Source organism: Trichosurus vulpecula, chromosome 4 (genome assembly GCF_011100635.1).
Source record: "Trichosurus vulpecula isolate mTriVul1 chromosome 4, mTriVul1.pri, whole genome shotgun sequence".
NCBI classification, from domain to species: domain Eukaryota; kingdom Metazoa; phylum Chordata; class Mammalia; order Diprotodontia; family Phalangeridae; genus Trichosurus; species Trichosurus vulpecula.
In genome coordinates, this window is record NC_050576.1 from 131,040,522 (window position 1) to 131,184,700 (window position 144,179).

Below are 144,179 nucleotides of genomic sequence, written 5' to 3' on the forward strand. Positions count from 1 at the left end.
AAGACAATTCTAAAAGACTCATGATGGAAAATTCCATCCACATCCAGAGAAAGAGCTATGAAGTCTGTATGCAGATCACAGCATACTATTTCTCTTTTTTTGTTTGTTTATTTTCTCTATCTTGTGGTTTTTCTTTCACAACATGACTAATGTGGAAATATGTTTAATATGCTTGTACATGTATAGCCTATATCAGATAGAATGCTGTCTTGGGGAGGGGGGTGAGGGAGGAGTGGGGGAAATTTGGAACTCAAAATCTTATAAAAGTGAATGTTGAAAACTAAAAATAAATTTTAAAAAATCTCCTCATTCCTCTCTGGTGTTGAAGCCCAGGCCAGGAAAAAGTTCACTCTCAGAAGCCCACAATGTGAGAAGTAATGACTAACTTCAACCTGTCATCTATCTTCCTATACACCATACCTGGGATGCCAGTTGCTGATGCATGATGACTAAGCATATTATCTGTGTCCTTTGTGTAATCTTGAGAGGACGAACTTGAACATTAAACACAAATTCTTTTCACCTCATAAAGCAAACTGTCAGTTCCCCAGAAGAGAAAGGGGATCAGGCTTTCAGCAGGTGCAGTGAGTATTCTAGTTCATCTATTTCTCCTATAATTTTTAATATCTTCTTTTGTGCTTATTATAGATTTATTTGTTGGATTTCTAATTTTTGCATATATATTTAGTTTATTAATCCTCTCCTTTTATATTGTGTTAATGTATGTTTTTAGGTATATAATTCTCCCCTCCCTGCAGGACTTCTTTATCTGCATCTCAGAAATTTTGTTATTTCATTATTATAATTTTCTTTGGCATACTTTTTGTTTCTTGGTTTGTTCTTTGATCCCTCATTATTGAGGATTTCATTGTTAGTCTTCATTTGGTTCATATCTTTTGTTTGTGCTCTCTGAACTGATTGCTGTTTCTCTTGCATTACTGTCTGTAAATGTCTTTTTTACATTTATTTGCCATACCTCTGCCCTAATGCCTGGTCAATTTTTGTGAAAAATTTAATGTGTTCTTGAGAAATAGACACACACACACAAACACACACACACACACAAACACACACACAAACACACACTTAGCGATACTGTTTAGAAAATTCCATAAGTCTCTTAACTCTAGTTTCTCAAACAATTTGTTCAATTTCATATTTTCCTCTTTGTGTATCTTTCATTAATATTTGTCTGAAACTGAGAGAGGGTTGTTAAAGTCTCCTGCAATTATTGTATTACTGTATATATCTCATGTAATTCAGTTAATTTTTCCTTAACTAGAGGAAATACTAAGTAAGGCATTTAGAGCATACAAGTTTGATATTGTTTTGTTGTCTGTGGTTCCTTTCAGCATAATGTAGTTCCCTAATTTATCTCTACGTTGTGAATTTTTATTTTTGCTTTTTCTAATAGAATGATTGTGGCTCCTGCTTTTTTGGATTCACCTAATAAATAGCAAACTTTGTTCCAGCCGCTACATTTAGGTATGTTTCTTGTAAGCAACAGATTGTGTTTTACTTTCCTATGTAATTGAAGAGCTTTTCCCAGTTACTTGCAAAATTTGTTGTTTGTCATTGGAATTGTTAAATTCAAGCACTACATGTCTTGAAGGTTACAGTACAGGTTTTTTATTTATTCTGGAGGCAACTTGTACATTCTTTTAATTGACAGTGTGTTTTCTCTGTTCAGAAGTTCCGGGCAGTTTTCTATCTTTTTTTTTTTGCATTATATTGTTAAGGTTTTTGATCTGTCATGTTCCATCTGGAAGAGCTGTAAGTTGTCTTTATCCATCTTCTCTTCAAGATCAATACATTTTGCTTGTACTTATCCCTTCCATATCTCAACTTTCCCCATCACGGTTTTGACATATCTCAGGGTCGCCATAAGAAGTAAAATGGGTGGGGCAGCTAGGTGGCATAGTGAGTAGAGCACCAGCTCTGGAGTCAGGAGGACCTGAGTTCAAATGTGGCCTCAGACACTTGACATACTAGCTGTGTCACCTTGGGCAAGTCACTTAACCCCAATTGCCCTATCTTCTCCTCTCCAAAAAAAAGAAAAAGAAAAAGAAATAAAATGGGAATTTGTGGCGAGTTTTGTGGAAGCCAAAGACGATACAAGAAGGCCTGCAGATGACACAGAAAAAGCTTAGAAACTCAGAAATGCAAGAAATATATGTATGATATTGTATAATATCTTTTAATACCATAATGATTCAGACTTCTTCTCTGATACAAAGGGAGGGCCAAAAAACTTTATGTGGATTTTCCAGATATTGGAGGCGCTGAGCTCGTAGCCGCACCACAATGCTGAAAGGATAACTATATAAATATCATGTTTTATTTTAATGTTATTGCTTTTTGTTCCTCTTCATCCAGGTTGTTCTTCCTTTCTGTGTATTTGTATTCCCAGTCATTAGTTCTCTTTTGTTTCTTTGGCGAGATTTGCCTTTGTGGATTCAAGTTGGTTTTTTTTTTTATTTTGCCATTTGTTTTTACTGTGTGGTCCATAAATTCTCCTTTCACAGTTCTTATTTCTCCCTCAAACCATTTGGGAACCTCCCACTATGATTTCATGCTCTCTTGGGAATCTGCAGGATCCCCTGCTCCTTCAGGTGTCAATTCATTTTCGTTTGTCTTATTCAGAGGTGTTCAGGCTCATTTATATGATCTAGAGACCATAGTCCCCTCTGTAATTAATATCTTCTCTGTTGGTTTATCTGCTTTGTGCTCAATATTTTTAACTGAACTTTCTTCCTCCTAAATTCTTTGGGAATTGGAATTTCAGTCTTTTCCCCTCAAATTTCCTCATCACATACTTTCTTATTCCTTCTTTGATGGTATTTTCCCTGAAGGCTAGACCTCAAATCTATCCCAGTCTCCTCCCACCCTGGGGAGTTCATTTTTCTCTCACCTCAATCTCTGAGCCAAATGGCAGACAGCACTAGCTTCAGCTGGATGCCATCTCTCTGTCCTTCAGCCCTGGTGGAGCCCCACACATGCTAGTTGCAGTTCCCTTGCTTCCTTAGTGCTCTGGCTGGCTGGGTACTGCTACAGCACAGTGCGATTCTGTGCAGCCATCCCAGATAGAGCAAATGTTCTTCTTGCTTGCACCTCTCCCTCCACAGCAGAGGGTTGAAGGACTCGGGGTGGGGTGGGGGAAGTAGCATTTAATTCTCTTCTTTATTGCTGTGGAATGGTAGAATGAGGGCAGGTGGGGGAGGCAGTTAGCTAACATAGACTACAGTAACATGAAGAAACTTGCTGAGTGGGTCCCAGAGCACAAGTTGACAGACTGGGTTGTGCCCTGCTACCAGAGCATATATGTGTGCTTGTGGGAGACAGGGTGCTGAGTAAGTAGATTAGAAATTGGCCTTTTCTGCTATTAGTGCATCTGGTTGTTGCCTTGTTAGGGTTCTTGGTGTCTTAGGCTGCAACTGCATTATCTTCTGTGCATAGTTCTTTACTGTGGAAAGGTTTGAGAGCTCATGAAGATTGGAGAAAATGTCTTATCTGTCATCTTGTTGGTCATGTGACTTGGAATATACCTTCCAATGTGTATCCCTGTCCAAGCTATGAACGAACCAGAACGAACTGAGCCATAACTAGTAATTTTGGTACCCAGCATATGCAGAATGAAGACTTCCAGGGCAAGCATCCTCAAATTGACTTTGTAATTTGTAATCAGTTTTGGAAAATGATTTTTTTAAACTGACTTGTGATTTTATCTGCGTAGAGAGTTCCTGGTGAGGGACTTCCCCTATCAAAGCAGGTGTCCTCTTCTTGGAATCTTATTGTCTTAAAGAAATGCCTAGAGCATTGAAAGATTCAGTGACTTGCCCAGGGTCACATAGGATGACTGAGAGGCATGACCTGAGCTCAGATCTTTCTGGCTCCAGGATTGCCCATCATACAAGAAGTGACCAGGCATTGGATTTCAGGAGTTTAGGGAACTCTCAGGAGGATGAAACTCCTTCTAAGGCAGGTCAGTACCTTCTCTGCCATTTATGGTCTTAGAGATTTGCCTAGAATAATTTAGAGATTAAGTGGCTGGCCCAGGGTCTTAGAGTCAGTAGGACTTGAACCATGCCTTTCTGGCCCCAAGGCCAGCTTTCTAATCACTACCCACATTGCCTCTCCAAGAGCCTTGAGTACACAAAGTAATTGTCACTAATTTAGTTGAACTTGGGGGGAAGACTCTGGTACTAGCCCTAAAGGTGAAAGATCCTGGGAGATCTTAAGGCCACTTCTGGGGAGCTTGCTCTTGGGGAAGCAGTTAGGAATGGAGAACAGGGTGGAGCTATATTCAGAAGGAGCTAATCTGGAGTCCCAGCTTTACAATGCTGACCAATTATTTTTTACCAACTAGATGTAACTCTTGCTTGTTTCGACATTGCTGAAATGTGCTGCTCAGATGTAAATGGCACAGATTTGAAATTTGTTCAGTCTTCTAGAATCATTATTTAATTATTTTGCCTTCTAAATTTCATTGCCTTGAAAAAAGCCCTAGTCACCACACCCTAGTTAGAGCTCCATGAGGGAATGCTTTTTTTTTTTAATCATCAACACAAATTTTATGGAATAGAACAATGTCTTAAATGAAAAAAAAAACCACAATAATGTCTTGGATGAAATCATCTGGATTAATGAAATTTACTCTAAGGGATCATAGGAGCTCATCAAGTCCAACTCCTTCATTTTAGTGTTAAGGAAAGTGAGCCCCAGAGAATTTTTTGCTGTGGTCAAGATTATACAGGTGTTAAATATCAGAGGTGGGATTCAAACCCATTCCCTCCAATTGCCAATCCAGGATTCATTTGTCTAGGCGTCTAAAAACAAGAATTTCCACCAATTAGGAAAGGTATGAGTTACGTGTTGACCAGACCAACATAACATTTATATTTTGGGGGAGGGATCCTAATGGAAAGAACAAATGAGCCTCTTTAGAACACTTGGCTTTTGGAGGGTGTTGGAAAGCTGTGTGAACAAGTGAATTACAGACATTTGTGTTTTAGTTCATGGAGTTGTGTTATTTTGAACCTTATCAGCATAATAGTGAACATTCCCATATGGGAGTTTACTACAGTTTCATAAGTGCCTTCAGGTCCATTCCCAAGAAGTAAATGTGAAGCATTGGTTTTACTTGCTCTAAAGTGACCAGAAAAATATTGTCCAAAATAAAAATGAAAATCACCCCTTTTCTCTTCATCCGGAGGAGCAACTAGGTGATTCAGTGGATAGAGAGGGCCAGGCCTGGAGTCAGGAAGACCTGAGTTTGAATGTGGCTTCAGAAATTTACTAGCTGTGTGACCCTGGGCAAGTCACCTAACCCTATTTGCCTCAGTTTCCTCCAAAATAAGATGGAGAAGGAAACGGCAAACCACTCGAGTATCTTTGCCAAGAAAACCCCAAATGGGGTCACAAAGAGTCAGACACGACTGAAACAACTGAACAACAGACCTCATCTGGGACACTGAGTGACTTGATGTGCGGATATGTTTAGTACAAAAGGGAGTTGGATGTGTTTTGCAGTAGCTGCTGTTGGTCTGTTGTCTCCCAGTCTAAGAAAGCGCAAGGCAAAGGAGGCCAGTCAGTTCCCAGGCCCTGTGGCACAAGAAAAATTGTTGGTAGTCCTTTTTCCTTCTTTAACAAACAAAACTTGGAGGGACCCTCCCCAATTGTCACTGTCAAAGCCTCAGAAAGATGAAGAAGGAAAGTCCCTTCAGCCAGGACCAACCCCAAAAGGCCGCATCTGGAGCTCAGCCAAGGGGGCGGGACCTCCCAAGAAAGGGGGGCGGAACAAGGCCGGGTTTAGAATTCCCTCACTTTGTCTCTTTGGGGGAAATCTAAAGCACTAGCCCTGATTGAAAAGGATTAAAATCCTTTCTTATTAGAGAAGCTGCCACATCTACTTTGGGTATTTACTTTCAGAAAGACATCTCTCATTTCTTTTGCTTTACCTGGTTTTTCAGTATTCTCACAGTTCCTTGGAGCTATTTGGGCATGCTGAAAAAGAGACAGTATTACCTAGCTGTAGTAGAGGGCTGACTACTAGGTTCTGAGAGATGGGAAGGAGGTAAGTGAAAACAGCCTGTGAAGATGCAGCTTTTGAACCTCTCTGGGGCATTGCTCTGAGCTGATGCTCCTTCCAGCACCCCAAGGCCACCCCCTTGCATGTGATGTAATGCTGGGAGGGAGAAAAGAAGGAAGTAGGATAGTTTGTGGATGATGTCAGTTGGAAAAATGAACTAGGACGGTGATCCCGATAAGTGATACCATCATAGAGTGTTAGACTTGGAGTCAGGAAGAATGAGCTTCACATCCTATCCCCCACCTCCCAACCCACTTACAAGCCGAGTCACCCTAAGCAAGTCACTTAACTTCTTTGAGATTCAGTTTATTCACCTGTAAAATGGTACAGTAATATCCCCTTACCTTAGAGGGTAGGTATAAGGACCCAAAGAAACAATCTATGTAAAGTGAGATAATATATGTACAGGGATTTACAAACCCTTAGGACAGCTAGGTGGTGCAGTGGGTAGAGTGCTGGGCCTGGAGTCAGGAAGACTCATTTTTGTGAGTTCAAATATGTCCTCAGACACTTACTAGCTGTGTGATTCTGGGAAAGTCACTTAACCCTGCTTGCCTCAGTTTCCTCATCTGTAAAATAAAATGGAGAAGGAAATAGCAAAGCACTCCAGGAAACTTTGCTGAGAAAACTCCTAATGGGGTGTTTCAACAACCTGGCTAGCAGCTTCTATGGGGGTATAAGATTCACCCACAGCCAGCACCCAGAAAGCTGCCAGCATCACAGTTTCTTTCAATCTGCTTAATTAAGGAAAGCAAGGTGAAGGGGTTGACAAGCTTACTTTTAATTCAAATATCATTCAGTTAGTTCAGGGGAAAAAACCAGCACCCTGAACTTCAAAACAAAATGCAAACAAATTACAGACATCAACAGATTTTGTCTGATTCAAGTCCCAACAGATAGTTACCAGAGTTCAACAAAGTTTCAACATCCAGGTTTACAAGCTGGAGGGCTCGTTAACTACAGCTGCCCAGCATCTCCTCATCAACACCATCTCTAGAGCCCCGCACAAATGGCTCTGTCCTCCCTTCTTATAGGGCTTCAGACATCAAACATCATCTGAATCACCAGAGCTCAGGCTCTGGTGATTGGTTCTTGAGTTGGCCCCTCCCCTTAGGACCCTGAGAGGTTCATATCCACATGGATTACATTAACACCTAATGGGGTTTGGGCCTGGGGCTTAGGACCTAGTAAATCTCACTGAGATAAATTGAGTCACTCAAAGAAAACAAAGGCCATTCTGGTTACATGGGGTCACAAAGCGTTGGATACAACTAAACAACAAAGTGATTTATAAATGCTATGATTATTATCATTTGGTGTCAGCTGTTGTTACTTACTCTTACTGCCTTTGTGGTCTTGGACAAGTCATTCAACTTCTGGGCTGTGTTTTTGTCAAATGACAAATGATGGGGTTGGACTGGATGACCTCTAAGGTTCCCTTGTGCTTTGATTCTTTGATTTTATGAAATTACATATTACAAGTTTTATCCTTCTCGTTGTAGTGATGAGAAAACTTAAAGAGGTTAAGTGACTTCCCCCTAGTCTCTCAGTAACTATCTGAGGTAGGACGCAGATGGGTCTTCTAAGTCCTAATTTAATGCACTCACCCTTCAGTGGTCAGCGACATGCTGAAGGGCCCCTGATAGACAGCAGAGCCAGGGCTTGGATCTAAGTCTTCTGACTCCAAATCTAGTGTTTTCCCCACTCTGCCACAATACCTCTGCTCTCACTACCAAAATGGCGGGAGGGTTTTAGACTGGAGAAAAGCAGGATGTTATAGTCTTTTGTCCTCACACCCAGGCACAGGCTCTGCGACAAATGGTAGGCTATCCTGCTGTCTATTACGTACCCTCTTTGAGGAACCCAGAGGGCCAATACCAACTGTCTGTGGTTTCTCCCTGTTTTTGATCTTCCTGAAATCACAGAATTTCAGAGTTGGGAAGGAACCTCAAAGGCCACCAGCCCATCCCAAAGGAGAATGAACAAGTGGCTGTCTGGCTTCCCCGTGAAAACCTTTTGTGAGGAGAAATCCAAGTGCCGAATTGGGTGTCACAGGTCCTGAGTTCAGATTCTGGTTCTGCCATGAGAACATTGTACACAGTAACAGCTGCATTGTGTGATGACCAGCTTTGATAGATGTCACTCTTCTCAGCAGTACAGTGATCTAAGACAATTCGAAAAGACACATAATAGAAAATGCTATCCATATCCAGAGAAGGAACTATGGAGTCTGAATGCAAATTGAAGCATAACTATTTTCTCTCTTTTTTTTCTTTCTCATGGTTTTTCCCTTTTGTTCTGATTTTTCTTTCACAACATGAATAATGTGGAAATATGTTTAATATGATTATATATATATATATATATATATATATATATATATACATACATACTCTTCATACTCTCCAGCTTTCTGGACATTTCCTTCTTGTAATGTAGCACCAAGAACTGAACATAGTACTCCACCAGAGGTGTGACCAGGGCCAGTATTTCAGGGTTATTGCAACCCCTTGTAATGGGCACTGATGCTTTGATTAAATCAGTTTAAGATTTCATTAGCTCGAAATCTAAACATTTTTGTGTTAAAAGAAGAAAGAATGGTAGTGGTATGTGATTCAAAAACATCCATCTAAACCTTGATTAATATTAAACTTTGAACACAATGAACTGAAAAACAATTTTTAAAAATTATTCTTTTAAAAACTGTTTAAATCCTTATGTATTATCAGTTCCTGTTTTAGTTTGTAAATATTTAACATTTATAGTTTGAATGAAACAAAGCAGATCTTTTGAATATTGTTTTGGAAAAGTTAAAACAAATTAACATATGAGGAAAAAAAAGATTTCATTAGCTCGTTCAGCTGCCATGCCATATTATTAACTCCTTCCATCCACTAAACCTGCTTATCTCTTTTTGTCAACTCATGCTTTTCCCATCTTGTTCTTGTGAAGCTGATTTAAAAAAAAATCCAAGTGTAAGACTTTGCCCCTATCCATCCCTATTAAATTTCATCTTCTTAGATTCTGGCCATTGTTCTAAACTGGTGAGATCTTTTTGGAGCCTGATTCTTTCTCCCAGCCTGGAAGCTCTTCTTCCCAGCTTTGTGTCCTCTGTAAATATGATGAGGGAGGGGGAAAGGAAGGAGAGGGAATAAACTTTTCTTTGCTAAGGCTCTCTAGGCAAACCTTTTGTTGATGCCCGAATGACCTTTGAGTGCCTTATTTCATTCCGACATTGAAACTGAACTAAGAGGGTTAATCCTGCAATACCCCATTTTCCCTGCCATATTCCCCCAAGTACAGCATGCTAGATCGGTGGTTTAATGTGTAATAACTATCTTATTACCACATGAAAGATACAGCCTTTGAAGCATATAATAGAGCAGCATCATAGAATAGAAATGCACTGGAATTGAAGTCAGGGGACTCTGTTCTTTTTCTCACTGCCTGGGAGACCTTGGGCAAGCCACCTTTCAGTGACTTGGGCTTCAGTTTCCTTATCTATAAACTTAAAGGGTTGATGCCTAAAGTTTCTTCTAGCTTTGACATGATGTGATCTATGGTATTTATCTTCTCTAGGCCAGTTACAGGTTCACTGATGGTTCAGGTTTATATTGCAATGTAGATAAATAAGTTCATCTTCTGAGTTCACTCTCATTTCCAATAGCCAATACTTAATACTGAGCTTGTGTGAGTCTCACCATGTTCTGTGAAATAGGTGCTATTATTCCCATGTTACAGATGAGGAAAATGAAGCTTAAGTACACTAAGTGCCCCAGGTCACACAGCCAGTAGGTGTTAGAGGCTGCATTGAATTCCAGGTCTACATTGAATCTTAGATTCAAGGCTCCTTTCACTGCACCATGCTGATTCATCCATGTCATCATCAGATGTGTCTGAGACTTGGCCCTTCAAAGTGAAAGAGCTAATGCTCCCTGTTTTTGAAGGGGGGCTGGGTTGGCGTGGTCCTAGGAAGAAGGCTGCGCCACTCTACTGGAAGCTTTAAGCCTTAGTGACTGGTCTCCAGGGGGTCTGACTGGTCCTGACCAGCTTTGCTTATGTGTGTCTTCTCTTACAGATATGTGGTTACAGATTTTTGTTGTCTTGTTTGTGGTCCGTTTAATCTACTGGATCCGTAACAGGAAAAATAATGAAAAATTGGAAATGAAAGATGCATGGTGGGGCCCAGGAAGTAAGCCTAGGTCACAGGAGGATGACAGTATCCATCCCTTCAAGGTGGAAACCTCAGAGGAGGAGATCAAGGTAAGTAAGGCATCTAACTGGGGAGAACCAAACAGAAGAGATAAGCTGAACTAGGAGACAGAGGGTGCAGTGGCTAGAGTGCTGGGAGTGGAGTCAGGAAGACCTGAGGATGGATTTTCCTCTACCAATGTATCCTTCCTCTGCAACTTGTAATCTTACAGGATTGGTTGGGAGAGGCAGTATGGTTCAGTGGGTAGAGAGCTGCCTGTCCTACCTCTGACCACACAATAGCCATGACTTTGGGTGGTGGGGAGGAGCATAGGATGGGGAAAGGGTGGGGTAATGCCCTTAGAGGTGAGGGAGAATGGAGTGTTTCTATAACCTACTCCCCTCTCAAAGTATCAGAGGCTTTTCATCAGTCTCTGGCTTCTTCCATACCACTTCTCCCCTCTGTCCCTGCCTCCCCAATCCTTGTATCCTGGCCACATACAGGGGAAGTAAGAAGGTAAGGGGTGAAGAGCAGGGGTAGGGGGGTTCTCTGTGGCCAGATGTCAGGGCTATAACTGGGAAAGCTGGAACCTTTGGCAAATTTGGCTGAATTTGGGGCTGCAGGGGGTGGGATGGTGTTGTCTAAGGTATGACTGTTCCTCTGTGTGGTCAGGTACACTAGAGAGAGTGCACACATGGCGAGAATCTTGAGAAACTAGGCCGCAAGGAACAAGATTTGGAGAGGTAAAAAAGATTGTGAACCTGGTAGTAACTTATTAAGGAGGAGGGTACCCCACCCACTGGGCAACGGCCCCAGGGGAGGAGGCTCTGATGGCTATAAGTCCCCCAGGGGCCGAGCCAGGAATGTACGCCTTGGCACCTGGACAAAGCTTGCTAATTTCAGTCCTCACCTGGAATTTCCCAGCTGATGTGGGTTTTTACCACCTCCTAGGCGACAGTGGAGAGGGGTACAGTTGTGATCAGAATTAATCCATCACCAAATATTAATTATACTCCTACAGTGTGCCTTGTACTGATCGAGGCACTGACCTGGATGTGTGTGTGCTGGGGAGGTGGGGCGCGGAGCGGGGTGGTATCCAGAAATCAAATGAGTATAAGACATTTGTCTTTTTGAAGTGGTTAATTAAAAAAATATACATTCAAATGTTCACGCTTAATGCACCCAAATAAGGTGTTGAGCATTTGGAGCAACATGGTACAATTGAAAGATTATTAGCTCAGGTGATCTGGGTTCAAATTCCACCTCTGATGCTTACTACACCTGAGACTTTGAGGAAGTTATTTACTTTCCTAGGCTTCAGTTTCCTTATCTTTAAAATGAGGAGGATGAACTAGATGGCCTTGGAGGCGTTATTTCAGCTCTCAGTCCATAATCGTATGTAATTGTCTCTGCCTTCAAAGAACTTACAGCCTAGATGAGGAAACAGGCTTGGCACATGTTAGATGATAAGTGTAATCCAAGGTGGTGGAGAGGGTACTCCCAGGAGAAACGTAAAGGGAGATACTTTAGTTATTTCCTCATAGAGCAATCTTGGTGCAACAGGCTTTGGGAGGTCCCACACACGACTGTGCACTAGGGCAAGAAGAGGTCCTATGTCCTATGTAGAGAGCATGAACAGGTGCCAACTGGTAGCTGTGTCTCTCATTACCCAGTGCTTGTCTCTCATTTGTTGTTGTTCTGCTATGTCCAACTCTGCAAAGTCCACAGGGTTTTCTTGGCAAAGATGCTGAGGGTTTAGCAGTTCCTTCTCCACTGTGTCCCCATTTTACAGATGAGGAAACTGAGGCAAACAGGGGTAAGTGACTTGCCCAGGGCCACACAACTAGTAAGTGTCTGAGGCCAGATTTGAACTCAGATCTTCCTCATTCCAGTGTTGGTGCTCTATCCACTGCTCTACATCACCGTCTCTCATCACCCAGGCATAGATCTTCTTCTTTTTGTTTGTCCTTCATTCCCAAAGAGGAGTATGACATCAGGGAGGTGATGCCATGACTTACATGGGAATTGGATTTAAGTGAGGCAGGGCTGTGCAAAGTTACCTGCTTACTCTCTCCTCCAGAGCCATCTGGGTCCAGTGGCAAGATGTAGATCAGGAAGGGTGGAGATGGCCCTGTGACAAGTCTAGTGTACAGAGCTAGGTGCAAATACAGAACCAAGAAGCAGTTGTATGGCTCTGACCCTAGCCTAGTCTGAAGCCTGTAGCAGAAGAGCTAGGGCAGGGGATCCGGACTGAAGGGGACCTATCCTTCTGTTACTTTGAACCTTCAGAACTTTCCAGGTGGTGATGGTGGGTCTGTCCAGCGGTAGTCTACTAGAGCACAGTTATGTTGTTGTTCAAATCAATCTAACCTGGATCAAGAACGTGAAGAGCTCAGACCAAGAGGGCAACACTTTAACTTTACCCTGAATCAGAGCACTTTGGGCTTTCTAGAAGCTTGCAGGTCCCCAGCCTGAGCTGCCCCTGACATCCAGGGATAACCCAACATTCAAAAAAAACCAAAAAACAAGAAAGTAGCCTTAGGACCCAAGAGGAGCAAAGAGGACCCATAGGATCAAACAGACATTCCCTACACAAGTGCACAGAACCTTACCCTAAAACAAATTCCGAAGTCAGGAAGCAAAGGTGGGAGAATGAGCAAACAAACAAAAAAAGAATCCCATCATAAAGTGCTATTTTGGTGACAAGGATATTTAAGACATAAACGCAGAAGAAGAGAATGGTTTCAAAACAGTTACAAGCAAGGACGCAAAGAAAAACACTGCTTGAGCACAAGTTCATCTACTGTTTCTGGAAAAGATAAAGCAAGAGTTTAAATAAGAATTTTAAAATGATTTTATAAATGAAATAAGAGAACTGGCAAAAACAGTTGGAAAATAAATGAGAGCACTAGGGGAAAATGAAAAGAAATGGGAACAATGGAAGAAAGAATTAGAAAGAGAATTAATTAACAGCATGGCACAAGAAGTACAAAACCTTACCCAAGCTACAGACTCCTTGAAAATGAGAATGGACTAGATGTAAGTTAGTGGCTCCTTGAGATAAGAAATATTCAAACAAATTCAAAAGATTGGAAAATAAAATAAAAGAAAGTATAAGGTATCTCATGTCAACAACAAGTGACTTGGAAAACAGATACAGGAGAGAGAATTTAAGAATCATTGGACTACCCTGAATGGCAAGACCTCCCAGAAGAGTGTATTTCAAGAATCATGAAAGAAAATTGGTAAGATCTCTTAGAATCAGAGGACTAAGTGAAATTAGAAAGAATCCACCAGTAATCTCCTGAAAGAAACTCTAAAATGAAAACTTCCAGGAACATTACAGCTGAAATCTTGAGCGTCCAGGTGAAAGAAAACAATATTGCAAGGACCAGAAAATCACGTCCTGAGGAGTCATAGTCGGGATCACATAAAACTTAGCAGCCACCATTATAAAGAATGAAAAACTTGGAATATGGCCTTTCAGAAGTCAGAAGGTAGGCTTACAACCAAAAATAACTTATCTAGTCAGTCAACAAATATTTATTAAGCACCAGTTAAGTGCCATTTACTATGCTAAGAGCAGGGGATACAAAGAAAGACAAAAATCAGTCCCTGTTTTCAAGAAGTTCAAAACTGAGTATAATCCCAACAAGAAAAAAAAATTTATCTTTAATGAAATAAAGGATTTTAAGCATTCCTGATGAAAGGTTCGAAATTGCATAGAAAGTTTGAAATACAGACATAGAAGTCAAGGGAAACATTAAAAAGGTGAATCTGAGTGAACAATCATACCATACTAAACAAAGATACACTGTTTACATTCCAGTGTGAGGAGATGATACATGTAACATCTCAGAATCTTATCAGGAATCATAGAGGGAGTCTAATAAGACAGAAGGCTTGTAAGTTGTTTATTTTTGTTTTGATGATCTAAAAAAAAGAAAGAGAAGGGAAGGGAAAGAAGGGATACACTGAGAGGGAAGGGGATAGCAAGGGTGGGGGGAAATTGTCTTACATAATTGGGTTGTTTAAGTAGAAGATTCTACAAAGGGGAAGAGATAGAGAAAATAGGTGACACTTGAACTACCTCGCTTTCTTCTGAACTAGTCAAAGGAGAAAAGAATACACAGTGGAATTCAAGGAAATGGAAGAGAAGGGAGAGGTGGATGTAAGAGGGAGAGCAGATTAAGGGAGGATTTAGTCTTAAGCAAAGCAAAGTAACCATGGAGGGTAGATTGTGAAGAGGGGTTTAAAAGGAAAGAATGAAAGGGATAAGAACTTGTGATTAGGTTCTAGTTGACAGCAAGAGGAGAGGGGCAGGGGAGTAGAAGCAGACTGCATCAAGCCTAGAGCACTGGTGCTGAGCACACTCCTCTCTCACCACCCTCTTCTTTATAAAGAGGGTTCAGGGAAACTCTGATCAACACAACAACTAACCCCCATTCCAGGAAGGTAATGATGAAACCTGATGTCTATCTCCAAACAAAGAGATGATGGACCTTTTTGAAGATTGAAACCTTTTTTATGTGTGCGACATGGACAATGCAAAATTTGTTCTTTTGTGCCTTTGTTACAAAGGTTTTATTTTTCTTTCTTTTTCAATAGCTGGGGGAAGTTGGAGGGAGAGAAGATGAATCTCATTCATCGAAATAAATTTTTTTAAAGACATCTCTAGGACATAGGACATCCAATTCAAGATGTCCACCAAGCAGTTGAAGATGCAAAACTAGAGGATAAGAAAGAGGTTAGGGCTGGATAAATAGATGTGAGAATCATCTTCATAGATGTAATATGGTCATTCCAAATGAGGGGCCCATTACAAGAGTGAAGGCATAGTATTTTGCTTGACTATACATATTTGTTATAAGGGAAGGCTTCTATCGGGTATGGGAGTGGAAAGGGTAAGTAAGTTAGTGGTTAGCTGACAAAAAAGGGAAAAAAGAGCATTAAAACCATTTTAAAATACCATAAAAATACTGCTTTCCTAATTCAGTAGCATATTGTGAGTTTATGAGCACAATATAAGTTCTTGCTCTAACTTTGTTCTGCCACTAGCAAACTATAGTGTGCACATACAGAAACTTAGATCTGGAAGGGGCCTCTGTTCCCCTTGTCAAAATTCTTTTGTTTTTAAAGATGAAGAACTGACTACTTGATTTGCTGTTTAAATGTTTGTGGATGTCTCCAGGGAATAGAGCATTCCATATGTGTCCTCTCCCTCTGTCACTCTTTGTTCCTGCTTCTTTCCCCTCCCAGGACTTACACCAGAGGATTGATATGACTCGATACACACCGCCCCTGGAAGATTCCAGCTTCCAATACGGGTTCAACTCTAATTACCTAAAGAAGGTGGTTTCCTATTGGAGGAACCAGTTTGATTGGAAGAAGCAGGTGGAGATTCTCAACCAATACCCTCATTTCAAAACTAAGATTGAAGGTACTTTTCCAAAATATACTTCTCCACCTTAGCCTTCCCATTGTTCTGTGACAGAGTCAGGATGTGTTCATACCTTGGATACCTGACTCAACCATGTTCCCTAGCCATGCTTCCAGTGGTGGTTATTTTAAACTGAAGGATCCCTGGACCTGGAGACTCATGAAATCTTCAAGGTGACATTAAGAGGGCATCTCATCTGTCCCCATCCCTTTAACAAATCCAGCCGAGTTCAAACTATCTCAGAGAGCGAGATTTATGGCCTACTCCTTTCATTATTCCAATGTTAAATGATGACCCTCTTGTTTTTTCTTATGCCCTAACCCTAGAAATCTTAAAAACAATCTTTTAAAAAAAGGCCAGGGTTTCCTAAAAATGATCCCTTGCAGGGCTCCCTTGGAGGCCCAGGTTACTATCTGTTCCATAGCACCTGGGAGCCCATCTGTTCCTGCATACATATGACTTGATTCCTGGGTTAACCTGACTTCTCTGCCACCCACAGCAGATTCCCTGCCCTAAGGTGATTTTTTTCCTTTCTTTTTTTTATTTAATATATTTAGTTTTCAGCATTGATTTTCACAAGAGTTTGAATTACAAATTTTCTCCCCATTTCTACCCTCCCCCCCCTACTCCAAGATGGCATATATTCTGGTTGCCCTGTTCCCCAGTCAGCCATCCCTTCTGTCACCCCACTCCCCTCCCATCCCCTTTTCCCTTCCTTTCTTGTAGGGCAAGATAAATTTCTATACCCCATTGCCTGTGTATCTTATTTTCTAGTTGCATGCAAAAACTTTTTTTTTGTTTTTGAACATCTGTTTTTAAAACTTTGAGTTCCAAATTCTCTCCCCTCTTCCCTTCCCACCCATCCTCCCTAAGAAGTATTTTGCTCCTTCCTAACCTATCCCCCTTTATTGAATTTTCTCCCTTGACCCTGTCCCTTTTCAAAAGTGTTTGTTTTTGATTACCTCCACTCCCATCTGCCCTCCCTTCTATCATCTCCCCCTTTTTTATCTTCTTCCTCCTTCTTTCCTGTGTGGTAAGATACCCAATTGAGTATGCATGGTATTCCCTCCTCAGGTCAAATCTGATGAGAGCAAGATTCACTCATTCCCCCTCACCTGCCTTCTCTTCTCCTCCTATAGAACTGCATTTTCTTGCCACTTTTATGTGAGATAATTTACCCCATTCTATCTCTCCCTATCTCCCCCTATCAATATATTCCTCTCTCATCCCTTAATTTCATTTTGTTTCTTTTAGATATCTTTCCTTCATCTTCAACTCACCCTGTGCCCACTCTCTCTCTCTCTCTCTCTATATATATATATATATGTATATACATACATATATACATACATACACACTCACATATACATATATATATATGTATGTATGTATGTATGCATATTCCCTTCAGCTACCCTAACACTGAGGTCTCATGAATCATACACATCATCTTTCCATGTAGGAATGTAAACAAAACAGTTCAACTTTAGTAAGTCCCTTGCAATTTCTTTTTCTTGTTCTTTTTCTTGATTACCTTTTCATGTTTCTCTTGATTCTTGTGTTTGAAAGTCAAATTTTCTATTCAGCTCTGGTCTTTTCACTGAGAAAGCTTGAAAGTCCTCTATTTTATTGAAAATCCATATTTTGCCTTGGAGCATGATACTCAGTTTTGCTGGGTAGGTGATTCTTGGTTTTAATCCTAGCTCCATTGACCTCCGGAATATCATTCCAAGCCTTTCAGTCTCTTAATGTAGAAGCTGCTAGATCTTGGGTTATTCTGATTGTGTTTCCACAATACTCAAATTGTTTCTTTCTGGCTCCTTGCAGTATTTTCTCCTTGATCTTGGAGCTCTGGAATTTGGTGACAATATTCCTAGGAGATTTCTTTTTGGGATCTATTTGAGGAGGCGATCGGTGGATTCTTTCAATTTCCATTTTGCCCTGTGGCTCTAGAATATCAGGGCAGTTCTCCTTGATAATTTCTTGAAAGATGGTATCTAGGCTCTTTTTTTGATCATGGCTTTCAGGTAGCCCAATAATTTTTAAATTATCTCTCCTGGATCTATTTTCCAGGTCGGTGGTTTTTCCAATGAGATATTTCACATTGTCTTCCATTTTTTCATTCCTTTGGTTCTGTTTTATAATATTCTGATTTCTCCTAAAGTCACTAGCTTCCACTTGCTCCAATCTCATTTTTAAGGTAGTATTTTCTTCAGTGGTCTTTTGGACCTCCTTTTCCATTTGGCTAATTCTGCCTTTCAAGGAAGTCTTCTCCTCATTGCTTTTTGGAGCTCTTTTGCCATTTGAGTTAGTCTATTTTTTAAGGTGTTGTTTTCTTCAGTATATTTTTCAGGATTGTTTTGGTTCTCCTTTAGCAAGTCATTGACTTGTTTTTCATGGTTTTCTCGTATCATTCTCATTTCTCTTCCAAATCCTTTTTGAGCTCTTCCATGCCCTGAGACCAGTTCATGTTTTACTTGGAGGCTTTTGTTGTAGGCGCTTTGACTTTGTTGACTTCTACAGGCTGTATGTTCTGGTCTTCTTTGTCACCAAAGAAAGATTCCAAAGTCTGAGACTGAATCTGGGTGCGTTTTCGCTGCCTGGCCATGTTGCCAGCCAACTTGCTTGACCCGTGAGTTTTTCATCGGGGTATGACTGCTTACAGAGTAAAGAGTACTTTGTTCCATCCTTGGGGGGATGTGCCAGCTCTGCCACACCAGCACTCCTCCTTCCCCCAAGAACCCCCAACCCAGACTGGACTTAGATCTTCAGCAGGCTCTTCACTCCTGCTCTGATCCGCCACTTAATTCCTCCCACCAGGTGGGCCTGGGGCCAGAAGCAACTGCAGCTGTAGTTCTGTAGCTGCCCCACCTCCACTGCCCCCAGGGCAGTGGCCAAACCGCGAACTCCTTCTTTCACTCTGTCCCCAGCAGCTTTTCCCACTAACCTTCTCTGTTGTCTTTGGTGTTTGTGGGTTGAGAAGCCTGGTAACTGCTGTAGCTCACTGACTCAGGGCACTATGGCATGCTCTGCCTGGCTCCTGGTCTGGTTGGTCCGCACCGCCCACGCTGGGCTCCGCACCGCCCACGCTGGGCTCTGCTCCGCTCCTCTCCCGGCTCCATGTGTGAAAGACCTCACCCAGCAACCATCCAGGCTGTCCTGGGCAGGAGCCCTGCTTCCCTCTGCTATTTTGTGGGTTCTGCAGTTCTCGAATTGGTTGAGAGCCATTTTTGATAGGTTTTTGGAGAGACTTGGTGGGGAGCTTATGCTAGTCCCTGCTTTCCAGCCCCCATCTTGGCTCCCAGTAAACCTAAGGTGATTTTTGAAGGTGGAGGAAAATGTTAGTCCTCCTCAGTTTGTTTTTGTGGAGATAACTGAAGGGAATCACCTCCCCAACTCCAGTAATCTACCCACTGGCCTTCCCTACTGCCAGGAACTGCCTCACCTCACACCCCACATCCATGTGTTCCTGGTGTCCTTCCCCAGTACTAACATTCATTATTCAATAGATGTTTGTAAATATAATTTATAAATATGAAATATGAATGTTCGTGTGCCCAGGACTGGGATAGATACTAGGAGGATAGAGTTTAAAATCCCGCTGGGGAGACAAGATAAGAGCATGAGAAATTATGAGAGAAAATATAAGGCACTAAGTGATAAGCAGTGTGGCCAAGATGTTTAGTTTTCTGAGAGCATGGTGTGGGTTGTGGTGGGCTATAATGTGTGGCTCAGGACCTTACCCAAGTAGATTTATTTGACCTTGAACCTGACCTTACTATGTTTCCTTCCAGGGATCGACATCCACTTTATCCACGTGAAGCCCACAAAACCACCAGCAGGCCACAAAGTAAAACCATTGTTAATGATTCATGGTTGGCCTGGCTCCTTCTACGAATTTTACAAGATCATACCCCTCCTGACTGACCCTGAGAGCCATGGCGTGAATTATAACCAGGTCTTTGAAGTCATCTGCCCTTCCATTCCTGGCTATGGCTTCTCTGAAGCACCTTACAAGCAAGGTATGAATGCTGGTCTGTGGGCATTGGTAGCAAGCTGAGTCCACGTGCAACATCCCCATTTGGCATCCATCCTGACTAAATTCTCTCATAAACATACACTTCCCGGGGGATCCAGAATAGGGCTTACTATCTTTAGAACCAGAAGATGCTACTGGGAGAGGAGGGACCACAAACAGAGAATGAGAAGAGTGAATTTTGAAGATACGAGAATAGTATAATCAAGGAATAAGGCTGAATAGGGGAGGGATAAGAGTCATTGTGTGAAGGTTGAGAAGCACTGGCTTTTGGGAAGGTGGACCCCAAAGAACAGGGTTAGACTCTCACAGCTCACAATCACATTCTTATACTTCCCCTTTAGAGGGGCTGGTGAACAGCAGGGGAGGGCAGAACATTGAATAAGGCTATCTTCTTGGTGGGGGATGAAAATGGCAGTCGGGGTTAAGTGACTTACCGGGGGTCACACAGCTAGTAAGTTTCTAAGGCCAGATTTGAACTCAGGTCTTCCTGACTCCTAGGCCAGTGCTGTATCCACTGTACCACCTACTTACCCCTAAACTATTCTGTCTTAACAAACTTAAAACCATCTGTGAACAAGCTATTCTCCTGCACACTTGAGTGCCCAAGGGCTTTTCATGGGTACATGCCCATACAGAGTCCTGTATCTTTATTCTTGCCATTATATGCACAATACACACACCCACATATTTATCCATACATGGATCCACTCACATTTAATTCAACTTATTGAAATTAATTCAATTATCATTATTAAAATTAAATCATTTTTAAGTGCCTGCTCTATTTAAGGCACTATTCTAGATGCTAGAAACATATATTCATGTTTCCCCTCAGGCTTCCTTCATCTCTCTTTCTTTGGCTAGACTCATATTTTTGGGGGATTTCCATCTCTGTCAGCATGTTAGAAACCCCTGAGGACTAGGCAGCTGTTGTTCTGCCTAATGTCAATCAGTTCCCAGCCTGCCTAGAATGGTTCTGCATAACCCCAGAACCTCTCCCCAGCCTACCTTCTTATACTAGCACTAGCACCAGCATCATAGAGGTGCAGAAAGGTTGTGTGGACAGGAGAAGAGATGCTACAGATAGATGTAGTTGGCTGGTGATAGCAACAGAGGGCAAACTGAGGGAGAGAGTGATCAGTTCTCTCGCCCCTACTGACTTTCCCCAGTGGTGCTTGGCTTCTGGAGAGGAGAGGGAGACGTGGGCTAGAAGCACTAACCTCCAGACTTCCTTTATCCCAAGTGTAGATAGCATGGGTGAGGGAGTCAGAATCCTGAGGTCTCTTGGATGGTGGGGGTGAGTGAGAGTACTCTCCATTGCTACAGAGCACCACTCTCTGGGTTCTGCTAACCAACGGATAACAAAGGGCCTGATAACTGGCCCATGGGACTGAGGAACCACAGATAGAAACCAGAAAAAGTCTAGGCTCAAAGCATGTTTTTTCAGATTCTGCCCACCCCACCCTTTTCCAGGCTTCAACAGTGTGGCCGCTGCTCAGATCTACTGTAAGCTGATGAGCCGCCTGGGCTTCCAAGAATTCTTTGTCCAGGGTGGTGACTGGGGTTCTCTGATCTGTACCAACATAGCCCAGATGGCGCCCTCGTGAGTGCTGCATTCTTGCCCGTTGTGTGAATATACAGGTGGTTATGGTGATGAGACTGGTCTAATTAATCTACAGGGAAGGGCCATTCATAGCAACAGAAGCATCCTCCTCCCCTGAAGGGTTCTAGTGTGGCAGTTTTACCCCCATTTCCACTCCATCTCTGATACCCTGGTCCTGACTGGTACCAGACACAGATTTTGGCTCTTGCTCTAGATCTCCCCCTGCCATAGTACACAAACTCCCTGGTGCCCAGTAATTTTTGGGATGAGGGTGATGGCATCCATAAATGCCTGCTGCCATTTAATGCCAAGGACTTTTTAGCACGAAGACTGAGTTTTTGAGGTGGGATTTAGACCCAGGCCTTTCTAACTCCTTTATTATACTCCATATACAACCACTGTTATGCACCAGAGACACAAGTTGTCCCCATCCTCAAAGGGGTGAAATGAGATCCAAAAAAGTGATGTCCTAAGCCAGGTCCCATGTCAGAGTTGAGGGGAGGGAAAGGGGGATAGCCAGGGACTAGGATCTTGGGTAGAGTGCTCCAGCTACTGAAATTTGGGATAGACCCTGGGTGGAATGACCTGTAATCTCAGCATCCCTGTAACTCAATGACCTTCTGAAGAGGTTAGAGTGGAGCCCAATAGACATTGATCCTAAATGGCCAGAGGCTGAATGTGGTGTCTGGATTCTCTTCTTTCACCCTATGCTCCTTGACCCGACCTTTTCCCTTTCTCCTGGACTTTGTCCTTTACCCCTCCTCCCTATTCTCTTTGCCTTCCTTTCTGGCCCCCACTTCCTCCTTCATGGCCAGCTGGCCTGACCTAAATCCCCTTTCTCTGGATTCCTAGACGGGTGAAAGGCATCCATGTGAATATGGGCTCCATTCAATCTCGACCCTTGTTCGTCTTGGGGTCTCTTCTGCTGGGACGGTGGTTCCCATCGCTTTTTGGCTTCCAGGAAAGGGATTTGGAGCTGTTGTACCCTGCCAAAAATATCCTCCATAAATTAGTTAGAGAATCTGGCTACATGCACATCCAGGCCACCAAGCCTGATACTGTAGGTAAGTAAGAAGTCACCCCACTGCCCTGCTCATGGAGGGGATTTTCCAGAGGCCCAGAATTGGCTGATGGCAAAACAAATAAGCAAAAAAAAACCCCAACCAACTCAACCTTTAAAGTAACATAGAAGTCCTTAGGCTGACCTCAGCCTTCCTACTCCATTTTGAGACTTCACCCAATTCATTCCAATTCAGTTCATCAAGCATTTTTTAGGTACCAAATACTGTTCTAGGCACTGAGGATATACCAAATACTGTACTAGGATAGAAAAAAATAGAAAAGAAAGTAGGCTGTGCCCTCAGGGAGCTTACGTTCCTCTGGAGGAAAGCAACTTGTACACAGACAAGTGCACACAAAATGCTTGCAAAGTAAATAAAACAATTTTTGTGGGGGCTGGGGAGAGAATTTGTTAAAATGCTGGAGAAGCAGGATAGGTGTCATGTAGGAGATAGCATTTGGGTGAGCCTTGAAGGTAAGGTTACTGAGGTAAGGATTACTTCGTGACAGAGGTGAAGAGGGAGAGTGTTCTGGGCATGCTCAAAGGTCCAGGAAAAGGAGGTCGTTGTAAAATGAAAGGGTTAGACTAGGTGGCCTCTCAGGACATTTCTGACTCTCTAACTTGTAACCCTGTGTAAAGGAATGTTGTTTGGAAGAAGAATTAAAATTTCTAAAACCTGTGGCCCCAGAAGGGAAAAGTCAGACCAATGAGTGGAAATTATAAGGAGACAAAGTTCTGCCAAGGGTAAGAAAGATATCCTTAAACTGCCTTATGAGGTGGTGAGCTCCCCACCACCACAAGGATGCAAGCAGAGAAGTTGATGGACTGTTTGGCTTGACTTGGGTGGGGAGCTGGACTAGCTGACTTTCAAGTCTCGTTCTGACTTCATCAGGCAGATAAGGCAGGAATTCTTATTTCCAGTATTTCTCAGTTAAGGAAACTGAGGTCCAGATGAGTGAATTGACTTGCCAAAGAGAACCTGACTTTTTTCCCCATACTAGGCTGTGCACTGAATAACTGCCCTGTGGGATTGGCTGCCTATATCCTGGAGAAGTTCTCTACATGGACCAATCCAGAATATCGATACCTGGAGGATGGAGGCCTGGAGAAGTGAGTAGCGTTTTTCCTCTCCAGAGCTTAGACCCCAGTCACACCAGAATTGGAGAAACCTAGACAAGCAGAAATCTTGCCTCTGCTTCTTCACATGTAACACTTATCTTTATCTCTGGCTGCTTAGCTCTCAGGGGCTGGAAATGAGTCCTCTGTTTTGGCCAACTCAAATCCTAAGCCTGTGGTGTAGGAAAGGGTTGTTAGAAATTATCCCCTTTTTATATATGTAGAAGCTGAGATGCAGAGAGCTGATATTTTTTACCCAGAATACATAGTGATGGATCCAGGAGTAGGATAATCGCAGTGGGCAGTGGGCAATGTGTCCAGAGCCCTGTGGGGGAAGGAGAGTATAGGGAAAGGGGCAGCAAGGCATAGTTGATGTATTGTTTGACTTAGAGACAGGAAGACTTAGATTCAAATCCCACCATAGCTACTTATGAACCTTGGTGACCCTGGGCAAGTCATTTAAGTGCCTCAGTTTCCTCATCTGTAAAGTGACAGAGGTGGAATCGATGATCTCTGAAGTCCTTTGCAGGTCCAAATCTATGAGCCTATGAATGAAAGAATCACTCAACAAACAGACAAAATGGGAATTTGGCTGGTCTCTCTCGTGGGTAGGATCCTATTCTGGTTGTATTAGCAGGCAAGAATACTTGGAAATCATTGTCCATTTCTATTTCTGAGAAGGCAAGTCTCCAAGTAGCAGGGACTCCCAGATTTGACAAGCTCAGTTATGTTCCATGAACTCCAACTCCAGACCTTATTCTCCAATTAGCCTGTTTAAATGTTTAATATTGACACGAGTCTTAGTCATGTATCCTGTGTAAACTTTGTCTTCCTCAGTGCCTAGAAGCTCTGTGTATACAGCAGGCATTTAAAATGAGTATTTTGAATTGAACTGAAGATATTGCTCATTGCTCAACCAACTGGCTCCTGGACCCTCATGCTCTGTCTCAGGCAGCACGCTAGCCCACGGCTGGGTGTTTGTTGGGGGTAGCAGCTGGAGAGAGAGAAGGTTCTCATCACAGGCTGTGATCCTAGCCTTCCCCACCGGGGCCCCTTTTTTGCTTCAATGTACCTCACTGATGGCTGACATGAATTTCAACTCTGCCCTCCAGTTTCAAGTATGCAGGCTGTCAGGGTTAGTAAATAGTACATGCTTGTTGTCCCAGCTGATTTTCCCCAAGACTGGGTGGAAAGTTGGACTGAAAAAGCACCCCCGAGGTTGTTTAGGGGGTAGCGCTCCTCCCACATCTCCACCTTTCCAGCTTTGGCTGCATTTTCACCCATTTACCCCAACTCACCAGTTGCAGTAGGGGAGTTTGAATACACCTTGCTCTCCATTGCCACATGTTCTTCCTCTCCCGCCATCACACAGTCATCTCTCCTTTGAGGTTTCCTCAGCCCGTATCTACTACACAATCAAAATCCTGGTAGCTATTATGTACCAACCTCCAGGCCACTCTCCTTTCCTTAATTGGTTCAGCGAGCTTCTGTCCTTCCCAACTCTTCCCTTCATTCTAGAGGACTTCAACATATGTATTTATATTCTATCAAACACCTTCAACTCACAGTTCCTCAACTTACTCATGTCACCCGACCTACTCCTGTACCCCACCTCAGCCACAAAGATGGTTATACCCTTAATCTTGCCATTTCCGACAAATGCACCACTTCCATGTTCATGAACTCTGAAATTCCTGTCCTTGATTACACTCTATTGTCAGTCTACTTCTCCCTCTGCCTCGCACGCCCAAACCTGTTCTAACTTCTCACTTCCTTAGTTCTTTCCCGGGCTGTCAACCCTGCCCCAACTGCACTCTCCTTCCCCATCTTGAAACTTTGGTGAAGCAATTTAACTCTACGTCGTCCTTTTCTCTTGATTCTCTTGCCCTCTTATGGTATTAAGAGTCTCGTCCTGCCAAGCCTCATCCTCCAATCGTTCTCACCATCTGCTGTCTTCACTACTAAAAAAAAATCACAAAACAAGGATGAATGGGTTCTCTACATATTTGTGTTGGTACCTCAACTGGGCCCTCACTGGTACAAGGCAATCCTTGCACACCTGCCTAATTAACTCACTGTTCTACTCACTACACCTCCTGCCAAATCTTTTCATCCTTCTTCAAGCCTTCACATGGTTCTCTCCTTCTCCCCCACCACTATCTAGCTTTCACCTAGCTTCATTTTTCACTGAAAAAATTGAGACCATTCTCCAAAGACTTCCCTAGGTGGCACAGTGGATAGAGCATGGGGCCTAGAGTTAGGAAGACCTGAGATCAAATCTGGCCTTAGATACTTACTAATTTTGTGACCCTGAGCAAATCACTTAACATCTGCCTGCCTCAGTTTCCTCACCTCGAAAATAGGGATAATAAGAGTACCTACCTTCCAGGTTTTGAGGATCAAATGAGATAATAATTGTAAAGTGCCGAGCACAGTGCCTGGCATATAATAGACATTTAATAAATGCTTTTTTCCTTCCCATTCCCTCTTCTTCCCCTCCCCCATCGTTTCACATCACATGTTGCCTTCTGCTACTGTCTCCTCCTTCACCCTTGTCTTACATGAAGAGGTGGCCTTACTCCTTACCAAGGCAAACCCCTCTACTTGCACAAGTAATCTCATTCCATACCATCTCTCTCATTTATGTTCAATGTCTCCTTGCCTTCTGGCAGTGTCCTACTACCTCCAAGCATATCCATGTCTCTCCCACCCTCAAAAAGCCCTCACTTGATAAATCCATCCTCACTAGCTATTATTCCATATCTCTTCTTCCCATAATCAGTGCCTTTACTTCCTTTCCTCTTGTTTTCTGCCTATGTACCATCTGGCCTCATCATTCAACCAAACTGCTCTCTCCAGAGTCACCAGGGCTGACTTCATTGCCAGATCGAATGGCTTTTCTCAGTCTTCACTCTTCTCGACCTCTTTGGAGCCTTTTGCACTTACCAATCACCCTTCTCTCCTTGATGCCTCCTCTCTCTAGGTTTCTGTGTGATACTGCTCTATCCTGACTCTCCTCCAACCTGTCTGACTGCTCCTTCTCAATCCTCCTTTGATGGATCTTCTTTCAGGTCAAGTGTACTAAAGGTGGGTGGCCCCCAGGACTCTGTCATTCTTCCTTTATGCTACTTCACTTGGTTATCTCATCAGCTTCCATGCTTTCCATTATTTTCTCTGTGCTAAGAATTCTCAGAGTTGCCGACCTTGCCCTAACCTTTCTCCCAACCTCCAGACTCTTATCTCCAACTGCCCATTAAACATCTCAAAATGGATGTCCCATAGGCTTTTTAAACTCATTGTGTCCAAAATGGAACTCATTACCTTTACCCCAAAACCTTATCCCCTAATGAACTTTTTCCTTACTCTCTATGGCACCACCATTCTCTCAGTCACTTAGACTCACAACCTAGGCATCATCCTGGACTCCTCCCGCCCTTACACCCATATCCAATCTGTTGCTAAGTCCCATCTATTTTACCTTTAAAACATGTCTCATATATGTCCTCTTCTATCCTCTAATGTTGCCATCATCCTGATGCAGGTTCTCATTCACTTATGCCTGGACTATTACAATAGCCCGCTGGTGGATCTCCCTGCTTCAAGCTTCTCTCTTCTCCATTCCATCCTCCACTCTGGCATCAAGTCAATCTTTCAAAAGAACTTCCCAGTGACACTGACTGCATCATTCCCCTATTCAGTAATCCCCAGCGGCTCCCTATCCCTTCCAGGATTATGTATAAAATCCTCTGTTTGGCATTCAAAGCCCTCCACAACCTGGTCCCCTCTTACCTTTCGAGACTTCTTACACACCGCCATGTATGCCGAGATCCACAGATACATCCTCCTTGCTCTTCTTCACATGAGACATTCCATCTCCAGACTCCGGGCATTTTCGCTGGCTTATTCCCATTCCTGGAATGCTCTCTCTCCTCATGTCCATCTCCTGGCTTCCTTCAAGTCCCAACTAAAATCTCACATTCTACAGCAAGGCTTTCCTCATTCTCTTTACTGCTAGTGTTTTCCTTCTCTTGTTTATCTCCAGTTTATCCTGTTATATTTTGTTTGCACATAGTTCTTTACATATTGCCTACCCCATTAGACTGTGAGCTCCTCGAGGGCAGGAGCTGTCATTTGCCATTCTTTCTATCCCCAGTGCTTGGCATAGTGTGTTTAATAAATGTGTATTGGCACATAGTAGGTGTTTAATAAATGCATATTGACTGACTGCCTTGTAGAGTACCTGGCTTCCTTTGGGGTTCAGCTCAGGGGCCACCTCCTACACCAGGACTATCCTAACCTCCCCAGTTGCTAGTGCCCTGTCCCACCTCCCACATCACTTTGTATTTGTGAATATTTTGTATTTGCTTGTATTTACTTTGTATTTACTTATGTTTACTCTCTTCCCTGTACATGTTACTTCAAACCCTGAAAGAGACTCTGAATCCTGTCTCCCTAAGGCCTGATCCTATCTGGAACTTTTTCTTTTATGTGTACAGGAAATTTACGTTGGATGATCTGCTGACCAATGTCATGATCTACTGGGTGACTGGCAACATCATCCCCTCACAGCGATTCTACAAGGAGAATATGAGCCGAGGCATAGGTGTAGAGAAGCATACAAAGTGAGTTTTAGGGCTTAAGGAAAATCCCATTGGATAGATGGGGATGTTTCTTCCTTCTTGGAGGATTTGGGACTGAATCTTTCCATCAACTTAATCCTCATCCCCATTGTCCTCTCTGCCTGCCCAGCCCTGTCCTCTCTTGTATGGTACTTACTGGACTGGAGAGAACACTTACTGGTTGGTGCTAGAGAAAGGCAGCTAAAATCCTTCCATTTGATATCTTGTATTCAGCCTGAATTTTCTTTGACTCACCCCAGTGATTCCCAGAAGTTAATGAGCTGTTTCCCTGAGAATGATGATTCATACCCTCCTTGGTGGACAGGGGTGGGGGTAAAGCTGTGTTACCTACCCCACCTCAGCTGACATCTCTTGTTTTGTAGGATGCAAGTATTTGTGCCCGCTGGTCTGTCTGCCTTTCCCCATGAGCTGGTGCACTGCCCAGAAAGCTGGGCTCGGAAGAAATACCCCTCTCTCTGCTCCTACACTCATATGTCCCGAGGGGGCCACTTTGCTGCCTTTGAGGAGCCTCTGCTGCTTGCAGAAGATATCCAAAAGTTCATGGGGGCAATAAAGGGGAAGTGAGTTTCAGAAGGAGGTAATTCCATCTCCTCCCCAAGTAGTTCCAGTGTACCCACCTCTCCATCCTGCCATCTCCCAGATGCCCCAGGTTCCCCTTCCATACCCCCTGTTCCAAACCATAGCTCTGATGGAAATCTACAACCAGCCTCTTGGAGACGATGAGGGAAGGGGACTATGCCAGCTCTTCTTGCCTTGAATCCCAAGGTTGGTCCACTAGGCTGGGGAGATCAAACCTCATCCTTGTGGCATGTGCCAGATCCTGTTAAACTTCCGTGTTCCAGCTACCCAGAATTGGTTTCTAAGGTAGTGGGGTCTTTATTTGGAGGGGTGGTACTGGTTCCCTTACCCTTGCTATTGGAGCTTTTATTGGTTGCTTGTTTACTGCCAGATCAGTGATGTGGCTTCCCTTCCCTCTGTAGGCTGCAGATAGAGCAGCTCTACGTTGGTAGAGGGAGTTCGCTCATCCTGGAAGTGCCACCATGAATAAATCACACTCTCTGCCTTCTCTGTGTATGCTCACTGGGGCCCAGTACACAAATTCCATGTTCCCTACAAGTTGCAATGCTTTTCTTGGGTCTCGAGGTGGTAGATTTGGGCTGGATGGGCCTGTGGAAAGGAAAATGGCTTTTGATAATAAATTTTTTTGCTTCATAAGAGCTGTTGAGTCTTGGACATAGGGGAAATTGGGGGTGGGGAGGAGAGGATGGTAGGAGAAAATGGAGTGTATATGTTGGGCTGAACGTCCTGGAGAGCTTGTTCCAGTCCTGAGGCAGGATGCTGCTTCCCCAGCTCCTTTCATTGCCTAGGACCCCACCAGACCCTCTGATTCCTAGGATCTAGCTGTAGATCTCATCTAGTCACCTCATCTTCATAGGAAGAGACATGGCCAGGAGAGACAGGTCTCAAAGGCTCCAGTGCTCAGGTCTAGCTCCCTTCATGCTTGTACTCATTTCAAACTGAGAAGCTGACTCCCAACCTGTTGCCTTCAATGGTCCCATAAAATGCTGCTCCATTCCCACCTTCCCCAGTCACCCAGTTGGTTGGCTCATTCCCCAAAACCATTGGTCTAAGCCCCATAGTCCCCAGCTGGTGGGGGGGCTGAGAAGAGGGGCAGGTTCTGTTATTACCTGTGTGACCCCTTCTCCCCAAGTCATTTAACCTGGGCCTCTGGTTTCTCACTAGGATCATAAAAGTGGGAGGGATCTTGGGAATTCTCAAATCCAGCTAGATTATGTTCTTTGCCTGCCTGCAACAGACTAGAGATGAGCAACTGGAGTGGATGTCCCCAACCACTAGGGGCTAATCTTGGCCCCACAGGAGGGATTGATTTGCAGAGCTGTTGATAGCAGCTATCAGGCCTGCTGGTGAGGGGTGGGGCCAGGTTACTGTCCTCAGGTTCACCCCATTCTCCCTCATCAGGAAGCAAAAGAAGGGGAGCCAAGGGGTGGAGGGGAAGAAGGCATCTGGCCATAGACTCCCATCTGCCACAGCCTCTGGGCTGCCAAGAGAGAGGAAGGGAGAGAAGGGGAGAGGGAGAGAGGCAAATGGTGTGAGTGAGGAATGAGGACAGACCGAGTTTTCTGCCCCAAAGTCCTGTGGGTCTTCCTTCTGCTTATCTCGCCAGGTGCACACATATCAGTGCTCTGTCACCCTGAGTGAGGCAAGAGAAACAAAGATACATTGTTCAAAGATGGTTTTGACCTCTGGGAGCCAAACAGCAACGGGAGTGACAAGAAATCAGCAGACATTCATCAGCCCCTCTGGTGCCAGGCTAGCAGAGGCTCTTAACCCTGGCCACCAAGTGTCAGTGCGAGGCAGGCCTGCTGGGATGCTGATTTGGGGGTGTGTGTGTGTGTGTGTGTTTGAATACCAGCTCTATTACTTGGAAGCTGTGTGACTCTGGGAAAATCCCAGCTCATCTGAGGTTTCATTCTCTCATCTGTAAAATGAGGGGGCTGGGCTACGTCATTGGTTTTCAAAGTAGGCGGTCAAAAGATCCCTATAACTGACCAGCTTATAGGAGAGGAGGGGGTGCCATATCCCACCATCCTCAAGATAACCTGTCATGGGATTTGTCTTCAATATGAACGCCCACAGCTCTTTTTCCTCCAGTGTCACCACTTTCTTTGTGCAAATGCCCAACCCCAACCCTTCTGAGCTGAATGTCAGTCCCTCAGGGCAGGTATAACCTAACCCCATATCCAGGTACCCCCAGCAGCCAGTAATTCACAGTCAGCCTACCCCTCCCAGACCAACTAGTGCTTATAGTGGGTACCCCCTTGACGGGAGGGCTCACCCCTCTAGGACATGGCAGGAAACTACAAAGAACTTCCTCCTTTTTGCTTTTAGGGAGAAGAGAGGAACTCAGGTTATGATCCATACCATAAAGCTCATTACACGATTTTTCTCCCTAAATCCACTGTCTTCCAAACCTCCCTATCACTGTTGATGGCATCATTATCCTTCCAGCCCCCCAAATCTTCATAGGCACTCACTCTTTCCCACTTCTCCTATCTAGACAGTTGCCAAATCCAGTCATTTCTGCCTCCACCAAATCTCCCACTTCTATCCCCTTTTCCCCCTCACACTGCTACCACTACAGTTCAGGCCTTCTTCACCTCCTGCCTGGGCTTTTGCAAGAGTCTCTCCCCTCTCAAATCCATCCCCACACACCTGCCAATATGACTTTCCCAAATCACAGCTTTGACTGTGGCGCTCACTCCAGTGACTCCCCATTTGCTCTTGGACCAAATATTATTTCCATCTTTGTCTCTTCTTGTTGTTTTTGTGTAAATTTCACAATACACCGTACATATTACTGCTTGTTTGTAATGTATAAATAACTATAAACATAATGTGGGTATATGCTCAAAAATCTTTTACCAATAGGGGTGCGTGTTGCCAGTCATGTTTGGAGACCGCAGGACTAGACATCTCAAGTCTGTCCCAAGCTCTGAATTTTCCACTGGCACCACCTGCAGGGCAGTGAGGAGAATGCCTCCTTGCCTGAGTCCCAACTCAGTTCCCCTGGAGGAGCCTGTTGGAGCAAGGTCAGCCCTGACAGGATCACAATTCATAGATTTAGAGCTGTAAGATGTGTTGGAGGCCATTGAGTCTAACCTTTTCCTTTTATAGATGAGGTGACCACAGCCCAGAACTAAGCTAAATGACTTGCCTCAGGTCATACCCCTAGCAAAATTCAGAGCCAGGATTCAGAACAGTCTCCTGACTCTGTCTCCTACCTTCCCTGGTACTGGTGGGTCCAGATGATGCTGCGTTTGGCAGTTCAACACCACCTGCTTTCCCTGCTTTGGCCAACCCTAGCCACAAGGGAGGAGACCATCGCAGGGTATTGGTGGTAGTAGCCTTTGACTGACCAGCGCTCCTAGACTGGGAAAGGCCCAGTGCTGGAAAACCAAAGGTTATCTCTTCTCCTTGGCTCTTCCAAGACAATAACATTGTCCACCTGGCTTCCCAAAGTAGGGCCAGAGCCATCTTTCAAAAAAGAAAGTGAAAAAGCAGCAGACTACCTGTCATTAGTACTTTTGCTCAGGAGCAGTAGGGGTTGGGTGGGTTGGGGTGTTGTTGGAGAAGTAGCCCCCAGTCATGACTGGAATACTCCAATGAGGGCTCTTGCACCAAGAGACCCACAGAAAGAAACTAGGAGTAAAATATTAAAAACAATTGTTTCCTTTTGAACTTTGTATCCCCAGCACCTAGCATATAATAGGCTCTTAATAATTGGTGGTTGGTTGATGGACTCCTCATTTAATTAGCCACACAGCCACAAAAGCCGGGGAAGATCTTTCCCTTTGGCCTGAGGGAAAGCACAGGTCCAGCTGGGTAGCAGAGACAAGCCCAGGGCTTAATAGTCTCTGGAGCAAGGTCAGATGACAGAGGCCAAGAGTGAGCCTGGAACCAAGGCCTAATACAACACTGGATGGACTTGTGTAGTGGCAAGGGGCAGGATTCATTTGGAGACCAGGAAAGGCCCCTGATGCAAGCTGCCCTTCATTCGCCCAATTAGCCGTGTAGTTTAGAGAGTTGAACCCAGAGTCTGGATTCAAGCTGAGGTCCTCTCACTCCAGAGTGGGCGCTCATTCCAGTAAGAGTCAAACCACTACCTGGCTGGGGAGGCAGGGTGCAGAGGCAGAAGGCTGAAAGGGACCAGGACAACTGCCATAGGTGGAGGCACATGTTGGTGGGGAGTGGGTCTTGCACTCCAGTCACAGGACAGGGAGAGGAGGAAAGGGACAGGGGGTCAGTCAAGTCAGAAAGCAAACCTCACCTGGCCTGGCCACCTGTGCACTCTATTCCATGCTTTATTAAGGGACCACCATCGTCATCCTTGGGCCACTATGACACAAGCCCTGGCTGGCAGTGACCTGGCTGGCAGTGTCACTGACATCTGAGGCAACAGAAAAGCCCAAGAACCAACACAAGCAATAAGGCAGCTGTAGGCAAGGAGCCATGATGCTGTGGATGGAGTTGGCATTCAATCCAAGAACCCAAGAAGAGATGAGCTGTGAAACCACCTTCCCCTCCCCTTCATCACCAAGGCCCCTGGGGCAGCTACTGGGAAGGTCTCGAGCACATGGAGGCCCAGTGCCCAATAAACTGGGGACTCCCCAGCAGGTGGGAAAACACTGGTGCAAAGGGAAGCCTATACTAAGAGCAGTCCCCTTTCTCTGGAAACCTACCCAGCAACCTTTGCCTCTGAAGGCTGTTTGCAAACAACTGGAATATGTGTATTTGGATATACATGTTAGTGCCAGGGCTCAGGAGGGACACAACTTCCTGTTCCAGGCTGCCCTGGCCCCACTCTCTTATTCCCAGTCCTGGCTCCAGTGCCCTGGATTGTTTGTCCAGGGCCACAATCTAACATGAACCCTTAATTAAAGTACATCGTTGCAGGCAGTGAGCTATATATTCTGGCACCATAGGGGCAGCATTGCCAGGAGCTGGAGGGGAAACCCTCTCAAAAGGGACTATTGGGAATCCAGAAATCTGGGGTTGCCCCTCCTACCGGCCATCTAGGGGATGTCCACCAAGCAGTTTGGGCCAGAAGCCTTAACCACCCTCTCAGATGGGCCCCTGATTTTGTGAGCCATTTGGCTTGTCCTGTCCTAGGAAAATGGAACTTAAAATGGGACAAAAGGAAAGAAGGAAAAAGCCGAGGTGCTTGGAACCAAGCTGTGTCCGTCTAGCTTCTCCTCCCCAGAGCCAGATGGAGGGCTCCACCCCATTCATGCTCATCCTGGGTTAGGTTTATTTCAGTCATCCAAGGAAGGAGCAAAGTCTGAAGGCTTTGGAGAGTGATGTCCAGGGAGGGTCCCACTGATGTTCTGGACGGCGCCATATGTCTGCTGATCCTGTGGGGACAAGGCAGTCCTCTCTGAGGCCAAGCTGCTCAGGACCCTGGGCACATACATCTGTTGGCAAAAAAGAGGTGTTGGGACTTTGGCTCCATGGCTAGATCTCTACACCTGTCCCAGACCTCAGCACTCTAACCCAATCCAACCCCCCCCCCTCTATTCGGGAAGGGAAGTGAATAAGCACCTACTATGTACCAGGTACTGTACTAACCACTTTACAAATATTATCTCATTTGGTCTTGCCAGGTAGATGCTGTTATTATATTCGTTTTATGTTACAGTTGAGGAAACTGAGGCAGAGGTTAAGTGACTTGCCCGGTTTCACACAGCTAGTAAGTATCTGAGGCCTGATTTGAATTCAGGTCTTCCTGATTCCAGGCACAGACCTCTACCCACTGCATCACTTAGCTGCCTATTTACTCCCAGCACCAAGTTTGGAACACTTCCAATTGTGTGAAGATTCAAACCAGACCTGTGAGCAATTTTAAAGCTCTGCCCCAGCTCTTCCCATTCCGACACAACACTGACCCCAAGCACGGCCCTTTCTAGGGCTCAGGCTCCTGGGCTAAGGAACAAGGAGTTGACATTCCCAATCTGTCTCCCTCATTTTCCTTTCTGCCCTATTGGACAGGTGTGTCTTCGAGAGCAGAATAATTTTGAAGTCATTTCTCCAATGAGTCCTACCTATGGTTGGACATTATTTGCAACCTGGGTGACCTGGGGCAAGATGTTGTTGTTTAGTTGTGTCCAGTTCTTTATGGATCATCCGTCCAGAGAATTTTCTTGGCAAAGGTACTGAGTGATTTGCCATTTCCTTCTCCAGTGGATTAAGGGCCCAGGATGACACAGCTAGTAAGTATTGGAGGCCCCATTTGAACTCAGGTCTTGCTGATTCCAGGCCAAGTTCTGTATCTACTGAGCCACCTAGCTGCCTCCTAGGCAAACAGAGGTTGAGTTTCCCAGGGTCGCACAGCTAGTAAGTGTTTGAGGCTGGATTTTAATTCAGGTCTTCCTGATTCCAGGCCCAGCTGCTCTATCCACTGAGCCACCTAGCTGCCCCTGGAGCAAGTCACTGAGCTTGTTTGGCTCTGAGTTTCTTCAGCTCTAAAATGAGGGATTTGGACCAGATGCCCTCTAGCTCTAAAGCTAATTCTAACTCCATGACCTAGGAAGCACATGGCTTCACACATAGTAGGGACTCAGTAAATCCTAGTTAAGGAGAACAAAACTACAGAGCTCTGTGATTCTCCTCCCCCATGCCAGAAGGTTACATATCTTAACTCTGCAGAAAAGATAAATGAGCACAGAGGCCTGGGAGAGGAGAAAAAAAAACCAATGTCACCATTTTGGAGTATCTCAGGAAGTCACATTATCTTCTCTGGGCTAGAAAGCATCTGAAAGAAGTGGGGACTGACTGCTGATGAGCATTAACGTAGAAACTTGCTTTATCAGAGAATCAGGAAATGTCGGCTCCATAATGATTGATTCTCATGTGCTCAGCCAAGGCCCAGAGCGTTCCAATGTGCCAGGACCACATGAATCTGTGCGACGAGGCAAATGACAAATCCTACGACGACTACTACTACTACTACGAAAAGTGGTGACTTACAGCAGCTCTGGGAGGGAGGCGTCCGTCTGTTTCATTTCCTTTGTCGTTTGCCGATTCATCTGTCTATAGATGACAACAAAAATCGCAACGATAAACAAAACCAATCGTCCCGAACTGACACCCTCCAAACAAACAGCCTATTAACACCCAGAATAACAGCACCAGCTGGCACCATCTGAAGTACAGATAGAAGACTGGGGGAGGGGCGGTGAAGAATGGGGGACAGGGAGAAGGTGGAGTAAAGAATACTAGCTTTAAATCCCTGCTCTGAGGTCTCTAAGCTGTGTGACCTTTACCCACCCCACACCTCAGTTTCCTCATCTGTAAATTGAAAGGGTTGGTAGGACCTGGGGAGAGGAGATTCCACATTATACCAAACTACCCACCCGCCCCCTCCCCACTCCCCATCCCTTCTTCCCTCCCTAAGTCATCCCTCCCCACCTACTCTGCTTTAAGTAAAAATAGTGGATGGTAACAATGTCTCCATTGCTCTTCCTTGTACCGTGATGCAGTCACCTCACCTTGTAATTCAGGGGGCTGAGGTGCTTGAAGCAGCCAAAGCAGGTGTAGCCTATGCAGACAGCGATGGTGAGCAGCACTGCCAGCAGGGTGAATAGGCTTGTGGGCGCCTGGAAACCTGAGGATCAGAAACAAACCCCAGCCCTGGAGAATGGGCCTGATCCAAGAGGGGCAGGAGGGAGGAGACCCCACACCCTCAGGCCTTCAGAAAGAAGCCCTTCTCTAAATGGTGGGATGCTCCCAACAAAGCCAAAGGAGGGGATGTCCCCTTCCAAATGTGTGAGCTCTAAGACCCGGCTCCTGGGCCATTCCCCTCACCATGTAAAGAAATCTATGGGAAGCCTTTCCTGATACACTCTCTACCCCAAAGAAACCTTGGGTCAATTTTGTATCTATTTATATATTGGGAGATACTGTGGTGCAGTGGGAAAAACTGTGGATTTGGAGTCAGAGGTCTTGGGTTTGAATTCCAGCCCTGTCACCTTCTTACCTGTGTGACCTTGAGCAAATAACCTAACCTCTCTGGGCCTCAGTTTCCTCATCTGTAAAATGAGAAGGTTGGACAGCATGTCCTCTAAGGTCCCTTCCACCTCGAAATCCAAGATCCTGTGATCTTTTATTTTACATCGTGTCCTCCAAAAGAATGTAAACTCCCTGAGGGTAGGGACTGTTACACTTTTGTCTCTGAATCCTTAGTGTTTATTAAGTTACCTGATCAATAAATGATTGCTGATTGACTCTGAGAAGCAAACGTGCCAACTTTTTCTACCCTTAGTAGGCTCTAATTCCTTATCAATCCAGGGGTGAATATGTGTGTATGCACACACACATACATGTACGCACACACATACATGTACACACACATACATACCCACATGTGTATACACATGCACATATACATGTATGTATATACATGTGTGCACACACACATATACATGCAAATGCACATATCTCCTTAGTATTTAGTATCCACACACATGCACGCACTCCTTTGTCCAGTGGAGACATAGGCCAACAAGCTGGGCCCTTCACACTATGTACCAAATGGCCTGGAAGCTGACTTTGCCAAAAACCTCACCCAAATACAGACAAGGACCATCCTTAAGTTAAGCTGTTTTCTGACTGAACCATCATCTAGATGCCTTAAAACCAGCAAGAGATCTGCTTAGCTGGTTCACATAGACAACACAGTTTCCAAATCCTAGATACTAAGGCTATAAGCTTCCCAAAGAGAGGCTTAGGAAAAGCCTGGAATCTACTGGTCTCCTACCATCATAGAACCAAAGATGGAAGGGAACTTATTCAAATTCCCTCCATTTGACAGATGAGGAAATGAGTTCTACCGAGGTGAAGTGACTAAGTCAACATTACCAAGACAGAACTGGGACTGATCCCGGTCCTCTGACTCCTGCTTTGTCTTGCTTTCTCTCTGGGGATCCTCTCTCCTCACCCTGCCACAATTCCACAACCTCGTAGACAGCAGCAGCTGGACTGACTTCAGTTGGGACAGACGTGTGGGCACCAGTGCTACGTCAGTCTCCCTCCTGCACAGGCATGCTCAGAGGAGTCTGGCAGGGCTACTCACCTAACCTCAGGAAGGAGAAAAAGTACAGCCAGAAGAGGCAGAGGATGGGTGCAGCCAGGGCCTGGTTTACAGCAGCAAAATGGATCTTCTTTTCCAGTTTGGTAGGGAGATAGGCAAAGTACAGGTTGTGCCGATCTACCAGGTGCTTGAGGAGGATATAGATAAGACCTGTGGGAAGGGGGGAGGGAGCCCATGATGCAGGGGCAGGAGGGGTCAGGTCTGTGGTCACGGGGTTACTCTCCTCCGTCCCAAATGCCCTGGTGTCCCTTTCTGTCTACCACACCCAATCACAGGAGGGTGACGCAGTCAGGGATGAACCATCTAACCCACACCCACTTCAACTCCAACAGTAGTGACTGTGATTTCTAATGGGTACTGGTGAAAGGCAGCTGCTATACACTCTCTGGGGATCTACCCCCAAATAGCAATTTCCTGGGACAAACTCCTTTCCAAACTCATAACTGAGAATTCTCTTTGGTACAGCATTTCAAAGAATACTACTAGGGGCCAAGGTGGGGGGAAAGGCACTCACCAAAAGGGACAATGATGGGGCAGGTAATACTGTAGGCCATGATGACAGTGAAAACACATAGCATCCATGCGTACATAGCTCCAAACTCGTACTCAAATGCCTGATTCTGGAGGTCAGAAGGAAATGAATGTTTTAGAGAAGAAAAGAGAGGAAGCAGGGGAAGGTGAACTTATAGGCTGCCTCACCTTGTCAAAACCCAACTACATATCTTACAACAAGGGGTAGTAAAAAAAAAAAAAAAAAGGAAAAAGAAAAGGTGCATAACAAGGGATTTAAGAATTAGGAGACAAACATCCTGTCTTTGATACTAGCTAACTGAATGACTTTGGGCCAAGTCACTTAATCCACTTGGGTCTCAGTTTCCTCTTCTGTAAAACTAGGGGGTTGGACTAGATTGTCTTTGAGTTCCCTTTTCAGGTCCAGAACTATGATTTTTGAAAAAAAAATCCCTAGAACTTTCCCTCCTTCTCCAAATACATGCCCCTCCAATCTTTTAAAATCAGTCTGTCCTCTTGCCATGAAGTCTTTCCTGAATATGCTACCCTACGTATGAAGAACAGCACAATAATGCCCACACAGATATCCAAACATGACTTTACTCTGGCAACTCTGTGGAGGCATAGTAATAGTCACCACTGACTCTTCTTACTTCCACTCTAATTTCTTTCTTTCCTTCCTTCCTTCCTTCATTTTCTTCCTTCCTTCCTTCCTTTCCTTCCTTCTTTCCTTCCCTTCTTCTTTCTTTTCCTTCCTTCCTTTCTTCTTTCTCTCTTTCTTTCAAGCGACTTGCCCAGGATCACACAGCTAGTAAGTATCTTGAGGCCACATTTGAACTCAGGTCCTCTTGACTCCAGGGCTGGTACTCTATCCACTGATAACCTAGCTGCCTCTCCACCCTAATATCTTAAACAACAGGGTGCAAATTGTCTTATAATAATCTTCCCTATTTCTTTGGGGTAGAGAGCAGAAATTATTATCTATAGCAGAGAAGAAAATTGGGCTGCAGAGGGGTGTGCTGAAGCCAGCTTGAACTGGCTTGGGGAGAGCCAACTGTCAAATCTTCAGTGTAAACATTTATATCATGGAAAGTGGCAACTGTGACAAATCAGGGCTTAGTTTATTATTTTGTTGAATGTCTAGACTTAAGAAGGCATGGAGAAAATGTTAATAATACAAATTAAGCTTAAAAACTTATGTGCATGCCTTTGGTTTGTTTTTTTTTGTTGTTGTTATTGTTGTTGTGAGAGCCAGAATACCCAAAGATCCTGACAATCTGGATATCTTAAAGGTGACAATACCAATTCACTTCAGGTTCAGGTCTCTGAGGACTACACACAACACACTCTGCAGATAGCGCCTGCAGATGATACCTCCTTCTTTGAACTCAGAGGATCACAGAAATTAAGAGCTGGAAGGGACTTTGGAAATCATCTAAATCAAGGATTTATAACCTTTTTCGTATGAGACCCCTTTGGCAGTCTGGTGAAGCCTATGGAATCCTCAGATGTTTTTAAATGCATAAAATGAAATTCGTAGAATTACAAAGGAAATCAATTATATTGGAATGCAATTATCAAATGTTTTTTTAAATATTAATAGCTAGCATTTATATGGGCAGCTAGGTGGTACAGTGGATAGGTTGTTGGGACCAGAGTCAGGAAGACCTGAGTTCAAATCTGGCCTCAGACACTTACTAACTGTGTGACTCTGGGCAAGTCACTTCACTCTGTTTGCCTCAGTTTCCTCATCTGTCAAATAAACTGAAGAAGGATCTCTCTATCTTGATAGTACCTCTGCCAAGAAAACCCCAAACGGGGTCATGAAGAGTTGGACATGACTGAAGTGACTAAACAAAAAGCATTTCTATCAGGCTTTAAGCTTCACAAAGCACTATACAAACATTTCATTTTATCCGCATGACCATCTTGGGAGTTGCGTAATATCAGTATCCTCTTTTTTACAGATGAGGAAACTGAGGTAGACAGAGGTCGAGTAAGTAGCTGAGATTCATGCGACTAATAAGTGGCTGAGGCTGGATCTAAAGTCTTCCAGATTCTGGGTCCAGTGCTCTATCCACATGGCCAAGGTTAAGAACTGAGCTCCAAGTTAAGAACCTCTGATCTAACTCCAACTCCCTCATTTTATAGAACACGGAAAATGAGGTCCCCTCAAAGTTAAGTGACTTGCCCAGTCACCTAGATAATAAATAGGGGCAGCTGGGTGGTACAGTGAATAGAGCGCCAGCTCTCGAATCAGGAGGACTTGAATTCAAATCCAGCCTCAGGCACTTGACACACTTACTAGCTGTGTTACTCTGGGCAAGTCATTTAACTTGGATTGCCTCAGAAAAAAAAAGATAATAAATAGCAAACCCAAATGTTCCAAATGATTCCAAATGTATTTCTCTTTCCCACTCCACCATTGACTTCTTAGTGCACTGAGAGCAAGTGATTACATCCTGGGGTATACGGTTCACTGTTTCAAGTACTCTGCCTGGATAAACCATGATCTCCTTAAAGGCTGGGTAGGTCTATTCTACTGTCTTTCACTCCTCCCAGAGTGTCCACATAGTTGTTGTTAACTGGCCAATGAAAGGAAGAAGACAAGAATAGAGAAGGCACTGAGCCTGTTGATAAGACAGCAGACAACCTTCCAGCACCTGTTTGAGGTTCCTTCGGTCAGCAGCTGTCTTGGCCATGATCATGCGGATGGTGTAGAGAATGAGCCCAGGCAGCCGCAGGAGCTCCATGCCATTACCAATAAAGGCTGAGGCGATGACGTAGTTCACAAAGAAGGCTCCTTGGTCAGGCAGAAAGACACACCTAAGGGAAAGCCTGGGTCAGGATCAAGGATAGTGCCCTGGGCAGGAGACTGGGGGCAAGGGAAGGTCCCAATGAGACAGGAAGGGCAGAAGGGCTCAGCCTCACCCTTGTGGGGGGGAATATTTGGGGGAGCTGGAGAGATAAGCAAGTGAACTGTGCCATTATGCCAAGAACGCAAGGAAGCAGGCAGAGCAAGAGTCCTTGGGAAGGACAGTAGGTGTGTGGGTGTATGAGTGTGCTTACAGCATCTGTCTGAGCTATTCAGACAATCAGATCCCACAAGGACAGCCAGTTCAGTATTATAGTTTAATTATCCTGCTGCTTCCCTTCCCTGCTCCCCCAAGTGGATGAGTTTGCTGTAAATAAGTTTCAGAGGATGAATAAGGTTCTGGCTAATTGAGTTTTATCCTCAGAAAATTAATAACATTTCCATAAGCACAGTAAAAAGTGGGTCAGCTCACAAACAAGCTGACAAGAAAGGCTCCACAGGTGCCCACCCCAAGGGTGGCTGAAATCCCAATATGGACCAGCAAAGCCCAAGGCCTTGGGTTTTTTTTTGGAGGGGAGGGTTGGAAAAGAGGGGGAAAAGAGGAAATAGATCTTTTCCTGAAGCACAGATTTCAACCTGAAAGCTTCTGCACCAGGTTCCCCCTTTATCCTGGGCAGGCCCCCATTCCTCTGTGGGGTATTTGTCCCTGGGAGTATGCCAGACAGATGGGTGAAAGAACAAGGGTTATGTGTATGGGGACATATTATGTGTACCACTTACTCCAATCTGACTGAGGTCTCAGAGGAAGCTTTGTCAAATAACCACCGGAAGAAAAAATCTAGACTGGAATAGAAATGGATCTCTTGAGATTATTTTCACTATCCACAGAGACAGACAGACAGGCAGACAGACAGACAGACACACACCAGAATGGAAAAAGACTGTACGTGGAACTTGATTATGTACAACTGGCTTTTCCTTTTAAATATAATCAATTCAACCTTATACTTTCAAAGCTCTCCTGTTTGTCTGTGTTTCCTTCTAGACTCCCTTCTGATTTCCTCTGCGCACTAAAAAAATGTTTCAATAACCCATTTTTCTTTCTTTTCTTTTGTAACTCTATTACTAGCTTCTCTCTTCTTCTGATCTTGCCTCCCCATGAGTGAAAAAGAAAAACAAAACTCTGATAATATACAAAATCAAACAAAACAAATTCTTAAGTGGCCAGCCCTTAAAATGTACAACTCATTCTGCACCTTGAGTCTGTCTCTGCCAAGAGGTGTAATGGCTCTTTTTTTTTTACAGCTATCTAGGCTTATCAAGGATGAGGGACCTGTCCAAGGTCATCCTACTAGTAAGAAGAGCTGGGATTCAAACCCAGGTATCCTAACTAGTGATCTCTGGCTTTTCTTGCCACACCGTACTGCCTCTCTGCTGTGACTTTTAAATAGGACACATACAGTCGATGACTAGAGCTTCCCCAAGTGACATGGCTAAAAGGTGGCTTTGCTTTTAATTATCCATGTAAAAGAAGGGGGGCATGAATCTCTCTTTGGACAAATTAATGCCTAATTCTAACAGAACCTCTACAATAATATTCTAAATAGGTAACATATAAATGAAAAAAATAAAAATACTCATAGGTCGATGCTAATGAAATTCCATATTTCTATGGAGAAAGACATGGATCTCAAAGTGGAAAGTGATGCTTTATACCTGGTAAGACCCAGAGAAGGGAGGATCAGCACCATGAAAATCAAGAAAATGTACACCTTGATCATCATTATTCTGTTTTCTCCTGACCTAAAGAAAAGAAAAGGTGAGCTTCCAAAAGATTTCCACCATGTCCTCCAATGTTCCTTTTCAGGTTCTTTGTCATGTGCATATGGGCCCAAGCCAGCCCGCTAAAAGGGGAATGCTGGGGGACCCTGCTCACTCACTTGGTCCAGTGTGACTCCAGCAGTGTGGAGTAGTAGACGATGGAAGGCAGCAGTGCAGAGAAGGACCACAGAAGGAGTGTTGGGAAGAACTGACTGATTATTGGGTCCTAGGGAATAAGAGCCAGAGTTAGCCTCAGCAAGGGCAGGTAGAACTGGGCCCACAGGACTCTATCGCTATGGGGAAAGGACCTGATGGCATTGGCACTCAATGCCTGGGGGAGTGGGGGAAGGGGACAAGGGGAGAAGTAGAGTTCTGAAAAGAACAGCTGACAATTAACCAAATACTAGAATGAAACAGAAACAAAATCCACAAAGATATGTGTGGGTGGAGGGGAAAGGAATTTGAAAATGGATATCTCAGCCAAACCGATTCCAGGAAAACCAATGACTACATCCTCAAGCTGAAATGTGATGCAGTAAAATTAACTACACACACATAGTGGGATGGAGCTTGAATTGGGAATCAGGCACCATGGATTCTTCCAACCCCAGTTTTGTCACTAAGGAGTGATATGACCCTGGACAAGTCACTTCACCTCAGGCAGCCTCAGTCTTCCCATATGTAAAATACAGTGGTTGAACTAAGCAGGTATGATCAAGGACAAGTCACTTAACCTGACAGATCCTCAGTTTTTTTATCTGTTAAATGGGGATAATAATACTCATCTGCCTACCCAACAGTAATGATGTTTGGTTCAAATGAAAGACTGCATGTAAAATGCTTTGCAAATGCTAAAGTGTAATATAAATGTCAGTTATTTCATAGGATCATAGCTCTAGAGCAGGAAGAGACCTCAAAGGCCATTAAGCCCAAATCCCCTCATTTTATAGATAAGGAAACTGAGGCACAGACAGGTTAAATGATTTGCTCATGGTCACACAGCTAATAAATGAATGAGAAAGGATTTGAACTTGGGTGTTCCAGCATTCCATCCACTATCCTATCTAGCTATGTCCTACTTCACTATCACTATTATAGTTTTAAGGGATTCCCAGTCTTAAGTGTTGGGTATTTTTCATCTTCTCTACTCAAGATTTAAAACTACAGAAACAACATCAAGACATGTGTGGCCCCTTCATCCCTCTCAAGCTTTAGCTTTCTTATTTCAATTACCGTACTGATTTCTCCCCCTTTCTCTCTTTCCCTCTCATCTCCGCCCCCTACTGCCACCTTCCCACCTCCAACAAGGTGGAGACCCAGCACTCACATTTAGGGCATGAATGGGTTTGGTGACATTGAACTTGTCCATGGTGGAGATGATGATCGAAGGAGTAGTCAGGAAGAACAATACCACCGACAGGATGAAATTGATGCCTGACCACTGGAACCACCATCGAAAGCCCTGAATGGAAAGATTCTTCCTGCAGGAAAAAGAAAGACAGAAAGAGAAGAGAAGTTCATTTACAATGTTTCCCGACTCCCCCTCAGCATTTCAGCTAGAAGCAGTCCCAGGTGTAGAGACATCGCCCATGTCCAGGGACTCAGAGGTATTAGGCATCTCTAGTCCTTGGACAACCAAGGCTAGGGCCACAGAGGATTCCTAGTGAGGGATTCAATGCAAAAACCTGACTTTTGGACATGCAGGAGTTAACATAAGACCCACCTCTGCACTGGCTTTCAGCCGGAGGCAGGCCAAGCCACTGGATCCCTGCAGGCTTGGAGGGGAAACAAAAGAGGCGAGTTCACCCTCCTTGGGTTACCCACTGGATGACATATGTGTTTACTTTGTAACTGTAACTTGGAGACATAGCTGGGGCTGTGGAAAGGGTGCTGAGCCAGGAACCATGAGAAAAAGTGGGCTGCAGTTCCTGTTCTGCAGCCTACTAGCTGTGTGATGGACTCTCCAGTTTACACACACACACACACACACACACACACACACACACACAGATACACATGTGTGTATTTAATTTACATATACATGTATGTATAAATAGATTTATTTTATATATGTTGTGTATGTGTGTATATAATTTACATGCATATATAATTTTATATGTATATAATTTATGTGTGTTAATTGTATATATAATTTACATGTGTTTATATTTTGCATGCAAATATAATTTATGTGTTTATATGTGCTTGTATAATTTATGTGTGTTTATATATAATTTATATGTGTGCGTATATATTTACATATGTGTAGATATAACTTATATGCGTGCATCTGTGTGTATGTATATTTAAGTATGTATTCCTCCATTAACATGTAAGCTCCTTGAGGGAAGTGATGGTTTTATTTGGTGTTTGGCACTTAGTAGGTGCTTAATTGAACTGAGAAATGGTATCACTCATGTTCAAAGAGAGCCAACTGGGTTTGTAACAAACAAGAAAAATTTCCCAAATTATAAGATGGAATCTCCACTGGGGGTGTGTGTGCCCCCCTTTCCCCGCCCCCGCTGCAATTAAGCAAATTTTCTTTATACTGTGTTGTGAAAAAGCCAAGAAGAGAACACTTCCGGCTTGAGGAGGGAAGGCAAGGTTAAGCAACCTACACCACTGACATGCCACAGACCTCTATGTTCCTCCCCCTTGGCAACTGTCTCCCCTTTCTTCCTCCACCCTCTTACATTTTCTCTCTCTTTTCCTACTCTTTCTAGCACCTAGTACAGTGCCAGGCACATAGCAGGTACTCAATAAATGCCTGTTGATTGATTCTTCCAGCTTCTGCCTTAGATCAAATATTTTTAACCTTTTTTTTTGACACTGGCTTTGAACAGTATGGTAAAACCCATGGCTCTCTTCTCAGAATAACATTTTAAAATAATTAAAGGCAATGCTAAATTTGAGTTAAACATTAGTGAAAACAAAGACATCATTTTTTCCTGATACAAGTGCATGACCCCCTGAAATCTATCCACAGACCCCACATTGAGAACTCCTGCCTTAGACCTACCATGGGATAGAGGGGCTGCTAACCCATGGCCCAGGGGAGAGGATAACTGGGTTAATAAGGTACATGTAGGGACCCCAAGGAGCTAAGTCATTAATAGTCTGAACTTCCACCATCTAACCTGTCATAGTGTTACTGGGGAGACAGGTCAGAAAGTGATTAGTGAGACAAGTAGGCAGAATTTCACTAAACTGCCCACTAGGCAGTGTGGTGTAGTGGTTAGAAGTGGTGGCTTGGAAGTCAGGATAGACCTGGTCTCCTATTCCATCTCTGATACTCATTAGCTTTGGGAAAATCACTCAGTCTCACTTCCCTCACCTGCCTGTTGTATGTACCTCACAGGTTTATTGTGACAATGAGCAATGGCTGTAAAGACCTTCGCAAACTCAAAAGCCCTATACAAATGTGAGCTATTACTGCTGTTATTAACAGCATGATGGGGTGGGAAGATCATATCCTATGGTGCCCAAGGATTTGTGCCAGACACAACTCTGAACAACAGATGCAAAATCATTGTAATAAATACAAGTCCTTTCCACCAACACCCCTCCCCAAATCCAGTCCCCATGGAGTCAGGCCAAGGAGCTCACCAACAAATGTTCTCTGGATAGGAGGCAAAGGCAACAGTCCAGCTGGAGGGGCAGAGTTCTTTGCTGTAGGACGAGGGCTGTGGCTCATTTTTGCAACTACAGCCCTGACACTTGCAAGCGTTGAAATCCTTGAGGATGCTGCCGAGACAAAAGACAGATTGGAATGCACCCAGAAGACAGAAGGGGCTCATTTCTACCATGGCAAAGACTGGGGTTCACTGGGAGACATTCTGAAAATGCTTGAAGGAGTGACATGACCACCTCTGCCTTCCTATGAGACATTCCTATCCCTGATGTCTCTCCTGTCCAAGATCATGGAGCTTACTCCAGTCTTGTAGGATAGTGGTCCTGCCCATTGCTATGCCTTTGGGTCCCACTTTGTCTCTTCTCTCTCCCCACAAATAAACTCCCTCCAAATATTCTATCGCAGGCTCATCTTTGACTTCTTCTGTTATCCCTGTGGGGTGAATGACACGATACTTATCTAGGGGTAACACTGAGAGAGATGCTCTCTCAAGGTCCAAGAGATATCAGAGACATGGGGTGGAAGGGGGAGCTAGTTGGCCTTCAGGGTCTGAGTATGGAAGAGGGGAGGAAAATATTTCAGATGGCTACATTTTCCTTGGCACCAGGCTGCTCCCAAGTATAGAGAGGCAAAGCAAAATGTGCCCTGCATTGTCCATCTATTGACACAAGTAACTTCAACTTAGAAAATGGCTTCTGTTTAGTTAAGCTGAAAAATGACATTTACTTTTGTCTCAGTTCCCCTCAAGCCCTCCATATTTTTACCTTTGCTTCTAAGCTGATTAAATGGTCTTATTTCTGGAAATGAAGATTAGCCTACCTACAAGATAGATACTAACAGAAGCCAGTCACTGTTCCCGAGAGGTACATAAGACTCCTTCAGGCCCAGTGGTGGCAAAGGGTGCGGTGACTGCCTTCTTAAAGGAGTCTCCCCGCGGCTACATGTGCTTCTTGTCATCTTTGGACTCTTAATAAAATTCTCCTAAATTGCTTATCAGCAGGTACCTTGGGAAGAGGAAGAGAATCTTCCATATGATGTCTTCTTAAGGCTAGGGTTACCGGGGAGCCTTTGCCTCCAATGGGTCAATGGTGCCTCTCAGATATTCCCACATTCAATGTTTCAGTGAGTGGGCCACAGATGGCTATAACTGGGTTTGGAAGAAACCTGGGACAGCAAGCTTACATTCTTCCCAGACTCAATGTTACTCCTGTCTTTTGACCTCAGGGAAAATTGGGGAATTCAAAAGTTGGAGAAAGGAACACTGTGTTTCTAACACTGATATCACAGGGGTGGGAACGGAATGGAGGGAAGACCTTTTAGATGTGGCAAGAAGGACAAGGCCTGAGCTAAAGTAGGATGGTTCTCTAAGGTGATGCCAAAGCTTGTCAGCTCAATTAGTTAAAGCCTAGTGCTGATGAGAACAAGGCCAGGGGTGAATCATTACATGAACCAGTTAGCAATCCCTGTTCTGTGGTCATAAATGACTTTATCCTTAACCTGTCAGCCATCTTATAAATGTATACTATGGATCATAAAGGAGAGTAGCCGGGAAAGTGAGGATAGTTCATTGTAGTCTTTCACTTCTATGGCAGAAGAAGAGGAGGCCATATGTCCTAGTCATGATGAATAAACAGCATCCTCTCGGTATCTAAAAGTTAGCCCACGAAGGTCCTGGGTAAGTAGGAAATGAACAAAAGATGAACAGAGACGGGAAACAGAGAGAGCTTTTGGGAAAACAAGATCCAGAGCCCATTCCTCAAACTGTATCCACTCACAAGGTAGCCATGGACTGCTCCTGGAAGGTGACAAAGGCCATTCCCAAGGGGTGATCCTGAACTGTGCGTTCCTCCTGCGATAACCTTTGAAGCAGCCTGTCTTTCATCCGGGTGTAGTAGATGATGGCATCTTCCTGCCGGGACAACACCAACTTGATCCACGGTAACATGGTAGGGAGAGATGGGACACTGCCCAGACCCCGAAAACTATGGGACCTTCATAACACCACATAACCTGTCCTGTAGGAACTCAACCCATGTAAACTGACTGAGATAAAGAGGAGACAGCTCCCAGCAGCTTGTGGAACAGTACGCCTAACTAAAGGGTCAAGGTCCGCACCTTCTCACACCCCTGGATCTCGCAGAAACAGAACTGGCCACAGGGCTTGGGGTTGATGAATGTGCACTCGCCGGTCTTCTCCTGCAGTTTGGTGTAATAGTTCAGGCTTTTCTCAGCTTTTTTTCTGCAAGTTCGGAGGAAAAATCAAGAGAAACAAAAAACACAGACAATGTTTCCCAAGGTGTGGCCAGACGATGATGAACAGATGAACGTGCTCTTTGTGGCCACTGGGACAAAAATTTCAATTAAACTCAAACATTTGTTAAGTGCCAACTGTGGTCAAAGCACTGTGCTAGGGGAGGAGACGGACAAAAATAAAAGTCACTGCCCTCAAGAAGCTTATAGTCTACTGACCAAATTTCATGTTAAAATTAAGAGTGTTTTATTATTCAAGCAGGGGTCTTGTTCATTTTATAGCTGAGGAGACATGGCTCACCAAGGAAGACAGGAGTAGAACCTGACAGTCTTGCTTAATACGTAAGGTTCCCTTTCCCCCACTTTCACAGGACCCTTTGACATCATGCACATTCTCCTGACTTACCTTTCATTACACAGATAAATTAGCTTCGCGACATCATAGCATAGTTGGACCTCTACTACAGTACAGGTGGGATAGGCATCTCTGCAGCAAGGAAAAAGGAGGAGAAAGGACACAGAGTAGGCATTATGGAAAAAAGCAAACTCCACTCAGAGAACATTATCATTCATTTAAAACGGTAACCAATGGGCAAAATGAGCTTCTCATGAGTTGTTCTTATGGAGAACTCCTAAAAGTCTAGAAAGGGGTTCTTAACCTGGGATCCATGAACTCTTCTTTTTTAAAGATTTGGATAACTATATTTCAATAAAATTGGTTTACTTTGTAATCATATATTTTTATGCATGTAAAAAAGTTTTATTGGTGGTTCTTGGTTGGTCTTCCTGCCACAAGTCTGTCTCTGCTCCAGTCCATCCTCAACTCAGGTATCAAAGTAATCTTTCTTAAGTAGATTTGACCATATCACCAACCCTCTCCCCGGCCCCCCCACCCTGCCCCCGCCACTTGATAAACTTCAGTGGCTCCAAATATAAAATCCTCCGTTCCCAATCTGGCCCCTATCTTTTTAGTCTTTTGCACCTTAATGCCCCGCACCATCCCTACCCTTCTTCCTCCTCCCCTCCCCAACATGCTCTGTGATCCACGGACAATGTCTTCCTTGCAGTTCCTAGAACAAGACACTCCACCTCCAGACCCTGGGCATTTTCCTTGGTTGTCCCCTATTGCTGGCATGTTCTCCCTCCTTGTCTCTACCTCCTACATCCCCTGGCTTCCTTTAAGTCCCAGTTAGAATCCCACCTTCTACAGGAAACCTTTCTCAATTCCTCTTAATTTTAGCGTCTTTTCTTTGTTAATTATTTCCTATTTATCCTGTATAATATATAGCCTGTCTATACATAGTCATTTGAATGTTGTCTCCCCAGTTAGATTGTGAGCTCTTCAAGGGAGCCTTTCGTTGCTCTCCAGCACTTAAAACAATGCCTGGCATGTAAGAGTGTAAATGTTAATTGACTGAACGACTGATAAATTCTTTTTCATTCATTCATTCATTCATTTATTCATTCTGGTCCAGTTACTCTTCCAGTTTTTGTTTTCTGAGCATGTTAACAAAACTTCTATCAGGAGAGACTTTGAGGGACATGCCCTAATTCCCCTGGAAAATCTTACCTAGACTCCTTGTACCCAAAAATTTGTTGGGTATTGGTACCCTTTGGAGCTTTCAGCATGTAAGATAGTGTGTTGATAAAGCCGAACCCCACAAAATAAATTTATGACTTTATTCAAGAAAGATATTTAACAGGAATTATCCACACATGATTATTAAAGGAAACTTCCTAGCTCAATACAAACATACAAATATCTAAGTTTCTACTTTTCATGTATAATATTCTTATTTTTACTACTTATGTTGTCTTTAGCGAGTCACCTGAGGCAGTATGTTGCATAACTACATGGTAGAGTGCTGCGCCTGAAGTCAGGAAGGCCTGAGTTTCAAATCCAGTCTCAGGCATTTTCTAACTGTGTGACCTTGGGCAAGTCACTTAACCTCTGATGACCTCAGCTTCCTTCCTCATCAGTAAAATGGGGATAATGATAGCACCCACCTCCCAGGGTGGTTGTGAGGATCAAATGGGATAACCTTTTAAAATGTCTGGTGCATAGTAGGTGCTTGATAAATACTTGCTCCCTCCCCTTCCTCAAAGACTGGGCTTGAACTCAGGTCTTCCTGACCCTAAGCCCAGCACTCTAACCACACTGCCATGCTACTTCTCTTGACAGTCTGGACAAAGATACACTTCAGCCCAGCCCTGCTCCGAGGTCTCAAAGAAGATAGTGTGAATTAATGAAGAGCTACAGTACAAGATCACTCCCACCTCCCCTCATCCACGGAGATTAGCTACTAAAGAACTAGAATGGTCCCATGACCAAATAACCTCCTGGAGGAGGCCACCCCAGGGCAGGTCCTGGAGCCTGACTTCCTCGTGGCTCTGGGACATTTCCAAGGTTGACCTGATAAATAAGGCTGTTTTCATCCCCGCTGGGGGCTTGGCCCATAGGAAGCTCGGCCATTGCCCTCCTTACCTGAAGTGGCTTTCTAACGTCTCTTTCCTGGTGTTTTTGGGGAGTCCTGTAATAAACAGCGTGCGCCTCACCTGCAGGAGAAAAAAGCAACAACAAAAGTGACTTACTTTTGTAAATAACATCTCTAGGATGTGTCCTTCAGGGGTGTTGCAATGCCCAAATGAGTCTTGTATAAAAAGCCCTTTGAAAACCTCAATAAATAATATAGAAATATACATTTTATATATAATAGAAATAATAAATAAATTAATGTATGTCAGTTTTTTTTTCCTCTGTAAAGCATTCTCCAGTTTACAGAGTATTCTTAGGTAAATGATTTCATTCCAACCTCACAGTAACCCTAGGAGGTAGATAGATCAGGCAGGTGCTGTTCTCATTTTACAGGGGGGGAAGCTGAGTCCTGAAGGGCCTCAAGGACTTGCCCAATGGTGCTCCCCCAGTAAGTGGCAGAAGGGAGACCAGGATCTAGATCCTTTGACAGCTACTCCTGAAGAGCTTTGAGAAACTCAAAGAAAACAGCACAGTTTGTTTTGTTCTTTCCAAAGTCCCAGAAAGAAAACATCTGGGAACCCAGTGGATGGTTTATTGGCCTTTGCTTTGGGCCTCTCTGCTGCCTTTCACAGAAGGGTTTGTTGACGTAGCACCTTCTTCAGAGGCCTACAAAGCACAGGAAACCACAAAGGCAGGTTTATTTGCAAGGTGGGAAGATTGAGAAACAAGAACCCAGAAAAGAGAACTGGCCGGCTCAAGGCCACACAGTGATTCTGGGGCCCTGCTAACCGCAGAACAATTCATCTAGGGGAAGCAGGGTTGCCCTTAACCATGTGGAATGTGCCTCACCATAGGAAGAAGAGAGTGGAGAGATGAAGTATCATGTGTGGGGACCAGCAAGAAGGCAGATGCTGTTGATCTTGGGACATAACACTTCTTACTTGATTTCTACTTGGAGAAGAGGTTAAAAGAATTTTTTTTTAAGATAAGACCCTTCTGAATGTAGGTTGAAGCATATTGTGTGTGTTTGTGTGTGTATGTGTCTGTGTCTTCTTTCACAATACGGAATATGGAAATGTTTTTCATGATTGCACATACATAACCTATTCAAATTGCTTACCATCTCAGTGAGGGGGAAGGTGACAGAAGGGAGAAAACTTGTAACTCAAATTTTTTTTAAACTGAACGTTAAAAAATGTCTTTATATGTAATTGGGAAAAAATAAAATATTTAAATTAAAAAATAAAACTAAAGATATGACTTAGGAAGTAAGAAGACCCAATACCCAAAGGCTATGATGACATAAATAAAAAAGGTCACCAAAAGGAAGCTAATGTACGAGTAAATGAAAAGACCAATGAAGATCCTGGAGAACAAATAATGAAGCAGACCTCTCTCCTTACGGCAGAGGGGTGGGGAAACACAAGTACAGGATGTAGTATACATTGTAAGACAAGGTTGCTGTATCAAGTGTTTTTTTTTTCTTAACTGTTTTTCTTTGTTACACGGGGGAGTTCAATCTGGAATGGAGAGAGAGTTGTTGGGGTTTTTTTCTTTTCCAGAAATAAACGTCACGTAAAGACAAAAGGTATCATTAAAATGTTTTGTTTTGTTTTAAGATATGACTTGAAAATTGGGGATAAAATGTCAGAAATCTCAGCAGAAAAGAACCCATCAGCAAAATGAAAAATAAAACAGTCAAAACTCCTCTGTTGATAGTCTTGTCCTTCAGACCTTGGAAGAAACACTTGAAAAGCCCAGGACAAGCTCAGGAGCAAATCTGCAATCTTGGGCTCCACCAAGGCCCTCTCTGACCTCAAGCAGAGATCAGGATGGATTGGGGGAGTTCCCACTGGGCCATCCCTCTTTGCACCCTTCCCATTTCTGGGCAGAGGTTCTGGCTATGTTCACTGACCAGGTTTTCATCTTTGTACTTGATGGACTGGGTATGATGCCTCATGAAGCCAACAGTGAGCAGCAGGTAGATGACGGCAAAGATGGTGTGCAGCCAGAGCAGGTCATTTCTGAGGAGAAGAGAGAAAAAGAGGTTCAGAGTTGGGTTTGGGGGGCACCAAGGGGAGCACTAGGGATTTCACATACAATTCTCTTTTTTGGTACTACTTTGTATATGAAAATGTTAATTTCTTCCTTCCTCTTTTTTTCTCCTCCCTCAGAATATTTAAGATACACCTTTTTTGGAAGGGGACAGGAAATGGATACAAAAGATGTGTGACTCCCTCACTGCAGTCATGTAGCAGGGCTGGTTTTGATTGGCTATGACATTCCCAGTTCTCACTCAACTCACATGACCTTCAAAGTGATCTTCCTTTCAAAATTTAGGTCTAACTGTATCACTTTCCACCCTTCTTCCCATTACTCTCATGACTCCTTATTACCTTCAAGATCAAATATGAAATATTTTTTGACCTTTAGAGTCTTTCTCCACCCGGCTTCCATCTACCTTTCCAGTCATTATATTTTACTCTCTTGGACTATTTTATGACCTAACAACATCTGCCTTCTTTCTCATCTCCACTTGGTGTTTTTACTGGCTATCCCCCATGCCTGGAATTTTTTTCCTCCTCACCTCCAACTCCTGGTTTCCTTCAAGCCTCAGCTCAAATCTTACCTCCTGCAAGACGTCTTTCCCACTCCCTTCAGCTGCTAGCCACTTCCCCTCTCAGACTACCTTTCCTCTACTCTGTATATCTTGGACATACATACATAGTTGTTTACGGGTACCTTCCCCCATTAGAAGGTGAGCTCCTTCAGGGCAGGGATGGTGTTTTTGCCTTTCTTGGTACTCCCAATGCTCAGCACAGAGCTTAGCAATCCTAGCATTTAGTATAATGCCTGTTGATTGATTGACCGACTCCTCAGCTTTACAACAGCTTTTGGCCCTGGGCCCACTGCTGCTGTCCTTGGGCAGGGGCTAGAAAAGCTCTTGTTCTATGGAAAGAGAAGGGGTAGGAGGAAGGCAGAGTAGAGATTCGAATGTTAGGGATAAGGAAAAGAAAAGTGCCCAGAACAGGGTCAACAGTCTATACTCTGGGTCCTGAAGTAAAGATGTCAGAAAGATCCCTCCCTGCCCTCACTCCTTGTTAACTGTAAAATATCTGCATCTCTGGGGCATCAGGGGCTCCTTTTGTGAGTACCTCCTGCAAAACATGCGTTTTTGTCTGCGACATTGATGGCCGCACAGTCACAGACAGGGAGAGTTCACAAATTTGCTTGTACTTGGCCCTCTTCTCATCTCTATCAATAAATCAACAAATATTTATTAAATAGCTACTAAGTGCCAGGCACTGTACCAAGTGATGAAGATATGAAAACAAAAATTAAATAGTCTCAGCCCTCAAGGAATTTGCTTTCTAATGGAGGGGATAAGTACATTTATAATGTATCTACAGCATAAATTTAAAGTGAATAAATACAAATCTGTACAAATTCATTAAATACAAGTTAGTTTGGAAGGGAGGGTACTGGGGGGATAGGAAAATCTTCATACAGAAAATGGTGCTTGAGTTGGATCTCAAAGGAAGGGAGGGACTCTGAGATGCCCCACTTTCTATGCTTGCTCCTTTGATAACATCACTCAGTTTCATACTTTCAACTCCCATCTCTGACTCTCAAAGCTATATTTTCAACCCTGACCTTGATTCTGAGCTGGCACCCTGCATCTCCCACTGCCTATAGCTTATCTCCAACCATATATCCAACAAGCATTTCAAAGTCAGCTTGTCCAAAACTGAACTTTATCTTCCACCCTAAACCTACTCTTATTGGCTTCTGAACATGTTGTGGCCTGTCCTGGGCTCCCCAGTCTGGTTTCCCATTAAATTCCTCCCCGAGTAGAAACATACATCAGAAAAAGGATTGGTAGCCCAGCCTCTGCCGGGTTCATACTCTCCCCAATTCTGACACTCACCCAGTCTGCAGATTTGCTATCGTCGTCCTCCCAAAACTGTAAGGATCTTTATCTGCAGATAAAACACAGACACACTGTCCCAAGAGTCTTGAAGAAGATCGATAGGGAAAGTCAGCTGGTGTTTATAGAACTCTGTGTGACTGGCTAAAATAAAATAATGTCTAGTCTAGACACCAGTGATTCTCATTTCTCGGGATATTAGAACACTGTATCCAGGGTTCACTTTGGCATACCATCCTGGATTTTTTTTCCTTTTAATATCCTTTAATATCCAGTATGCATGCATTTTTATAAGTCAAAATAAATTAAAATTTGGTTCTAGATAACTTCATTACAATCCTTAGGATAATTAGAAACATCTTAGGGCATCACAAAACTAGACTTGGGAATCTCTACCAAGGATGAAGATTAATTTCAGTATCTGAAAATGAGAACTGTTATAGAATACTTGAGGGGGAAAAAAAGTCACAGAATGTAGAACTTGACTGAAGAGAGTTGTATTGTGACAAAAGCACTGAATTTAGAAATTTAGACATTTAGATTTTACTTATTTATTTTTATTTATTTAGAAATTTATTTAAATTTAGAAATTTAGAAACCTACATTCAAATTTCAGGTTTGTTATGTAACATAGCTGTGTGATGTTGGTTAGGTCTCTGCACTCAGATTTTCTCAAATTCAGCCCTTACTCCCTAGAGATCCATTCTGGATCTTTGTTAATGAGCTCCAAAGAGAATCCCTGCTCTGGTCTCTCCCTTCTCCAATCAGAAAAGTGGGTAGGGAAAGTTCTTACCCAGTAAATCGCCAGAGAGATTGACAGGCAGGATGACACACAGAGACAGGAAGCTGATCACCACCAGCAGGAAGATGATATGGCGTTGAAAGGACAGGTAGTGTATGGCATCATCTCCACACCACTCCTGGATATGTTCATCTCTGGGCAGACACAGACACACACAAACACACAGTTTCAATTGAGTAGCTTGGGCCAGAAATTTCTCCTTAATGTTACCCTGGTTTATGTTGATAGCACTTCATGCAACCATCTAAGTGTGTAAAAATATGTGTATGCATGTGTGTGTGTGTGTGAGTGTGTGTGTGTGTATACTTCCCAAAGATCTTTCTGCCTATGTGAATCAATCAATAAACATTTATTAAACATCTACTATGTGCCGGGCACTGAGCTAAGTGCCACAAAGCACTTATCCCTAAGTGCTAGTGATACAAAGACAAAAATGAAGCAGGCCCCACCCTCAAGGAGCTTACTTTTTATTGGGCCTGCAAAGATGCTAACAAGATAGGTTCTAGAAACCCCAATCAGCATTACGTTGGGCCACTACACAGGGTGACAGCCAGATGCCAAAGGAGGAGGTTTCTGGATGGCAGGTGGCATCCCTTTGTGCATTCCCCTCTCTCCATCTCTGTTCACCACAGTGAAAATCATAAATGGGAGAGAAGAGGTGCCAGGGAAGCCCAACTCTAATCCTAAAGGCTGTTCCCTCTGCCCTGGCTTCTCTCTGCTGGGACCAGAAGACCAGAGGAATAAAATGACAGGCTTTTTTTCTTTTACGATGCTGCATTAGGTAGGTCTAGGGATAGGAAGAGTGTTGGGATTAAAGATATGAGAGTTGGGAAAGGATTAAACAAAGTCTGGAAGACCTGGGTTTGAATTTTGCCTCACATTTATTGACTGTGTGACCTTGGGCAAGTCACAACCTCTCTGAGCCTGTTCCTCACTTCTAAAATGAAGGATTAGACTAGATGGCCTCTGGGGTCCCTTCCAGTTATAAATGAATGATATCATGATACTTACTTTTTGGCTCTAGAGAGAGAAGGTGGGCCACCCTTTGTTCAAGGCTACCTGACAATGAGGCCCTTAGAGCCCCTTCACTTCTCAGGAAGCCAGAAATCAATGTGCCCAGCAGAGGAATGACAGCTCCATCACACCTTCAACTTTTTACCCAAACCCCACCTTCTGGTTTCAAGTCAAACCCAGTTCTCTCCTGAGAACACCAATGGAAACAGTATTGAGGGATGAGGAGGTCACTTCTTTGACTTGGCCTCAGGGACAAGAAGAGGGATGGATGGGCTCTGTGATTCCTTCTCTACTACTTCACACCATTTCCCTAAAACCCTTTCTCTCTTCTGAAAGCCAGACAATACACGCTGCCCTCTGGTCTACTCACCTCTGGGTCCCTTTTCTGACTTCCTCAATTATTTTAGCATCTTGCTCATGGTTTCCCTCTCTGTCCCATCTCCTGCCACCATCCTGAAGGACTTCAATATTCAGCCCCTCTAAGAGCTGGACCACACAATCCTTCAAACCCCACAACCTTCTCCAACCCTCTTCAGCTGCATATGGGCAACTTCCATGGATATACCTTCCAGGGATAGAGAACCTGTGGCCCTCTAGGTCCTCAAGTGTGGCCCTTTGGCTGAATCCAAACTTCACAGGACAAATCTCCTTAATGAAAGGGTTTGTCCTGTAAAACTTGGATTCAGAAGGCCATACGTGGCTTCCAGGCAGCAGGTTTCCCACCCCAGCAAGGCTTAGGTCTTACCATGCCTCAGAACCACGCCTCCTTCAAGTTCCCCAACTTCCAAAATTCTGTTCCCTAAGCACAGACTCCAGTTCTTCCACCTCTCTCATTTTCTCACACTAAAACCTATTTTTTGTCGTTATCAAGACTACTGCAGACCCATCTCTGTTCTCCCAACCCCTCCTCCCGCTTTGGCTTTATCTGTTTCCACACCCAGCTTGATGACCTTCCATCTTCCTTTTTACCAGCCACAGACCCAGAATGCCTTGCCCCTGAACTTCTGTCATTCTTGTGTTGTTAATTTCCTCCCTGAGCACCATCTGCACCATCTTATTTCTCTATTTTTGCTTCTTAGGCTGAGAATGTCACACAACAGAGCTGATTTTACTCCAGATGGATGATCTATACCTCTAGCTGGGCTCTTGCTGAAGTTCAAAAATCCTACTTGACTCCCTCACTAATTCTCCCCCAGACCACTGGCCTTGCTTCCTGCCTGGATCTCAAAGTCTTATCCTGGGAAGCAACTCCCAGAGAGATGCAGCCTGGCAACTCCTTCTGCTGGTACTGTGGGTACAGCTGCTACAGACTTAGAAAAGAAAGTTCTTGGCACTGCCAAATGGTCCAACATCAGAAACTGGTATGATTTTATCAGTGGAAATGACATGGACACATTACCACCTGCTTTGCTATTGCCTCCTAAGCACCATGGGACCTTTCCATCTTACTTGAAGCTGAAACCTATATGTGTTGTCTTCCCGCATTAGAATATGAGTTCCATAAGAGCAGAGACCTTTTTTCCTTTCTATTTGTATCTCCTGTGGCTAGCACAGTGCTTTGCATGTAGTAAGCACTTAATAAATGTTTTTTCATTTATTCATTCAGTGATAACCTCATTCAATCCTATATCTTTAACTACCACCTCTATGCAGATGACTCCCAAAACTCTATTTCCAACCCTGATCTCTCTACTGAGACTTCTACCTCCAACAGAATATAAGATATCTCCATTTGGGTATCCCACAAACACCTCACATTCAACATGTCCCACAAACAAAGCTTATTCTCTTTCTCCGTAAACTCACTTCTTCTGACTTTGTTAATTCTGTCAGGGGTGCCCCATTCATCTAGTCTCAAAGGGTTCTAAATTCTGGGTTGTCTTTGAATCTTCTCTCTCCTTCGCCTCTCATACCCAATCAATAATCAAATCCTGTTGATTCTAGCTAGTCAATGTTTTTCATTTCTGTGTTCCCTCCCCCCAACTCTCACAGATCTAATCCCATTGTCATTACAGGGCTTAATTACTATCCACCAATAACCTCTAATAGGTATTCCTATCTCCATTCTCTTCCTACAGAATCACAAAATTTCTAAATTGGAAAGGTCCTCAGTGGCTACCTAGTTTACAACCCTTCTCCAATCCTTATTATACTATAACATAACCAAGTGATCATCCAGATTCTATTTGAAGACCACTTCTACCTCCCAAGGCAGCCCAATTCCATTTTTTGGATAACTCTAATTGTTAAGAATTAAGGGCTGCTAGGTGGCCTAATGGATAGACTGCAGGGCCTAGAGTCAGGAAGACTCCTCTTCCTGAGTTCAAATCTGACCTCAGGCATTTACTAGCTGTGCAAGTCACTTGACCCTGTTTGCTGCAGTTTCCTCATCTGTAAAATGAGCTGGATAAGGAAGTGGCAAACCACTCTAGTATCTTTGCCAAGAAAACCCCAACTGGCATTACAAAAAATTGGACATGACTGAAAGGACTTAATAACAACAAAGCTACCAAGCTACCATACCACAATGGTGAACGGAAGTGAATGTCACAGTCCTGAAGAGTTGATTCAACAATATTATGCACCAGGCCTCAAATGAGGCTCTCCCCGTCTAGTTGCATGGTTTTTACTTCTAAATACAGGGTTCTTACTATTATGCCTTGCACACAGTAAGGGGTGACATTCATTGTTAAATGAAGGAATGAATAATAAAAAAAATCAACCTTTTATTTCATCAACTTTAATAGAAACGTTCTTCTTGCCCCACAGCTCCCATTACCTTTTGCTAGGAGTAGAAAGAGAGAAACAGAAAAGTACCAAACCCCTTGTAGTAATAACTAGACTTAAGGTTAGTGATTTGCAACTAATAAAGAACTCTTAGTTGCTGTTTTCATCAATGGCTTTTCATGGAGCTAGCTTAGAAATGAGGGGGAAACAGATTTCTATTCCCCTGTTTCCACAGAGTGGAAAAAGGCCAATGACATTGCCAATCCTGTCTAGAAAGAAAGCAATATACAAAGCTATGGGTTCCAACCAGTGGCAGAATTTACATTTTAGGTAACTGAGAAAAAAGGTGAGGGGGGGGCACCCACAGCTGCCCTTCCTCCCCCGTCATTTCCCAATGTACACTCAATTGAACTCTCTTTGCGACCACCTCACAGTTGGCAACTTATGCTCTGTTTTTGTGGGTTCCCTTCCTTTTGGGCACTTCTACTTCCAAACCAGAAGGGCTCCTGGGATGAAACTTATGCTTCAACCCCAAGACAATGTTTATGGTGCAATAAAAAAGCACACCACACTCTACAGAAATATGATCATTCTATACCCCAATGCAGCTCAGCTCGTTCCTCCCTAATATTCCTACCACCCAAATAAATGAGCTGTAACAAAGGATTCAAGTGACTGCTCCCTCCATCACATACTTACTGCATTCGGAAAACAGCAGTTAGCCATGAACAACACCCCTGGAAGTAAAGGACAATTTGATTAGCTTCTAAACATCTGTTGCTTTGAGGAGACAGCTGTTTTCATAATCTTTGAAATTGGACAACAATTTAATCTCCTATTATGCTGAAAGCAGTTTATCTGTCCTCAATTTTGCAGGCTGCCCCTTTGTCCCCCTTAAGACAGTCTCCATATGCTCCTTGTTAAAAAAAAAAACAAAAAAACAAAAAACACCATCACAGCCGTGCACCATGTGTGTGGAACACTGGAGAAAAGATTTCTTTCAAGTCTCAATAATTTTGGAAAAAAATATTTTTAAAGCTCAAGAGGACACAGTCCAAACACTTAAATCAAGAGATGACGACATCTCAGGGGTGATTTGGAGACATCAATGCACAGCCTGTCAGTAGAACATTTGGAAAACAATTGATGGCGCCTGGGCCAGAAGCGTAGGGGGTAGAAAATAGCAATTCTGGGGCAAACTTTTAGAGTGAAGTCTAAAGGGAGGAAGTTTTAATTTGTTTGTAGACTTTAGAAGCAATCACAATTATTTTTAAACTTAAAACTCCCTAGGTCTTAATACTCCCTTAGCTTAGAAGTAGGTCAATAATCCAACTGCTGATCATCCATGGGGTTCTCTTTCTTTTCTTTCCTCTGCTATCTTACTTCCCCTCTCCCTCTCTTTCCTTTTTTTTCCTTCTGTCCTACCCTCTTGCTCTTCTCCCTCTCCTTTCCTTCCCCTCTTACAACACTACATTTTCAGCCTACAGAGTGGCCCTCTTGAGACTACAGGCTGACATGAGGGTTAAAGGATTACTGACTTCTATCTTACTTATTATCTCTATCTCATTCACACAAATTCTTCAAGTATCCCAATCCTATTCTAACCCACGATGCATCTTTCCAAATAGTATCCGCCTATTCTCCCAGTTCTTTCAATGAGCATCAGCAAAACAAGCACATCATAGTATGACCTATGTGATCTTGGGAAAAGCCTCTCTGAACTTCAGTGTTCTCTTCTGTCAAATGAGAGGTTTGGATTGGATGGGGTCCCTTCCAGCTTTAAATCTATGACGTTCTAATTACTGCTATTATTATTATTAATATCAGCAAAACAACTCGCATTTAGATAGCGTTTTGATATTTACAAAGCTCTTTCTTCGCAATAACCCTGCAAGGTAGGTAGGTAATAGAGGTATTATCATCATTTCACAGCTAAGGAGGCCGGTTCTCAGAGAGGTTAAACAATTTGCAAAGGATCACACGCTTCCGAGTACAGGAGTCAGGGAATCAATCCAATTCTCTGGATCCAGGCATCTTTCCCTTAAACCTGCCTGCCCCCTTGTGGTGTCCTTAACGATTGAGCTAAATATTAGAAGTGGTCCTCCTCCCCAATTCCTGTTGCGAACTCTCAGAACCCACAGCCCACACTGCTTTGTCCTTTAAAGTACTAACCAGATCCAATTCAAAATCATGATGCCCTGAAGAAGACGAAGACAGTCTCTGGTATCTGGACTCTCTGGGACACAAAAGGAGACAAAGATATGTAAGCGGCACACTGCCCACAATTATCTCACCTTTCTGGGCTGGAATTCCATTCCCCATCCTAGGTTACCCCATTCCTAGAGGAGAATCAACTACATTTGCTTCCTTTAACACCACTTGGAGAATTATTGATTGAGCTGGAAAGGAAACTCAGCTTTCCACTTTTCCCTGTTGCTAAGTTCCAGCTACAGAAATTTAAAAGGTACTGTAAGATTATTTAAAATTACTCTACTTGCCTTTTATAGGCCTCTAATTAACAGAACAAAATCAATGCAAATAATGCAATACTTAGCCGAGGACACCATAACCATTTCAAAATGCAAAAGATTTTTAAAAATCCGTAATCTCTGAGAATAAAAACTACGTGGCTCTGAGATGATAGCAGATTGTAGGTACATATAAATTGTGGCCCGAATATATCCTTGACCTCAGCAGAAGGTGGTCTACCTTGTGTGTCATCTGTCTATATTTCCCAGGTCCAACTTTCTGCAGGAACATTGTCAGGTGGAAAATTTGACTAGGGTAATACTTGCCATTTACATATAAGTACTTTATGGTAGTGGTGCCAAACACAAACTCAAAATGATACTGACTTAGAAAACCACAAATTAGCATTATCTATGTTCTGTGTTATTTTTATTTACTAGACATTTCCCAATTACACTTTAATCTACAATCTGGGAGTTTTGCAAACACAAGCTGACATTTCTGCTTTACACATTACAAAACATTATATTACAGTTTGGTGTAGAGCAGGAGTTCTTAACCTGAGATCTATAGACTCCACTCCGCTGTAACATCAATTAAGGTGGGACTTTCTTACTGCCTTAAAATGATTAATTAAGTGTCTTTCATTCAGTCTTACTAGGTGCTGAACCCCAGACTCAAACTTCGATCTACTAGGTGCTAAGCCTATGTGGGCATGAAGCCCTCAGGGTCCTAAGGGGAGCTGCTAAGACCAGAGCCAATAGTAGGAGCCTAAGTCCTGGTCATTCAGATGAAAGGCTAAAGAGGGTGTAAAAAGCTAGAACAGAGCTATTTGTGAGGGCTCTCACTCTTGAAAGTGTGTTGATGTGGAGACTCTGGGCAGCTGTAGTTAAGAGCCCTCCAGCTTGTAAATCCAGGTGCTAGGGTTTTGTTAAATCCTGGTAACTACGCATTGAGGTTTGAATCAGACAAGGTCTGTCTGTTGATGTTTGCAATTTGTTTGCATTTGCTCTGAAGTTCAGGGTGCTGGCTTTTTCCCCTGAACTAAGTGAATGATATTTGTATGTTGGATTAAAGTAAGACTGTTAACCCCTTAATGTAGCTTTCCTTAGTAAAGCAGATCAAAAGAACCTGTGCTTGCAGCATTCTTGTTGTTGGGCTTGTGCTGGTATTTCATCCCCCACAGCAGCTGCTAGCTGAATTGTTGCAACACTCCCCCCGCCCCAAAAAAGTTTATAGATAGATAGGGTTCAAGGAAGTCTGAACTATATCACAAATTTGGTTGTTGGGTTTTTTTTATATTTTGAAACTGTATATCAATCTTTGAAATCATATATATGTATGTGTATGTACATATATGCATACATATATGTGCATATATCTGTATAAAATTTTCTGCATTTAAAGACATTCTCAGACAGTTTTACCAAAGGGGTCATAGGCTTTACCTATGACACACAAAGAGTTAACAACCCTTGGTTTAGTGGCTAGAAGTGCTGGACCTGGAATCAGGAAGTTTGGGGTTCAAGGCCTGCCTCTGAAACTAAGTGGGTAACCATGGGAAAGTCATTTAATCCTCTGAGCCTAAGGCAAGTCTGTGAGTATAAATTCTGGGCTGTCTGGTGTGTCTCTGGGGAGGGAGTTCCCACATTCACTAAAATGTGGGCCGGCCTAGGACTTGTTGACAAAGCACTTTCCTGACAACAAATCAGCAATAAGGAAACTAAAATCTGAGAAGTTGTGACTTGTCCAAATTCACTGGGGCACTGAGTGTTGGAATCAGGATTCCTTCTCCATCATTTGTCATCTGATTCTAAGTTCAATGCCCTCACCAAGAGACTACCTCAAAAAAAACTTTGAGGCTTGCTTTTTTTTCTTCCTACCCTTAAAAAGCAAATAGCCTAATACTTCCTTCATTAAAATCTAAGCAAATTGTATCATGGTTTTGTTCCCAAGGTGATCACATGCAGTTTCCATGAATCGATACAGGGCAAAGATAGCTTTGATTTGACAAACAGTCCATGTTCCCCAGGGCTAGGCAGTTCATAGGTGTTCCTCCACCCACAGGGGCCACGTTTCTGCACCAGCTTAGGCTGGTGGGAAGAGAAGGCACTGTAGGGAGGAAATCTCAGCTGAAGCTGCCTATGGGCCCCGGGCAAGGAACAAAGTAATCCAGGGTCCATGGCCCAGTTTTCCCCATTCGCATGCTACTGCAGCAGCAGACACAAAATCCTAGTATGTATAGTATCTGGACAGATCAGGAAGTTCCAGTTGTTTGGATCTACAATTTGCCATCCCCTTTCTCCCTTTGATGTAAAATATACAATGGGCCTTCAGAGCACAGTATGATATTAAAGGGGACAAAGAGTTTATGTCTTCCACTACAGTCGTGTTGTTTTTCAGCAAACTCAAAGGATGCCCGAGCAGCTGAGTTAAACCCACTGGACTTTCACTGGGGCTGAGGACTGCTACAGCTTGAAATTCATGGATGGACTTTTTGGCCCTAATAAGTTTCTCCCTTTTTTGGAGCTCATTAATTTCAAAAGAACTACATTTGAAATAAACAGATTGAGTAAAGGAACTCTCATCTTTCCCCATTTTCCTCAATGTTGGAACACACAGCAACTTAATTTCCTTTGCACATGTTGATCTGGGTGCCAAGAATCCTGGTTAGGAGGCCAGGCACAGTACTTTCCTAAGATGGGGAGCAAGGGACAGGGCGGAGGAGGGTTGTTTCCAACAGGAAGAACAAAAGGTCACTTGCATGGTGATGCACTGACTGAGCCGGGATTATATTATAAGCCTACACTCACTTCCTGGGCCAGGAGCCAATAGCACCTCTGAACCACCTCAACATGTTTAGCAAATTAATCAAGTTAAAATGAAGATCTAGGGTGGCTAGGAAGTTACAAAAAAGGCAAAAATAGGATGCCTGGAGGCAGAATGAGGAAGGGGGAGCATCTTAGCCTTGGTGACCATTTTATGGGCTGCTTGCATTATAACAACACACTTATGCTGGCTTCATGCTTTGCAAGGTCTTTATATAAATAATCTCATTCAACCCTCACAGCAACCCTTATGGGGGAAGGAATGAGTATCTCTGGTCTGACAGACATGCCAGCTGGAAGGGCTACCTCCTTCTCAATCACATGTTCCCTCCTTTGGACACTGCCCAGAAGCCCCCTCTTCTACCCCAACCCTACCCTTTCCCCCACCCCCTAAAAATAAAGGGTCTTGGTGATGGTCCAATTTGCAGTACCCAAGGGACAGTTCTCCTCCCATTACATTGAGGTAGCTTTCATCTACTCTCACATCAAGTATTCTTATTTTTACCTGTCTGCTTCTGACACCAGTGCGATGCGGCCATAGTCCCAAAATCTTCTTCGAATTATGGAAAACACAACTATTAAAAACTAGGAGCAAGAAAGAAAAAAGGGCCAGGGGGAAGAGAAAGACAAACAGATGCATCACAGATTTTTTTTTCTAATTAGGAATAGAGATTTCTCGGAGATGAGCGCAACACCATTCGAAGTCTACTACCTACGAAGCACAGCAATGGCGATTCCCCTCCATGGGCACAGAAAGCTGGTCATTTCTCAGTATCCTACTCAGCTGTATCCTAGTAGGAGGACAGACCCTCTTGCAATGGAAGCTTCAGCAGGAGCTGCTTTCCCTGACCTCGGTACTATCTAACTGCAACATTCCCACTGCCCAACTTCCACTAACACAAAAGCAGGAAGATTAAAAAGAGACCCTAGGAAGCAAAATCACAGTTATGTGGCAGCCCTGGGGACCAAGTTCTCTCACTGATACACACATACTCGCAGACATACACACATGTTTATATGTATCTATATTGTATATATGTGTGTATACATAGACGTATATACACACACACATATATACATATACACACACAAATATGACTGCTAGGTGGCACAGCGGATAGAACACTGGGCCTGGAGTCAGGAAGACCTGAGTTCAAATCCAGCTTCAGATACTTACTAGCTGGGTGGACCAAGCAAGTCACTTAACCCTGTTTGCCTCAGTTTTCTTATCTGTAAAATGATCTGGAGAAGGAAATGGCAAGCCACTCCAGTATCTTTGTCAAGAAAACCTCAAATGAGGTCACAAAGAATTGCACATGACTGAAATGACCAAACAACATATATGTTAGAATTAACAGCAAAGAGCCTGCTCATTTTCCCTTGCCTAAGCCCTGATTAATATTCTTTAATCACTCAAGTTTTGTTTTCTTAGAAAGAAGTAACAGGGCCTGGCCTGATTCTAATGGGTCTGAGCTATTACTGGGGATTTTTGCAAATAAGCAAATACGAACTTCATTATTTCTAGTCCATCCTCCACACAGCTGCCAAAGTGACATATCTTAGGCATAGGTCCAACCATATCACTCCCCAGATCAGTTATCTCCAGTAGTTCCTTATTACTTCTAGGAGCAAATATAAATTCATCTATTTGGCATTTAAAGCCCATCACAACCTTGACTCCACCTTACTCTTAAAAGTTAATTATATATTACTCTCCTCCATGCATTCTATGGTCCATCCAAACTGGCCTTCTTGGTGTTCCTCACATTTCATCTCCCACCTCTTCATTTTTGCACAGGCTGTCCCCTTGCCAAGAATGCATTCCCTCCTCCTTTCTCTGAAGTATGGAGACCAAATTATGTCATCTGTTCATCATTCTCTTATATGACTTATTGTTGGACCTCTACAATCCTGGTTTTCTCTAACAGAAATCGATCTCTTCTTGGTATGTCGACCTTCCTCTGGGAGAAGCTCTTTCATCTTCTTGGAGAGATATTCCCTATATGTTCCTCCATATCAAGCTACGCCTTCATCAATTTTGTATATACTTAGAAGTGTACATGTTGTGTCCCCCTTAGGAATGCGAACTCCTTAAGGGGAGAGATGCTTTCACTTTTGTCTTTTTATTGCAGTGCCTGGTACATAGAAGAAGCTTAATACTTGTGGCTTGTAGATTGACTAACTTATCTTAAAGGCACATGCTTGTTGGCTGAAGTATACCATAAGTGAAACAGCAATACAGCGTGTCCCTGGAAAGACTCAAACGAGAAACTATGTTCATACAGCTTTTTTTGCAGTGCTTATGTGCTACAGCTTGAGAATTTCTTATGCCTACCACCTTACAGGATTCTCTAATACTCCCATTGAGAGACAGACAGACACACAGACACACACACACACACATAAATTGTCTTCAAAACTGCCCACCATCTGGCCCCACTCCTTATGTGTTTCTTTCTCTCCTTCTAGGACCCAACTGGTCCTATTAACCTCAAGCCAGCCTTCTTGAAGTTCCAGCTCCAGTCCATGCTGTCAGGTGTAAACTCTCCCCTTCCCCAACAGTCTCCCTCTTCTTACCTCTATAAACTCCTTAAAGGCAGGGAGGGGCCTCTACTTAGTTTGATCCACCTAGCGTTTCCTCCCCAAACCAAAGAGAAATGGGAGCATCTCACCAAGAAGCAGCTGACATCTATGAGCAGGACAGTGGGAACTCCACCAAAGGTCACTCCCTGGAGCACGGTGCTGGTGTTGTTGACAGTGCTGTAGCAATACGTATCATTGGGCTTGTCGCCAAGGCTCAGCCTCTCTCTGCTCCTCATTACCCCAGAATGCCACAGGCCCAAGGTTGGGAAACTTGTCGTTCCCTTCATTCCTGAAGGCCAGATGGGAAAAGAGGAGGAAAGGGAAAAAAAAAGCAGCAGTCAATGATAGCATGGACACTGCCTTCAGACCATGTCACTGGTACCAGTATCTCTCATGCTGCTTTGGAGGATGTATGCTTCTTTACAAGGACTAGTGGCTAAGCAGGAAGTCAGCTGGAGATAAAGGGATTCAGTATTCCTGTGTCCAGCAGCATCACTTGAGAATAGTTCCATTGTTTAAGCAATTTCAGATTGTCAGAAAGGGTTGGGACAGCCAGGCTTACTCTGGGTCTCAGCTATAAAACAGGTGACTTTGAACACAGTCTGTCAAACAGAAATTAATTGACATGGGTAAAACTAGACCAAAGGGAAACCTGTAGAAGAAGTTGCTAATGTCTTAAAAGACTCTAGACCATGGAATCTGAGGCCCATGAATTTGTTTCTAAAAATAGTTTGGTAACTGGATTTTTAGTGGAATTGGTTCACTTTGCAATCCTATATAATTTATTTTATACATTTGTAATATCAATTAAGTTGGGTGTCTTTGATTGAGTCTTACTAGGTACTAAGCCTATGTGGGCATGAAGCCCTCAGGGTCCTAAGGGGAGTTGCTAAGACCAGAGCCAATAGTAGGAGCTTAAGTTCTGGTTGCTCAGTTGGTGTTTGATGACAGCTAAAGAGGGTATAAAAAGCTAGAACAGAGCTATTTGTGAGGGCTCTCACTCTTGAAGATGTGTTGATGTGGAGACTCTGGGCAGCTGTAGTTAAGAGCCCTCTGGCTCGTAAACCTGGAATTTTGGACTTTGTTAAACTCTGGTAACTATGCATTGAAATTTGAATCAGACAAGGTCTGTCTGTTGATGTTTGTAATTTGTATTTGCTCTGAAGTTCAGAGTGCTGGCTTTTTCCCCTGAACTAAGTGAATGATATTTGCATATTGGATTAAAGCAAGACTGTTAACCCCTTAATGTTGCTTTCCCTAGTAAAGCAGATCAAAAGAACCTGTGCTTGCAGCATTCTTGTTGTTGGGCTTGTGTTGGTTTTTCACCCCCACAGCAGCTGCTAGCTGAATTGTTGCAACAACATTTAAAAACATTTTCTTGAGAAGGGGTCCATAGGCTTTACCATAGTGACAAAGGGGAAGAAAAGGGAATAAGCATTTATTATGTGTGTACTACATGCCAGGCACTGTGCTAAGTATTTGCAAACATTATCTCATTTTATGTTTACAACCTTTGGAGGTAGGTGATATTCTAATCCTCATTTTACAGATGAGGAAACTGAGGAAGACAAAGGTTAAGTAAGGTTAAGTGAGACCAGGCTCACACAACTAGTAAGTGTCTGAGGCTGGATTTGAATTCAGGTCTTCCTGATTCTGGGCCCAGTCCTCTACCCACAGTTCCAACTAGCTGTCAAAGGGGGTCTATGACACAAAAAAAGTTAAGAACTTCTCTAGACCAAGATGAAGATTCTCTCTAGTCCTAAGGGCCACCAGCAGGACTAAACAATGTTTGTGGGGGCCACTGGTAAGGGTGAAGGAAAAAAGGGAGAAGGGAAAATATATAGAAAAGAAATGAGTAGCAGAAGAATGGAGTTTCTTGTCCCGCTACAGTTATCAACACGAGACACAAAACACAGAAGGCACATGATAAATAGAATCTTAGAAGCACAGAATCCCAGAACTAAAATTGGATCTAGATAACTTCTAACATGATCTTAAAGGCTGTGTATTCAAACCCCCTCCTCTACTTCACTGAACAGTTAAGTTGAAGTGAAATTTAAGAGGGCTAAATGTAAGGCCTTGTACTTGGGTTCAAAAAATCGGCTTCTTTAGTACAAAATGGGAGAGGTGTGGTTAGACTGGTATGTCTGGAAAAGAGCTTTGGGTTTTAGTGTCCCGCAAGCCCAATGAGTGAGCACCATGGCATGGCAGTCAAAAACCCAAATGTGATCTTGGCCTGCCCTAAGAGAGCCAGAACTTCCAGGAATTAAGAGGTGATAGGACCACTGTGTCCTTCCCCTGTCAGATTGCATCTAGAGTAACATGTTCAGTTCTGGATACCAAAGTTTAAAAATGACATTGATAAGGTGGAGAGAGTCACTAGCAGAACCAGGATGGTGAAAGAACCGCAAGTCCATTTCATATTCAGATTCACTGAAGGATCTTGAGATGTTTTGCACCTTCCCCTCTGCCCCACCCCCACAAAAAAAAAACTCGGGGGAGGATATGTTATCTATCTTCAAATTTTTTAACAGCTATTAAACAGAAGAGGGTAAAATTTGATCAGTTTGGCCCTAAAGGGCTGAACCAAAAGCCATGGGGCTGGAAGATGCAAAGATACAAAAAGGAAAATTTAGGCTTGATTTCAGAGGGAAAAAACCTATCTTCTTAACAGTTAGAACTCTCCCAAAGTGGAACAGACTGACTGCCTCAGGAGGTAGTAGGTTCCTCCTTATTAGAGAACTTCAAGAAAAGGCTGGAAGAGGGATTCAACTTGGTCAGTCTGGTCCCAAAGGGAAGAACCATGAGACAAGAAGAAGTTGCAAAGAGGCAAGTTTGGAATGATCTAGGAAAAGTTTCCCCAAATTAGAGCTGTCCAAAGTAACATAGGCTGCCGAGGGAGGTAATGGGCTCTCCCTCATCAGAGGCCTTCAAACAGACTACTTGTGGGGTATGGAGACAGCAAAGTGACATAGTGGATAGAATCTGGCACCTGGGGTCAGGAAGACCTCAGACACTTAGCTCCTGTGTAACCTTTCTGCCTCAGGTGCTCACTACCTGTGTAATCTCTCTGTAAAATGAAGGGGTTAGACTCCATGGCTTCTACGGTCCCTTCTAGTTCTAAACCTATGGGGATTCCTTCTCAAGTATGGGTGAGACTAGAAGACTGCTAAGGTACCTTCCAACTCTACAATTGGGTGATTCTGCAAAATTAAAGAAGACGGTGCATGAGAGTGAAGGCTCAGGCAGCCATATATTTTTTTTAAAGCCTTCAGATCAAAATTTTATATAGTGCATTATGTGATGGTGGCTTACATTTCTATATTACCTTAAGGTTTACAAAGCCCTTACTTCACAAATCTATGAGGTACTAGGAGTGTTGTTTAAGCAAGTATGAAAATTGTTGCTACGCCTGTGGTTCCAGCTACACTGTGACAAATGAAAAACCTGAAAGATAGTTTGTGGTAATTAATTTATCAGTTAGGCTAGCTAATAATCAGTAAATTGATAGTCAGTGGTTTCTCTAGGTAATCAAAGACCCCTAATGGAGACAGTGAATGACTTAAATTTTTTTTGAAAGGGAATGCCCCTATGATAGAAAATCCAGAGAAAGAACTACGAAGTGTAAATGCAGATTGAAGCATACAATTTTCACCATTTTTTGGTTTTGTTTTTTCTTTCTCGTCGTTTTTCCTTTTTGTTCTGAATCTTCTTTCACAACATGACTAATGTGGAAATATATTTAATATGACTGTACATGATAACCTATATCAGATTGCTTGTGTTTTAAGGAGGGGAGTAGGGAGAGGAGGGATAAAAAAGTTTGGAACTCAAAATCTTATAAAAGTGAAGGTTGAAAATTTCCTTACGTGTAATTGGAAAAAAAAGAAATACTATTAAAAAATAAAGGGAATGACCCTGATAGGAGAAATCAGCCCTGATTGGTGGACATTTAAATGAGGAGTTAGAAATCTTCAGCTTCATCTACTGAGAATGTGGTTTGATCACAAGACTCAGCTGCCTCCAGCAATCTCCACAGAAGATTCCATCTCAACCTAGACCACACTGGTTGGTTTCTCCTTCATGAGTTGCATAATCTTAAACTCCCAATGGAAGGGTGCCAGGATGTGGGTTTATTTCTTAAGGGCAAAAATTCACCTAGAATAGATTCTGTTTCTAAACAGAAGTAAGGTTTCCTTGTTGGGTAGGGTCTTACCCTATAAAAAATCTTGTCAATCAATTGTGTCCCTCAGAGACTGGCTGAATGACTGACTACAGGGACTTGTTAAGCCTTAATACTAATTATATAATCGGTTGTTAATATAATAGCAAAATAATAATTTCTCTCACCACATCGTTCTTAGACACAGAAATACTCAACACCTCCCCTCTACTTTTTTACCCCTGGCTTCAAATGCCTGTTTAAATTTTAATTCCAGATCATTCAAACTGAGAACTTCTCTAACTGTGCACGGAATAAAGGTTTTCAGAGGAGCTAACATTTATGTAGCACATTAAGGCTTACAAACTGCTTAATATATGGTGCCTTATCTGATTCACAGCCATAAGGCTGGATGTGTGGATGTGCGTGTGTGTGTGTGCGCGCGCGCGCGCACCCGTGTAACCAGGGAAGTATAAGGTAAATATGAGTCCAAGTGAAATAATGTATATACAGGCCTTTGCAAGCCTTAAAGTACTATATAAAAATGGTTATTATCTTTGTTGTTACTGTTATTATTATTTACATGCCAAGAAGTAGTAGTGGGCAGAAAGCCAGGAAAACCTGGGTTCAAGTCCTACCTCTGACACATATGGCTGTGTAACTCACTTAATCTCTGTATTCTATGGTACAAAGAAGATGGCAGCTTGCATTGGTAGAAGGAATTTCCTTACTAGTGAATGCCCTATGCCAACGAAATCACAGGTCCAGTCCCTCTTCTAATCCTTATTGGGTATTTCTTGTTGTTTGGGTGTTTTCAGTCCTGACTCTTCATGATCCCCTTTGGGGTTTTCTTTGTAAAAATGCTGGTGTGATTTGCCATTTCCTTCTCCAGCTCATTTTACACATGAGTAAACTGAGGCAAACAAGGTGAGGTGACTTGCACAGGGCCACATAGCTCCTAAGCGTCTGAGGCCAAATTTGAACTTAGGAAGATGAGTCTTCCTCAAATCTAGGCCTGGTTCTCTATCCCCCGTACCACCTGTCTGCCTAGGTACACCTAAGTACCATTATCCTCATTTTACAGATGAAGAAGCTAAGGCTTAGTAATATGAACTGACTTGACCAAGGAGCAGTAAGTAGCAGAACTTCTAACTCCAGTCCAGAGTCCTTTCTCTAGGAGCATAGACTGAATGAGGTGGAGATGGCACTCCTCAATTTCAAACACTTAGCCCCAAGGCTTTGCCCAAATATGGCAGGTGCTCACATACTTCATGAATGACTTAATGAATGAGCTTAACAGAACAGGACATCAACATGATTCTGGACATACCCCCAACTGAAATGATTTCTTTCCCCTCTTGTATAAGATGTGACAATGCCTGCAGAAGCAGCTTAGCCAGGAAAATGGTTGTGGTCCTGGAACAATACATGTGGATGGGGCCACAACTGCTGAGTCTCTCTATCTCCTTTCAGGATCGCCCCCAGGGGTAGGTCCCAAGGAGTTCCAATGCTGCAAGATGAATGCTTGTCCCTCCCCCTCATCCTTACACTTACTGGGTGACTGGAATCAGGAGCCTGTGAAAATGGCTCGGCTGGTGCCTTCTCTGGGGTTTGCCAAGGGAGCAAGGGAGATGAACATTCCCGGTCTCTGGCTCACCACAGCTGAGCCTCCCACACTGCTGAAAGCTGGACTCCACCAGGATGACAACTCATTTCTTGCAGGTCTTGAAAAACCAGAGATCATTCAGCCTTCATGGATTGCTCTAAGAGAAATAGGAAGGAACATCAAAAGGCCAGATTAGGTTCCTCGCAGCTCTTTTCACATTCCCTGAAAGTTGCCCAAACATCTTTGAATTTAACGCCCTTGGTAGACTTTGGTTTTACCTAAGAGCTCACCCAAATTGGCTCTTTTTCCCCAGTCCCTATTACAAATATAAAAAGCCTCACTTGTTTTGCTTCATGCCTCTGTTCCTTTCTCCCTCTTCAAGCACTCAATCCTATCCCTCCAAAGAGAGTCCCTCCTAGTGACTTTCTGCTTTGACCAATTTTCCCACTTCCCCAGGAAGAAATAGTAGCTGAGGGAGGTGGCCTTTGAAGTTAACAGAGTTCCAGTCCCCCAAAGGCCTCTCCCCCTTCTCCAGAGGGGATAAGGAAACAGGAAGATCCATGGCAGAATAAACAAGGAAGAAAAGACAAGGGGAGGGGAGAGAGCAAAGATCTGAGGCTGAGTGTAGGTCTACATCAAAAGGCAAGGTTTTCAACTTTTTCAATTGATCTCTCAATGTTCATAAAGCATCTGTATGACAGTACAAATACAATAACGAGACTGTCTTTTCCCTCAAGGAGCTCCCATTCTACTAGGTGGGGGGAACATAACCTATTCACAAGTGAATAGAGGATATATGCAAAATAAATGCAAAATGATTGGGGGCAGGGGAGAAAATGAAGAGGTAAGGAAAATTCAGCAAGTCAGGAAAGGCCTCCTGAAAAGAGGCAGTCCTTGAAGGGAATTAGGGGTTCCAAGAGGATGAAGAGGGGAAGCATTGCTGCAATAGGAGACAGCCTATAGAAAGGCAGAAGTGTAGGAGGGGAAAGCTGTGTATGGGGAACATCAAATAGGACCACAGTCTGACTAGAGTACAGAGTTTATGAGGGGGAATGAGGTGTAATCAGCCCTGAAATGGCTTTACATTCCAAATAAGAATTTGTATTTATCCCAGAAGCAAAAGAAAGCCACTCATTGGCATCTTATGGTGGTTTTGGAGGCATTTGCTATTTCCTTCTCCAGCTCATTTTACAGATGAGGAACTAAGGCAAACAGGGTTAACTGACTTGCCCAGGATCACACAGCTAATAAGGGTCTGAGGCCGGATTTGAACTCATGATGAGTCTTCCTGATTCCAAGCCCAGTACCACCTAGCTGCCCCTACTTGTTACTTAAATGCCCGTTCCTTCCTTCCTTCATATTCTCAGCACCTAATATACCAGGCACTTAATAAATGCTTATCAATTGATTGAACATTGAAAACCCCAGGCCTGTGGGACTTAACCTACCAGATGGCTGTGACAGAACTGTGATGCTGAGGACTGATTTTGACTGGGTGGACAAGAGCCTAAGGCACTAGGGAAACCAGCCAGGCAGGCACTTACTGCTGAGGAGTGTTTTAAGACTACATTCAGAATATGTCTCAGACTAGAGTTCAATACAAAAATAAACAAATAATAAAGCAGCACAGCACAATGGAAAGAATGTAAGATTTGGAATCAGAGAACCTGGGTTTGAATCCCAGCTCTGCTATTTACTATTTGTGTCACCTTGGACAAATCTCTTCCTATCCGCCTCTGCTTCCTTATCTATAAAATGAGGGCATTGGACTAAATGACCTCTAAGGTCCCTTCCAGCTCTAAAGCTATACAATCTTATTCTACCTAGAAAGCTTGTTTTTAAAATAGAACAATTTTTCCATTTGAGCTCCACAATATTCCTGCACAAATTCTCTCTGAGGAACAGAATTTAAGTAGCCAGCCCAAGACCACAGTGCTGACCCCAGCTGGCTCAGCACACCTAATTCAGTGTTCTTTCCAAGCATTGCTGTTCTCCCAAAATCTGAATCGAAAACCCTGGATTCTCAGCCAAATCCAGTTGCTGACCTTGACTGTACCCAAGTGGTAACTGCACATTTCAGTGCTTTCTGGGGGCTGCATGGGTAAATTACGTGGATTGATGGATTGATGGAAAGGGCACTGTGTTGGGAGCCAAGAGTTCTGCCAGACTCACAGTATGACCTTGGTAAGTTACCATTCCTGACTCTCAGTCTCCTTGACTATAACATCAAACCAGTAACCCTTGTTATTTGCTCCCCAAGAAGCTATAGAGGGCTAAGCAGCTCAGAAGAGCTATTAGAGAAACACAAGGTATTTTTTTCCTGCATCCCCACCTAATTTAAAGATGATGTTTTAAGAACAGTTAACTCCAAGTAGCTCTGTCTCCTCTGGAGTACTTGGGTACATCTCCCTTGAAGTCCTGTGACTGGGGATCTCTGATAACTTTAGATTATCAGGAACTGAAACCTCAATAGATTTTGTTTCTTTGCAAAAGCTTCTCCATGGAAGACCTCTCATGCAGCAAACTTCTGAAGGTACCTACTTAACCATCAACTGAACTATATGCAGACTGGAGCTGGGACAACTTGTGTGCTCTTCAAACTTGTGGCCTGCTACTAAGGGAGGAGGGGGGAATTGCAGCTCCTAGCTTTAAAAAATCATTCTCTCAAGCTAGAGAAACACACAAGCGATGTCCGTAAGGGCAGTTCATGCTTGCGTTTTCTTCCATTCCCTAGTATATGAACTGCCAGCTGGTCCAAATTCATCCCCAAACCAAACATGCTGGGGTATGTGATGTCACTTCCAAGGGAAATGAGGACATGATCTCTGTTCCTGCCCATATTCACCCTTAGAGAAATTTCAGCAGAGGTGGAGTCAAGGGGCCTGATGAACTTCCTGTGTTGGGAAGGACATTTTTATGGGATGCTTTCTGAGGCAGAGTGATCCCCTCTGACTATACTCCTTTTGGAATCCTACCAACACACTTCTGCACACCCCAAGGAAGGATAGATATCCTATCTGGACAGTCTCATTCAGCAGTCTGGGGCCTGAATCAACCCTCCACCCGGAACACCCCCACCCTCACTACTTACTCCCTACTTGGGACCTGGAGTAGAAAGTCTGCAGTAGGCACCCCACTACTACCTTGTCCTTGGAGGGAGGCACCCAAGACTGAAATCACCAAAGTCACCTTACACTCTCTGATAACTTTATCTTATCAATTTTCTTTCTTTGCAATAGCTTTCTCAGCCCTATTCCTTCCGCTCTCCCACACCCCCAGCTTTCAGGTCCTGTCCACCCCTACCCAAGGAGCCAAACTAGTAACAGGTGATTCAAATTCAGATAACTTCTTCCTCTATTCCTTTGGCCCTTCCAAATACAGTGTGTCCCAAAAGTCTTAGCGCAGCGTTAAGCTGTTAAAAGGCTTTTGGGGGATATATTCTGTCTAAGCCTGTGAGGCTGAGCTCCACTGGCGACCTCAGGCCTCTCAATAAGCAGTCCCTTAATACCTTTCCTGCCAAGTCTTCCTGTGAGTGGATAAACTCAATCGATCAGAAAGCATTTATTAAGCGCTTACCAGACACAGAGCTAAACTCTAGGGATACAAAGGAAAAAACCAATAGTCCCTGCCTCAAAGGGACTTACCTTTATTGAGGGGTGGGGGGCGGCAATGTAAATAAATAGGCATCTAGAACGTACAAACGGAGTAGATGCAAGTTAACCTTAAAAGGGAGGGCTAGAAGTCTAGCGAGGAAATGCCAATTGTAGCAGCTCCGGGATAGGCCAGTGGAGACTTCAGACGCCAGCTGACAGGGAGGGAAAGCGGTACAGTAGCTGAGGCTGAGGGCGGCTAGTGGGGGGAAACGGATGAAAAAAGGGGGAAGAGAAGGGATTAAGGAGAAGGTTAAGGAAGGAAGAAAGAAGGCAGCGAGGTCTAGGCAAGAGAGCCCTAGGCGGGGTGTAAGGAACTCCAGAGGAAGAAAAGGGAGTTCCTCTGAGCTGCCCCAAGTCAGAGCCACGCTTCCCCCAGGGAGGCGCCTCTCTCGGTCCCCTTCCCTTGTTGCTGAGATATGAGGGCTGTGGATACCACCGACCCACCCACACCCCGGTAAGACCACAGCAGAAGGCCTGGACATGCCACGCCCGCCCCGGAACCGGACACCTGACGTGGCAGGGCTTGGGGACGGTGCCCCCTGCCCAGCCCCGCTCAGCCCAGAGCCCCCCTGCCCAGATAGGCAGGCAGGCGAGGGGGCAGCAGCGGCGGCGCCCCCCATGCTTGTCCCCCTTTTACCTGTAGCAGTGCCTCTGACCCCGGCCCCGAGAGGTTGCTGAGCTCCACCTAGTCCGGCCCAGAGGCTACCTGACCACTTCAAAGTTACAAAGTGAAACTTAAGCACTTCTAATGCACATGCGCAGAAGCTCCCACTCTTGCCCAATTTGGGCTCCCTGGGCACCCAGCAGGCTACGCTCCCAACAATGCCCCGCAGCCAAACTCACTGACCTACCTGAGCCAAAATTGTAGGTCCAGCCCCCGACCCTCCTGTTGCTACCTCACTTCCTCAAAGTCAACAGCTGAGTGCTTCACTCCTCACTAGGCAGCCCCGAGGTTCTACGGTCCTGAGAGAAATCGTCTCAGCCAAACAGCTCATTTTACAGACGGGGAAACTGAAGCTCCGAGACGGGAAGTGACTTGGCCAAGGTCACACAGGAAGTATGCCAGCACCCAGCACTGGTCTTAGCAAGAAGATTCACACATGGTTTGGGAAACATGAAATGAATGCGCTTTAACCGCTATCCTGGATGGAGTCTTGGATGAGGAAAAAGGAAAAGGGCAGGCACTTGGATATGAGGCCAGCACCAGGGGTAGGGGAGGGGCAGCTCGCATCTTTTCTTTTGGCATACTGTAAATCCCTGGGAAAATTATCGCCAAAGGAAATGAGAGTATGCGAGAAGACGGAAGCTAAGGAGGAGAAGCTGATGAAAAGATAATATGGGGGTGGGAGGGGTCTCACTAGGAGCCAAAAGACCCCATGCGCTCTGCTGGGGTGGCTAGGTTGCTGTTATGACTCCAATTACAATTGGTCCTAGAACTTTTGACAAAGCTTGCTACCCACCTACCTGCTACTCACGGAGAAATGGTATGCAGAGCGTGACACATTTTTGAACGCGGCCAATTTGAGAATTTGTTCTACTTGAATATGCATATTTGTAACAAGGATTTGGTTTTTCTTTTTCTTTTTTCAGAAGAGGGAAGTGAGAAGAAATAAATGCTTGGTCCCAAGGATCTGATTGGGCAGCTAGGTGGTGTCAGGAAAACTTGTCTTTCTGAGTTCAAATCCAGCCTCACACTTACTAGCTGTGTGACCTTGGTCAAGTCACTTAATCCCATTTGCCTCAGTTACCTCATCTGTAAAATGAGCTGGAGAAGGAAATGACAAACTGTTCCAGTATCTTTGTCAAGAAAACTGAAAATGAGGTCACAAGGAGTCAGGCAGAACTGAAAAATGACTAAACAACAACATAAAAGGGATCCAGTGGTCTCCATTCTCCCAAAGTCTTGCTGTTTCTTCATTTAGTGAACTACTTAGGAGTACAACACTGGGCCTTTGTATGCCCGGCACTTATCCCCGTGCCTGGCACTTAGTAGGTGATTAATAAATGCTAGTTGATGGACTGACTGATAACTTTATTCATTTTGGCACCCCATTATGAGTCAAAGCATGTATTTGGATTTAAATGTTTCACATTTATACATCTTGGCACCACCAAAAATAATGTAAATTCCTGCAGGGCCAGGACTGTCTTTTATATTTCTTTTCTTTCCACCCTCTCTCCCTATCCTCTAGCCCACTACTACACCTATACCTTTAGTACAGTGATGCATAAATACCAAAAGAGGATGGCATGGTAGAGAGGACAAGAGGGCTGCCCTTGTGCTCACAAAGATCCTAGTTCAGTCTTTTCATTTGCTCCTACAAACTGTGATCATGGATAAATACTTTTTTGGGGGGGAGAATTAACATTTATAGAGGTTCTTTATAAATATTAACTCATTTGATTTTCACAACAACCTGTGAGGTAGATACTGTTATTATCCCCATTTTACATTTGAGGAAACTGAGGAAAACAGAAGCTAAGTGACTTGCCCAGAGTAATACAGGTAGTAAGTATCTGAGGTCACATTTGAACTCAGGTCTTCCTTACTCCAGGACTCTTTGTACTATCTACTTCACCACCTAGCTTAATTTGTTAGTGAACCTAGACAATGTCTAAGAACGTTCAATTAGAAATAATACCAGCTAGCATCTACGTAGCTAAGCACTTCATAAATATTATCTCACTTGCCCCTCACAATAATTCTGGGAGGTAGGTGACATAACAGGTCCCTTGATACCTCCATTTAGATAAGGAAATGGGCAGACAAGTTAAGTGACTTGCCCAGGGTCACTCAATTAGTGTCTGAGTCTGGATTTGAACTCAGGTCTTCCTGACTCTAGGTCCAAAATTCTATCCAGCAGCCTCATAGATCGAGAACAAGAAGAGAACCCAGAGGACTTTCAGTCCAAACCCTTTATTTTAAAGATGAAGAAACTGAAGCCCCATAGAGGTTAAGTGACTTACCTAAGATTTCACAAAATTATCATAGATGGAATTAGAATCCAGGTCCTTTGATTCCAGAGTCAATGTTCTTTCCATCATTGTTGATCTTCATGAATGGTGGTAGTTTCCATACTAGATTCTACAAATTGGTGAGGAAGGAAGGAAGGAAGGAAGGAAGGAAGGAAGGAAGGAAGGAAGGAAGGAAGAGATTTCTTTAATTGTATTGTCCCAGATTCTGGTAATTGGCTGTGTATTTTAGGCAATTAGGTCCTTTGCTATATTTTGCCAGATGCTAATCCCAGTTACTCCTTCCATTCACCTCCTTCAATCTGGTTCACGAACTCCCCAAAGGAACTTGAAGAAATTATGGAACCATTAGGCCTGGGTCCACTACAAATTTATGTAATCTAATCTCAGCTGGGCCTCAATGCTGTAAAGCAATAATTCTACTAATTGATAAACTAGCCCATTTTCCACAGCAGCTATTCCAAACCTCGTAACCCCTCAAGCCTGCTGTGACACCTCCCACTCTGCTGAGGGCTTCACCTTATATATGACTGAAACAACAAAAACAATCTTCCTCTCAGCTCAGATTCTAGTTTCTTCAAGAGGTTTTTCCCAAGTTACTAGTGTCTCTGAGATACACACTACCCTCTTCTCCCTACCCCCAATCTATTCTCTATGTGTCTTTTATGTACCTAGTTATTTATATTTACAGGAAAGTCACAGTCACATTGTGAACTCCTTGAAGGCAGTCATTCTTTTTGCCTTTCTTTGTGCCCTTATCAATTAGCGTAGTGACTGGTACATACTAGGGATGGCTAGGTGGTACAGTGGTCTCAGACCCTTACTAGCTGTATGACTCTGGGCAAGTCACTTAACCCAGTTTGCCTCAGTTTCCTCATCTATAAAATGAGCTGGAGAAGGAAATGGCAAACCACTCCAGTATCTGTCAAAAATAACCTAAATGGGTCATGAAGAGTTGGATGCAGCATAAAAAAACTTGAAATGGCACATACTAAGTGATACTAAATGATTCTTGATTGATGGATGGAGAACAAGGTTTGCATCCTAATTGTGTGGGTCAAAAGACCACTGACTCAAGTAAAAAAAAAAAGAGGTATCTTGGTTTCTCAAGGCAGAAAAAACCCCAGAAGCTTAATTTGATCAAGTCTGACGAGAATTGGGCATCTCTCACTACCAGGGTGGAGATAGCAGTGAAGAGAGGCGATAGAGAGAAGGCAAGCAGGGAGATATATACCCTTGTACAAACAATTCTAAGAAATCCCACCCCAGAGGCTGGACCCCCGTCCCCATTTGCAGAGATGAGTGGCCTCACAGTCTAACCAGGAATAAGTTTTTACCCAATGCAAGCACAGAAACTACAGAATTACCTTATAGGGAAACTGTAATGCTAAGATGGCAGTTTGTAAGTAGGCTAGGGGAGGGGGAGAGGGGAATATCCTCTGGTTTCCCCAAAATCATATGATTTACAGGAAAATGGAACTTAGGCCTGGTGAGGTTCACACCCTAACTAAATTTGTACTATCTCTATTTGAATATTGCCTTGCCTGAGTTACTCATAGGGAAGCTTTCACAATCTTGTATTCCACTCACAACTGAGGTGACATCTATAAATCTGAAGAAGGAAAGGGAGCAAGACATTCCTAAAGGCTAAATAATCAGATTCCCACAGACTCAAATTTATCCCATTTCCCTTTTCTCTAAATATTGATTCTCAAACATTTTAGATATAAATACATGTATATACACATTCCCTGTGAAGCCTTCACACTTTATTCTCTCACTACCTCACACATAATGAAACATATCAATACAAATTTAAACAATTTTACAAAGAAATATGACCTTTTATTTTTATTTTTTGCCAAGAATATGACATGTAAAGGGTAAAACTGTAATATAGGACCAGATCTAGGATTGAAATGTTCTTTACTTCAACCAGATTTTCAGTTGTTGAAAGCTTCAAAACAACATCTTGGGGTAATAAAGAAGCAGGTATACCTTCTATGGACTGAATAAATACTATGAATCATACATACATACACATATATGACTGTTTTTCAAATATTTGCAGGTACTATAATAAAATATTGTTTCATTTAAAAGCACCACTGAGTTCATAGGAGTTCTTCATTATCACATATTTTCTCAATCAATGGTAATATATCCACTATTACTGGGGAGGAGATTTGCAAAAAAAATTTTTTACATAAAAATGGATTCTCCTACTTGAAACTTTTGGGAGGCAAAGACTCCAGGGGTGGGGAACCTGTGGTCTTGAGGCCCTCAAGACCACAGGTTCCCCACCCCTGGATTGCCCATATCTGGAAGGGACTTCTTCCTTCCTATCTCTGTTTAAGTTCCTCTCTTCCTTGGAAGTTCTACTCAAGACTGATTCATTCCATTCATTTCCTTGACCTCTGAAATTGACCTCTCCCCCTTTAAATTTCTTCACCTCTTGCTCAGACCTCTCCTTTTCACTTTTCTCACTCTCCTTTGTATGCCTGTTTTTTGTATCACTTCTTATCTTTGTGTAAGCTGAATTATATCCTCAATTAGATGGTAAGATCCTTGGGACCTATTCTGAGTTTTCTCTATCTTTGCAACCCTAGCACCTGACATAGCACCTTCTGTATTGTAAGTGTTTAATAAATATTTTGTTGATTTGAATCAAACTGAAGATGGGAAGACTGTCTATCAAGAACTGAGACAGAATTACTAGACTTATAAACTCTTCGTGTTTATTATACCACCTTTCTTCCTCAGAACTTAAAGGGCCCTCCAGGCAGGAAAATGAGATAGAGAAGGAATAAGCCAGTATGGAGGAGTGGTATAGAAAGGCAGCTCTAAAGCCAGGAAGCCTCTGACCCACACATTACCCTAGGGCAAATCACTTAACCTCTTCTAACTCTAGATTACTCTAAGACTCTACTTGCAGAGAAGGTACTGATTTGCATGGGCAGAATTTCCTCACCTGGTAATTCCCCATGTCGATAAAATAACAAATCTAGTCCCTCTCTGTATATATACATACAGCAGCAGAATGGGACCTGGAGTCAAGTAGATCTCTAACATATATACTTGGAGTGTCAAAACTCTCAGTGCCTCTAGACAACTTTCTAAGCCAATAAATGGCAGAACTCTTGCTGACCTGCATTGGTAGGAGTGTCCTCCACACCAATGAAATCAGAGGTCAAGATCAAATACACATGCAGAAGACTTAGAGATCTGGATTTTAGGAGGAAGTGAGTTTCTATTATTTTTAACTACATATTTGCTTTCTCTCCTTATCATTCTCCCTTATCAGTAGAAAGAAATGATTACTGTTTCAAAAAGAGCTAGCATACGCTTCATAAATGAAATATGGAGCCATCTATATGTGTCTTAGATTGCTACAATATTTTAGTGGATCTCATTGACATAGGGATGTTTCTTTCCATGATACAAGTCACAACCCATGCACAGCCTTTCATTCTTTGGGGCTTTTGTTCCTGTTCTACAGTTTTTCTTCCACCAGAGTCCACCCAACATAGTGAGAACCTTCCTCTAGTTCTCTTAACATTGCATGGCTACCAATGGAGCAAGCAGTCTTGACCAGTGTCTTTTTACTTGCTCTTGCCAGATGACCGGACCAAATTCTGATGATACCCTTCATGCCATTTTTCTTATGCAATTTTGGGCTGGTAAAATGTTGTGGGCAGTTTTATAATATGGCATTACCTTAGTTAGTCCGACAACTAGACAAAAAAAAACCCCAAAAAACAACAACCCTCAAAACAAAAGCAAAACCAGTTCCTACTTTTAAGAAGCTCACAGGCTAATGGAGGAGGCAACATGCACACAAGTAAGTACAAATAAGGTATATACAGGAAAAAATTGGGTAGTCACAGAGGGAAGGCACTAAGATTGAGGAGGGCTGGGAAAGGCTTCTTGCAGAAGGTGAGACTGGAACTGAGATGAGAAGGAAGCCAAGGAAGCCAGGAGAAGAGGAAGAACATTCCAGGCATAAAGGAGCAGCCATTTATGTAATCCCTGCTCAAAACTCACTGGCTCCCCATTACCTATGGAATAAAATGTAAATGCCTTAAACTCTCATTTAAAGATCTCCAAATTCTGACTCCAACTTATCTTTCCAGTCTTATTTCATTTTATTCTTTTTTATGCAATCTTCATTTCAGCCAAATGAGATGACTATAGCTATTTTACAATCTTATCCTAAACTCTCCACTCCGTGCTTTATTACAGGTTATACCATGTTTCCCACAAGCAATGAGACAAGATAGCTGATTGGTAAAAGCAATGAGGTAGTGCTGATGTCTGAGGTAAGAGTTCCTCTGCCTGCCTTATATTTGAAGATAGCTATAGGCATCATGGAAAAGCAGGGGGAGTAAGAGCCCCAGGGCTTGTATTTGTAGTTCAGTGTGGTTCAGAATACTAACCCTATATGAATTTTTAGTGAGGCCGGGGTGGGGGAGGGGGGACTCTGGACTGGAAACCTGGTGTAACCATGGTTTATAGGAATTCAGTTAAGCTGCGAATTTAATCCCCCTCCTTTCTCCTGAGCCTGGGGTAGAATAAGGGGGTATTATGCCCCACAGGTGTTGGGGAGAGATGTTTATATGTTGTTCTTGCTATACCTTTGAAGTAAATATTTCATTGTAAAAACGAATCTGACTGTTAAGTGATTAAATGGAACTTGGGTGCAAGGGACCCCTAAAATTGGGGGAACACAAGTGGTAGGAGCTTGAGCCAATGGCAGAGACTAAACACTCTCTAATACCCTTTAAGAGTACCAGAGAACCCTGGTAGAGGTGTAAAACATAACATGACTAACTTTCAGGCAGTGGGGACCAGAGTAATTGCTGTTACACTGCTATACACTAATAATCCCCACTGATAATCCAAGACCTCCCTTTAGCTAATATAACCCTCCTGGGGGTGGAGAGGATGGTGAGTCTTGGGTATCTTTATCTTTCCCAATCTTTTACCTTCCTAGTGCCACTTCTGGGGAGGGTGCTAATGATCGGTGAAATAGCACCTCAGGGAGAAAGAGGAGATGGATGAGTCCTTAGATAACTCACACTCTGGACAGCCCATACTCTGGCTAATCAGTCCCTGAATAATGGAGGTAGCTGTTAACAACACCCTGTGTCTTGATACCAGAGACAGCATTCACTGTCTAGTCTATCCTTGAAGCCAAAATACTAAGCTCTAGGTAAAGTCCCCTTTTATTCTTTATTTTCTGCAATTGATAGAAAGATAATACTATCAACCAATCATATGGATGTACTTAGTGTATCGTTGGTGTAGATGGATTCAAGGACAGCAGTACCATGAGGAGTCAAGAGTATCTGTGTTTCTGCTAAATCACCCAGCGGCTTCTAGATATTAATTCAACCCTTCTAAAAGGCTGACAGTGCTATTTGCCAGTGGCTGGGTTGGCCCTACCTGGTAACCTATGCACCCTGTAGAGACCTGGCTGTGGAAGAATTTTTTTAAAACTTCTTTTTTTGTAAACTTAAAATATTTTTTATAATTTAATTGCATGTAAAAACAATTTTAATACTCATTTTTTAAAATTTGAGTTCCATTGTACATAGTAACAGCAACAATGTGCAATGGTCACCCATGACTGATTTAACTCTTCTCAGCAATACAATGATCCAAGACAATTCCAAGAGACTCGTGATGGAAAATGCAGAGAAATTCAGAGGAAAAACTGATGGTGCCTGAATGCAGATCAAAGCATATTATTTTCACTTTCCTTTTGTGTGTGTGTGTGTTTTTCTTTTGTTCTGTTTCTTCTTTCACAACATGACTAATTCAAAATATGCCTCCTAGCTTCCCCAGCTTCCTTCAAGTCCCAGCTAAAATCCCACCTTCTACGGGAAGCCTTTCTTAGTCTGCCATAATATTAGTACCTTCCCTTTGTTGATTACTTCCAATTTATCCTATATATATATTTTTTTTTCTTTGTACATAGTTGTTTGCATGTTATTTACCACGCCCCCCATTTGACTGTGAGCTCCTTAAGAACAAGGACTGTCTTTTGTCTTTCTTTTTTAACCCACCCCTCCAGTGTTTAGTACAATATCTTTATTGACTGAATGCCACTAGGACCTACAGTTCTCAGATAAGAAAGCATGTGGATAGAAGGAAGGAGGTCCCTTTATTTACTAGAGCAGGGAGGGAAGTGGTTCTGATAACTTTGGTGACTTAACTATTCTTGAGTATTAACCTAAATAGAATTTTAATATATCTTCCTCATTCAAGATTCTTATAAAAGCTACTTCAAATTATCTTGGGGTAGCGAGTCATGTCAGAGGGCATGGATTTTTTTCTTCCTATTTGTTTGCTTTGTTAGTTTGGACATTTTTTTTTCTCTAATGTAGAAATGGCTTGGATACAGATGAATAATAAATAAAATTCTTTCTGGAAGATTTGAACCTAAAATGCAGAGTAAAGTGTTAATATTCTTCTCTTCAACACTAGAAAGTTGTTCTGTGTAGTATGCCTTTTGTATAATTGACATAATGTTGGCCAAGATCCAACAATAAAAATCATCAGACAACCCCAGGAATAGAGTTTTCAACCACTTTTCTTATTGCCAGTGCTGCTAACTGTCATTTCTGTCCACTTTCAGTCTCTTCAGGAAAAAGAGTGAATTGATCCTAAGATTAATTAATTAATATTAAACTAATAGCTTCCAAATCTAGTTCATTGAAAAGAACTGAAACTAGAGGCAAGAAACTGAAAAATAGAGGCAAACCCCATCATACCTTCCTGGATTCTCTGTGGAGGGCATCTCTGTCCTTTATTTGCTGTGAGGCATTAAACAAGGCACTTAACATGTATGGGCCTTAGTTTGCTCATTTATAGGATAAAAAGGTTTAGATTAGAATGCAGTTAGAATTTCATAATTATGAATTCAGCATATAGAGCAGAAACTTCACCTGTGGAACTTAGACTCCTCTTATCTGAAGAGCAAAGAACTCACCCACAAAAAATGGGAAAATCTTAGTTGAAAGGAACATTTAAACTTTGAAAGGCCAGAGATGTGGGCTTCTATAGCCTTGGCAAGAAGCTGAGCCATTAGGTGTTTTCCCCTGAAATCCACAGGTTCCTCCTTCAGGCACAGACAGACAAATGGGATTCTCAGAAAGCTAGTGTTCCCACTTCTAAATTCTCAGGACGTCCAATGGGAATTCCCGGTCACTCTTTGCTCTGGATCTTGTTATGTATTTATTCATGGGACATTTCCTTTCAAAGCTGAGCTACGTGCTCCACTGGACAGAGCTCCTTAAAGTCAGGAAGAACTGAGTTCATATTAGGCTTCAGATACTTATCAGCTGTGTGACCCTGGACAAGTCATTTAACTCTCTTTGCCTCAGTTCTTCATCTGTAAAATGAACTGGAGAAGGAAATGGCAAACCACTTCAGTATCTTTGTCAAGAAAACCTCAATGGGATCAGGAAGAGTTGAACAGGACTGAAATAACTGAACATTTTGGCTCTTTAGGGGAGAGAAAGGCCCTCCAAAGGTTGCCTAGTCCGTTTCTGTGTTTCTCCACACCTCAAACATTCAATGCAGATAGATGACTGTTTAACTTTATGGTGTCTAATAATTCTCCACTAGACTTTGTAACTGCTTCATAATAGTTACCCAAACTGGGGCCTCACACACAAGGGCTAGAACAGTCCACACCAGGGCCTTGTACCACCCCAGACTCAGATCCAACACTGCCCAGACCAAGGTCTTAAATGCCATGCCTTAACCTTAACCAAGTACTGGATATCTTCTGGGAGTGCCTGGCCCCTTCCTCACTCACCCCTATCTAAGGATTAAGCCAGAGAACTGAGACAGTGTGTGAGCCCCTGGAGCCCCGGTCTCCAGGTAGTTACTGATCCAGATGACCAACCCCAACAGCCCACTCCCAGGTCTCTAGTGTTTAAACACCTAGTCTCAAAACAACTCTCCTCACAGGACCCAAGAGAAAGGAAACCTCAATGAACTACTTCTTCCTATGTCTTCTGCCTAGCAAATTCTCCCCTCCCACTTTCCTAATCTCTGAGTCAGAGTTATTGTCTTCTGCAATAAAAATTCATCTCCTTCCAGGTCCACCCTGCCCCTCCCCAGTCTCTTCTTCTTTTCCCTTTAAATGCTGGTCTGATCAAGTCACTGCCCTAGTCAATAAATTCCAGTGGCTCCCTACTGCTGCTAGGATAAAATACAATCTCTATTTGGCTTTTAAAGCCTCCTCTGACCTAGATCCCATTATACGTTACCCCCTTTCCTGCCCACTAGGATCCAGCCAAATTGGCCTTGCTCTTCTCTATGACACTGCATTTCCATCTCTGTGCCTTTCCCCAGCTGTTCCCCATGCCTGCAGTGTATTCCTCACACACCCCAGCCCTTAGAATCCATAATTTCCTTCAATACTCAGCTAAAGTGCTCTTCAATAGGAAACTTTTCCTAATTTTCACAGCTACTAGGTCCTCCCTGCCCTCCTTCCCCAATTTACTTGTATTTATTTTTTATATACCAATATGTGTATGTCTTCTTCAGCCAGCTTGTAAGCTCTTTGAGGGCAAGAAAATTAACTTGCCTTTGTATCCTTGTAGCCTACCAGAGTGACTGGCACATAGTAGGGTGCTTAATAAATCATTGTTGATTGATTTCATTGTACCCTCTTCATTCTGTAATGCTATATGTTTTTTTCCACACTCTTTCCATCTTCTTGTGCCCCCCAAAACCTGGCCCTCTCCAGAAGTCGTTGATTCCTTGGTCACCCTCTCCACTACTGGTTGCTTATTCTCTCATACCCTACCATCTCTGGCACACCAGGTTAGAAGTCAACATTGTCGAGCAAATGGAACCAGCCTCTACCCTGTGGGTGGCTAGAGCTGAACAGAGCAGGCTAGAGACAGGAGAGTCAGGAAGCAAAGAGAAGTTTAATTTCAAAGTGAGAGAAATGGCTTTCAAGCAAGGACATGTGTGCCGGGGCCCCACCCCTATTGGGGGTGACCGACTTTAGTGTGGCCAAATCTCAGTACTTATACCAATGGCTGTGCAGTGAGCTGTAGCCCTGACAATGAGGGATAACAGCAACAATATGAAAAGTTTAATTCATGACAAGGCTTCAAGACCAGAACATGGGTACTGCAGGTGCTTGTCCAAGCTCAGAGAACACCTGCTGCTGGTCAAAGCAATACATTAATTATATGAAACAATTCTGGGATTTTGCTATGACTGAGTTTTAACAACAATGTTGCTAGCAGCTGCTGTGGAGGCCAACAATAAGAGCACACAGGAGGGCTGCTAGCACAGGTTCCTTGATCCGCTTTTCTAAGGAAAGCAACTTTAAGGGGTTAGAAATTTCACTTTATTTAAACATACATATATCATTCACTTAGTTCTGTGGAAAAAGTCAGCACCCTGAACTTCAGAGCAAATACAAACAGAGAAAATATAAACAGATCAACAGACAGGTTTTTGTCCGATCAAGACATCACATACATAGTTACCAGAGAGAGAAGCACCAACATCTGGGCTTTCAACCAGGGAGGCTTCAATGGCTACCCAGAGTCTCATCACCAACATTCTTCTAGAGAGTGTACCCCCAAAAGTAAAACTCCACCTCAGAGTTCATATACCCTGTTCAGGGCCCTGAGGGCTCAGAGCCTACTTAGCAAAAAGGGTGTGGGAAAGATTTTTAATCACTAGCACCCCATCATATACATCGTTTCCAATCAATGACTCTTGATTCAAACAAAGACAAGACTCAAAGACACCCGATTGCCTCAGTGCTGAGAAGCACTCCAAAACAAAAGACAAAAGGTCCCACTTTACCTGCCCATTTCAAACAAAGGCAAGACTCACTAAAGGCACTTGATTGCCTTAACATTCCAAAAGAGAAAACAGCAACAAAAAGTCCCACCCTGCTTGGCATTACACTGAGATCATCCAGAGGGTGAGCACAAAGGATTGTTGTTATGCCGAGCTCAGGGCACAGCTTGCTTGTTGGGCCTTAGCTCTGGAAAGCAGGGTGTCACTTAATATCTTGACAACATATTCTTTGCTCCCCACTACTACTTCCAGATTCTCCTTCTGCTACTATCACACATCTCTTCTCCTTTCTCCTTATGTTCTCTCTCTCTCTCTCTCTCTCTCTCTCTCTCGGGCACACTCTTGCTCTTGCTCTCACTCTCTGGCTCTCTCTCATTTTCTTTTTTTTTTCTTTTTTTTTTAGGGGGGAAGGCAGGTCAGCTGGGGTTAAGTGACTTGCCCAAGGTCACACAACTAGTAAGTGTGTCAAGTGTCTGAGGCCAGATTTGAAATCAGGTCCTCCTGACTCCAAAGCTGGTGCTCTATTCACTGCGCCACCTAGCTGCCCCTCTCATTTTCAATCTATGTCCCTAACTACTGAGTCTTTACTTGTTGTCTACTAACATGTCCAGGTCATTGGATGATAGACTTAGAGCAGGCAGAAACCTTAGAAGTCAGCTAATCCAAATTCCTTCATTTTATAGATGAGTTCATTGAAATTGGAGAGGTTGAGGGGCAGCTAGGTGGCACAGTGAGTAGAGCACCAGCCCTGGAGTCAGGAGGACCTGAGTTCAAATTCAGCCTCAGACACTTGACACATGTACTAGCTGTGTGACCTTAGGCAAGTCACTTGACCCCAATTGCCCTGCCCCCCCAAAAAAAACACCAAAAAAAAAAAAGAAATTGGAGAGGTTGTGACAGAACTAGCATTTCCCTAAAGCAGCTTCTTTCCTCCCAACCCACAAAATAGGGAGACTTTATTTAAAAGAAGACAAAACTGCCCCTAGGATCTGATTGTCCCCAGCTTCCCTGAGACAGCTTCTTGGTCATCTAAGGGCACAAAAAGTCTTACCCTATGGAGTCTGGGCCCTTCAGACTTGGTGAATTTGTGAAGACCTTCCAAGTTACCATGTCTTTTACCATCCCTTGCCCTGACAACTAGTCATATGTATACAAAGGAAAGGGGGGGGGGACATATAAAATGAAATAAACCTCCTTTTGTTGACTATTCAATGGCTCATCAGTGCCTCATTTCATCCCAACATCGAACATGAACTAAGAGAATACTAGCATTAGAACCACCTCCAAATGTATTTTGCATGACTACACATGTATAACCTATGTCAAATTGCTTGCCTTTTCAATGAGAGGGGGAGGGCAGGGAGGGAGGGAGAGAGAGAAATTGGAACTCAAAATGTGAAAAAAGAATATAAAATTGTTTTTACATGTAATTGGGGAAAAATAAAATATTAAAAAAGATTTTAGATAAAAATGTAAATATATGGATGAATAAATAAGTATATATGTATAAAAAGAACCACCTCCAACAATGGTGCTTTGTCAAGGGTCACACAGGTAATGTGTATCTTAAGCAGGACTTGAACCCAGATTTTCTTGACTCCAAGTTCAATACTCTATCCATTACACACTGCTGCCTCTCCCTTTTTAAGGTAAGAAAAAAGAAAGAAAGAAAGAGGGAGAGAGAGAGAGAAACAAAGAAACCCTCACTTGATTCTTCTCTCTCAGACTACCATGTTATACTTCTCTTCCCTTTCACCACCCAATTTCCAGAAAAAAATTACCTACACTCTGTGTCAATTTCCTTTCCACCCAGTTCCTAACCTCTTGCAAGTAGATTTCCAATCCCACTTCCCTAGTGAAAAATTCTCTCTCCGATGTAACTAATGATCTCTTACCTGAAATTTGATGGCCTTTTCTCTGCCTGTGGAGCTTTTGGATCCATAAAACACTACTGGATACTCTTTTTTCCCTTGGTTTTTGAGTCACGTCACTGTTATCTTCTGATTCTTCTCCTGTTTGTCTTACTACTCCTTCTTTGACTCTTTTCCTGAATATTAATATTATTCCATCCCCTGGGCCTTGTCCTAGATCCTTTTTTTTCTTTCTCTATACACTCTTCCTTGGTAATCTCATTAGCTCCCATGGATTCAAGTATCATCTTTATACAGTTGATTCCCAAATCTATGTATGCATGTAGCTCTAATCTCTCTCCTAAACTTCATTATGTCTTCTGGACAGATGGCATCTTAAACTCAACGTTTCCAAAAGGGAACTCATCTCCCCACCTCCCACTCCTCACACCCAAACCTGCCCTTCTTTCTAAATTCCACTATTTCTGTTAAGGGCATAGACATTTCTCTTGGTCACTCATGTCCTTAATCTGAGCAATCAAAGATGCTTCTTCCTTCTTCATCCCCTATATGCATTAAGGGCAGCTAGGTGGTGCAGTGGATAGAGTACCCATTTGGAGTCAGGAACACAAATCTCCCTGAATTCAAATCTAGCCTCAAGTACTTACTAGTTGTGTGACCCTGGGCAAGTCACTTAATCCTATTTGCCTCAATTTCCTCATCTCTAAAACTGAGCTGGAGAGGGAAATAGCAAACCATTGCAGTCAGTATCTTTGCCAAGAAAACCCCAAATAGAGTCACAAAGAGTCAGTACTAAAAACTACTAAACAACAAACAACACTTATTTGACAAATTCTGTCAGTTCTATCTCTACAACATGTCTCAAATCCATCCTCTTATCTCCATCCATACAGCCACCACCCTTGGTTTGGTCCTTAACACCATTTACCTGGATTATTATGATAATCTTCTGGTACAGAAGAAAATTAGAGTCTGGTAGGCATTCAGCTTCCCCTTCCACTCCTTCCCATTTTGAATCCATCTCCCAAATAATTGCCAAAATAATTTTCCTAAGGCCTGATCATGATATTACCCTGCTCCAAAAATTTTCAGTGGTACTTTATTGTTTGTAGGATAAACTATAAACTCCTCAGCTTGGCGTTAAAGGCCCATAAAAATATGACTCCAACCTACCTTTCCATTTTTATTTCTTACTGTTTTGCACAAACTCTACATTTTTGCTAATCTGAATTACTAGTGATTCTCTTAATTTGATATACCATCTCTTTCTTCTGTATTAGCACAGACCATCCTCTACACGTGAATATACCCCTTCCTAATATCTGTCCTTTTTCCTTTACAGCTTGAATGAGATGGGAGCAAGCATCTATTCTTTTTTGTGACATGGAGCAGCAGCATCTGCTCTGCCACTGATTCCTAAGATCCCTAGCATGACCATCTGACTTATTTATATAACCTAAGGACCCCTGAGTCTTGCCTTCTGCCCTGCAGCTGAACTTTCTTTTGTGTGTTGTCTCCCCAAATAAGAATATAAGTTCCTTGAGATCAAGGGCTCTCTCTATTTTACTTTTTGTATTCCAGTGCTTAATATGGTACTTAGCACATAGTAAGCACTTAATAAATGCTTTTTCATTCATTTGTTATTTCATTTATTCATAAGCTTTATAATCTTTTGAGGTTCAGTTTGGGTGCCAGATCCTTGTTGAAGCCTTCTCTGATTCCCCCAGTTGCTTGTTTTCTCACTCTTCATATTACCATATATTATACATGTCACATCTCTTTGAAGCCACCAAGCTTTTACAACCTGGTTTGTGCTCAGTGCTAATTGAATTAATGCTTGCCCTTTACAATCTGCCCCCACCTACCTTTTCAATATTATTAAACATTGATTCCTTTAATTTCCCTATCATCCAATCAAACTGGCCTTTTTATTGTCATATATTACACCCCATTTCCTTTCTTAGTGCCTTTGTGATAGCTGTTTCCCCATGCCTAGAATGTGCTCCCTCCTCATCTCTGCTTCTTAGAATCCCTAGATTCCTTCAAAACTTGGCTCAAGGGCCAAGGTTGTCCCTTATGTCCCAACTGCTAGTGTCCCCTCTCCCCCCACCATACTCCCATCACCAAATATATATGTGGGTATACATGTTCTCTCCTCAATAGAATATTAGCTCCTTGAGGGCAAGGACTGTTTCATTTCTGTCTTTGTATCCCTCATCCCTAGCACAATGCCTTAATAAATACCTGTTGATTGATGGACATTCACAAATGTATTTTTTAAAAAAGACATCAGTGAATGGAGTTAAAAGCAAAAGACATTTAATTAAACATTATAACAAAATAAGTGACAAAAAGATTACATCCATATACAGAGAGGTACACTGGCCTGCATGTTAGTGTATTACTATTCGGAAAGACCTATGGTTGGGGAATGCAGAAGTGTAGGAAATACACTTAGAACAGGCACACTAAGCAACCAGGCCACTAACAGAAAGAGAATGCACTAGTCAGAACAATTAATATTCCTAAGGAGATATCTCCCTTGGAACAATTCTCTGCTCCCAGTGCTGCTTCTTGCTCCCCCGGCATGCAGATGTCCTTGGTGAACTACCCTCTGAGCTGAGCTAAGGCCCTCTGCTGAAGCGGTCCTTCCTCTGCCAAGCCGCTCTCCGCTGCCATCTCCTGGCCGTTAGCTGCCACGCAGCTTTTTCTCTTACAAGGGAGAAGAGTTCTATTCTGCTACTTTTAGCTCATGGTCCCAGGACTATTTCAGTTCTTTTGGAATATGTACCCTAGCCTGTGCCACCCACCCAGTTATTGAAAGAAACTGTTAGTCACTCAAGTCTATTTATTAACTCCCTTGTTGCCACCTCATCTTGCCACTCTGGGGTGCCATTCTTGACTTAGAATGAGAAAATTCTACTTAATTTCTTTGCATTCCCGAGATGCTAATTGTGGCCCACGAGAATTTCACCTCAGAAGCAAGACTGAGAAGAACAAGGTAGAACTAGCAAACTTTGTACTGCTTCTCTGTTAACAAAATCTTTGCCATTCTTATATGCTAATTGTATACATATTAATAATCATGATTATAGCTAATATTTGTGTAGCACTTACTCTGCACCAGGCACTGTGCTAAGCATTTTATACATGTAGCCTCCAGCATGCTGTAAGCTCCTTGACTGTTTATTTCCATCTTAGTAGATGCTTAATAAAAACTTGTTGATTTTGACTATAAAGTTCCTGGGTATTGTGATAGAGATGTTGGGTAGGGGAAAGGAAACAGGGTGGGACAATTGAGGAATGGAAAGCAGAAGGCAAAGAGTCATGTCTGAAGTGGAAAGAAGCAAGGACTAATTTATTTATGGGCAGAGTTGGTTTGTGCTCAGTGCTAATTGAATTAATGTTTTCCCTTCATAGCCTGACTCCAACCTATCTTTCCAATCTTATTATGCATGGTATAGACTTAAAGATATGTCAAAGGTCAAAAAATTCTGGGTGTGAGATTAAAAATTCAGAAGAAATTTTGAGTTTAATAAACATATGACTTCATCTTCAGAAGTCCTTATCCAATCCTAGAGTTCACATTCTTCACTGCCTAAAACAAAAGCAGAAAGTCCTCATTCTTCTCTTCCCTTCCCTCATAGCCAGGCCCGCAGACTTTCCCTGTAACATGGCAATTCTCTCCTAAGGAAAATTTGGTACTTGTCCCTGCCAGTCATTAGCAGGAAACATTTGTGCCTTTCAGATGGCTGAAAAGGTACAGAAGCGTTAGGTTTAGAGCAGATCTAGCATATGTGGCTGTCAGCCTTTGAAAACTGACTTAGCTACACAGTCTCATAAATATTAAACCATCAATCCATATGGTGAGAGGAAGCTTAACAGTTGTTACTATCCACCCAGAAAAGTAAAAGGCCATGGGCATCATAATAGGGCAAAACTCCCAAGGTCCACTGTTATCCTGCCTTTACCAGAGAAACCTTCTCCAAAAGCATTCCTGCCAGTTCCCTAAAGTTTTGTCTGTTTGCCTACATGCTGACACAGGTTCTTGGCCTAGGTTTCAAACTAAACTCCTTCAGCATCTTGACAAGCATTTGAAGATAAGGACAGTGAAAGCGATTGCCCCTTACATCCAAGCTAAGCCATCTATGCTTAGTTCTGTGGTCTTTGCTGGCTCAGGACAATGCCCAGGCTTGGCTGAGATACCCAGGAGGCACAGAGAGGGCATGGAAGGTTCTCCCTTGGGACTGGAAAAACTAATCAATTTTATAAAAAGATAATATTTTCTAGAAGGAGGTAAAATGTAGAGAGATTCCTTCTCTTCTTGGGTCTCCAGACTATTCAGTTGCTGTCTCTGTTAAAGAACAAGGTTTTCTGCAGAAACTCCGTTGCTTCTTGTGTCAGGATAATAGCAGTGATGATAAGGATGATAGCAGCAATAGCTAGTGTTCATACAACACACTAAAGCTTGTGAAGTGCTTTACAAATATTATATCATTTTATTCTCACAACAACCCTGGGAAGGTGCTCTTATTATCCCCATTTTATAGATGAGAAAACTGAGATAGACAGAGATTAAGTGACTTCCCCTGGATCCCAACTATTAAGTATCTGGGGCAGATTTGAACTTGGGTCTTCCTAATTCCGGGTGGAGCAATCCATCCCACTTAGCTGTCCCTAGCTTCCTCTGATCAAATCTATCTAATAGGGAACAGAATTGTCATAGGATCATCCCATTAACACTATCTTTTCTGTCTCCAGGAGACAGTATACAGGACTAAAGGAGATTCTGTTTGGGGGCATCATTAAGAGACAGTGATAGAATTCCAACTGAATGCTTGGCACGATATCCCAAGAATCCATTTCCAGTCTTGGGGAAAAAATTAGGAGTCAGGAGACTATACCATCCTGATGAAGACTAGTCTGTCTGTGGCCCGTTAGAGGTAGCCGTTGCCCTGGAGGACAACAAAGACCTGTGGTAGCAGAACTGACCAGCATCCAACATTTTGAAGGAGATAGACATTGGGTGCCAGCCTCACGTACGTGGGCATAAAATCTAGCATATGCCCATTCTTTTTTGAACTCTTATAAGTGTTGTCTTAGCATTAAATCCCTATAGCTGTACCCCAAACCACACTGCTTTGCTCTCCCTTTTGGACTTTGTCACAGATCCTGGTATTGCTTTTGCTCTGGACCCTGCTTTCTGCCCCGGGCAGTCAGAGACATAACTAGGGTGCTATGACTTTGCCCCTGGGTGCCAGGATTTAGAAGGCCCTTAACAATACTTGCACTATTTCAGCCAGTAGAAACAATAGATCTCAGCACTTAGTTAGCAATAATTAATTAAAATGCAAGGCACTGTGATGTAGTTGTGCATGGTGAGCTAAGCTGTCCTCAGAGCCAGGAAGACCTGTGTTATAGTCCAGCCTCTGCCACCTAGTGGCTGGGTGACCCTGGGCAAGTCACCAAACCCTTCAGAGCTAGAGACAACTCTCTAAGGTTTTCAGCTGACAAACAGATGTAGAGATGCATGGGTAGAGGGAGCTTTCTCACGGAGAATTTCCTTTGCCACAGATTTGTCTCTACCTCCCTCCCTTGAAAAAAAATAGTTCAAATAGGATGCTACTGGATGCCATACTTCCTCCCTTTGTGAGCTCCCCCTAGCTCTAGCTAGCCCACCTTCCTCCCCCAATAGGCACTCGACTAGTAGATTCGCAATGTCCAAAGGTCTCTTCCCAGATAGGTCTCTTTTCCCTTCCACAGCTCAATTGAATTTGACTTAAAAATCTCAGTCATTTAAGGATATCTTTCATACCACTCACCTCAGAAACATTTTATGATGCTTGTTTTTTCTTGTGCCATGATTGTTGATTTTGGTTCTTCCTCTGGTCCCTCAGATCAGTTTCTTGTATCTCCATACCTATCCTGGCTTATACCATGATGCTTTGGTACACTAACCTCCCAAGAACTTCCCACCCAAACTTTCTCTTATTCCCCAGATATGGAGGCTTTAACCCAAATCATGGAACCATCCAGCCTCAGCCATGATACATCCTATCTCTGAGGGTTCCACCTGAGAAGTCCACAAGGAACATGTATGATCTTTCCTTCCTTCTTTATTCAGGGTGGGGCTGTTTCTGAACCAGATTGAAGTCTGAAAACAATGAAAAACGCTTTTTATCACCCAGGAGAGATGGAGAGAATCCTCTCCAGGCTGGTATTGCAATGGGCATAGTATTAATGTTTGGTAGTAAGAAGGGGAGTCATGAGATAGAGACAGAGCAGGTCCTTTAGACCATCATCCTTCCTGACTACACAGCCTTTTCCCCTGAATGTGGATTCCAAGCAATTTAAAGAGATTTGTGGGGAACTACAATTACAGACTTGCCCCATATAACATTACCCACCGAAACCAATCTTATTTTGCAATAATATGATTAATGTATCGTAAGGAAACCCCACTATGATGTCCTTCAAAGTGATGGGTGATGATTGTCTCCCTGTTGGCATCCACTGTGAACCTCTTCTCCCTTTGGTAGAAAATAGTAAGTCTAGTCAACCAGAAAGCAGTTGTTGGCAGACTAAGGATAATTATAAGGAAAAACTTAAAAAACAAAACAAAACAATTAGAGCTGTCTTAAATTGGAAATTCAGGAGGCAGAACGTGGATGGATGGTACATCAGCATATTGCAGATGGAATCCCTAGATTGTTATGGATTGAACTAGATGACTTCAGATGTCCCTTCCAACTCTGAGATTCAAGGTAACTTCCACCTCTGCTGTAGAGAAGCGAGGAAGGGAGAAAGAAGGGGACAGAAGGAAAAAAGAAAGGAGAAGCTAGAAAAGAAGGAAAAGGGAAGCAAGAAGGGGAGAGAAGGTGATCTCCCACTAGGACCTTCAAGTTTCATTAGAGGTCTGGTTCTCACCAAGTCCCACCGCTGCTGAGCCGCTCAGGTTTGAAGCATGAATTTCTACCTCTGTTTAGCTTCCCTGTGTTTGGAGATAGTAGCTGCTACTCCACAACTTGATCAGACTTTAGATGTTAAATGGTACCAATGGAAGTCACAACACAGAAGGACCTATGGAGCGGATGAAGATAATTGGAGGAGAATTTGAGAATGATTGAAATGCACAATTGGGAGTACAGTGCTGGCAAACATGGTTTCCAGCTGGAAATGAACAAGTTTGGTGATATGACCAATGAAGAATTCAGACAGGTGATGAATGGCTTTAGACATGACAAATTTCAAAGGAAGGCCAAAGGAACTCTGTTTTGCGAACCTCTGAAGATCCCTAAATCTGTAGACTGGAGAGACAAAGGCTATGTAACTCCTGTTAAGAATCAGGGTCCGTGTGGTTCTTGCTGGGCATTTAGCACAACTGGTTCCCTGGAAGGCCAGTGGTTCCATAAGACAGCCAAACTTGTTTCACTTAGTGAACAGAATTTGGTTGACTGCTCTAGGGATGATGGCAACGAAGGCTGTAATGGTGGTTTAATGGATAATGCCTTTCAATATGTGAAGAAAAATAGAGGCATTGATACAGAGGAATCCTATCCCTATGTTGGAACGGATAGAGACTGTTGGTATCGGCCGGAATGCTCTGGTGCTAATGTCACTGGATATGTGGACATCCCATCTGGGCAGGAAAAGGCTCTTGCAAAGGCTGTGGCATCGGTGGGTCCCATCTCTGTTGCTGTTGATGCAGGACATCCATCCTTCCAGTTCTATCAGTCTGGTATTTATTATGAACCAGAATGCAGTAGTCAACAGCTAGATCATGGTGTGCGGGTTGTGGGCTATGGTGTCAAAGAAAATGGAAAGAAATACTGGATTGTCAAGAACAGCTGGGGTGAAGAGTGGGGCCAAAGTGGGTATGTCTTAATGTCCAGGGACAATAATAACCACTGTGGAATAGCAACAGCAGCCAGCTATCCTGAAGTATGATGTGACTGAAGGAAGACTGCTTCACAGAGAGATGGGACTTGACCTGTATCATTTGGGATCAAACACTTGAATTGCCCAGGATCCAAGTTGTAATTTGCGTTTCTTCTGACGTTTTTACATTTGTGAAATATAAACACTACTTTGTTATAAATAGCTTGTAATAGTGCTTAATTCAAAGACAGAAATTTTCATTTTAAAATTGTATGTATAAAGCTTTACCTTTTAAAATAAACCTTGATTCACTATAAAAAAAAAGAAGGGGAGAGAAGAGGAAAGGCAAAGGAAAGGGATAGAGGAAGAAAGAAAAGGAAAAAGGAGGGGAAGGGAGGGGAAAGGAGGAGAGGGGAGAAGGGAAAAGGAGAAGGGAGAGAAAGAAAGATAGGGAAAAGGAGAGGAGGGAAGGGGAAAAGAGGAGAAAATGTTTCTAGTTTGGTAGGATCTCATTTTATCTCCTCTCACCCCAACCTACCTCTATTTTAGGCATTTAGATTAGAATTTTGATGGCCATGCAAGAGCACGTCTCCCACTTATAACACTGTTGCTATGGAAATAACTGCCCCCTATAACATTATTTCACCTAACAATGTTTTCTTGGACTTTCATGAAACCAATTAAGGACATCACTGAGCACATAGACAGTGGTGGGTAGTGAGTCACTGACCAAAGGGGAGCGGGGAAGGAGAGAACTGATTGTGAGAATGTTTAAAAGAGGGGATGGGGGAGAACTTTATTATCTCTTCTATCAGCTGCCCTTTCGACTTGCTGCCACGCTGAATGGGAGGCATTAGAGGCCAGCATGAGCTGATCACAGCCAGGGAGGGGGAGGGAGGAGGAAATTTCCACACATTCCGGCTCAGAAATCTGAGTTCACTGCTAGTGGCAAATTGTGAGAAAGGCTTTGCTTCAACTCAGATCCTTTTTTGACTTTTGTTGACCCTTGCTTGAGCCCAGACTGTCAATTCCCTGAGTTCCCATGTTCAATTGGGGAGTGGGGAACAGGGAGGAGAAGAGTGTGACCCTCCTTTTGGGCTAGCTATAGTTAAGAGTAGAGCCAAGATTCAGAGCCTGTACTGGTGGGGAAAACTCCGTAGCTGTTGTCCTAGCTTTATCTGCTTCAGGTTTTAAGTAGAGAAAAAGGTATGTCTCCTATATATTTTTCCTTTTAACTCTAAGAAAGTTTATACAACATTCTAAAGACTGAGAGACCTACTGTGCTGCATGTCAAGCCCTGGGTGACTGGGTCCAATGAGTTCTATACTGTACAGGGCCCAGCAAACTAAGTACTCAAGAACATGAAAAGACTGTTCTAGCTGCACCACAGAATTGTCTCCTGAACAGCTAATATCCTAGCAAAAATTGCAGTTAGAAAGGGACCTGCCCAGCTTTCCTTTCTGTGGGAAGGTAACACTCATCCTTTGTCCATTTAGACTTCCTGAGGCTTCCAGATAACAAGGGGCAAATATGTGGGCAACTATGCTATAGCCTCCATTCTCATAGCTTCCTGTTGGGCCTGTCTCCCAGCCTACGGTATTCAGCTCACCTCCTCACTGCCCACAGAGAAAGGTGGAAGAATGAATTCTGTTCTCGCAATTTCACTCCAACTTGGGCTGCTAAGCATCTGGTTGGGAAACAACACCAGGAACTAGTGCCAAGGCAATGCAGTCATAGAGGGGGTTGGTTCAGGCACCGGGCAGAAATAGTACTTCCCTTTTTATTCCTTTTCTCCCTGTCTCCTTATAGAAACACTGAATTTAATTCCAGATCATTTTACTCCCAGGAAGCTCTTTAGTTTTTAGGCCTCTCTAGCCTATGTAAAACTAAGGATCTTTATTCCCACTCTCACTTTCATAGATGAGTCTCAGGTCCTGGATCTTGGCTACATCCTGCCTACAGGTTTCTAGGGGCACCTCTAATACTATCAGCTTGAGCCTCCACTAGTATTCTCTTCCCTATCCTCCCACCCCATTATCATCCAATGGCTTCCAAAGATTTCACATTAAGGTTTTTGATTAATTAATTGAGATGTGTTTTTACCTGATTAATGTTATTTATCAAAGTTAAAATGGTTTGAGGTAGTTTTGCTATAAGGAATGGCTCTATGTGGAGGGGGAAGGGGAAGAGAAGGGAAGAACAGAGGGGTAATCTAGGCAATGTAAAAGCCAATTATATCAATAAAAATCCATTTTTAAAAACAACCCAAAAAGCATATTCAATCCCATTGCTCTCACTAAAATAATAGAACAAAAGGCTTTTATACCATTAATAAATATTTAATTGTCAAAAAAGAAATTGTGTTTCTCATGGTCTGTAACTTCCGCTTTCTTCACTCTCCCTTAAGTGTTAGACCCAAACCCAGCATCATTTGACTGGCAGCCCCAGCATGATACTTCAGAAGAACCCTACACTACTTATGCCCCCTCATATACATTAGGACTGAGGTGAAACCCCAGACTCCTTCCCTTTGCATGACAAAGGAGACAGCTCAAGGGGTGCCCTACAGCCAGAGGAATAATCATAGTCCTAGTTAAAAAAAAAAAACAAAAACAAAAACAAAAGCTTCTAATCCACATCCTGTTTGTTTGGCTTTAGCCTGCCTCTGCTGTGAAGTAACTATATCTCTTCAGCAGAACCTATAAACCACCCTACAATCCACATTCCAGAAAAAGGGACCTGTGTCTTCTGGAATGGTCATGGTTCTGAGGGACTTGCCCTGGGTCTGACTCTGGACTCCTTTTCCCCTAGTATACGTTCTATCCTCAGATATGCTGTGTCAGTCTTGAGCTATCTCCCCATCTTCCCACCAGTGGCACCAAGGAATGGTGGATAATACACTAGACTTTAAGTCATGGGTTCAAATACTGCCTCCAAAGTGTCCCAATCAGATGTTGCTGGGAAAGCTACTTACTTTCTAATTCTCAGTTTTCTCATTTATAAAATGGAAAATAATTACAGTACCTAACTAAAAGGATCAACTGAAGTAACAGATTAAGTGACTTGCAAACCATAAAGGGCTGCATAAAGGCTGGCTTATTCTTAGGTGGGGAAAGGGGTTTTTTGTTTGTTTGTTGTTTTCTCTAGTGCATTTAGTCTTCAGATAGCAACCTAATTTAGGGATGGTATAGGTCTGAATTCTAATCTGGAACCAACATGACACAGTGGAAACAACACTGGAGTCTAAATCAAGAGACTTGGTTATAATCCTGGTTCTTCATTTAAGGAGCAGAGTCACCTTGGACAAATCACTTCAACTTCTTGAACCTGTTTCCTCATTTGTAAAATGAGGTGGGGAGTAGGGGTTGAACTAGATGATCTTAAGCGTCTGGCTTTGAGCTCTAAAAGCCTATGATTCTTTGAAGAAGGAGAAAATGGCTAGCTTTTGATAAAAGTATTGTACCACAAACAACACCATAAGAAGATGAAGTGGACTGAGATATAGAAATGATTGCAATGAGACAGGAAACAAGTTAGTTACACAGGTAGCTGTGTACGTATAGTCACTGACTGCTTAAGGTCAAAGTCAATATTAAAATGAAAGGGAAAAAATGAGAAGCCAGTTTGTCATAACAACAGTTTAGAAAAAGCTGTCGAAATCGAAAAAGGATAGTTTCTCCAGTCTTTTGTTTCCCCAAAGAGTCCTACCCTTCTGGCATAGATTGTGACTAGAGCCTGTAGGGATGAAAAATTAAGCAGAGGATGCCCAAAGCCATTGTCCACTGAAGCAAGGGCTCAGAGGCACTATAAGGTGAAATTCCTTACCAGTGGTGAGTTAGAGACAGTCCTTTCTTCCCAGGACTTGTCCATTAACTTGTCTGTCTAATACATGTCTAGTCCCAGGTAATCTTAGGGAGTGCCTTTCTCCTGTTTGCCCTCCTCCTTACTCTGAGGCTCCAATGCTTCCAACTGTCTATCCATAAAAATAAGACGCCAAACTCTGGCTCCCTACACAGGCAGCTGAGCCAGAAGCATCTTTCTAGGCAACAGCTTTTGGAAAGCTTCTGCCCTTGCCTTGGTTTAGCAGCTCTTTACCTAGTGCAGAAGGATGGTCTGACAGCATGAGGTTCCAAACACTGACCTGGGCAATGTGGGCACTGCTCCTTGCCAGCATCAGAGCAATCCAGATAGAGGAGCTCCAGGAGAACCTGATAAGGCAGTTGTACTTCACCAAGTCTTTATCCTGGAGAAGAGAGATGAGAACCTGGTCATCCCAGACCATGTTAGGCCCCAACATAGGTCTGATGAAGCACAGCTCTGAGGCACCTTTCTTCTGTGAGAAGAGGTACAGCTAAGAGCACTGCAGGTAACAGCCCTCTCCAAAACCTTGTCCTTGGCAACTTGTTCTGGGGCACTGACTCACCCTGAAAGTGATGGGCTTAGTACCACTCTCTATTACCCAGACTTTACTTGGGGTAGAGAGAGTCCTTGACATGGGACTTCCAGGTAAAACTCAAAGGATTGGGTGGGGAGGGGAAATGACCTTTAAGGGAAGATTTGGCAAAAGAGCCTGGGGTGGAGATGGGAATGGTAATCAATGAGGAGCTTGGGACACAGGAGACCTAGGCTCTCTTTCCAAATCCATCCCTTAATCCCTGTGAGACCTTTGGAATGTTGCCTAATCTCTCTGTCACTTTTACTGAAATGGAGGTAATTACATATTGGACATTTCAAACTGGATGTCCTATAGGGTTTTCAAACTCAGTTCGTCCAAAATAGATCTCATTGTCTTTCCCTCCAATCTGCCCTTCTTCTAAACTTTCTTATTTTGGTTGGAGACACTACTATCTTCCACATTCAGTTTTGAAACCTAAGTGACATTCTCACCTCCTTACTCTCACCCCACATATCCAATCAATTGTCAAGTCTTACTTATATCCCTGCCCCCAACATATCTTACATCCATCTCTTCTCTTCTCTACTCATACAGTTTCAGTTCAGGCCCTCATTGCCTCTTGCCAGACTACTACAACAGTCTCCTCCTCAAATGCATCATCCTCACAGCTGCTAAATCCTAAGTGTAAACCAGATTATATTACTCTCTACTCACCTACCTCCTGCTTATCTATGGGGAAAACAAAAAAAACAAAACCTGTTGCAAATATGTAAGGTCAAACAAAAAAAATGTCCACAGTAGCCATGTCCAAAAAAAAAAAACCACTTCAGCTTGCACTGTGACTTCATCACCTCTATATCTGTTTCTGTATCTATTGTATGTTTCACATCCTGAGCCAGGCCTGAATTGTGGTTGGTTCCATTGTGTTGATCAGAGTTCTTAAGTCTTTCAAAATTGTTTTTCTTTACAGTATAGTTGTTATCGTATGAATTATTCTCCTGGCTCTCCTAATTTCACTCTGCAAGCATTCATACAATTTTCACAAGTTTCTCTGAAGTCAACCCCTTCATCATTTCTTACAGCACAGTAGTATCCCCTTAGGTTCATATACCATAATTTGTTCAGCCATTCACCAGGTAATGGCCATCCCATGGGTTTCCAATTCTTTACCACCCCAAAAAGAGCTGCTATAAGTGGTTTTATATATATGAGCCCTTTCCCCCCTTTCTTTGTTCTCTTTTAGGTATAGACCTAGTAGTGGTATCATTCGGTCATTGTTGGTAGGCCCAGTTTAAAAGCTTTTTAGGCATATTTCCAAATTGCTTTTCAGAATGCCTGGACCAGTTCACAGCTCCAACAACACATTAATGTATTTGTTTTCCCACCACTCCTCCAGCATTTATCATTTTCCTTTTTTGTTAACTTTACCAATCTGATCAGTATGAGATGGTACTTCAGAATTGTTTTAATTTGCATTTCTTCAATTATTGGTGACTTAGAGCACTTTTTATATGACTTTGGAGTTGTTGGATCCTTTAGCGATAGAAAACATGGCTTGGGAATGTATGTTATGATGGTAAATTGCAATGTATAGAACAAAATAGAGTATTGGTAAACCAATTTGGAAAGTGAGGGAGTAGGGGGCAGGCAGCCCTGGAATCAGGAAGACCTGGGTTCAAATCCGGCCTCAGACACTTAATAGCTATGGGCAAGTTACTTAACGCCATTGCCTCCGAAAAGAAAAAAGAGTGGCATCCTTAATAAGTGAGTTCAATGTGAGGATGGTTCCAGTGGCTGTATATGAGAGACAAAGTTAGTGATCCAACATATTCCAGTGCAAAAGAATGGAGCTAAGAAGCACTGACCATGTCATAGAACTGGGTATGATAGACCATGGGAGAAGTAGGGCCATGGCCTTATTTCTTGCATAAATCAGACAATTAAGCTGTAATAAAAAGCCTGTAAGGTTAGAATCTCTACAGCGACTTCTGAGTTCTTCACAGTTCACAAGGTGTTTTTCAATAGTAATAATAATAGCTAGCATTTGTATAACTCTTTAAGGTTTGCGAAGATTTTTATGTATGTTATTTCCTTTGGTCCTCACAACCACCTTGTAAAGTGGATGCTACTATCCCCATTTTATAGATGGAGCTCAGTGAGGTTAAATGACTTACTCATGGTCACGGAGCTGCTAAGTATCTGAGGCAGAATTTTAATTCAAGTTTTCTTAACTCCAAGTCCAGTGCTCTATATTCACTATGCCCCCAGCTGCCTCTTGAGCCATTTAACTTTCTTGAGACTTAGTTTCCTTAGCTGTAAAATGAAGGGGCTGGATTAGATGACATCTGAGATCTCTTTCAGCTCTGAATCTATGATTCCAGATCCAGCCTTTGATACTTCCTGGCTACGTGACCTTGGGCAAGTCACTGAACCTCTGCTGACCTCAGTTTTCTCAATCATAAAATGGGGATAATAAATGAACTGACCTTTCAGGATTATTGTGAGAATAAAATGAGGTAATAATTGTGAAGCACTTAGCCCAGTCCCTGGCACATAGTAGGCATTTAATAAATGCTTGTTTCCTGCCTTAACAACTTTATGAGGTAGATAGTACAAGTAGTCTTGTCCTTATTTTATGTTGGGTTCAAAGGAGGTAGGAAACTACGACACGGTGTAGTTACCTGTGTCTATCATTGGGAGCAGGGTAAAGATGTCACTTTGCCTTAGGTTTGAGGGACTGTGACTATTCCTGTCTTCCTCTATTGTCTTCTCCCTTCTCACCCCACCTCCCTACACTCCAGGAAAAAGATTGGCCTTAGCTTCTTTGGCCTCTCTGTTGTCTTCCCACTTCTCCAAATCTCATTGATTCATTCTTTCTAGTTCCCTCTGGGATCAGCAAGATATTGCAGTTTTATTGGCTTTTAAATTTTTCATTTATCTGCTTTTTAAAAATTAATATATTTTTTCTTTTTTACCATAAACCTTTCCTTTTAGTAACCGAGGCTTAGCAAAAAAAAGGGAGGGGAGAGTTGGAGTAAATGTCTTCTAAGGACCCTTTTATCTCTAAGTCATGTAATCCTGTTCTAGGTTTGAGACTATAAAGGAATGGGAGCTAAATTACAGTGACCAACTAGGAGCTGCTTAATTGTCATTGACATGAATAGGTGTTCTTTTAAAAGTTAATTTCATAGGATTAGAACCCAGGTTGTTTATTTCTCAATACAATGAATTTCTATCACCATCAAGCAGCCTCTGTTTTCCATTCCTGAAGACCTGAATCTCTGTCTCTCTGTCTCTGTCTCTGTCTCTGTCTCTCTCTCTCTCTCTCTCTCTCTCTCTCTGTCTGTCTGTCTGTCTGTCTGCCTTTTAAAATTCTCTTCATGTTTCTCCTTTTGCGATATTACATTTCTAGACATCTAGGCATAGAGTCTTATAAAAATTAGGTGCTTAATGTGTTATCGAATTGAATTCAGCGAAAGTATAGAATGAAATAATCCATTTTAAAATTTATTTCTCTTAGTCAACTGGATTAGACCTATCCCTTCAAAATGGCCACAGCAGAACAGAAATGTATCCCAGGTCATTACCTTGGAGTCAAAGTTGCATTTATCCAGACCTCATAGGAAGACTTTCCTTGTCAGAACTAGGCTGATTCATCTTTCCTTCCAAGAGAATGTGTCTGAGAGTCACGTAATACAGCTGAGTATGGCTGTAAGAATGAGACTCACTGCAAATAATCTGCTCCATATCCATTTGGCTTGTTACCAACTTAATGGGTGATAGGCATTAATGTCACAGACAGCACCCACTTTTCTTAATATACACATTTCTACCAAACTCCTGACATTCTTCCACTTTCCATTATGTCTTATCCCCCGCTAGACTGTAAGTTTCATGAAGACAGTTTCATAAGGATCATGCTTTATCTAAACTTTATAACAGTGCTCAGAATAGTTCTCTAAACACAGCAGGCATTTTAAAAAATGTTTGTTTAATTAAATCATATGTGCATGAGTGTTTCAAGGTTTCCTAGAAGTGCAAACAACTAAAGCTAACATGCCCACTAAACTTCTGAACTTGGATCATAAAAACTAAGACTAAGAAGCAAGAAAACAGTAAATTTTGTGCTGGGGCAAGTACCATGCAAGGAAAATCTGTAAGTGGATAGGGAAAAAGTATTCATACATCTTCCTCTTCCCCCTTTCTATTACTTCCCAAGGCAATGAAAGCATGGAAATGAACTGGTAGAGTGTTAACTTTCTTATGATTGGTAGTTTGGGTTTTTAACTTTTTTTAACTTTTCAGTTCCAAATTCTCTTCCTCCCTCCAAAACCTCCCTTACCCATTGAGAAAGCAAGCAATATGATACCCATTATACATGTGAAGTCAGAGAAAAAGTATTTCCATAATGTTCATATTGAAAAGAACACAAGAAAAAGTGAGTGAAAAACAATATGCTTCATTCTCTGGAAGTGGATAGCATTTTCATCATAAATCTTTTGGAAATGTCATGAATCATTGTATTGATCAGAGTAGCTAAGTCTTTCACAGATGATTATTGTTACAATATTACTGTTACTGCGTACATTATTCTCCTGGTTCTGCTCACTTTGCTTTGCATCAGTTCATATATGTCTTCCCAAGTTTTTCTAAAAACATCCTGGTCATCCTTTCTTATAGCACATTAATATTCCATGACAATCATATTCTACAACTTGTTTAGCCATTCCTGAATTGATGGGCATCTCCTCGATTTCCAATTCTTTGCCACCACAAAAAGAGCTTCTACAAATATATTTTGTACATATGGATGGTTTTCCTTTTTCTTTGATCCCTTTGGGATACAGACCTAGGAGCAATACTGCTGGGTAAAAGGGCAGGCACAATTTCATAGTCTTTTGGGCACAGTTCCAAATTAGCTTCCAGAATGCTTAGACCAGCTCATAACTCTGCCAACAGTGCATTAGTATACCCATTTTTTCCATATCCCATCCAGCATTTATCATTTTCCTTTTCTGTCACGTCAGCCAGGTTGATGTGTGTGAGTGATGCTTCAGAGTTGTTTAATCTGCATTTCTCTGATTATTAGTTACTTAGAACATTTTTATGACTATTGATAACTTTGATTTCTTCTTCTGAAAACTTCCTGTTCATATTCTTTGACCATTTATCAATTAGGGAATGGCTCTTATTTTTAGAAATTCGATTCAGTTCCCTATGTATTTGAGAAATGAGACCTTTATCAGAGAAATTTGCTGTAAACACCCCCCCCCCAGTTTCCTACTTTCTTTCTAATTTAGGCTGCATTGGTTTTGTTTGTGCAAAAATTTTTTGAATTTAATGAATCAGAATTATCCATTTTACCTCTCATGATCCATTCTATCTCTTGTTTGGTCATAAACTCTTCCTTATCCATAGATCTGACAGTATTTTCCCTGCTCCCCTAACTTGCTTGTGATATAACCCCTTCTGTCTAAATCATATACCCATTTTGACCTTAACTTGATACACTATATCAGACGTTGGTCTATACCTAGTTTCTGCCAGACTGCTTTTCAGTTTTCACCGGCTAGTAGTTTTAAAAGTTACATCTGAAGAAAACTCAAGTGCATTTCCTTCTTACCTCATACCCAAGAAACTATAGTTAACTATGTAATGGAAGTGAACGACTTACCAAAAGCTACTAACGAAACATAATACACTACTCTAGACAAGGTCTTGGATATAACTTGCATAACTCATGTCTCACTGAGGCTACAGATCCTTTCTGAGGCTATCTTTGAGCACCTAGCAAAATGTCCCCCTCAGAGTACATGTTCCTCTAGTTAAGGAAGCTAGCCCTTGGGTACACTTTCACAATGTGAAAAACCTTGGCAACCTATAGAGGTTGTTCAATCATTTTGCAAAGTTAAAAAATTTTATTTACATGTAATTGAGAAAAAAATAAAATAAAAATTAAGTGTGAAAAAAAGAACACTACTGGGTACTGGGTGAGATGTAAAATTTGGGAAGACTCAGCCTTCTTGAAGCTTATAATCTATTAAGAGCATATGAAATGTACACATATAACTAAACTACATTTACTTCATCCACTTCAATTGCTCAATATGGGTATGACAGAACCAAAGATATCTATCTATATGGAAGTGCCTGGATGCAAGAGTGAGAGAATGGCCCAAAGACTGATCTGCTGAAGTCCTCTCCAGATAATAGCTTTGCCCAGGTAGATGGTTAGGTTGGAAACAAGTGCCAAGTATACTGTATAATAGGGACTGGAAATGAGGTGCTTTATTGTGGACAGCTCAGGAGTTTGTGGATAAGGAAGTAATTAGGTAGGATATGATGGAAAACTTGGCAACTGCAGAGGCCAAATCCCTAAGGCCTTCTGTTGTTGCCTCTCTCCTGATACTAATAACAAAAATTGGGGTAATTTAATCCAATTGTGCTAGATAGGCTGGATACCAAGAAAGGCAAAAGCTATTTTGGGTAAGCAAGAATGGGTACTGGACAGATAATGAAGCCAGGTTATAGCTCCAGTCCTTCCTGAGGTAGGAAGTAGATGATTAGGGTGAGGCTGAGAAGGACAGCACCTAATCCACTACACTCTAGGTCTTTAAAGAGAGGATGAATGAATTTTTTTATAGAGGATTCCTGTTTCAGGTGAAGGTTGAGCCTCTAAAGTCCCATCCAACTGTTAGATTCTATGAATGATTATAAATAGTAATTTAATCATTATGAATACTTACAAACAGGGGCAATCTTTGGTGTGGGGCAGCAGCCACATAGTTTTGTGGGTCCCTGCTAAAGAACCCCAAAGATCCCTGTGGTAATTATAGAAAAGAGGCAAAGGCAGGAGGAGCTAGAGAGTGCATCTCTACTGATTGGTGGATATTTTTGGTTTTCTGCTTAGTAATGAGCTTGGGAGTTAAGCCAATGGTATGCCCAAACATAAGTTTGTGTATCAATCGTGTCCCAGCCACATATAGGTCATATAGTATTCTTGTTTCGGCTTTCATAGATCATAGGATCTTAAGTTATGACTCAGTGTCTAAAATATAATTCAGTATCTAAGTTATGATTGTAAATAGGTCACCATCTTCCACCTTTCACAGAGTTTAAATTTTTATGACTTTTCACTTAATACTGTATTTTATGGCTTTTTCCCAATCAGGACCCCACAGCCTCTTAATTGGTGTTCCCTGCCCACTCCAGTGGATCCTACACAAGGCTGCCAAAGTGATTTTTTTAAGACTCTTTACTTTAATCTTTTTTTTTAGAGGGGGAAGGCAGGGCAATTGGGGTTAAGTGACTTGCCCAAGGTCACACTGCTAGTAAGTGTGTCAAGTGTCTGAGGTTGGATTTGAACTCAGGTCCTCCCAACTCCAGGGTCAGTGCACTACTCACTGCACCACTTAGCTGCCCCCAAAGTGATTTTTAAGCACAGATCTGACCGGGTGATTCCTCTACCCAACCAACTGCAGTGGCTTCCTATTGCCTCCAGGCTTTTAAGACCCTACAAAAGCTGGTTTCAGTCTACCTCTCCAGCCTCATTGCATGTTGCCTTCTCCAACTCTGAGATCCAGATAAGCTGGCTTTCTCTGTTCCTCACACATTTCTCATCTTCAAGTCTTTGCACTGGTTGTCCTGCATGCCTAGAATGCATTCCCTCCTTACTCCACAGAGTTCCTTTTCTTCCTGTGAGATGTCATTTCAAAAAATAATTTTCTGTAGGGACTTTCTTGATCCCTTCAACTTAAGAGGGGGTACTCTCCCTTTCAAATTACCTCATGTTGAACTACTTTGTATTTATTCATTTTATATGTGAACTGTACATATTTTTATACACACTTGTCTCTTCTAGAAGAATATAAATGCTTTATGCCTAGTGATTATTTCACTCTTTTTCCTTGTATCACCAGCACCTTGTAGTGCCTGGCACATAGTAGGGGCTTAATAGATACTTGTTGATTGAATGAAGAACAGATCATGCCAGAAGTCTATTTCCTTTTTTAATAGAATTAATAATAGAAGACTGCCATAGAGCTAGCTTACCTATATTTTAGCAAACTATTTTGTAACATCTATTACTATTCCTATGGAGAGGTGTAGGTTAGATAATATCATAAGTTCAGAGATGGCTGGATGTTAACTTGGAAGGAAGTCTCTAGTGTAGCACCTTAGGGATCTATTCTGGGTCCTGTCTTAGCATCTTTATCAGAATTGCAAATGGCACAAAACTGGGAGAGATAATTAACAAACTGGATGATAGAGTTGGTTTCAAAAAAGACCTCAATAGATTAGAAAGTTGGGCCAAATCTAGTAGAATACAGTTTAATTAAGATAAATGTGAACTCTTACACTTGCATTTTAAGAAGTCAACTTCAACAGTACAAGTTGGGAGGGATATATTTAGATGGCAGTCCGTCTAAAAAATCTAAGGGTTTTAATGGATTGAAAGTTCAGTAGAACCAAAAAAAGGTAATGCAGTCTTGGGTTGCATTAAGAGATACACTGCTTGGGAATAATAGTAGGCAAAGAGGGGGGAAAGTTATTTCTTTTTTCTAGATAATAATTTACTTAGAAAACCTTAAAAAAAAACCCAAAATTAATTGAAACAAAATTCATAAAAGTTGCAGAATGTAAAATAAATTCATATAAATCATCAGCATTCCTGTATATTGCCAACAAAATACAGAAGGAAGATCTAGAAAGGTGTGTGATATAAGGCAAATCACTTAACCTCATCCGTATGTAAGTCCTGTCACAAAGCCCTTTGGTATGGGACTCTCTCTTTATAGGTATAATTGAATGTCCTGTCCTGTTCAAGGGGTGGGGCAGTGTTGGTAAAAGTTGGGAAAGCTCCAGTCTCCCCCAGTCCTGTTCTCTAAGCTTCAAGTCTTCTTTGAGTTTTGAGTGGCTTCTGGTGCTTCTAGCTTCCAGTTTTTAGAGGGAAGACAGAAGAGGCCAACCCCATGTCAGGTTGCTCAAGGAAAATGAGATCAACTGGCAGTTTCTGTCGTGTCCCTGTCCCTGGCTTGCTACACTAGAGAATGCAGAGTGTTTCCCCTTGGGTGAGATCCAGGACTCTCTTCAGGCTGAGCTACTATCTCTCTCTCAATGGGAAGAGCTCCTTCACTCTTGTATATATTCTATGAATACCTTCTTCGATTTGTTTTGCAATGATTTGGATAAATGAGTTTCTTGGCTATTTGCTAAGTGTGTTCATTGTGGAATTGATATTTTGTGGGAAAGGGATCAAGTCTTGGATGTAGAGGTCTCCTTCCCCCCAATAATGATGAGACAGTGATCAGAAGTTAGATTGAATCTGATCATATCCCCTAAACTAACAATACTTAAGGGAGCAGATAGCTATGTTTCTAGCCTGGTATCCCCTCTCCCCTCTGAGGAAAGCAGAATGGGCTTGGGTCCCAACTTTCTGCTTCTCTGCCTGGCAGGAATGTAAGTCTTTTCTGGAGTTGGGTAGGAGGAAAGATGCTAAAAATGTCTGTTCTGCATCCTTTCAAACTATACAATGACAACCCTCACCACAGGTGGTATCTCTCACTACACTCAGGTCTCTTTCCCTACATGTAAAATGGACTAATAATACCTGCCCTATCTACCTACCTCTCATCCCTCCATGGTGACGAGGAAAATACATTATATGCCATAAAGTACTAAGTAAATGTAAATGATTATGAGCCAAATCCTAGTGCCTACCCTCTCCTGCTGTGGAGAGTAGGGTTGGGAATTAGGGAAAGTAAGGCCACTGGAGTTATAGCTTCAGAGAACAGACTGTTGGCTGGGTGGGGGTTGGCGAAATAGGCATCAGTCCTGCCCCTTCCCCCAACCCTCTTCCACATATAGGATTCAGTGACTATTTCCTCTGAAGGCAATTGTGGCCTTGCATGCACTGGCAGACGGTGTGGTTAAATGGGTTTCTCAAGGCAGCTAGCAGCCCATCTGGGTACACAGAACTCATTGGTCAGTAGTAAAATAAATCAAATTCACCAAATATTTATTGAGCATATATGCTCAATATGCAGAAAGTACACTGGCTCGGGAATCAAAAAACCTGATTTCAACCTATGTGACATTGGATTTTTTTTGTTTATTTTTGGCAGGGAACTCAATGAAGATGGTTTTCTCTGACAGAAATATTGTTATCTCTTCTAATCCTCCCTCCTGCTGTAGAAATTCTAGATACTCCTGGACTCAGAGCAGCTCAAGGTCAATCAATATCTATTTTCCTGGGGTATCATCCATGATTCAAACTCCTGAAATATCTGTGGTGTTCAATGCTTTCAAGCTTATCAATGTGGTTGAGATCTTCTGCATTCATAGGAGCATATATATTTAGAGGTGGGAGAGGCTGTAATAGTAATCAAACCCAACTCCTTCATTTTACAGATGAGGAAATTAAGGTCTAGAGAAGGGAAATGACTTGATTAGATCATAAAGGTATTAAGTGGCAGAGCTGGGATTCAAACCCAGGTCCTTTGACTCCAAATTCAACACTTTCAGCTGCACCATGCTGCTTCTCTTCATACCAGCATAGCCCAACCTTCCTTTTACCCAATAATCGACATCTAGACCTTGGCCTATTGTCTTCATTCGATAAAAGCTAGGGAACCCTTGTGGCCCCATAGATGTGCTCTACATTGATGACAAAGACAGTTTCTGACCTCAAGAATATTTCCTTCCCACTCATGAACTGATTAAGGAGAGTAAGTATATTAGGAAGGCAGAATTTATGATTTCAAAGAGAATCTCATATGTGCCTAAAAGGCCTGGAACTCCAGGATATAAGGAATTCTCTAGGCAGAAGGCAGGAGAACTAAAGCATGTATTTACACTCCACAATAACAAGCCCACAAACCAGCGTCCCCATTTTGATATTTTCATCAAAAGCTTCCAGGCCCAATAAGTCCGCCTTACAAGGGTAATCAGAAGGCCACAGAGAAGCGAGATGGTATAAGGCAAAATCGTATACATGCTTCCCCTCTACGGTAAGAAGATTACCCACTAGCCTCTAGTCAGCTCTGCTACCGGCAGCTCAGCTTCGGCTGTAGGTGTCTCTGGCTCCAACCGGAAAAGGAAAGGAGGATCTTCAAGCTGTCCTCTCCCCTCTTATAGAGTTTTTGACATCATCAAGCGCTGCCTGAATGACCAGGGCCGATTGGTTCTTGACTTGGCCCCTCCCCCAGCGTAGACCATGTTAACACACCTCCCCTCAGCCAGCGCCACGACTCATCACACAGGAAGCTCTGGTCCTGCCCCGGAAGAGCAAGCCCCAGCGTCCAGGGAAGCTCAACGAGGTGAGCTGAGTCATTCAAAGAAAACAAAGTCCATTCTGGCTACAGTAAGAGCCAAGGCTATCAGGTGAAACATTGATCATAGCAGAGTAACTGATAGAGGGAACCAATGAAGAGCACACATCTTCAGGACATAGTGTATTTCAAAGAGTCCTGAAGTCAGAAAACTGGAATTTGGATCATGGACATTATTTACCAATGCCTGAATGACTACAGACAAGCCCATAGTCTCTCTATGCCTCAGGTTCCTTATCTATAAAAAGGAGAACTGAATTATGACTTCTAAGGTCCTTTCCCTATAATTCATTCCTCTAATCCATCATTTTCCAAAATCTGATCTTGATGCTTCCTGAAGGAACATGAAAATGGACTGTGTATAGGGTCACCTCCTCCCTTTCCCTACTCCACACATTTGAGTGAAACTGCTTACCCAGGCCTAGAGGTTGGAGCAGAGAGGGAAGACTGAGGCTGAATTTTCCCTCTTCAGTTTATTTCTTGCTCTAATCTCTGTCCATTCTCTCTGACTTCTCTGGCTTTTCCTCTGTTCTATGGGGCTTTGGCCCTAAGCACCCACAAAAGGGGCAACCTCTAAACTTGAATGTATGACTATAAATTATTTTGATTTTTTCATTGGAAAACTGCCTGTTCATATCCTTTGACACATCTATCAATTAGGGAATGACTTGTATTCTTTTAGAATTGACAAAGTTCTTTATATATTTGAGATATGAGACATTTATCTGAGAAATGGTCTATAAATTTCTGCCCCCCCCCCCAATTTTCTGCTTTCCTTCCCATCTTGGCATTTGTTTTATTTATACAAAACCTTTTAAATTTAATGTAATCAAAATTATCCATTTTACACCTGAGTTTGCTTTCTATATCTTGTTTATTGGGAAACTCGGAGCAATTCTGAGAAGTGTCATAGAAAAGACACTATGATTGATCTTCCAATTTTAGTCCTTTTCTTTTTCTGTTAAGAAAAAAGCCAGAAGTCCAGGGTTAAAGATATGGTGATGTGAACTGTGCCAACCTTTCCAGAAGGCAATTTAGAATTATGCTTTTAAAAAGTGGCTAAAGTGTTCATTTGCTTTGATCCAGAGATCCTACTGTTTGGCCTAAAACCCAAGGGAGTGAAAGATAGAAAAAGAGGCCCTATTTGAATAAATAAATTATAAAACATTTTAAGTACTAAAAGTACATGCCAAGCACTGGAGATACAAATATAAAATCAAAATAGTCCCTCTCTAACCACAAGGAGCTTACATTCTATTAGGAAAGACAACACATACAGGAGGGTTCAGTAGTAGAGGAGACAGCAAAGCAAATTTTTTTAAATGGGAAAGATCAGGTTCTTTTAAAAATATATATGGAGACTTGAACTTGAAGATTAATAGGGAGGTTGTTCCATTCTTCAGATGTCAAGGAGAAACTACCTGCCCTGTCCCATTCCACCTTCATTCCACAGAGGTAAGTTAGCATAGGGGCTTTCCTTTTTCCCCAACCTGGAAAGTTCTGGGTTGATCCTGTCCCTTCCTCCCCATCCCTCCATCCGTGGGAAGCAACATTAGAGGTGCTGTAGTAGCAAAAACAATGGAAACGATGGACCAAGGCACATCTGGCCCAAAGACAATACTGGATCGTGATCAGCATTTGGTTCTAGGAAAAAAAAAATGAGGCTCTCCACCTCTTTTTCTCCTCCCCCCCCAAATCCCAGCTTTTATTATCTTGGGCTTTTTTTTGTTTTGCTTCATGGAGCATACCCTGGGGTCCACTCTGGCTTCCCCCAGTCATTAATTCATAACTTCTAAAACAAAATAAATGCTTTGCCTTTCAATCACAGATGCCCTGTAATTTTCCACCATTGTCCAGGTGTGAACTGGAGTCAATGTGTGAATTAGACTGTCATGAATACTACTTCTCCTGTCTTCCCCTAAGGTGGAAAAAGCAGATCAAACATCTTTTTGGAGTGAAATCTCCTAATAAGCTCCTCAGAGACCACAGATTGGTATGGTTCACAATGCAGAAACTACTAAATTTCTCAACAACAATGGAACCAAAGGTCTCTAAAATGAACAAAGTCATGGTCATAAGCAATGTGAGGATGGAGATGCCCAGTTCACTGTGCCCTATATTTGGAAACAGGGTCAGAAGATGTTTGCACAGCACATTGGAAACATCCCCATGTTGTTGCCAAGGCATGATGACAGTTTCCACAGAATCACAAAGTTGGGTAAGTCTGCCATAGAGAATTAATCAATGGGGCTGAAGTCCTTCCTCAATTTCTTCTGACATTTTGAGGGTACTAGTGAAGTGGTCCACCTGTCACTCCTTGACATTATCACAGGATCTGTCAATCTTCTCTTCTTGTCATACACTCCCTTTGCTAACATCTTCTACTCCTGGATTTCTTCAAAGTTCTTCATTGGTTATCTGTTGCATCCTATTCACCCCCCCCCCCACCATGTGCTTTTTCAGATATCCATCTTTAATGGGGGTGGGAGGAGGAGAGGAAGACTGTTGTATTCCACGTGTCTCTGCCACGTTTTCCTTCCATTGTCTAAATCTTTCTCTGCAACTACTACCTGTTGTTCACAGTGATGCTCTCTGGGCCCACGGAGAACAAGCAAAATCACTTTTTCATAGGACAACTCTTCAAATACAGGGTAGACAGCCATCACACTCTGGAAGTCTTCCCTCTTTCAGGCCAAACAACTGCAGTCCCTTCAATTATTCCTCACAAGATAAGGACTCAGGGTTCTCCATCAAATTGATGACCTTCTTCTATATTCTTTTCTATGACCTTCCTAGAATATGGTACCTGAACTGAGAATACTCCAGATATGATCTGAGCCCCTGTAGGATGCTTTTCTTAATGAAGCCGGGGCTATATGAACTGGAGGTCCACTAATTTCCCCCATCCCCACCCCTGTCTTTTTTCTTTTCCCTTCTTTAAAATATTAAAAAAAATTTTTTTTTTTCAAATAACACAAACCCACCCTTCTGCTCTCCGATCCACCGGGGGGAAAAACCCCACAACAAACCATAGTCCTTGTAACAAATATGTACAGTCTAGCAGTAAGTCCAGCACTGGCCATATCTGATGCGTCCATCGCCCACCTCTGTCAGGGGGTCCTTGTCACAGGATGGACGGATCTGGGGTTCAGAGGCCCTGGATTCAAGCCAAAATAATAATTTATTATCTGTGTGGCCTGCGTTAAGTTACTTCACGTCTCTAGGTCTCAGTTTCCTCTTATGTCATACGAAGGGGGTTGGACTCCTAGCTCTAAATCTGGGGGTCCTGACATAAATGGTACAATCACGTTGCTCTTTTTTCTTGGGCACAGTACGATCCGCCAGGGCCGGTAAGGAGGCAGCTGATTCTGCGCAGGCGCGATAAGCGGCGCGGGCGGAGAGAGGCTCACGGACAAAGGAAGCGCCTAGCGCCCGTCGCTCTTCCGTCACAAACTAAGGCTCCCGCCCTTCCGAACTCCTTTCCCCTCCTCTTTCTCCTCCCCGAGGCTGCTCTCGCGGCATCTCCGCGGACGAGAAGTGCGCCGAGACTTCTGGCCAAGCGCGGATGGGAGGGAACCGCCCGTGGGCAAACTGCGCAGTCGCGAGGCATCCCCGGGGCTGTTAGGGCCTGTCGTTTCCTGCGCGTGCGCGAGGTTTGTGTCGCACTTGTGAGTGAGGCGAAGTTTTTGTTTGGCCTGTGCGGTGTGTCGGTCCCTGCGTTTAGGGGGATTACCAGGCAGGGACGCTGAGGAGGAAGGTAGATAAGGGGTAACAAAGCGCCACAGCCCCCGCTGTTTAGTTTGACTCCCGACACGGGCGGGGTGAGAAGGGCCCTCGGTGGAGTTAGAGGACCTCGAGCCTGAGGGGCCGCCGAGGCTGTGTTGGCTTTGGCCGTTAGATGGAGAAGAGCCCCCTCCAAGGTAGCCCTGGAATGGATCGTAGAGGTAATCTAGGGCCTCGCCTCGAGGTCAGCCTCCGATCCCTGCTGGCCTCATACTGACTTAGATGGTTATATCTTGGCCTCAGCTCCAGGTCCAATGTCTCCCCAGGCGAAAGTGGGGGAGGGGAGAAATGGCCTCCGTAATTGTCACAAGTTGTACTGTTAACCGTGGTAAGATGGAGGGAAAGGTCTAATTGAATGGAAGTTGCATGCAGTACGAGGGGACATTAAGTAGAGGAAATAATTTTACCAGGATTGGAGGGAATGTAAGCGTTTGAGGGACTAACTTGTCGGGAGCGGTTTGAGTATATACATAGCCCTGTCTACTACTATTAGTATTATTAATAGCAAAATGGGGATCAGTAGAACTCACCTCGCAGGGTTAGGTGCTTAATAAATGCTTAGCCCCCAACCCCATGTGCTGGACACTGTGCTACGTGCTTTACAAATATTATCTCATGAGATCCTAAATCTGAAACAATTACAAACACACTACTTTCTGTCCTAGGAATATTAAGCTTATAGTTCCTCAATGTTTTTAAATTTCCTGAGTTTTTCTTAATTGTGTTTAATTAGGTGATAATCCTGTTACCGTGGAACTACCATCTCAAGGCAGTGCAAAACATCTGTGAAAATATTGATTGCTGAGTTTAATTTCAACTTTATTATCAATTCAAAATGTGTCTAACACCTGTAGAAACAATGCCAAAAGCAACTCAAGATATTCTAAGAGAACTAGTTCGGATACTAGGTACTCTAAAGGATCTAAAGAAAGATATGATTTCAGTCAAAAATACTTGTAAGGAAATAAAGGGAAATTACACAGAAATGAACATCCTCATGGATAAAATTTTGCTGGAAACAGCAAAAATGAGACGTGATCTACTGCAGCGAAAAATAGACAGGGGAAACAAAATGGAAGAAGTCCATGATGCAACAGAACTAGAAAACCAGTTGCTAAAAGTGCAAGAAAAAGTGACCAACCCTGAAGATAAATGCAAACAAGCAAGTCTGGGAATAATTGGCATATCCGAGGGCATTGAAGGGGAAAAGAATCTGAATCTTGATAACCTGAAGAAATAATTCAAGAAAATTTTCCCTAATTGACATCCTGAAATGAGAAAAATAATTCACTTTCAACACAAAGGAAACCTAAAATCTAAGTCTCTAAGGCACATTCTCATCGGACTTTAAATCCAAGCCAGAGTCTTCTGAGCCTCAAGAAAGGAAAAAGCATATATCAGAAAACACTGATCTACATTTTATCACCCTTTGCAGTTAAAACCATGGAAAAATAATGAAGTTGGCACAGAATATAAAACTAAAAGATATGGACTTGGATTCTAGAGTCAGACTTGTAGCAAACCTAAACATTCTTTTTGAAGGCAGAAGAATGGTGTTTAAAAATTCAGCCTTCAAAGAATTCCTTGACGAAATACTACAGCTATAAAGGACTTTATGAGCACAGGGGGAACCAGGATTCCCTTGGGTGATAAGTAGTTAAGAATTCAGCAAAGGGTTCCTTCCTAAAGTCTGTTGTTAAGGATCGTTTTGTTTATAAAATAAAATTTACAAATCTCTTAAAAGAGATGTAAAATCTAACATAATATTGTGTTAATTAAAAATAAACATGAATTAAACTACTTTGTTTAGAATGTTCCTAGATGCTGGGAAAATACAAAATTTCTCCTTTATGGAAGATTAGTCTGGTAAGATTGTTACTTATGTAATATTAGTTTTGATGATGATAAAAAAAAATAGATGACATTTTAGAAGAGAGTGGGGGAAAGGGCAGGTTATTCCCATAATGAAACCTACTATCTTTGACTAAATTGGAAAATAGGAGGAAGGATAAGAAAAATCTCAATTATTTTAACACTAAATATTATGAATTTGAAAATAGCTTTCTGTAGAAGACCCATATTAAGATTTTTACACCCCAAACAACACAGCAGTTAGGTTAAAAACAATATTTAGGAGAATAAGTAGAAATCATACCTCTATCATATATTTCCTGATAGTTTTAATAACAGTTTTAAAAATTGCACTATTAAGGTTATTTATGATAGATAAAGAAAAATGGGTAAATTGTAAACAGACTGAATGGTTTGCCAAATTCTAACATGAAGATGTTAGAAAGAATGGGCAAAAATTAAAATGCGCATTTTTCAAGTATATAGTAACTTTCATAAAATGGTACTTTCTCACAGAAAGGGCTCAAGTAAATCTGAAAAGATGAATTCTATGTGCTATGTTTTCAGACCAACATAAAATAGGAATATATATAGAAGACTGCATGTAAAATAAGAGGATTAATTGATTCAAAGAATAAAAAAGAATAATATGGCACAAATACAACAATCTATAAGATGACAGTGATAGAGATTTATAGGTTAAATGCCTACATTAACAAAAATTAAAAATTAAACTTTTAAAGACGTTTTAAAGGGTAAATTAATTTCAATATTGTGCCTCAGGGAACAGGAGAGGGAAAGAGCCAGGCAGGCCAGTTGGTGGAGCAGTTAGGACACACTACATTTATTGATTAATTGGTAGTATAAGGGCATGGTTTGTGGTGCACCAAAACAATAACAATAGTAACATCAAAGATCACAGATCACTATAACATATAATGAAAAAGTTTGAAATATTTTAACAATTACCAAAATGCAACACAGACAAGATGTGAACACATGCTATTGTTGTACTAGTTGGTGTAAAGTCACACTAGGTACCTCTTTGTGTGTGAATGAATTTTCCCAGTGTCAATGAGTGGACCTGTATTTCTGAAAGCTGCCTTTGAATGTATAACCCTCACTTTTTTCCAACATGCTATTGGAAGAATGACGCTGATAGACTTGCTTGATTCATGTAGGGTTGCCACAAACTTTCAATTTGTAAAAAATGTCTGTGAAGCACAGTGAAATGAGATTAGTTCCTATATCTGGTATTGGACAAAATGAAAAATTGACCAGTAAACAGAATAGAGATTCTAGAAATAGCACTATAAAATGTTGGTGTTTAGTAACTTATTACACATTAATATTTGCAAGGTGTTTTGCTCACAGTAACTTGATACACTGTGGGAATAGGTTTGGGGAGGTATTTATACTGGATAAACAAAAGTGGAGTAAAAAGGTATATTGGCCAAACTGGAGTATTTTCCTAGATGGGCACCCCATTTTATTAGTCCTTCAAATTACATGTTTGACAGATCTGTAGAATAATAGCTGACTTTTGAAAACCTACATTTATATAGTGCCTTAAGGTTCAAAAAGTATCACAGTAATTGTCAAGTGGAAGTTTCCAACTGGAGTTAGGTAGAGCTAGTATTTTCTTCATCTTACAGATGGAAAAACAGATTTAATGACTAGCCCATAGTCATGCAGCTAGTAAGTACTACACAGGTTTCAAACCCAGGTCTGACTCCAGATCCAGTACTCTTTTCTACTATCCCACACTTCAAAACTCTTGGTAAGATGGCAGAGTAGAAACTAACCAAGGAAGCAGTTTTTATCCAAATCCCTTCAATGAAGTAGAAATATAGTTCCCACCTTTACCTACTTAACCACCACAAAGGGAACTTCTGAAAATCTGCTGAAATAACTTAGTGCAGCAACAGATACCTCCTTGTTGTAGATTCCCACACTGATAGCACCTCCTTCCCCACTCCCCACTCTACCTTAGAAAACCTAGTTGGTACGATCCACTATTCCCTTTTCTTCAGAGTTGCGGGGCCAGGAGCTGTGGAAGCTTTCTACCCTATGTGCTGTCTCTTGACTGTTTGGAGGCTAATCAAACCACGATAACCACCTCAAGGATGCCACATTCAGTCTTACAAGTGGTTAGAAAGTGTCTCCTTCCTCATTCTACCTCTCTTCTCACCAGAGCCTAGAGAATGCTTCCAGCTCCCCCACCAGGCCTGAACCAAGAGGAGTAGCCCCTATTACTCCCAGAGTATGAGTTCAAAACTTCTCCAGGTCTTACCACCATCACCCTGTGCTCAGGGAATCCCTTCTGCTTCCCCTCCCCAGCACCAGATCACAGCAGTTACTATCTACTCCCCACACAAGTTGAGGGAATTTCACCTATTCTAACCCCTCGCTGTCAGTTGAACCAGAGCTGCAAAGATACCCCTGCCTCCTCTTCCCACCTGAAAGTTGAGGGAAATCATCCCCCTCTCACAAAAGGCAAAGGAGAGGTTTCCTTTTGTCACTTCTCCCTATATTGGATGAAGTATGTAGGGGGGAGGGGGTGGTCCATTCTACCAAGCAGGAGGCTAATCTGTGGTTCACCTGCTTCCTAATCTTGACTGAACTTTGGTAAGACCTCCCCCATTACTATCATTCTGATGACTGACGGACGCAAGCTTCAGATTCTAATGGTCTTCATGACGACCATAATCCTCCACAGTTTTTATCACATATATCAGAGCTTTAGAGCTGGAAGGGATTTTAGAGATCTAGTTCTGTATGTTTTTCTAAACAGATGAGGAAATTGAGCCTAAGAGAGGTGAAATCCCAAGGTTAAATATCTAGTAAATGGCAGAGCCAGCAATTGAATACCAGTCTATTGGTTCCAAATCCGGTGCACCATACTATTGTGTCTTCTACTTCTTGTAACACCATCCTAATTGGTCTCCATTCTCACATTTTTAATTCCATCCATCAAACACCTGCCAAGCTAAGAGTCCTAACCTTGTTACTTACCTGTTTAAAAAACAAAACAAACCTTAAGTGGCTCCTTATTGCCTCTAGGGTAAAATCCTTAGCCTGGCACCTATGGCACCTGTCCTCCTAATGTGGCTTTACCCAACTTCTGCCTTATTTCACATATTGATATTCCAGTCAAACTAGACTAAAATTTGTTTCCCAGGTGAATCTTCTGCATCAGTGCCTTACCAGAGGCTTAAAATCTGCTTCCCTCTTGTTTCTGCTTTTCAGGATCCTCTTCCTTCAAGGTGCAGCTCGGTGCCACCTGGTGTTCCACAAAGCTTTCTCTGATTCCCCCATCTGAAAATGTTCTCTCCTTCCTCAAATTCTCTGAGAACACTTTTCTAAGATAACCACATTTGCTCTACATCATTATTATTGTATTATATTGATCTATGAATATGACCTTATTCATAGAATCACAGAATTTGAAAGTTGGAAGGGACTTCAAAGACCATCTAGTTCAACCCATGTTAAAAGGAATCCCCATTGTAAGATATCTGACAAGTAGTCATGCAAACTTTTTGAACTTCTCTAATTATCAGGAAGTTTTTCCTAACATCTAGCTTAAATTTGCCTCTTTGCAATTTCCACCTATTACCTGTTACTCTCTCTAACAGAACAAGCCTAATTCCTTTTTCATATGAGAGTCTTTTGAATACTTGAATACAGCCATCATGACTCCTATAAATCTTTTTTTCTCCAGGCCAAAATATCCCTAGTTATTTCAGCCTAACTTCATAATGCCATGGATGCAAAGTTCTCACTGAAGCTCTGTGACTTTGGATAAGTTACTTATCTTTGTTTGCTTTAGTTTACTCATCTGTAAAATGGGAGTATTGATACCACCTAACTCCAGGGTGGTTGTGAGGATAAGATAACCTCAAAGTGCTTTAAAACCCTTAAAATGATATATAAATGCTAGTTATTATATTAAAGTGATATTAAGACTTTACATTTATCCCTATTGAATTTTATCTTATTGGATTGATCCCTGGGCAGCTAGGAGATATAGTGGATTGAGTGCTGGGACTGAAGTCAGGAAGACTCATCTTCCTGGGTTCAAGTCAAGCCTTAGACATGAGCAAATCACTTCCTCTGTTTGCCTCAGTTCCTCAAACACAAAATGAGCAGGAGAAGGAAATTGCAAACCACTTCAGTATCCCTGTCAAGAAAACCCCAAATGGGGTTTCAGAAAGTAAGACAACCAAAAAAGGACTCAACAGCAAAAGATTGACCCCAATGTCAAGATCAATATCAGGCAAGATTTTTTGGAGTCTGCCAGTCATCCAGTATTTGCCTCTTTAAGCTTTGTTTCATGTGTAGATTTGATGAGTATGTCATTTAGGTTTTTATCCAAGTCAATGATAAAAATGCTAAATAGCACAGGGCCAAGTATAGATTCCTGAGGTACTTCATGGGAAACCTTCACCAATGACAATAGCCCATTTAACAACTGTTCTTTGAGTCTGGTCATCCAACTAGTTCAGAATCCCTCTAACTATATTACTCTGAATCCTTCTGTCTAGTCCAGCAGTTCTCAAGGTGCAGACCCTTTCCAGGAGGTCAAAACTACTTATATGATAATACTACTAAGACATTATTTGCCCATTAAAATACTCCCCCTTTTTCCAATTACATATCTGTAATGAAGCCACATTTTCTTCGCATATTTCAACCAAAACAACATATCACAACAAACTGAATGTAGAAATGGATTCGAGACTCTAGCTGTCTTCTATTAAACCAGATACTAAAGAGATCTGCCAAGTAGGCAAAACAACACCATTCCTCTCATTTACTTTTTTGAGGATATTTTTATAGAATCTATGTTAACTTGCAATTGGTTTATTCTTGTTACTGTTATTTTAAATGAATGAATCAATGTTTAAAATTTTATCAGGTTTGATTTCTAACATGATAAATATTGGTAGTTATAATCCACATAAACAAAAGCTCTTTGGGGTCTTCAGTAACTTTTAAGAGTATAAAGGGAGGGGCAGCTAGGTGGCGCAGTGAGTAGAGCACTGGCCCTGGAGTCAGGAGGGCCTGAGTTCAAATGTGACCTCAGATACTTGATGCATGTACTAGCTGTGTGACCTTGGGCAAGTCACTTAACCCCAATTGCCCTGCCCCCCCCAAAAAAACCCAAGAGTTTAAAGGGGGTCCTAAGAACAAAAAGTTTGAGAACCACAGCATTCATTCACATCTTTCCATATCTCTAGGAGAACAATATGAAATACTTTACCAAAAGCTTTGTAAAATGTATCATTCCCCCCATCTTCCAGTTTAGTATCCCTATCAAAAAAGGAAATAAGGTTAGTCTAGTATAACCTATTGTTGATTATTCTATGCCAGTCATTTGTAGTCACTGCTTTCCTTTCTGGAATGGATTTTGACAAATGGTTTTACTGTTTTTATTTTAAAATATTCTGTGGGAGCTTAGAAATGAATAGGGTTTTAATTATAATTTATTGGTCTGGCTGGTCTTGAATTTTTTCCTCTAAGCTACAATTTGTTCAAAAGTAGTTTTACAGGGTGGTGGGTTTTTGTGAACCACAATTGTATGAGTAACTTTGGCATTCTCAGTCTAGTGGTACAATTAGTTATTTGCAAGGAATGTTTACTAACCATCTCTTAATGATCTGCTCTAAAATTTTCTCAGAAATTGAAATCAAGCTCACTGGCCTACAGTCTGCAGATTCTGTTGTTCTCTATTTAAAAAATTAAGACATCATTTCATCTCCAATCTAATAGTGCCTCTCCCATTTTTTCATGTTATTTCAAACATTGCTGGTAGTGGATTAGCAGTCAAATCTGCCACTTCTTTTGGTACCTAAGAATCTCATTCATCTGCTCCAGTGACTTGAATTCATCAAGGGTAACCAGGTGCTCCCTTACTGCCTCTTTACTTAGTTTGGGTATCAACTCTGTTTACTGTTTTTACCCTGCCCTTTCCAGTATAAAGTTCGTTTTCTCTGGCAGAAAAAAACAGACCCAAAATAAAAATTGAGCAGCTCTACTTTATCTCTATCAGCAGTTTTCCATTAACCCCAAAGCAAAGCTCCTGTTCCTTCTTTGATCCTGCTTTTACCACTCCCCACCCCCATGTAGGTGTAAAGGTTTTTTTAAGTCTGCTTTCCTCATCAATCTTAGTTAATGATATGCTTTAGAACTCCTGATACTTTTTTTTATAGGATCACGCCGTGATTTTCTATCCATACATTTTTTAAAAATATAAATTGGGGGGGGCGGAGTCAAGATGGCAGCAGGAAAGTAAGGACTAGCCATGAGCTCCCCACCAAGCCCCTCCAAAAACCAATACAAAATGGCTCTGAACCAATTCTAGAACTGCAGAACCCACAAAACAGCAGAGGGAAGCAGGGCTCCAGCCCAGGACAGCCTGGATGGTCTCTGGGTGAGGTCTATCCCACATGGAGGTGGGAGCTGGGAGCTGGGAGCTGGGGGCAGGGAGCGGAGTGGAGCAGAGCCCAGCATGAGCAGCACCTTCCAACCAGATCAGGAGCCGGGCTGAGCATGCCCTAGCACCCTGAATCACTGAGCTGCGGCAGTTACCAGACTTCTCAACCCACAAACACCAAAGACAGCAGAGAAGGTTAGTGGGAAAAGCTGTGGGAGTGGAAGGAGTTCACTGTTAGGCCACCCACCCCCGGGGCAGCAGAGGTGGGGCAGCTACAGCTGCAGTTGCTTCCGGCCCCAGTCTCACCTGGTGGGAGGAATTAAGTGGCAGATTAGAGCAGGAGTGCACAGCCTGCTGAAGATTTAAGCCCAGTCCGGGTTGGGGGTTCCTGGGGAAGGAGTAGCACTGGTGTGGCAGAGCTGGCACATCCCCCCCAAACGTGGAACATAGAACTCTCTAGTCTACAAACAGTCATACCCCGCTGAAAAACTCAAGGGTCAAGTTAGTTGGTTGGGAATATGACCAGGCAGCAAAAACGCGCCGAGATTCAGTCTCAGACTTTGGATTCTTTCTTTGCTGACAAAGAAGACCAAAACATTCACACGGAAGAAGTTAACAAAGTCAAAGAGCCTACAACAGAAGCCTCCAAGAAAAACATGAACTGGTCCCAGGCCATGGAAAAACTCAAAAAGGATTTGGAAAAACAAGTTAGAGAAGTAGAGGAAAAATTGGGAAGAGAAATGAGAAGGATGCGAGAAAACCATGAAAAACAAGTCAATGACTTGCTAAAGGAGACCCAAAAAAAATACTGAAAAATACACTGAAGAAAACAACACCTTAAAAAATAGACTAACTCAAATGGCAAAAGAGCTCCAAAAAGCCAATGAGGAGAAGAATGCCCTGAAAGACAGAATTAGCCAAATGGAAAAGGAGGTCCAATGGACCACTGAAGAAAATACTACCTTAAAAATTAGATTGGAGCAAGTGGAAGCTAGTGACTTTATGAGAAATCAAGATATTATAAAACAGAACCAAAGGAATGAAAAAATGGAAGACAATGTGAAATATCTCATTGGAAAAACCACTGACCTGGAAAATAGATCCAGGAGAGATAATTTAAAAATTATTGGACTCCCTGAAAGCCATGATCAAAAAAAGAACCTAGATATCATCTTTCAAGAAATTATCAAGGAGAACTGCCCTGATATTCTAGAGCCACAGGACAAAATAGAAATTGAAAGAATTCACCGATCGCCTCCTCAAATAGATCCCAAAAAGAAATCTCCTAGGAATATTGTCGCCAAATTCCAGAGCTCCCAGATCAAGGAGAAAATACTGCAAGCAGCCAGAAAGAAACAATTTGAGTATTGTGGAAACACAATCAGAATAATCCAAGATCTGGCAGCTTCTACATTAAGAGATCGAAGGGCTTGGAATACGATATTCCGGAGGTCAATGGAGCTAGGATTAAAAGCAAGAATCACCTACCCAGCAAAACTGAGTATCATACTCCAAGACAAAATATGTATTTTCAATAAAATAGAGGACTTTCAAGCTTTCTCAGTGAAAAGACCAGAGCTGAATAGAAAATTTGACTTTCAAACATAAGAATCAAGAGAAGCATGAAAAGGTAATCAAGAAAAAGAACAAGAAAAAGAAATTGCAAGGTAGTTACTAAAGTTGAACTGTTTTGTTTACATTCCTACATGGAAAGATGATGTGTAGGGTTCATGAGACTTCAGTATTAAGGTAGCTGAAGGGCATATGCATATATATATATATGTTTCTGTATATATTTATATAAGTGAATATGTATGTATGTATGTGTATATATATATGTATATATATATATATATATATATATATATATATATATATAGGGAGAGAGAGAGAGAGAGAGAGAGAGAGAGGACACAGGGTGAGTTGAAGATGAAGGGAAGATACCTAAAAGAAATAAAATCAAATTAAGGAATGAGAGAGGGATAGGGGAGATAGGGAGAGATAGAATGGGGTGGATTATCTTGCATAAAGGTGGCAAGAGGAAGCAGTTCTGTGGGAGGAGGGGAGAGGGCAGGTGAGGGGGGAATGAGTGAATCTTGCTCTCATCAGATTTGGCCTGAGGAGGGAATACCATACATACTCAATTGGGTATCTTACCACACAGGAAAGAAGAGGGAAGAAGATAAAAAAGGGGGGGGGATGATGGAGGGGAGGGCAGATGGGGGTGGAGGTAATCAAAAACAAACACTTTGGAAAGGGGATAGGGTCAAGGGAGTAAATTCAATAAAGGGGGATGGGTTGGGAAGGAGCAAAATATAGTGAGTCTTTCACAACATGAGTATTGTGGAAGGGTTATACATAATGATACACATGTGGCCTGTGTTGAATTGCTTGACTTCTTAGGGAGGGTGGATGGGAAGGGAGGAGGGGGGGAATTTGGAACTCAAAGTTTTAAAAACAGACGTTCAAAAACAAAAAAAAAAGTTTTTGCATGCAGCTAGAAAATAAGATACACAGGCAATGGGGTGTAGAAATTTAGCTTACCCTACAAGAAAGGAAGGGAAAAGGGGATGGGAGGGGAGTGGGGTGACAGAAGGGAAGGCTGACTGGGGAACAGGGCAACCAGAATATATGCCATCTTGGAGTGGGGGAGGAGGGTAAATATGGGGAGAAAATTTGTAACTCAAACTCTTGTGAAAACCAATGCTGAAAACTAAATATGTTAAATAAATAAATTAAACTTAAAAAAATATCTATATATATATATCTATATATATATATCTATATCTATATCTATATATATATATATATAGATACATATATAAATTGGTTAGCAAGTTTCCTGAGCATCTATGATGGCCTCATCTTGCATAGCTTGTTTTTCCTTCTCACTAGAATTATGTCCTTTCATGTCTTCAGAATTTCACTCTTGAGCATCTCCTCTCCTTCGTGAGCTGACTTATATTTAATTTTAGTCCGTGAAATCCTTCCTGTCCTTCTGAACTCTTTGAAATCTGCTTCCCCCAAATTTAGACTGTATGTCAGACTATACCTGGATTTCCACTCTTCTGTCCAAAACAAGGAGCGAGTAGTCACTTTTCCCCAGGATTTCCTTTAGTTCTGTCTCAGCAAGGAGTTCCTCCTCACTAGTGAGAATCACACACATTATAATTTCTTTTACTCCTTCCTCCATCTTTTGAAGTATGAAATTATTAAGAAAGTCAAAAAGTTATTAACTGCTCTGTTTTTGGATTGGCTGTGCCCAACCAAAGCATAGTCCAGTGACAAGTTTCATAGCATCAACTCAGTGATGCCCTAAGGTCAAATTTTCTTCTTTAGTTCCTCTGGCTTGTTGACTAAACTTTGAGCAGTTGTATATTTTTGAGTACTGCCTCCTTTCTTATGTTTTGTTTTCTGTGGACTTCTGGGTATCTCAACTGCTATTCTTCTATTATATCTATTTAGAGGGGGTAGGAGAAGAGGGAATCTTTTTTCCACCCTTCATTCTTTTTAGGTTAAAACCCTTTTGATTAGATTTACAAGACAGACATTTTTATCAGCTATCATTAAGTAAGCATCACTTCTGGCCAGGGAATTGTCTTCCCAAATCAAAATTTTTTTGTGTTGTTGTTGCCATCTATGGGCAGCAGTGAAGAAAACTCAACCTCTGTTCCTATGGTCTCAAGATTTCATAATCATTGGCAATACTTTTTAGGGTTGCTTCTGGCAGTATCATTTGTGCCCAAATGATTCACCAGAAGAGGGTAGTTGTCAAAACAGATGACAAGTGTTGGAAAATTCTCTGTTATATCTTAAATACATGTTCCAGAAAGACAATAATTTAATCAGTCTGAAACATAGATGCCTCAGTACCTCAGATCTGTGAGTCAACAGCTAGTACTATTTTTTTCCTTTGCCACTTAATAGATGATGTCACCTCATAGCTTAGACATATCATTCTTTGGAGGACAAACAACTACCCTGGAGAGGCAGTGTGGTACAGTGGAAAGTCCCAGGATCTGATTCCAATTCCAGCTCCAGCTCTGCTACTAAATGCCTACATAATCTTGGACAAGTCATGAAACCTCTCTGGACCTCAGTTTCTTTTTTTGAAAGGGGAAGCCCTAAGATGCCTTCCAGCTCTAAATCTATTCTTGTATGACCTTCAGAAGAGCTTCAAATCTATTTTTGAGCTCTAAGTGTAACCAGTTACATCTTTCCTTTCTCTTTTCTTCTGTGTAGTGTGTTGCCCACTGAGGTGGCATTGCTTGTGTGTGTGTGCTGCTGGCACTATGTGTGCTCAACCCTGTGCTGCACTGTGTGTGCGAAGGATGCAGGAGAGAATGAAAGAAACACGGGCCAGGTGGGAGAGTACAGGACAACTCCGTTTATTAAGCAGAACCGGTCAGTTTATATACTCTATGAAATCAGATAAGTGGACAAAGCGTTGCAGTGCTTTGTTACTTTACTGGAACATCCTACCACGTGGCTCGTGTAGCCCATGTAGCTCCGATACATTGATGCTGACTATACTGAAACATTCCTGATCATTCCCATGCAGAAGATACCCATACTGAAACATTTCTGTTCTTTCCCATGCGGATCACAGCTGCGAGGGCTGTTCCTCACCACATCCTCTTATATTCTCGTATGGTCTTGCCTTGCACAGGCCTAGGAGGATTAAACAAGATATAGCTGGATCTCCACATGCCATTTTGCACGTTCTCAAAGATTGCTAGAACAGGCTGAGGCTTAAAGGGAAACCTGGCATGTACCTTTCTCACCATGGACTATCTCAGAGTTGTCCCTCTACATAGTGGTCTTCTATTTTCCAAAGTTCAGACAAGGCCAAGTCTCTCCCTTCCACCCCAAATATCCTTTTATCTCATCAAAATTTTGCTTCTGTTCTACTTCTAATTAAGTGAAGGAAGAGTTCTCTAGTGACCTGGAGTCCAGGAAGGAAATTAGCCTACACTTGGAATACAGAATTCAGCTATGATAAAATACAAATGTTTCGCGCACTCGGGAAGGCACTGCACAATTTTTCCTGCTTTCTCTACTGCTAGAGATTTTCAGTCTTGTTTTTTTAAAATCTCAACCCTAGTTAAAATATTATAGTCAATGGTCACCTCTTAATATCTTGACAACACCATTCAACTTCCTTTTCTTATTTTCCACCACTCTATGCACCTGGCAGAAACTCTCATCTGTTTCACCAGTTCATTCTATCAATTGGGTTTAAGCCTTCAATTTTTTGACTTGTCTTTTGTTACTTAGCTTATCTCCTCCTTCTCCTTTCTCTTTTTCCTTCTCCAGTTTTCCTCTGCAGTACCTTATCACTAATCCTCCCTAATTTTTCTTAATCCTCCTTGATCTTATTTCAGGTGTTCATTGCTTTCTTACCTGGTCCTACACCATTGTGATAGCCTAATTGGTCTTCAACCTTCTTTCATAGAATTTGCAAAGTAGATTCCAGACCAATACCTGGACCTTGAGATTGTTCTCCAATATCTTTCCTCAATTTGTCCCAAACTTCTAAATTGTACTTCTGACCTTCTTTACTTATTTAAACCCTTCCAAATCTTTTACACAATTTGCTTCTTATTTGTCTCAAGTCCTCTCTTCTGTTCCTTCTGTTATAGCCTTCTCCCATGAAAACCAGAAGTATATAAAAAGAAAATATAAAAGTATATCCTTTGTTGAAAGTAAATAAAAAGTAACTTCAGGAGAGGAGAGAACTAACAATAAGGTAATCAGAAAAGATTCCAGGTGGGAAGAAGCTGACACTTGAAGTCAGCCTTTTTAAAAAAAAAATATTTTTTATTTTTAGTTTACAACACTCAGTTCCACAAGTATTTGGGTTTCAAATTTTCTCTCCCTCCCTCTCCTCCCCGCTACCCCCCAAGACAACATGTGATCCAGTGTAGGTTCTACATATACCTTCACATTGAACTTATTTACATAATAGTCCAGTTGTAAAGAAGAACTATGACCAATGGAATGAATCGTGAGAAAGAAGAAATGAAACCAAAAAAGAAGGCAAAAAAAAGAGCAAATAGTTTCCCTCAATCTGCATTCAGAGTCTATAATTTTTTCTCTGGATGTGCATAGCTTTTTCCATTATGAGTCTTTTGGAGCTGTCTTTGAACCTTGGATTGATAAGAGGAGCCAAGTCTATCAAAATTAGTCCTTACAGATACAATGTGTCTGTAATCGTGTATAATGATCTCCTGGTTCTGCTCCCTTCACTCAGCATCGGTTCATATAAATCTGAAGTCAGCCTTTAAGGGAGTTAGGGATTCCAAGATGGGAAGGTGAGGAAGGAGAGCATTGTAGGCATGAGATGGGGTCAGTCCATGCAACACCATGGAAGCAAAAGATGCACTGTTATGTATGGGAAACACCAAATAGGCCAGTTTGGCTAGAACAAAGTGCACAAGAGTCATGTGCAGTAGGCAAGAACAGTAGACTGGAACTAGATGATAAAGGACTTAAAAGCCAAACTGTGGAATTCATTATTTTTTCCTATGCCATTGGAGCTTCCTGAGAAGAGTGATATCATATCTGTGCTTTAGGAAAATCAGTTTGAAAGCTATAAGGAAGATGGCTTTGGAGTGGGAAGAGACTAGAGGCTGGAAGACCAATTAGGAAGCTATTGCAATGGTCTAGGTAAGAAAGCAAAGAGCACTTGAACTAAGGTGGTGGAGAGAAGGAGGTGGTTGTAGGACATATTACAGGAGTAGAATTGAAAAGATTTGGACACTTATTTTATTGAGAGATGAGAGAAAGAAAAGATTTAAGGATGACTCCAATGTTGTATACCTGGGTGTCTAAAAGGATAGTGGTGTCTCAATAGAAATGAACAGGTTAAGAAGAGGAGAGAGTTTTGGGGGAAGGATAATGGACTTTATTTTGAACAAATGAATGAATGAATGAATAGAAAGCATTTATTTAGCACTTATGTGTAAAGCTAGGCTAATATGAGGTGTTCAAGGAAGACTGGTGAGCGCTTTTCAGAGCTGCTCATCCACCTCTGGTGTCTACCTGTCACTAAACTCTCACTTGTAGTGAAGGTGTAGCATGTGCTGCAGTCATACCCTGCTAAAAGCATCTAGACAGATGGGCTAAACCAGGTTGAGAGCAACTTACAAGCCTCAAACCTGTCTGTGAGTTGGGTGGGGGTGGGGTGGTGTCTGCTTCAGGCATGTAAAGACTCCCCCTGGCAGAATGGACAGAGGAGAATGCCTTATTCCAACAGCCATGAAAGCAGCTGAAGTGGGGGCTATAGACCACTTAGAGCTTGGTCAGCCATCAAAGATGCCATTGTCATCCACTACATCCTGGGCAGATTTTATCCTTGACTTATGTCTAGACACTGGACTTCAGTGACTCTGGAAGAGAAAGTGAGGCTGATGACTTTATAAAACTCTGCTTCACTTAAATCCAATTCACTTGAAAGTGAAGATATCACCCTCATGATGTCATTGGTCCTCTTCAAAAATGAAGGATGAACAACATGTGCAAAGTAGGTGTGCAAAGCACTGGGAATACACAAAGAAAAGCAAGCCAGTTTCTTATCTCAATGAGATCATATTGAATTAAAGATAGAGAGTATATACAGCAGAAGTAAGATGAAAAGTCTTCATAGGTTCATAGGGTACATCAACAAAACAAGTGGTATGCGTCTTCTTTAATGTCATTTCCATTGATAAAACCATATCTGTTTTCTGATATCTGACAGTATCAGTTCTGATGTTGAACCATTTGAATCTGATGGTGAGGATTTTCTGGGTATCTGCTGAGAAGGCAGGGGTTGTAGGAGGTTTTAGAATTATGTGGACAGAAACTATAGGGCTAAGTTTCAATCTGAATCTTTGGAAAGGATACTCACATCATGAGATTTAAGTACTGGGAAATCTAAGGTGGAAAAGAGACTTATGTTCGTTAACACCACTATGTCCATGAAACCGAGGGAAAATAAGGGCTTTGCATGATGTTACTTCAGAAGTGGTTGTTGCTGGGGGTGAGGTGGGGGAAAGGGGGAGAAAAGTCATGCCACAACTATTTCTGTTGCTTAACACTTTAATGGAGAGAGAAATCTTTATTCCCCTCTCAAGCACTGCTTTAGAGCACAGATCGATCATTAATAAGGAAAATTAAAGTTCACATTTAGGTAGCACTGTGTTGTTTACAAGGTAGTTTCTCAAAACGACCTTGTGAGGTAGGGTAGTCCAAATATTATTCTGATTTCACGTGTGAGGAATCAATATCATTACTATCATAAATCAACTTACATAGCGTTCTAATCTTTACAATGTGTTTACAAGGGTAAATAGTACAAATATGATATCTACTTTACAAATGAGGCTTAATACTGGGCACAACATGGGGAATGTAGAGAAGTACAAGACGTCACTGTCCTCAGGGAGCTTATAAATTAAGTTGGTGAGAAGACATAGACATAAAAAGAGAGTTCATAATATAAAATCAAAGGAATGTGAATATATGTGTGTGTGCATGTATAATGACTCAAAATGTAGTACAATTTTGTGTTTTGTTTTTTAAGTTTTTACCTTTGAAGTAAATTTTACTTGTCCATTTTAAAATTGTTTAATTTCATTAATTTGGTGAATAAAAATAATTCATTTGCAACTGAGTAGTCAATAAATGTTTGCCCTTAAAAATATTTAAAATAAGATTCCCTGGATGTGAACTCTGAGGAAATGTTCAGGGCACAGAGAATAGCCAAGAAGGAAGAAGGAGAACTCATCACTTAGTCATCATTAGTCAAGTCAAAAGGTAGCTTGAATATTATCAAGCCTAGTCTCCTTATTTGGACAGATGTGGAAACTGGGCCAAAGAAAATGAATGGATTACTTACTCAAGGTTATAAAGCAAATTAGTAGCAGAGATAAGACTAGAAGCCAGGTTCCATCCACTACATCACACAGTATCTCGTAAATAAACCCTTAGTGCCCAATGAATGTTAACAATAATCTCTACTGTTTCTATAGTGATTCATGGTTTACAAAGTGTTTTACATACATCTCTCTCTTTTAATCTCAGGTATTATTCAAACCATTGTAGAGATAGAATTCCATAGTCTGTCTCAAACCGGGTCACATAAACTGTGTAAATCCTCTGCCAGTTAAATTATGAGGAAGCCTGCAACATAAGATCCCACTGACTAGACTGGCTGCCTAACCACAGTCATCTGGTTTTATGAGCTTAATGCTTCAGGCATGACCACCCTACCTCCTGAATACTCACCTCTTTTTTAATCAGCCCATCTCTGCCCAAGTCCCATTCTAGTTTCTTTTGTTATCTAGCCTATGCTTGTGCCCTTCTAGTTAAGGAACTCTCATGAATTCTTAAACTTTTCAAACATTCCTTCCACCTTTTTAATTTAATGGAAACATGCTTTTCCCCAAAGAATACCACATCTTTCACATCTCTCTCCAATGGTGGACACCCCTTTCTCCATTCTTATTTGTAGAATGAAGAGGAGGGGTGCTCCTAGACCATTCCTCTACCTACACCTCTCAAAAACCATTCCTCTTTTAAAATTTTTTCTATTTATCAATTAACAAAAATCTACTTTCTCTCCTTCCCACTTCCTCTTCCCATTGGAAAAAAGACCAACAAAATCCTTGTAACAAATCTGAATAGTCAAGCAAAACAAATTCCCAAACTGGTCATATCTAAGAAATACCATTCCTCTTTCAAGATCCATACTTAAATTACCTTCTACCAATCCTCGATGCTATGTTCTAGCTACCTCCATTTACCCAAATTTTTTTCAATTACTTTAGTAGCTGGCTTATTGTATTTCTCTCCATCCCATCCTGTGCCATAATCTTTAGGGACTTTAATATTCATACTTCTAATTGGATCATCCAGCCTCCTCAACTCCAATGGATTTTCTCCATCTTTCTTCAGCTACTCACCAAAATGACCACATCTTAAGCTTTACCAAATTTCAGAAGTTAATCATTAGGAATTTTAGAATTTTACCAACAATCATCTCCTATCCTTCTATCTCTCACACTCTTTCATTCACATCAAACTTATCATTATCTTTAGTCCCTTCATTCATGTCAGTTTACCTCCCTTGCTCTGGATTTATTTGTCTCCATGCCCATCCTTAACCATCTAAATGTTGCCCTAGCTACTACCCTAGAAACTTTGTGCCTCCTGCACACCTCCTGCCACTCCAGCTTTCAATTGTCCTTATCCTTGAGTAAGCCAGATGTCACTGGAGAAAGCCACAAAAATGAAGCTCGTTTCATAAATTAAAAGATTTATGATACATAATCTTAGCTAGGAACTCACTGATGCCCAACAAGCCTTCTGCTTCATACTTACTGACTCCTCATTCCGTTCCTTGAAGTGACTCTTCTAGTCTTTTCATTTTCTCCACTTGCCACTGTAAATACCCTTTCCAAAGGCGGGCAGAAGATGGAAGGTGCAGTAGACAAGGTACCAGCTCTTTGGCCTCTAGTCACTTCTGGCTCCCAGTGACTTTGGGGATGGAGACAGAACCCCTTTCCTGAGGAAGAAAGAGCTCGACTTTGATGAGAACAAAAAGCAAAAGGAATATTGGAAGAAAGGAAGACAAATATAGAAGATCTGCTGTCGAGAGGAATAGAGGGAAGTTTGCCAGCAGTCATAGGAACTTTGCTGAGCCAAGGTGGTACGGACCAAATATGCATGAGCCTTGCTCAGGGCCAGTGATCTTCATTTTCCCTTCCCCTTTCCTTTTTTTCTCTGGGAAGGAAGAACTGGATGCTTCCTTTCCTGAAGGATTTAGAGGCTTTTACCCTTATGGGTTTAAATGTTTACTTTGTTTCTTAAACCAGTAAATAAGATAAAAGCTCTTAAGCCAGCTGTTAAGCAATAACCAATAGACTCATCTATGCTACTGCTTGCATATAGCATTGGGGAGAGGAAGGTTTTTTTTGTTTGTTTTTTTTTTTTTGGAACAAATTGGGACTGGAGAGAGAGATTTAAACCTACTGTATCTGCCAGAGTGAGATTTCTGTATTCAAAATAGTATCATCTGAGTAAAGGGACAAGTAACTGGGGGTGGGAGATCAGGAAAAGGCCTTGTGTAGAAGCACCTGATCCGAGCTTCAAAGGGTGCTAGAGATGGTAAGAGGTAGAGGAAAGGAGGGAATGAGTACATTTTAAGCCTTTGCATATGCAAAGGTATGGAGACGGGAGATGTACGACCTCCTGTGGTTTTCAACTTATGCCATCCATATGAAGATAGATTGGAGGAACTAGTGCAGGAAACAGCAAGTAGGCCAATTTTCTGGAACATAGAATTTGTGAAGAGGAGTAGTGTATGGAAAACGTGGAAAGGTAAGCTGGAATCAGATTATGATGGCCTTTAAATGACAAATACCCTAGAGTCAATGGGGAGCCACTGAAACTTCCTGAACAGAGGAGCGACACGATCAGACATCTAATTTAAGACATCTAATTTAATCAGACATCTAATCAATTTGATCAGACAGGTTGAAGGAGAACTAAGAGGGAGCAGGGTCACAAAAACCCATAAAGGAGAAAAAATCCAGGAGGAAGCGACAGTCGGCAGTCAACGGCGTCAAGTGATTCAGAGATCAAAAAGGATAAGGATTGAGAAAAGGACATCGGATTTGGCAATTAAGAAATCCCTGGTAAGTTTGGAGAGAGAAGTTTCAGTTAAGCAATGAAACCGGAAGCCAGATTTCTAGAGTCTGAGACGTGAGAAGGAAAGGGAAGACAGTGAGTACAAACGGATTTACACAGGGGTTCTTGACTTGGGGTCCCTTCACCTGTAGATTGATTTCAGGGGATCTGTGAACTTGGATGGGTAAAATAAATTGCATCTTTATTTTCACTAACTTCTCACTGAAATTTAACATCTTCAGTTATGAATGTAGGCAAAAAGCCATTATTCTGAGAAATCAACAGGCTTTACCAGCCTGCCAAAGGGGCACGCGACGCAAAAAATGGCTGAGAACCCCTGGTCTAGGAGTCTGGCCATGAAAGGTAGAAGAGATATAGGGTTCTTGCTTGAGGGGAAGGACATTTATTGTGTAATATGCAGTACAATATTCACCTAAGATTTGGTTTTGGCTCCTATATACTGTCACATAGGTAAAAAAAAAAAAATGCAATGAATGATTTTTATCAATGTATGGTACAATATCCTAGTTAGCCACCAGCGGGCGCTCTAATAGAGCCGTCTGTGGCTCAGGGTAGCTGCCCCGTTTGGCAGTGAAAATACTCATTGCTGTTGAACTTAAAAATGCCTCTGTCGTTAGGGATTTTGTTGTTGTTGCCTACCCTTTCTCTAGCCAACAGTTGTTATTCCTTAGCTGTTCCCATTGTCCTATCTGGTGCCTCCAGCTTTCCGCCGGCCCCTTTAATGGCAGCCTCTTCTCTATAACACCCCCTCCCTGATTCTTGTCTGCCCCCCTCAATGTCTGGAAATGCCTGTACCTATGACAGCCCAGGCCAGACATTTCAGTTTCCCGGCTGACTAGTGTCTCCTTGTTTGTGAACGCAGGGATGGGAAACCAATCAGACCCTCCTGAGCAGACTCCGCCCTCCCTGTAGAAACAAGCTGTTCTGACACGACAGCTGAGCAGACAAGACTGTCCTGACCCTGGACTGCCCTGAACGGCCCTGAAGGCAGGCCTCGGGAGTCTGAGACGATCATGGGCTCCCTCTGGCTGCCATGGCTGAACACTCTTGTACCTGGCAGAAAGAGAGGATCTGCCCCCTATGAGGAACAGAGGGGAGTTCACCGGCAATCGTGGAAACTTTGCTGAGCCAGGGTGGTAGGGACCAGATATGTATGAGCCATGCTCAGGGCCAAAGGATCTTCATTTTCCCTTTCCCTTTCCTTCTCTCTCCTGGAAACAGGAATATAATTCCTTGTTTGTATTTTGCCCCTGCCCCCTTTGCAACCCAGCTTTCCAGTTCTAGCATCAATGTGAGGTGGTTGGGGTGGGTTCCTGGTTTGGGGGTATCAATCCTGGCTCTGTAAGGGGATGTTCATTAGCTGCTCTACATATGTCTCTTCCCCTTTTAGCACTGACTAGCTTGTCTAATTGTTCTGCAAAGCCCCTTTAGTTCCAGCAATAGGAGCCTGGCATATATTAACATACAAAACCCAGTAACTCATTAATTTTTCCTTCTATGTCCTTTCTTTCTCAACTTATCGATTCACATCTGTATGTGTAAGTATTCAAATACTTAGCCATAGGCAATGGTATACAGTTCTGGTTCTGCATTTTTCACTATTATCTTATGTATCTATGTTTTTAATATTCTTCATTTTAAAATTTTTAATGGCAATATAGTATTACATTACATTAACAGTTTGTTCATTCATTCCCTAAAACATTTAGTATTGGGACTGTTTCTAGGTAATAAAATAATTTTATGTTTCTTTACAAATTATTTTATAAGACCTTTAAATTGTTTTACCAAAAAATTTTAAAACATAAAAGTATTCTAGAATATGCAAAAATGCAAATTAGCTTACAATATATTATTTTACAAATAATGTGTTTGGTAATACATTTGTAAGATGTTTAAAAAAATATATGTATATCCTTCAGCTACATTCCCAGCATGGGGATTTCTGGGTCGGAGAGTACTGAGAGGGACAGTAGCATAATGGATATTGTGTTGGACTTGGAATCAAGAAAATCTAGATCTAAATCCTTCCTCTTACACTTTTTAACTATGTGGCCACTGGCAACTAATTTGACCTCTCTGATTCTGTTTCCTTATCTGTAAGAGGGAAATAATGTGTGTACTACCTCTTTTATAGAGGTTTGTGACACTCAAATAATAGTGTTCCAAAAGCCTTAGTGCAGATTTAAGCTATTAAAGTTTAAATGTAGGGGCAGCTAGGTGACGCAGTGAGTAGAACACCGGCCCTGGAATCAGGAGGACCTGAGTTCAAATCCAACCTCAGACACTTGATACACTTACTAGCTGTGTGACCTTGGGCAAGTCACTTAACCCCAATTGCCCTGCCTTCCCCCCTGAAAAAAAAACCAACAAAAACTTAAATATAATAACTATTAAAGCTAAAAACTGTACTAAGACTTTTGGGACAATCTATAGACAGAGTATAAGGTGTTTTGCAAATCTTAGGATTACCAGCTTGTTTTCCAAAAGACAGCACGTATTTGCAACATGTGAATATGCCTTTATCTCTGTAGCCCCACTAGAACTAAGTTTTGTCACTATTGCTTATTTCAACATATTTCATATATTCTTGCCTATTTTTCTCCCATATAAAGTCTTTTTTATCCATTTCTAAAATATAACCCATTGATATTTTGATAGTTATATCTACAAACTAATTCAGAGACTATCGACAATTTTACTGTGTTGTATCCTTCTTGTTGTTTGTCCTTCCTTCTCGAAGAGGACCATGACATCTTGGAGGTGATGCCATGACTTGCAAGCAAATTGGATTTAAGTGAGGGAGGGCTATGAAAAATCACCAACCTCACTTTCTCCTCTGGAGCCATCTGTGCCCAGTGGCAAAATAGAGATCAGGACCACTGGAGATAGCACACAGCTGTAAACATTACATTCCTTAAAAATTTCTTTAAAATTGTCCTCTCTTCGTTTCTAACTTTGGTAGTTTGTGTTCCTATTATTAAATTAGTTAATATTTATTAAATTTGTCTTTCCAAAAATCCAATTCTTGGTTTTCTAAATTTAATAAATTTTAAAATACCATGCCCAAATGAAATGCATTCTTAAATTCTTGATTTTTCTTTTTTCCGTTTTTTCCTTTTCGTTATCTCGCTTTATAATTTCCTTTGGCCTAGCATGTTCTTTCTGTTAGGTCAAAGTGATGTTCCAAAAGCATGAATCTGACTGTATCATTGTAAACTCTCAGTAAACTCCAGTGGCTCCCTATTATCTCCAGGATCAAAGACAAACTTGTCTTTTAAGTAATAAAAATCCTTCACAGCCTGGCTTCAATCTATCCTCCCAACCTTATACATTATTATACAATTTTGCCAGTTAAACTGACTTTCTATCTCTCACATAACAGTCCACATATCATCTCCAAGCCTTTGTATTTGCCGGATCCCAGGCCTGGAATGTACTCTCTTTTCACCTCCATCTTTTAGAATCCCTAGCTTCCTTCAAAGTACAGATCATATAAGACCTTTCCTGATCCCCTCAGCAGCTAGTACCCTCCTGCCTCCCCCATTTGCTTATATTTTGTACTTCTAGCTTTGACTCAAAACTGCACTAAGACTTTTGGAACACCCCGTATACATACAAAATAGCTTTCCCATAGAATATAAGCTCAAGGACAGATGTTTCATTTTTGTCTTTGTACTTCCTGTGCAGTAGCAGGAACATGGCAGGTACTTAATACTTGATTTAAAATGTTGTTAGGTACAAAGTTAATTTCAGTTGCTTTTTTTCCTCAATTCCTGTGATTTTTAAAAAAAAATATTTAGAAACATTTTTGGCATCAACCCATAGAGTTTGATGTTTATACTAACATTGTTTCTTGTCATTGCTTTTCTGATTTTCTTCTTTGAATTAGCTTTTTTTAGTTGTCATGTACTTAAAACATTTAACTGTGTTTTAGTGCAGGGACTAACCTTTTTTGTGTCATGGATCCCTTTAGCGGCCTGGTGTAGCCTATAGACCCTTTCTCACAAAAATGTTTATAAATGCATAAAAACAAATATAGGATCACCAAGGAAATTATATCGAAATAACTATCAAAGTATTAAAAAAATCAAGGTCAGGAACCCAGGTTAAAAAATTGGGGTTTCAGTGTATTTTATTCTTGTCTGCTAAGTATGGAATGGAGCCTTTTCAAATTTAATCAGAACTTCCATGTCTATGTGTACAAACAATTTTTGCAAATGATACATATACACTTAAGACAAATGTGTTTTTCCATATTTCTCTTTTTAGACATAAGAATTCCTATTTATTCAATAAATTTGTCTGATTTGTCATGTCTTTATAAGTGTGCATATTCTATGGTATTAAATAATTAAGAAATACACACATAGAAACTATGCTTTTTACTCAGGTTTTTGGCTTTTCAGCTCACCTGTTATTTGGGGTATAAAAAGTTAACCTTGTTAAAATTTACTATTCCTTTTGCAATAATCTAATATTCTTCTTTTTCTTAACTTTTCCAGTTTGGATTTATCTGCTGTAATCATTGCTACTCCTTTTTCTGAACTGGCCACTTCACGATAAATTTTAGTCAAGCTTATATAGTCTTAGTTTTCACATATTTTTGTTTTTGATGTGTTTCTTCTAGGTAGCTACTCATTAAATCCATACATTTAGCTCATTCCTCTCTCTACCCTGACCTGCCTTCAACTTCAACACCAAGATAAAGGTATCACTTTTTTCTTTAGCCTCACTTTAAAATTTAGATGTTTTTGGTTCTTACATCACATATATTTCCAAATATATCCCTCTCCTCTGTACACTGTCCTTAAACTTTTAAATCTTTCACCCACTTTTCTTAATTTCAAAATTACTATGATACATTATTTTTACCAGACTGTAATCTCAAGGGCCTATCTCATCTAGCATTTCCGTACCCAGTAGGAATTTAATTGAAGCCAATACAATACTGTTACATTTCTCTTTTTAGAGGTCTGTAAATTTTGATTTGTAATCACA

At 42.1% G+C, this 144,179-nt stretch overlaps 3 protein-coding genes across 9 annotated transcripts; 2 read left to right on the plus strand and 1 right to left on the minus strand.

Annotated features, from left to right (window-relative positions):
• Positions 1-486: 486 nt before the first annotated feature.
• Positions 487-29,395, plus strand: LOC118845616 (epoxide hydrolase 1-like). Of its 2 annotated transcripts, XM_036753606.1 has the most exons (10): positions 509-584; positions 1,415-1,485; positions 10,167-10,351; positions 15,540-15,720; positions 19,515-19,742; positions 21,233-21,362; positions 22,215-22,426; positions 23,424-23,532; positions 28,035-28,160; positions 28,541-29,395. In XM_036753606.1, exons 3-10 carry the CDS (start codon positions 10,169-10,171, stop codon positions 28,740-28,742), a joined length of 1,371 nt encoding a protein of 456 aa, XP_036609501.1. In that variant the 5' UTR covers positions 509-584; positions 1,415-1,485; positions 10,167-10,168; the 3' UTR covers positions 28,743-29,395. The 2 variants fall into 2 exon arrangements, with proteins under 2 accessions (XP_036609500.1, XP_036609501.1); XM_036753605.1 differs by lacking the exon at positions 1,415-1,485 and having other exon boundaries at positions 487-584.
• A 3,646-nt stretch (positions 29,396-33,041) lies between these two features.
• On the minus strand, positions 33,042-115,146 carry TMEM63A (transmembrane protein 63A). 6 transcript variants are annotated; one of them, XM_036753453.1, is made up of 26 exons: positions 115,108-115,146; positions 103,827-103,928; positions 80,088-80,205; positions 73,416-73,624; positions 67,789-67,988; positions 65,622-65,701; positions 61,992-62,055; positions 60,519-60,556; positions 56,070-56,212; positions 55,277-55,328; positions 53,264-53,372; positions 51,358-51,428; positions 49,279-49,359; positions 48,738-48,861; positions 48,398-48,531; positions 46,598-46,735; positions 44,319-44,472; positions 43,111-43,217; positions 42,887-42,973; positions 41,951-42,013; positions 41,019-41,181; positions 38,360-38,465; positions 37,828-37,995; positions 36,245-36,360; positions 35,724-35,786; positions 33,042-34,171 (listed from the first exon to the last, which is right to left on the minus strand). In XM_036753453.1, the coding sequence occupies exons 5-26, from the start codon at positions 67,984-67,986 to the stop codon at positions 34,013-34,015; spliced, it is 2,418 nt and encodes an 805-aa protein (XP_036609348.1). In that variant the 5' UTR covers positions 67,987-67,988; positions 73,416-73,624; positions 80,088-80,205; positions 103,827-103,928; positions 115,108-115,146; the 3' UTR covers positions 33,042-34,012. The 6 variants fall into 6 exon arrangements, with proteins under 6 accessions (XP_036609348.1, XP_036609345.1, XP_036609350.1 ...); XM_036753450.1 differs by lacking the exons at positions 103,827-103,928; positions 115,108-115,146 and adding exons at positions 97,630-98,337; positions 98,735-98,800; XM_036753455.1 differs by lacking the exon at positions 80,088-80,205.
• On the plus strand, positions 98,757-99,905 carry LOC118845530 (cathepsin L1-like). Its single transcript, XM_036753457.1, is given in 2 exon segments — positions 98,757-98,907; positions 98,910-99,905. Coding segments are annotated over 2 exon segments (981 nt in total). The 5' UTR covers positions 98,757-98,771; the 3' UTR covers positions 99,755-99,905.
• Positions 115,147-144,179: the final 29,033 nt, after the last annotated feature.

What these genes read in the sequence shown, in the direction of transcription:
- LOC118845616 (XM_036753605.1), top strand. Translation starts at nt 10,169, where the DNA reads ATGTGGTTACAGATTTTTGTTGTCTTGTTTGTGGTCCGTTTAATCTAC. An exon ending in ATAGCCCAGATGGCGCCCTC is followed by an intron (nt 21,363 to 22,214) that starts GTGAGTGCTGCA and finishes CTGGATTCCTAG; the next exon opens with ACGGGTGAAAGGCATCCATG. An exon ending in GAGGATGGAGGCCTGGAGAA is followed by an intron (nt 23,533 to 28,034) that starts GTGAGTAGCGTT and finishes TTATGTGTACAG; the next exon opens with GAAATTTACGTTGGATGATC.
- TMEM63A (XM_036753455.1), bottom strand. Translation starts at nt 67,986, where the DNA reads ATGAAGGGAACGACAAGTTTCCCAACCTTGGGCCTGTGGCATTCTGGG. An exon ending in AGATCCAGGGGTGTGAGAAG is followed by an intron (nt 48,532 to 48,737) that starts GTGCGGACCTTG and finishes TTGTCCCGGCAG; the next exon opens with GAAGATGCCATCATCTACTA. An exon ending in CCCCATCATTGTCCCTTTTG is followed by an intron (nt 37,996 to 38,359) that starts GTGAGTGCCTTT and finishes CCCTTCCCACAG; the next exon opens with GTCTTATCTATATCCTCCTC.